Genomic DNA, 126,040 nt, shown 5'->3' on the forward strand with positions numbered 1-126,040 from the left:
AAGAAGGAAGAAATATAAAGAGAGAACAGTAAGCATTATTTTGCATTTGGTGGTAAATAATTAATTAGCTGGCAGCCAGCAAAGAGGTCTGTCTGGGCCAAGTGCCCCTGAACAGGCCATCTAAGATAGCAAACAAAGCAATTTCAACTGATGTTGGATTCTCCGAGACAACCTCGAAAGCTTAGCTGTGGAGTATTCATGAGAGGCTATCCCCATGAGCCAGCTCCTGGATCCTTCATCAGCATCTCATGGCCATCAGGTAAGGTCTGTGCCATCTTTCTATTCAGAATAACTCTCAAAAGAAGGCTAATAAAACAGCCTTTTGAGCTCTATAATTGAACAGAAAGGAAGTGCTACATAAAATAAGCTTCAAATTCCCAAGATCTAGAAATCCTAGGACTGGAGATTTCATTTCAGATGTAGGATTTTCTGCTCTTCAAAATGATGGCTGAGCACGTATAAGGCTTTCCACCTGTTCACCAACTTGCAGAATCAGCAAATGTTCTTCCCTGCTGCATTGGAGAGGATTCTAATCACTGTAGTGCTATTGAAAAACAGCAGGAAAGAGCTCCTTGAAGAGCAATAATCTTGTTGATGTTTCCAGAAAGGTTACCCTTCCTTTCTTGCTTCATGTTAAATTACTCGAGTGAAGAAGCACCCATTGTTTGGCATCAGTATTATCCCTGAGGACAGCTCCCAGCACAAAATGATCAGTCAAAAAATGGCAAATATTGCTGAAGTTTTCATTATTATAGTTACCACTTATTGAGTATGTACTCCATTCCAGGAATTGGTCCATCCATTGTGCATATTTTATTTCATTTACTCCTCACATCAACTGTAGATTATTTTAAGAACTATTACTATTCCCTTTTACTGTTATTATCTCCATAAAGTCTGGAAGGTTAGAGATTCCTTATGGTTGCAAGCTCATGTAATTGTTTTTAACATTTCAGTAATTCCTTATTCTTCTTTGGAAATGACTTTCTTTTTCTTGACTAAAGGATCTTTCTTCGCCTGTCCCACCCCCATACCAATGCCTTTAGTTATAACCTCTCCTTAAAAATGTACTTCAATTCTTTTAGTTCTCTGTTGAGTGGTAGAGTCCAGAATTAGAAGTAATTGATTCCATTTTTGAGTGTTCGTCTGTTCTAAGCCATGGCTCTATTTCTGAGCATACTACCTGCCAGACACTGGAAGTCATTCAAAGATATGACTAAGATATGATTTTTGTCCTTTGAGATCCTCCCAAAAGGAAACTGAGAAATGCCCAACACAACAATGAAGCATGAGCAATAGATTAAAGGAGCCAAGAAGAGAGAGTAATTAGCTCTGCCTGGGGCCATGAAGGAAATGACACTTAAACTGAGTTTTGAGGAGGAGTGGGAATTAGTCAGCGCAGTGAAAGAGGAGAAAGAAATGAATGTGTTCTGGTCAAAGAAAATAGTCTCCTACAAAAGTCAAACACTTTCACTTCTACACTAAGTGTCCATTCATTTTTGCAATAAATATTTCCACAGCACATGCCAATAGGTGCTGAGGATCCAAAGGTGAACAGGAGAAGCAAGGTTGGAGCCCTGATGGGCCTAATCATCTAGTGAGGGACAGTGCAGCAGCTGGTTTCCAAAAATGGCCAACATCAATTCCTTCCCCTCCTATATGCACGCACATGCTGTTCTACCTTCCTCCCATCAGGAGGTGGAGTGTGTGTTTCCTCCCCTGGAATTTGAGTTGAGCCTGTGACTGCTGAGACCAATTGAATATGGATTGAAGTGACATTCTGGGATGTCCAAGTTCAGGCATTAAAAAGGCCTGGAAGTTTCCAGGTTCTCTCTTTTGAAGCCCTGAGCTGCCATGTAAGGAGTACGACTTTCATTGTGGAAAGAGAGGCTACAACAAGGAGTGCCAAGGCGACACATATCCAACTCCATATGACCATCTGACTGCAGATGCTTAAGAGAGACTATTCCAATTACCCTATGACTGCATAACAGACCACTCCAAAACTTAGTGACTCAAAACAGTAACATTTATTTTACTCTATATCTTCAATTTGGGCAGAGCTTGGCATTTTCACATGATGCTTCATATGGCATCCACTAGAGTCAATCTGACAGAGAGCTAGATGATTCACATCCAAGCTGGCTCAACTATGTGTCTAGTAAGTTGGTGCTGCCTATCAGCTGGAATCTCAGCCAAGACCAAGGTTCCATATGGCCTGAGCTCCTTCAGGGCATGGTGGCTGGTTTCCAAAGGCAAGTGTTTTAAGAGAGAGCCATAGGAAGCTGTACCTTCAACAAACTAGCCTCAAAGTTACATGGAATCTTTTCTGTTATACTCTATTAGTTGAGCAATTCACAATGGCATACCTAGATTAAGGGGAGGGGACATAGACTTCACCATTTGATTGGAGTGTAACAAGATTCTGGAATAGCATGTAAAATGGAGAATATTGTTATGAATATTATTATCTACAGAGCCCAAGCAATGTCAGTAGACCAGCTAAGCCCCAGTCAAGCCACAGAATCATGAGATACAATAGCATACATGTTTTTAAGCCACTGAGTTTGGAGTGTTTTGTACATAGAGCAAACAGACCACTAGACAGTTGAAATATCTAAAAAAAAATTAGCATACATACACATATGGGTAAGAAAGGTTAGAATCTGAAATATATATTTGAATACACATTTAACATAGTGATGTCAAAGATGAGGATTCAGGTCTACTCTAGATTGAACATTAAAAATGACCTTCTACTTCTACAGTTTGAAAACTTTCCAATGGGAATGTATCAATGGATAAATGGATAACTCCAAAAACAAGATTTTTTTTAACATAAGCAGATGGAATTAGGTTAATGTGAGAAGACAGAACAGAGAAAAATTCCCACCTACAATAGAATTGCAGAGGAATGTATACATGTAAAATAACTTATTCCCGAAAAAGCCCCAAAGAATCTCCAAGCTCTAATTTAATAAAGCAGGAGTGGGAACAGGTAATGGAGCAATCCTACAGAAGCTTAAATAAAGGCCAGCCCATATAGGTTGATCAGACCCTCAAGGAGCTTGCTTTTAAGATCATTATGTATGGTAAAAATTGCCTGGGGTCACTATTGGCCTTGAAATATCTTCAATCAACATGGAGACTAGAGACAGACTGTCTCTTGATAAGGCTGACAGTTTTTCCTCCAGCACTGAAATGGATCATAATTTTTCACTTGAGCACCAGATAAAGTTTGTGATTGGCATTAACTATACACATTGTACAGAAAATAATATATATCTTTAAACATTAGAATCACACTGAAGGAACAGCAGTTTCACAATATCTCTCCACCAGTGAGTAGATTAGAAGGCTCATCACTGTACTACTTTGAACACACACCCCTCTCTTTTCCTCTCTCCTCCTCCTCCTCCTCCTCCTCCTCCTCCTCCCTCAATAGTTGATATGAAAAGCAATAATGTATATATGTCCTGACTCCTGTGTATAGAGCTGTTGGCTATCGATTTGCCTCTAGGGCAGTTATAATAAATGTCTTTTAAACAAGGTGTGGGGAGAAGACTCCAGTGCAGACATAGGCCCAAAGAGATAACTCCATAACTCCACAATAAACATGAAGAGGAAAAGCAAAGGGCAGCAATGTAGAGAAACTAAAACATATCCCAAGTTAGAGTGAAGCCAGCTCATTTTGAGATTTCTTAAGTTCCCCAAGCCTGCTTGTCATACAAATGGGTCATAGATCCATAACATAGTACCATGTAGTACAGACACCAAAGAGAGTATCAAGTGATACTGTTTCATCAAGTGAAAAAAAATTATAAGTAGAGAAGTAATAAGAGTGTACACAATCTCTGAACCTCTCATTAACCCACAGCTTAGACCAGGCATATATAAAGTATTCACATGATCAACATTCTAATAGATTGTACTTTGACCCCATAATGTTCTATATGTTGATAGGGTCAGAGAAAGGAAACACCTATGAGACTATGTTACATGGAATCTTCTGGCCAGGGATGGGCCTTGATGGATGAAATTGGGAGAGGTTATCTCAGCAGCTAAGTTCCTGCTGTCAACCTGTTAAGCTAACTCAGATATTTTGAGTCACTTCTTTGCTAAACTATCAAAAGGAAATGAGACAACCGCCCCCCGAGGTTCATCCAGATTTGTCTCTCTTCCTTGTTCTCTGTTCATGCAAGTTAAAAAGAAATGTGCCTACCGTGGAAAGAGATCTCCAGATGGTACCCATGTACAATACCTATTGTGACCAATCTAGTTCTCTTTTGTGAGACTATCTCCGCTTGTGAGAACTGTCTCCTTTTGTGGCTATCACCATAGCCAGATATTTGAAGATACTAAAGTACAAGGGATATAAGAACAGATCAATAATATAAGACAGAGATGAGAGCGTTTTTAAAATTCTAATTATGAGAAGATAGTGGACCCATAAAATTAGGACAGGCTACTAAAAAAGAGGCATTTGGAGGGAAGAAAAGGAGCCCTTTAGCATTAAAATCATGATTCCCAAAATAATATATTGAATTAAAGGGCTGAATAATATAATGGATATGGCTGAAAATGCCAAAATAGTGTCTTAGATGATAAATCTCTTAGACTATAACACAAAAAGAAAGAGAGACAGAAAGAGAAGAAAGGAGTGAGGGAGGGAAGAAGGAAGGGAGAGATGCAAAAAGGGAAGGAGGATAGGATGAATGGAGGAGAAAGAAGGAAAGAAAGAAACTAGACTGAAAATGTGAAAATACAACTTAAGAAATACGGAAGAGAATTCCAAGATACCAACATTCATCTGATAAAAATTTAAGAAAGATGGAAGAAAGAAAATGAGGGACAGAAGGGATAATCCAAGAAATAACAGAAGAAAAAATTACTGAGCTAAAGGACTTGAGTCATCAGATTAACATGCTCCACCAAAGATAAGTGGAAATAACTTTAAGTGATATGTATGTAGAGGTCCCAACTAGTAAAATATTTACATTAAAAAATAAACTAAAAATCCCCAAAGTAAAAAAACCTTATAAACAAAAGGACAAATATTGATTTGGCATCTGATCTCTCATCAACAAGGAATATTAGTAGAAAATGGAGCACTTTAGTGAAAGGGAATAAAAGGAAAGGAGAGAAAAGGAGTGAAAATATCAGTGAGGGTGCAAAACATGAGAGACACCTAACTCTGGGAAATGAACAAGGGGTAGTGGAAGGGGAGGTGGGCAGGGGGTTGGGGTGACTGGGTGATGGGCACTGAGGGGGGCACTTGGCGGGATGAGCACTGGGTGTTATGGTATATGTTGGCAAATTGAACTCCAATAAACAAAATTAAAATAAAATAAAATAAAATAAAATAAAATAAAATAAAATAAAATAAAGCACTGTTTTCAAATTTCTGAAAGAAAATTATTTGGAGTTGAGAATTCCATTCCCAGCCAAACCATCATCTATCTGTGAAGACAAAATTAAAGCTTCAGATAGGCAAGGGATCAAAATGTTCAATATTCATATATCCTCTCTGAAAAATTATCCCAGTGAAATAAAAAAATAAATCCAAGATAAGACATGGAATACCTGGAATAGTATATACTAAGATATATAACAAAAGTCACAAAACTTATCGGGGTACCTGAGTGGCACAGTTGGTTAAATGTCCAACTCTTGGTTTCAGCTCAAGTGATGACCTCAGGGTCGTGAGGTAGAGCCCTGCATCAAGCCTTGCATCTGGCTCCCTGCTCAGTGTGGAGTTCGGTTAAGACTCTCTCTCTCTTACCCTCCCAACTCCTCCTGTGCTGATTCTCACTCTTTCTCTCAAATAAAACAATCCTTAAAAAGAAATCTATAAAACTTGCAATTGAATCTAAATACCTGTTGTTAATATGCATAAGATACAAGGCAATTATTAATAAAAGATTTCTTGGGGCATCTGTTTGGCTCAGTCAGTTAAGCATCTGCCTTCAGCTCAGGTCATGATCTCAGAGTCCTGGGTCCTTCTGTGCTCTCTCTCTCTCTTGTGCTCTCTCTCCATTAATCAATCAATCAATCAATAAGACATAATAATAAATAATCTCAATATTATTACCAGAGAACTAAAAGAGGGAAAGAGGTTAAGTATAAATTTGTTAAAGATCTTGCCTTGCTCAGGTTATAGGTTATAACTGTATTAATGCTTGCTATTATAGTAATCTATATAAATTTACAAATATTTTAACAAATAGAAAAGTAAAAATAATATGTCAATTCAATTATCTATTGCTGTCTTTCCCAGAGTCTCTGATTCAAGAGCAGTGGGGTGGGGCCTGAGAATTTGCATTTTGAGCAAGTTTCCAGATGACATTGAGGCTGCTAGTCCCAGAACCACATTTCAAAAACCACTGTTTCATAGTTTTATTTAAATATCCTCTTTAGGGGACACCTGGGTGAGCATCTGCCTTTGGCTTTGGGACTCCAGGATCACACCCCACATGTTGGCTCCTTGTATAGCTTGCTTCTCCCTCTGCCTATGTGTCTGCCTCTCTCTGTCTTTCATTAATAAATAAATAAAATCTTTTAAATAAATAAATATCCTCTTCAGAGCATGTCTTCTCTAAACCAGCACCTGGTACATTCCATCCACTTTACATTACAAATTGTTTATCTTAATTGTTTATGATTGTTTTTCCTCTAAAAGCATAAAAGATGATAATCATAATGATATGATGGTGATGATGATGAAATAGCAAAACTTTGTAAATATAGAGCAGTTGCCAAACATAGCATGATAAGTTGGTATGAAATCAAATGCCATGAATGTGAACAAGTCAGTAGGTGTTTCTACATCTATAACCAGACTTCCTGTGATGAAACAGTGGTTCTCAAATTTGGCTGCACACTGATACCACCTCAGGAGTTTTGATAACAACTGATGCCTTGAGTCCTAGCCCAAGAGATCGTAATTTAATTGGTCCAGGGTGTGGCCTGGACATGGGGAATTTTAAAAGCTCCCAGGTGGTTCCTATATGCAGCCAAGATTGAGAACCACTGATCTGTAACAAGGAAATCAACTCATATATGACTACATCTTCTCTTACTCTTCAAGGACAATCAAGCTATACATAAGTTTGAATACCAATTCCTGCTCTCTCATGGATTCAATGGGAGTTTTGTCTTCTGAGGAAAAGCAGATACAGCTTTCCAGCCCCTTCCAGCCACAATTTCCACTGAATAGACATTGCTTTATGGTACATTGCCTGCCCACCTTCAACATATTTTACAGCAATTGTAACAACGGTATGAATTACAAGTGATCTGCTTTGAATGTTATTTTCCGTTTCCCCATATCTTGACATTTGAGATATAACCAAGATCTTTGCATCCCTGGGACTGGTTGAAGGGGGAGATTCTGATTAATGTCCTTTCAACTCCTACATGAAACATATGGCTTGTATTAGAGACAAGATGAATGAATTGATACATTGGGAACTGCCTTCACATTAGATGAACATGACTTACTAAAGCCAGGAATGTCCTAATGAGTAAATCTATCCATGTATGTAAATCAATGTATCTCTTTCGGGAAGCAGTTCTTTTAAATGGGTTATGTTCACTACCAAAGAAAAAGAAATCTCCCCCATCAATGAACAGAGAAACCACCATTCATCCACATAACTGTGAATATTAGAAATTTAATGAGCTGACAGTGCAAAAAAAAATTTACCTTATTCTCTACTCTGATGATGTAAATTTACTCTCCTTCAAATTTTAGTTTTAAAATACGAAAATCAGGGTGTCTGGGTGGTCTGGGTGGCTCTATGGTTGAGCATCTGCCTTTGGCTCAGGTCATGATCCCAGGATCCTGGGATCAAATCCTGCATCAGGCTCCCTGCAGGGAGCCTTTTCTCCCTCTGGCTATGTCTCTACCTCTCTCTGTGTCTCTTATGAATAAGTAAATAAAATCTTTTAAAAAGTAAAAATAAAAATACAAAAATCTATTGTCAAAATTTGTATTTTTACTAATGTTAAACTTGCCAATAAAATCAGGACATCTGGTTAAATTTAAATTTCAGATAAACAACAAATACTTTTTTAGTATAAGTATGTCCCAAATATTGCATAGGACATACTTATACTAAAAATACATTTGTTGTTTATTGAAAATTGGAATTTAATTTAGTGTCCTGTATTTTTATTTGCTAAATCTGGCAACATTAACTACTGTGGACTCCACATACTGCAGTCACATTCTTCGGTTTTTAGGGACTTTGGTGGATATTTGGTCAGAAGACATGGTCTTATCACTAAATCAATGTATTAAATTTCCCTGCTGATAAAAATATCTCTCTATAGACAGACGGTACCAACAAGTTAACCTCAATCTGACATGAATGAAAACCATTTCTAAGTGGTTATAGTTTCTAAAACAGAACTCCATCTACAATAAATGTAATTATTTCACTAAAATTGTTTGCATGTGTTTCTTTTCTGCACCAGGCCATGTTCCTGTACCATCTTAGTTGCCTTCATCTGTAACTTTGCAGACCTTTACTTGCCCATATCTTTGATTTAAATTTATCATGACACATTTTTAAACAATAGCAGGAAACCTCACTTATGACTTTAATTATAAAATGGTGTTATAAAATTATATCCACATTTTACTTTTGGCAGGCTGCAGTGTTCATTTAACGTGAATATCTCAAGTTGGCCTCTGCAGTTCTCTGGTTGATTTCAGTGCTTACTGTATGTAATTGATATAAAAACACAAGTTTAGGAAGCAGTTATTGGAACTTGTTAAAAGAAGTAGCTATATTCATAAATACTTTCATTTTGCTGCACAACATGCCAAGAGAATTAATAACAGACTTTGGGGAATATGGGAGAAATTCTGACTTTTTAAGGAAAAACTGATGTATTCTGCTCTTACGTTAATTGTTTAACTATAAAGTCTAGAGCTTTGTTTCTCTTCAAAACTTATCTGTGTCTAATAAGAAGAAAAAGTGAACTAGACATATATACAACTCTATAAATACCTGTTAGTACTGAAATAATTCTATTGTCTTTTATTAGTGACAAAAATACAGAAATGTGTCCATCCTTTAATAGGTATAACGAAAAGACCACAATAAAATCAGAAAAGGCCATCTTGAACTGGAGGGTATTATGCTGAGTGAAAGAAGTCAATCGGAGAAGAACAAACATTATATGGTCTCATTCATTTGGGGAATATAAATAATAGTGAAAGGGAATAGAGGGGAAGGGAGAAGAAATGGGCAGGAAATATCAGAAAGGGAGACAGAACATGGAAGACTCCTAACTCTGGGAAACAAACTAGGGGTGGTGGAAGGGGAGGAGGGTGGGGGGTGGGGGTGACTGGGTGGCAGGCACTGAGGGGGGCATTTGACGGGATGAGCACTGGGTGTTATTCTGTATGTTGGCAAATTGAAGACCAATAAAAAATACATTTATTATTTAAAAAAAAGAAAAGGCCATCTTTGGAATGTAAGTTTAATGCTGCCTGAGATAATCTCAATAAATTTTAAAATGGAAACTTTAAAAATAAAAACTAGTGGTATTTTTCCATTAATGTACACAAGTTTCCACATTTCTCTGGCTTGCAGGCAAATATCATTTATAGCATAAAATGGTTGCTTTATTTGCATTTATTGTTCACATACTACCAAAAAATGTATTTCACTTAGCACAGAACAAATAAACAGAGGGGAAAAAGTAAGAGAATTCAATAAATTGTATTTGTAGTCCTAATAAAGTCCTGTCTTTCACTCAGAAGACATTCATAGTCATCTACCACTTATTTTTAAAATACCTATATTATACTTTAACAATTATACTATTAATAGATATGCTGAGGAACGTGAGTAATGTGCTCAGAAAAGAAAATCTGTGACAAGCAACAGCATAGACTAGATTGGTATGCACCACGAAGTTTCTCTAAGAAATGGCCCCAACTTTCAAGATGTTTACCCACCTAACTTGAGACATAGAAGCAGGAAACAATAAAGTGCTAAATGGTGTTTTATGAATTCTAAGAACAATAAAGACCAGAAAGGGGAGAGAGGGGGTGAGTCAGAAGAGTCTTGAGGCTTAAATAATATTGAGATAAATGTAGATTAGATAAGACATAGCATTCTTGGAGAGTGGCCATCAGGGATAGTACATCACACTGGTGGTTGCCAAAACAGCAAAAGCAAAAATGTGGAAACTGATACTAAAGATGTTGTTGGTCATGTATAGTACAGTCATGGCATCTTTAAAAGGAAGAACTGCTTAAAGGGGAGGAGAATATAAACCAGAAAACTCAAGGGAATCTCATCAACTACTGACTTTCAGAAATGGAGTGAACTACGGAAAGGGATAGTCTTAGAACCACCAAACAATATGTCAGAGAAGCACTGCCCCTAAAAAGCCCTGAAGATGCACTCTCTTTGCTTCTTTTCCTCTATTGACACTTAACAACCTCTCATGATTCTGATCAGCAAAGCCGCCTAAAAGACAAATCCACAGTGGACACCAGCATTGCAGTTAATGCTAAGTAGCCTCCCTAACAAAGTTTTATACTTATCTTTTAGTAGCAGCTACTGTTCCAAAAATACAATATCTGAGTACCAGACATTCAGCTACATGTTTGACCACTATCATCTCAGGTCATCAGCACAATCCATTTAATCCTAATACGTTTAATTCATTTGATTTCCTCTTTAAAAAAAAATTGCAGGCATTCACACATTTCACCCATACACATTTCAGCATGCATACCAGTAATTAGAATTCAGCACTACGTTCAACTGTTTTTCTTTTGAGATAAACTGAAATACAATGAAATGCACACATTTTAAGTGTATAAGTCAATGAGTTTTGACAAATCTGCGCAACCTAAATGCATCTCAAAATCTAGAACATTACCATCAGCCAAGAGATTCATTCTCAGTTAATTCCCACCCCACCCAATAGGCAACCAGTGTTCTTAGTTTTTTTCCTACCAAAAATTATTTTACCTGTCCTTAGACTGTGTTTTTAGTGTATAGTATTGGTATCCACCACAATCTCCTGAAAGAGAATTTTTATAGGTGAAGTTTAGAAATCTGTATATTTAATAGGTTCATCTGAAGATTCTTATGCACAGTAAAGTTCAAGAGCGACTGTACTCTGCCATTCTACCTCTTTGTAAGAGGCTATATAATCTTCTGTTTTATTTATGATATTTCTATGTGCTGACACCTAAAGGAAACTTCAGTTCCAAATCATTCTTCTCTAATTCATTTTTATTCTCAATAAATTACATTTTTATTCACAACAAATTACACCTGTTTAAGGTAAGGAACTATATGAATTACATAAATACAACAGAATACAAGGGAGAGACCATAATTGTGAATATGAGTCAGCAAAGCAGTGCTGTCATTGGGGGTAGTGGGAGGGAAAGGTGATTCTAGATTAATGGAACCCGACCTATGAAAACATGAAGTAATTCTCTCATGGATTGGGGCACCTGGGTAGCTCAGTGGTTGAGTGTCTGCCTTTGACTCAGGTCATGATCCCGGGGTCCTAGGATCAAGTCCTGCATCAGGCTCCCCTCAAGGAGTCTGCCTCTCCCTCTGCCTATGTTTCTGCCTCTCTCTGTCTCTCTCATGAATAAATAATCTTTAAAAATATTCTCTAATGGATTAAACTCAATCATCTACTTAAGAAAAATTAAGTTAGTCAAAAATTTAGTAGGTAATAGAATTGTTTTGGTAGCAAGTAATAAAAATCTATTGAAACTATCTTACACAAAAGAAAATTTATCAGCTCATATAAATGAAAAACATAAGGATAGAAGTGGCTGTATGCAAAAAAAAATCAAATAATGTAATCTGTACAAAGGCTTTATCTCTGTGTATGTGGCTGTGCTTTGTAGAAGGAGATGTCTTGACTCTGCTTTCTTCCATTCAAACAATGGCAGTGTTTGAATGCTAACTCACAATGGCCTTAGCACTCATAATCTTGAAAGAAAACTTCATTCCCAGAAGTTCCAGAAAACGACTATGACCAAATATTTGTAGTCATAGGTCTACTCTTGGAATTAGGGGTGTGATGAGCTTCATGTAATAAGGGAGGTGACTATAAGTCAGGAGGTAGTTCAGCAAAGAAAAGTGCTATAATCTAAGAAAGGGAAATGGATAATAATCAGGCAAAGCTATATGTGTTGTCTACAAGAAAATCACAAAAATGGCTAACACAAAGGGTTAAGTGAAGTTAGACTCTTTGCCTTAGAGAAGGAAATACTGAGTGATAGGTAAGGTTTTTTCTTCAAAAACAGGGAATATAGGGATCCCTGGGTGGCGCAGCGGTTTGGCGCCTGCCTTTGGCCCAGGGCGCGATCCTGGAGACCCGGGATCGAATCCCACGTCGGGCTTCCGGTGCATGGAGCCTGCTTCTCCCTCTGCCTGTGTCTCTGCCTCTCTCTCTCTCTCACTGTGTGCCTATCATAAAAAAAAAAAAAAAAAAAAAAAAAAAATTAAAAAAAAAAAAAAACAGGGAATATAAAATAAATTAAGGGTCTTAACAATCAGTACCTCCCTCAGACTCAGGCAAGGCAGCACTCTGTCCTGGCTCTAGAAGGCTCCACAAATCACACAAGTGAACAAATTTATCAAAGAACACATGCATGCCTCCATCACTTAGAATCTGATACACTCAGTAAGCGCAGAGTGCAAGCAGAACTCCAAACATTAATTCTCATGATTAACAATGTTCAGGCTCCAAGAAATCATTTTCCACATCTTTCACCTACATGCTCAAAAATAAAGGCAAATAATGTACCCAAATGCTGGACAGGTATGTCAGAGTGAGGGAATGATTAGAAGACTTGAGTGCAGAGACACTTGGTGAGCAATAAAACAAGTCACCTTGTCACACTCTTTCTCTGAGAGAAATGCATTCAATAGCTCCTGGTTTAATGAAAAAATCATTTCCCATAAGGCCTAAGTATTTTTGTTTCTATTTTTCTTCTCCAGAAACAACTCAGGGTTCTAATGGTATTCATGAGCTAAGTCTGGTATTTTTGACAGTTGTATAGACAGACGCCTGGGTAGCTCAGCAGTTAAGTGTCTACCTTTGACTTAGGGCATGATCCAGGGTCCTGGGATGGAATCCTGCATCCAGCTCCCCGTAAGGAGCCTGCTTCTCCCTCTGCCTATGTCTCTGCCTCTCTCTCTGTCTTTCATGAATAAATAAGTAGAATCTTTAAAAAAAAACACATTTGTATAGGAAGTGAGGAATACTTTGTAATATTAATTTATATTATCTTTGAACTTGTATATACACAGGTCTAGATGAGACATGAAGTTTGATGCAGATATTTTACATTGATAACCAGTCATTGAACAGTAAACCTAAAAATAGTTTTATTCTTGTAAAAACTAACTTTTAATTAAATTTTCATAAATTAAATAAAGATGAGATCTATTAGCTATAATTTATATTTTTACTACAAATTTTGATAACTATTTTTTAATATTTTAGAATAAAAATAACTTTTGAAAACAATTTCAATTTTATAATTTTTACATTAATTTACACATTGGTGGGCAGGCCTGGTGTCTAAGTGGTTTGGCGCTGCCTTCAGCCCAGGGTGTGATCCCGGATATCCGGGATCTGGTCCCATGTTGGGCTCCCTGCATGGAGCCTGCTTCTGCCTCTGCCTGTGTCTCTGCCTCTCTCTCTCTCTCTCTGTCTCTCTGTTTCTCATGAATAAATAAATAAAATCTTTTTAAAAATAATTGTTTAATTTACACATTGGTGAAAATACAAAAATTCTGCATTCTGATTATAATTATATTTTATTTTTTAATCTTTTAGATCAATTCAATAGCAATTCTATGAAGTCTATCAATTTTGTGAAAATATTGATTTTTTAAAAGAATTTATTTATTATTTTAAAGAGAGAGAGAGCATGAGAGACAGAGAGTCTGAGCAGGGGTATGTAGAGGGAGAAGTAGACTCCCTGCCAAGCAGGGAGCCTCATGTGGGACTCAATCCCAGGACTCTGGAATCATGACATAAGACGAAGACAGACACTTAACAAACTGAGCCACCTAGGCACCTGTGAAAATATTGATTTAAAAACATAATGATTTTGCTGAATGAAGGCAAGAAAAATAAATTCTATAAAATTAACTTAACAATTATATAGATCTTTATTACTTATTCAAATATACTTGATTCATCAATAGAATACATGGACAATAATAATTAAATCTGTCATCTTTGACATTTTATAGACTTTCAGTCATGTTCATTAAAATAAGAGGACAGAACATACTATATTTTTATTAATGATTTCCATTTGTAGCAACTAAACTAAATGCAGATGAAACCAATGCAAATCTTCTCCCTCTATAGACTCAAAAACACATAGATAAAATACAAAGAAAAAAGAAGAGGAAAAGGAAAAACATATCTGCAGATGCAAGAGGGAAAGAAGAATAAGTGCATAAGTTGACACTGGGCTAGTTTCAAAATCCTTTATACACATCCACAGTGGGAAGGTAGGATCTTATCACCTATGAGAAGACAAAGTTAAGATCTTTGGCACAGATGAGGCAGGTACTTCTGAAATATCTGCATGGAAGGAAATAGTAGAAAGTCTGCTTGTTTTGTGAAAAAAGAACTAGAGAAAATTAGCCCTTTCACCTGGTGAAGGATCAGGGAAGCTTGCCCTTTCTGAAAATTGAGTGAAATAAAATAAAATTTTCCCATAAGAAATTAAAACGTCAAGCTTGAGAAATTCTAGAATTTATGCCATTTAAGTGATGCCAGAATTCGAATCTGATTGGATAACCTAAAAATCCCAAAGACCTGAGGCAGAGGCAAAGCAAAATTCCTATGTAGGCTGCACACAACACCCATAAACACATATCCAAAAAAAATTTAAGCTTTGATGAAGTTATTAAACTCATATTCAAAAATTACTCAGAACACAAGGAAATGATCCACTATCGGAGGAAGGCGGCAGATACAACAAACTGGAATATGTATCATGTCAAGAATTTGAAATAATAGACTAAACTGAGCAAGATTAAATAATAAGTATACTCCTAATAAAGAGCTCATGGAAGAAATGGAAGCTCAAATGAAAGAATAGAATACTCTGAGAAAGAATAGCTGAAGAAAGAACTAGTGACAATAAAATTAAATCTCAGCAAATGGGTTAAAACACAGACTATTTAAGTTGAAAAAGGAAAAAAGAATTAGTGTCATAGGAGAGAGAAGAGAGAGAATTACCCAAAATAAAAAGGAAAAAAAAAAGAGGTGTGAAAGATAGGGCAGAATGAGAAGATTTAACCTACCTAAAACAAAAGTTCCAGAAAGAGAGAACAGAGGCAACACTTGAAAAGATAATGGCTAAGAATCTTCCAGAATTGATCAGAAACATAAATCCTCAGAATAACAACACACAAAAACTTGTAAGCATCAAAAGTAAAAATAATTCATACTGAGATTTATTAAGTATTACAAGCATAAAAATTAAAAATAAATCCATATCTAGATATATTTTAATAAATCTGGAGGATATAAAAGACAGAGAGATTCTTATTTAAAAAAATAGGAATGAGGCACCTGGGTAGCTCAGTCAGATAAGTGTTGATTTGGGGCAGGGTCATGATCTCAGGGTCATGAGATTGAGCCCCATATCAGGCTCCATGCTCAGTGGGGAGTCTGCTTGAGATTCTCTCTCTCCCCTCTACTTTGGCCTCTTCCTGTCAAATAAATAAATAAATCTTAAAAGACAAAAAAAGGCAAAAATAGGGATGAATTAGCTGCAAGATTAACTACATGAAAGTTCTCCACGGTAACAGGTGTCAAAAGATAATGAAAAATAGCTTCAGTGTATGGAAAGAGCTAACTATGGCTTTGAAACTCTGTAACCAACTCACCAAAATATAAAATGAAAGTGAAATAGTTATATTTTTAGTTATCTAAAGAGAATATATTATTCAAAGCCTTTCACTGAAAAAAACACCAACACATGTTCTCCAATAACAGGTTAATTGAACCCAGAAATAAAGGGAGATACAAAAGCAACTGCAAACAAAGAAATTATTAAATATACACTGACAACAATAATGATGACTAATATGTATATCAAACATAAGACAAAGAAATCCTGAGAAATTGGAGAGGATAGTAATCAAGAGTTGATAATGTGAGTTAATCATTCTAAGGGACTTGTAATGATCAATGTAAGGTAGAAATGTTTATTATGTTTAGATCTGATTATGGTTAGACTGTACTAAATCAAGCATGCAAGTTTAAAATTTGTAATCCCTAAAACCATAGAAATAGAATCAATAATTTTCAAACCAATAGAGAGGAAAAAGTAGAGAATGAAGAAAAAATAAAATAGGCACCTGAAAAAGAAAAAAAAGTGAAGGAAAATCATAGTATACAAAAAAAAATAAAGATGATGGAAATAAATTCCAAGTGTAACAATACTCACAATAAATATAAATAAGTTAAACTTTCCAATTAAAAAATGAAGATCCTCAGATTGGCGTTGTAATCATGTTTAATCCAACTATATGATACTCTTAAGAGATATGATAGCACAGATGATATAGAAATTATGAAAGAAAGGAATGACAAAATAAATCAGGACTTCCAGTTAAACATTAGAAATTTAAATAAATTCTTTATTCTTACTTGCCTCTGAAGCCCCCAAAAGGAATAAAGGAATAAACCCACAAAGGCAACAGAAGAGATGAGAAACGTCAAGAAGGTTTTGGAAGAAGAAAAGCAGACGTAAGTGGTAACTGACTCAGCAGAGCAGAGAAAGCTGAAACCCAGCAGCCAGTCTGCAGGAGGTAAGAAGGCAATATGAAGTGTCTGACTCACATAGCAGAAACCCAGAAGGGCCTGAAATGGAGGCATCAAGTTGCCCTAAAAGCTCAGTGAAGGGTAACATTGAAAAGAGGAAGTTTGGTTGAAATTCTGCATAAGAAATTATTTCCCCTCTCCAAACATGCAGCACCTTTCAACCCAAAAGGCTCATAACTGGAAGAACAAGCAAAGCAAGGGGGCAGGTGTGACATGCTAACCTGAAACAAGAAGATCATTTAATGATGAGACTGTAAGTACTCTTGTCTTGGCACTGAGAGCATTGACTCTCAGGTCTAACCCACAAGCTGGACATCAAATGTTCCACCTTGGGGAATTTATACAGTCCAAAAGAAAACCTACATACAGTTAGACTTGGATATCAGACAAAAACCTTAGTAATCAGGTATCTTCCCTGATAATTGACAGAAAACATCACTCACAATTGAAATAGATTAGATGCATTGTCTCTAACAGGGGAAAAGCAAGGATTCCCACTATCATTGCTTTGATTCATCATTGGTCTAGATTTCTGAGCTGGATAATAAGATGAGAAGAGAAATAAGGTGTTAAGTAGGAAGAAAGATCATGCCACATATGATTGGCCTACACAAAAAAAAATACAAGAAAATATCCAAACTATTAAAAGTTTTTAAATTCAGAAAAATTGCTGACAAAACAATATGCAACAATCAACAGCCTTCTTAATTCTAGAAAGAACCCTCAAAAGACTTAACTTTAAAAAAATACAATTCATAGTAGCAACAGAAACTACATGTCAGGGAATAGAAAAACTTAACAAAAGAAATGATAGTCCTTAATGGGAAAATGAATAAGTAGTCAGAGGCTAGAAAAGATTACATAAATTAAAGGGAATACTTTTGATAGAAAGACAATATCCCAAAAAAAGTCATTTCGCCTCCAAATTAATCTATAATTCCAATCAAAATCTCAGAGTATTTTTCAAGAAACTTGCAAGCTGACCCAAACTTCATTTTGAAGGGTAAAAAGATAATAATAAAGTTTACTAAGATTTATTGAACAGTTAGAATAATTAAAATCATCTGTATTAGCATAGGAATAAAAACACATCTGATTTTAAATTAATCTCACTTTTAAGCATCCCACTAATATCTCCCACCTCTTATCTTGTCAGCTCACTCTCTCCAGTACCCCCAACTAAAACAATCCATTAAACCTGCTGGGACCTAGAATTGTTTTATTTTACCACCTCTTCACTGTCCCTCACGCTCCTCATGTCCTTGTGTCTCTTTCACCATCTTTACCCCCAAGTCCTGTATTCCTCCTGCTATCTTTTTTTTTTTTTTAATAAATTCACTTAGTAGTATCCCATCTCTTGTTAAATCTAACTCTTCACTTCCTATGAGCCTCTATTAAGGTTGCCCAACACAGGACACAGAAAATGTGCAATCATACTAACTGGCACCTGTAGATGGACCTCAGATAAGCTAGTAAACATACACTTCCTTGACCCTCCATGCTCCTGAGATGAGATTCTGTCAAATGGCTATTTCTTATCTTTTCTCCTTTCTTCAAACCTCCTGCACTTCCATCTCCGTCCTCACTTTGTAAATTACCCTGTTTCCTGGTGTCCTGAGGAAACTGAAGAATCAAGTAAGATTTTTTTTTTTTTTGGTTATCAACATAAAAATAATCATTTGCTTAAAAGTCAACATATCAACAACTGTGCAAATTAGAAGACAATAGCACAATGTGATCAAAGTGCTAAGAAAAAATGCTTCTTAACCTGTCCTTTACCTGGTTGTATTTATTCAGGAATGAAAGTAAAACATCAAAATTGAGATTTTTTACTACTTAGAAGCATTCACAGAAGAATGTACTTGGAGAAAAGGAAAAGGAATCCATAATGGGAGTTCAGTGATACAGGAAGGAATTGTGAGCAAACAAATTGATAAATATACAAATCCCTATAAACAGAAACTGTATGCAATAATCATAATAACAATTAAGCTGGGGCTAAAATTAAAATAGAAATAAAATATTGGAAAACAACAAATGTGTGATGGTGGGGGTTACTGGAGTGAAAGTGGTCTAAGATCCTTGAAATGTGTAGGGAAAGGTAGAAATATTAACTTTAGAGTCTAAGTATGCATGTTAGTATTTTAATAATAACCATTAAAAGAAAAAGCATATATTTTTCAAAGAGTAATGAAAAAATGTTAAAAGTTTACTTATCAAAAAGAAGACAAGCATGCCAAAAAAGAAGCAAATTAGAAAAATCAATTCATACTCAAAATGCAAATTAAGATGGTAAAAATAAATATACTAGTGATCATAATTAATGTTATTGGACTAAAGTAGCACAGAAGGTTGTCAGTCTGGATTCAGCTATCTGCTGTTTTCAAAAGACATGTATCAGATATAAGGATACAGAAATATTGAGAGTTAAATGATAAAAACAGTTCATCTTAAGTAAACACCAATTAGAAGAAAGCTGGTACAGTAATATTAACATCAGATGGTATAGACCTTAAAACAAAGTATTATCAAAGATAAAAAGGTGATGGGGCACCTAGGTGGCTCAGTGGCTTAAGCAGCTGCCTTTGGCTCACATCATGATCTCATGGGTCCTGGGATCAAACTCCACCCATGTTGGACTATCTGCTCAGCAGAAAGTTTACTTCTTTCTCTGTCTCCCCTGAACCCCCCAACTCCCAACACCCTTGCACGTATGCACACTCACACACACTCTCTCAAATAAATAAAATTTTTATAAAAAATAAAAGATGAAATGGTGATAATAAGTCATTTACCTAATCAGGAAGTTATGTAAGTCTAACCTTAACCTAAAAACAGAGCCTTACAATATGTAAAGCAAAAAGTATGGAAGAAAAACAAGGAGAAATGGAGATTCAAACATCGCTCTCTGAGTAATCAGTAAACCATGCAAGAAAAAAAGTATATAAAACATACAAACAACCCAATTAATAAGGTTAATCTAACAGACATATATAAAACCACATTAAATACACATTTATCTAAAACACATTTGGAATATTTACAAAAACTGACCACATACCAAACCCTAACGCAATGTCCAGTACGTTTCAAAGCATCATACTGATCATATCCTCTTACCACGATATCCTTAAGACAGACAAGGATAAGTAAAATGTTTGGGAGATTTAAAGACACACTTCTAAATAATTTTTTAAGAAGGAATTATGGCAAAAATTTTGAAAATACTTAGAATTAAACAATAATGGGAATACTACATTCCAAAGTTTTAGGAATGTATGTATTATGATTATACAAGAAAATTATTTCCTTGGCTATAATTGCTTATCTTAGAAAAGAAAAAAAATTTAAAATTAAGATGATGAGCACCAATTAAAAAGCTAGAAAAAGAGTAAAATAAACCCAAAGCAGAAGGAAGGAAATAGTAAAGCAAAGAGAAAAAGCCAATATCATTTTTAAAATGAACATATAATAGAGAGAATGGCTTATCAGGAAAAGGAGAAAAGGTAAAGTAATCCATTTAAGAATTCAAAAGTTGGCAAAACTGTGGATAAAACAAAGATTAAAAAACTATAAATATACAAAATTTATGGCAAATCAGTTTGACAATTTAGATGAAATAGACATTTCTTAGAGAAATGTAACTTACCAAAATAGACTAAAGAAATAGAATTGAGAAGAATAAAAAAAAACAAAACTGAGCAGTTCAAGAAAAAAAAATACTTGTGGAAAAAAATACCATGTCCAGGTGGTTCAGGTGGTTTTAGATACAAGTTGTACAAATAGTCAAAGAATATTTCATTCTACATTATATAAACTCTTCCAGAAAATAGAAAAATTGGAAATGATCCCTAATTCTTTTTTTGAGACTATCACAATCTTGAAATCAAAATCAGACTCAGAAAGCAAAAGAAAGGAAAACCACAAGACAATGTCCCTTATGAACATCAATACAAGAATCCTAAACATAGACTCAGGTTGAACTTAATAATATATTAACAACAGACAAAGCGTGATCAAGCTGGACATGAAAGAATGGCTTAACCTTTAAAAAAAAATGGAGTGGGTTATAATTCACTACATTAGTGATTAAGGAGAAATGCTATTGGATCATTGCAAAATGTTTTATTGAATGCCTTTTCTGAATACAACATATATTTATGATTTTTAAAATAAATCTCTTAAATAAAAAGAAATTGAATGGAATGGACTTAACCCAAAAATAAGAATTTCTCCAAAATCCATAGCAAACATCTTACTTAAGGGTGGAATACTAGGAAACATTACCTCTAAAATTAGGGCCAACATAAGTAAGTTACTATCACTGCTTCTGTTCAATCTTGTACAAAAAAATAAATGAAAAGTATAAGGGCCTGAGCATTAGAAAGAAAGAAAAGTGTTCTTATTATAAACTATATGATCACTGTATTATTATTTATTGCTGTGTATCAAATTATCCCAACACTTAAGAGCTGAAAATAATAAACTCCTATTATGTCAAGCAGTTTTTGAAGATCAGGGTTCTAGAAGCAGCTTAAAGGCCCAGCATCTCTGAAAAGGTCTTAATCAATATATCTGCTGAGGCTACATTGTCTGAAGGCTTGAGTGGGACTGGAGGATTCATTTCCAAGTTGGCTCATTCACTTGGCTGTTGGCAGGAGCCCTCAGTTCTCCACGTGGACCTCTCCACAGGGTTGTCTGCGTGTTCTCGTGACATGGCAGCTGGCTCCCCCCAGAGTGAATCATCAGAGAAAAAAAAAAAAAGACATAAAGGGCAAAATGGAAGCTTCAGTGTCTTTTACAACCAAATCTCAGAATGACACACCATCACTTTTGTCTATTTGTTAGAAATCACAGAGCCCAGCCCATACTCAATGGAGGGGGTTTAGGCTCCACTTCTTGAAGGGGGAAATAACAAGAAATCTGTGCACATTTTTAAAACAAGTTAAATTATTGAGGTGGAAAATCCAAAATAAAATGCATATAATTCCTTATGATTAATAAGAAAGTGTAGCAAGGTTGCCAGAAACAGCATCAATATACAAAATTCAATTACATTTTTATGCAAGAGTAATAGAGTTCAAAAATCCACATTTTAATTAAGATACAGTATTGATGGGAAAGCTTAATATTTTAAATGTAATAGTCCCCAAATTAATCTATAAATTTTCACTATACTTAATACACTGATTCTAAAATTTTCACAGAAAAGGTCCAAAAATAATCAAGAAACATTTGAAGACAAGTACAGAAACCTGCCTAATCAAATATTAACACTTATTTTAAAGCAATAGAAATCTCAAATGTGTGTTTGACATAAAGATAAACTAATAGTTCAAACCAAAGAGCCCAGAAATAGATGCACACATACATAGAAACAATATTTTTATAGAAATGGACTTGTAATCAATACAAGGAAGAACAAACTATTCTACAATTTCTGGGATGGTTGCCAACTTTTTAAAGCAGATTAGATTTCTACCTCATATAAAATGAATTCCAGTTGAGTTAAAGACATAAAAACACAACCTAAAACTTTTAAAAAATTAGAATGAAAGATGGGAGAATTTCTTTATAATCTTGAGGTAGGAAAGGGTTTTTTTAAACAAGACCTAAAACAGCACAATAGAGATGATAAGAGACTGATACATTTACTGCATTAAATTTAAAAATTCATCTCTGATGAGAGAATAAAAATCTGAAGATTTCAACAATTCTAACAAACTAAGAAAACTTATTTTCCATACATACACCAACATGGATTAGTACCCAGAATACATACTTCAACCCCAAAAGAGAGGCAACTCAATGGGAAAACTGAGCAAAAGATATTAATAGACAGTTGACAGAATAAAAAATGAATGTACAATAAACATGCAAAATTATCAGAGAATAGAAATTAATCAGAGAAGTTCAAAATTAAACCAAAATTAGTTACTGTTTCATACTCAACAAATTGATAAAAATGTAAACCTAACACCCCAAATGTTGGAGAGGATGCGGAAAAACAGAAATTCTTATATATTTCTGATAGGAATATAAGTGGGTACAATAATTTTTGGCAAACAAGTTGGCAAAGTCTAGGATAGCATGCACTATTTCTTACCCTACTTTAAGGTCTTAATAATCAAGGAGTCTTGGTGAGATGGATGTATCTAGAAGGTTCCCATGTTGGGAAGAGTGGAGGAAGGACTGCAACTTTGGCACAGGACAGATTGAGTTTTAGACACTAGTAAGACATTGAGCTAAAGATGCCAACAGGCAGACGGGTGAGCATCTGGAACTAAGGGAAGATGTCTGTACCATGAATAAAGAACTAGAAGTCTAGTGTATAAGTTGAAGGAAGAGTAAAATGAGAGCCTGTGAGCTGTGAATGCCTAGGAATGTAGTTGAATGAGCAATATTTTTAGCTAGGCAGGTGTTAAGCTAAGTCACTATTCAAGCAGTTGTCTCCCTGGCCTCCCACTTTAAACAATCTGGTTTCACTCGTTTGATGTTTAGTTGGAAGATCTGATAATTGGTGATATAAGGAGCCATCGGTCAGCTTGGACTACCAAGGGCCCTAAGTGTTCAAATTTGAATATTCTAATTTTATAATACTACCATAACCTAAGAAAATTGATTATAATGTATTAATTATACTCTCGTGCTTATTCAGAAACTCAGGCATTGGATTCAATATAGGTCTCATTTCCTTTTAAGTGAATTTTGGATGTGAGGGCAATCTGGCTGCAACATCTGTCACCCCATTGATCGCCAGGGTTGATTCGGCTGATCTGGCTGGCTAGGTGGGTGTCCCCTTCTTCCCTCAGAGCTCCAGTGTGTCCCTCCCAAAGCTGCATGATTGGTAGAAGAGGAAGACCATCCCCAATAAAGGAGGACTGTTCTTTCGGTCAAAAGTACATGAGTAGCTCTACTCCCCTGCTAGTACCTCCAAAAAAGCTCCTTTTAAGTGAATTTTATGGACATTTTATAACCTGTGAAATAATGTCTGCATATTATAGCACCGATATTAAGGTTAAAACAGCAACTGACAAAGAGTAGAAAGCTAAATCTTCTTACTTGGATGTCATTCTCACTAACATCTGACCTCTGTTTGGTACATGCCAAAGAAAGGGGTAGTAAAAGAAAAACTTGAATGGCATTCAAGATTAAAATTTAGTAAATGGAACTTAATCACTCAAGATATATATCCAAGAAGTACATACAGGAGTTGATAAAAACATGAAGATTCTGGAGATCACTATTAAATTTTAAAGGACAATGTGATATGGTCTCATTCATTTGGGGAATATAAAAATTAGTGAAAGGGAATAAAGGGAAAGGAGAGAAAATGAGTAGAAATATCAGTGAGGGTGACAATACATGAGAGACACCTAACTCTGGGAAATGAACAAGGGGTAGTGGTAGGGGAGGTGGGCGGGGGGTTGGGGTGACTGGGTGATGGGCACTGAGGAGGGGCACCTGGCGGGATGAGCAGTGGGTGTTATGCTATATGTTGGCAAATTGAACTCCAATAAATAAATAAATAAAAATAAATAAAAGGACAATGTGAACCTTCACAAATGCTAGAATTGAAGGGACAGTACTTAAGAACAAAAGGTAGTATGATATTTTAAGGCTAATAAGAGTATAAGAACTAATCTTATTCATATGGATGTTAGGATGAATAAAGAGTATTCTGTTTGAAAGCACTGCTTAACTCTCCTCCTAATTTTTGCCTGGTTTCTAAACACTGGAAGTATACCTCCCCGCCCAGACCACATATGTCAGTTTTCCCCTTTTAGAATCAACTGAAAACAAGAGTGAAATCCCAACCACTTGCCTCCTAAACAAGAGAAGATTCAAGACTTCATTCAAAAGGAAACTTACTCAACAGGAAATATCAGCCTTGAGTGAGGTCCCAGTTCCCTAGCTGGCTGTTCAGGCCTTCCCAGTTCTTCCATTTCTGCCCCTGATCCACAGGCACCCCCTGTGTGGGTTTCCTACATGTGAGGATCAGCAGAAAAAAGGTAATACATTGCCATTCATCTGCCAGTAACAAGTGCAGCTCATTCCTGACCTGGAAAATCTCAATTTGTTTCTAGAGTGAGTCATATGGATTCTGAATAACTGAAGGCTAATGCTTGCAAATGGTCCTCCTGTTCCTCAGCCACCAGCAGGTCTGAGCATACAATACAGTTTTATGGTAGAAACCAGGTATCAACAAGCTAAGAAGAGCCCAGCCTGGCCACATTTCTGAGAACTTCAAGCAGCCTCAAGGAAGAGCAAACTGGACTGTCCTTCCCTGGCTACATTATAATGTCTGTGCTCCATACAGTCTAGGAACACACTAGAAAATTGTCAGAAAGTGATGACCATTTGTCAACAAGAGGGATTTAGTCAAACTGTAAGTCCCTGTTCTCTATCCTGCACATAGACAAGGTTCCATAATCTCCAAAGCTGGTAGCCAATGCTGTTTCCCTGGTTATGAAGTTCCCAGGGAAAAGGACAGTATGTACAGGCTACCCAGGGCATTTGTAAAGAATAACGCCATGGGAAAGTGTGGGCATGTATTTAATTTTGACATGGTCTCCTTTCTTACTGAATCTTTGATGGCCACATACAAGTTTTATGTCAGTAAGGCAAGTAAAAATCTGCTTTGCTAAGGATTGCACATTGAGCTTTAGTGCACGTTGAAATCACCTGGGGAGACTTAAAAGTACTTATGCCTGATATAATCAATGCCATTGTAATAGTGTTGTATGGTGACAGATGATAGCTACACTTGTGGTGAGCACAGCATAATGTACGGACCTGTCAAATCACTGTGCTGTACACCTGAAACTAATATAACATTGTGTGTCAACTATACTTAAATAATATTTTTAAGAAGACAAAACAAAACAAAATACTGATGCTTGGGTCCCACCCTCAGAGATTATTCTGATGTAATTGTCATGCATTGTGGCCTAGACATTAGGATTTTTTTTTTTTATATTTTTAAAGCTATCCACATGATTCAGATATGCAGAAAAGCCTGAGAACCACAGCTGTAGAACTATTGCGAGAGCTACATTGGCCATCCATAAGGTTTCTTCCCTTTAGGGGTTCCCATTCACTGTAGAAACAGCATAATGGGTCTGGACCTAAACTAGTTGTTCTTTCTGAGTTTCTGTTTGGCTTTAAATATATAATGTGATTTAAATTCTTTTTAGAGTCTCAAGCAACTACAGGTTTAACTTTCTTGACACTCTGAAATCCATAAAGTTCTGAAAACAAGTTTTGAAATGATCCATTTCATGGCAAAATCTGAGTTTGGCTGATGTGGGATGATTAATAGCCTCATTCAGCTCACTTAGTGTGAATAATCCTAAATGTCTCTGCAGAAATAGTCATGTAATGGATTGTATATTGCTGCTTCAGTTTTAGAAACTATACAATATGTATACCATAACAGCTTCCTAAAATCCAAGGGTTTGAGATAAGAGAGACATTATGCTATATGCATACAACAGAAAAATAAATCAAGATGTGGTCTTAAATTTTAAATAACCCCCATAAAAACAATCATATTGCAATATGGAAACCTTATTTAAAAAAAAAAAAAGCATATAAAGCTCTCTGGGAATGCAAAAGAAGGAGCAATTACTCCTTGAGTGAGATGAAGGGGAAAGTCACTTAAGAGGTGGCAGTTGAGCCAGATCTTAGAGAATGAGTAAGGCTGGCCAGGTTTAGACACTCCTGCAGAGGCAACCACTCACACAAAGACCTTAATTCAGGAGACCACAATGGGTGGAACGAATGGAAAGGATGGTAGAGACACACTTGAAAAGAGGGAAGCCCCTGGTTCTTAAGGGCTTTGTAAGTCAAAGATTTAGGACGATAAGCCAGTGGTTCTAAAATTTTAATGTGCATAAGAATCACTGGGGAATCTTGGTAAGGTTCAGATTCAGGAGGTCTGCGATGTGGCTGAAGATTCTCCACTTCTAACAAGCTCCCAGAGAATGTCAATGCTGATGTCTGAGCAGCATACTATTGAATACCAAGGTGGTCAAATACAGTAGAATACCCAATACAGTAGCCACTAGTGCAAGTTAAACTGTAATTATGTAGAATCAAATAGAACTTAAAATCTAGTTCCTCAGTTTCACTAACCACATTTCAAATACTCAATAGCCACAAGGGACTAGTAGCTACCATACTGAACAGTGCAGAAATAGAACGTTTCCACCATCACAGAAAGTTCCATTGGTCAGGGCTGATTCTAAAAGACAACATGGCACCATTAGGTATTTTTCAGACAGCGATATGAGACCAGCAAATGAAAATAACTAATATTTAACATATTACTTAGCATGAGCCAAAAACTGTCTGTAGTGGTTTTAAGTTATATCCACAAATAAATCCCTCAGTGTTCCTCCCTTTGAGAGATGGAACTTCATTTTCCTTTTGAGTGCAGATGAATAAATGAGTAAAATGTGACAGCTGTGATGTTGTGACTTCTGAGACTCATCTCAGAAAACCACTGTGGCTTCCTTCTCTCTCTCTCTCTCTCTCTCTCTCTCTCTCTCTCTCTCTCTCCCTCTCGCTCAGATCACTCACTCTGAGGGAAGCCAGCTGCCATGTTGTAAGGACATTTTAGCAACCCTATGGAAATGCCCATGTGGTGAAAAACTAAGGCTCCAGCCAAAGCCACGTGATTGAGCTATTTTGGAAGTAATCCTCCAGCCCCTGTCAAGATCACCACATATCTGGCTGACATCTAGACTGCAACCTCAGGAGAGATCCTGTGCCAAACCTAGCTAGCTAAGTTACTCCCAAACTCCTAACCTATAGGAACTGTAAGGTAATAGATACTTGTTTTAAGCCACTAAGTTTCAGCTAATTCGTTACCTAGCAATAGAGAACTGATATATAGTTCTAAGCACTTTGCATTAGAATTAACTCTTTGGTAGAACAGAACATACTATCTTATCCCCCATGTTACAGATTGGAAAACCAAGGTGCAGAGAGGTTAATTAAATTGCCTATGTTCCCACAGCTAATATGCATGGGAATGGGGATTCCAACCAGGAGGTCAAGAACCAGTGTCTTGCTCTCTAACACTATAGAGTTCTACCCCAGATCAGTTAGAATATATTTCTGAGAGCATCATGAGATACAGTTTCAGGGAACCACTGAATGATATGCCTTTGTCTTATTCTGGCTGCATATTAGGTTCACAGGGGGAACTTCTACCAATGCCTGTGCCGCACTCTAGTTCAATTGAGGCAAGATCTATGGAGCGCAACCCAAGCATTAGTAGTTTTTAAAGCCTTCCAGGTGATTCCAATGTGCAGCCAAGGTCAAGAACCACAGATAGAGCATAGCCATTCCAAGTGTGGGCCCAAGAGGGTGTGAGAAGTGAAATTTAAATGTCAACAAGATTGCCCAGATGCCTTGTACTACATTAAAGTTTGAGAAACACTGCTCTAATCCTTTCCCCAGGCCACACCTGGTGATAGGTAGCAGCTGAACATCAAATAGGTTGGCACATATGGTTTCGCTGCAGGAACTGAAATTGGGTGCATAGAGACAAACCAAGTTTAGCATTTCACAAAGTGGTTCTTCAAAATATCAAAAAGACAGGAAGAATGAAAACTCGAAGAGATAGGTGGGAAAAGCAGGAGGGAACAAATAACTTCTCTCAGTGTCAAAGAGAAATAAAGAACTCCAGGGAGTGATCAGTAAAAATTAGGATGTCAGAGAGGACCTGCCTTAAGAGACAAAAATCAAAAAAGACAGCAAAATTACTTCTCATTGGTTTGAGGCCAGAGGAAATACTATACTCACTGTAAGGCTTTGGAGGTTTTGTGAAAAGAATATAAAAACTGCTCTACTCTAGCCTTCTCTGTCTATAGTAAATGTGCTAACAAAACTTGATTTAAAAGAAAGAAAACAAAATTTCTTACTTTTTTCCTATCCTACTTCGTTATCAGCAGTATAATTATGGCTAATCCTCAGTTATTGATAATCAGCTTTATGACTTACCTACAAACTTTAAATTTTATCAGTGTGATCTGTTTTTTAAAAAAGCCAAGCACAGGATGTCTGGGTGGCTCAGCGGTTGGGTGCCTGCCTTTGGCTCAGGTCATGATCCCGGGATCCAAGATTGAGTCTCATACCGGGCTCCCTCCCTCTGCCTGCACCTCTGACTCTCTCTCTCTCTCTCTCTCTCTCTCAGTCTGTGTCTCTCATGAATAAATAATCTTTTTAAAAAAATAAAAAATAAAAAGCCAATCACATAGAGCTTCATCCCCCACTCCTTCATCCTTCATCCCCCACTCCTCAAGAGCTTCCAAGGAAGGTGAGAAAACAGTGCCCTACCTATCAACAAATGAAAAAATGAAGGGTTAGGGAGACTATTGGTAGCATCCTCCTACCTAAAAAGAGCATACTAGAACCTACTCTGCATGTGAATGCTTAGGCAGAAGTTTCTCCCACTTATCCAAAAGGTGACATAACTCAAAGGGTAAATCAAAAATTACTTGCTATGTGGACAGCAGTCCAGAAGTTGGTTGTCAAATGTTGGCATGCACTGAATTACCTGGAGGGTTTAATTTCAACACAGATTATTGGATCCCATCCTCAGAATTTCTGGTTTAGTAGGTTGGGCCATTGCCAAAAAATGTGCTTTTCTAACATGCCCCCAGGTGTTGCTGCTGCTGCTGCTAGTGCCAGGACTGCACACTGAGAACCCTTGCAGTGTAGCATGGTGGGTAACACTAACCTAACATAAAGGAGCTGGAACTCTGAGCCAGTATCCTTATTTAAAACCCAACTCTGCTTCTTCCAAAATGGATGACCTTGAGCAAGCTACTTAACCTCTCTCTGCTTCCATCTCTTTACTTACAAAATGAAGATAATAACAGGATAATCTCCTTGGGTTGTCATAGTGATTAAAAATGTTAATACAGATAAAAAGCACAGAACAGTGCTTAGCAAATTGTACAAGTTCTCTCAGTGTCAGCTGTTAATGTCAATGCCTACGGAAGACAAATTAATTCTGTACTAGCTTTACTCAGAGCACTAGTAAAGCTAAGAAAAATAACCCAATTTATTTACTTACTTTTTTATTATAAATACAATTATCAGTCTTGTTCTCAAGTACTGCATATGAAACAGTGATCTATCAAATGAGGGAACTGCATAAATTTTCTGTGACTTTGAACAAATTCCAGAAGGTACAAGCAAATTTTGTCATGAGTCTGTAGCTACAACAGACTCAGAAGGACATAGAGCTCTTTTAAAAGCACTGCAATTATTAAACAAGAGTTTAATAGCCCACATTATAGCATAAAAGGAAGAATTATTTGATGAGAAAAGGAAGTCAAAAAGTCAAACAGAGCACTTTAGAATCAGAAATAGATGGAACACAAAAGAGGAAGGTGGGCATGACACAAGATGGCTGCCACTGATTTGAGCACTTGAAAACCAAGCCCAGGAAAAACTCCATGTCCAGGACACTAGACCTAGAAAGAACTAAGGGGGTATCAGCTATAGGAATTAGGAATGAAACATTTAGAAAAATAGAGCAAAAAAAGCAAACTCAAAGAGGAGAAAGTAGAAGCAGGTAAATGGGGGGGATCAGGCTTTACCTGAAGAATCCTGGCCCAGAGAAAGGGTTTAAGTCCATCTGCAAGTTTTAAAAATGTAATATGTTGTCCCTGTTGTGAAAAATATCACAAATTGAACCCTCGGTCCATAGTCCAGCCCTGTGCTCTTCCAAATGATCTCCTACTTCCTCTCAGCCATTTTATGTCCCATTCAAGCCCACTTCTTACAACTGTCCCCAAACAATCTGATGCTGCAGTGGCCACAGCTGTGCAAACACTAGTCCTTCAACTTGAATTAAGTTCCTCCTCTTAGCTTAATCCTTTCCATCATCTAAGGACAAATCAAAACCCATCTTCTCTGCTCCCCCTAAGTAAAATCAATTTCCCCTTTCTTCATGCTCCTGTGCTTCTTTTTAGCCAATCTATTAACAAACATCCTGCCTCATGGTATAGTAAACGGGTGCTTGCCTGCCTCCTTTTCTCAATCCTGTGACTGGAGGCACCCAACCAGCACTCTGAGCACACGACAGGATCGTGGTAGATATTGCAGGGCTCTCTGCATTCCCCAGTCCCTTACAGGTTCAGACTTCCTAGTGTTCCTACTGTATGCATCCGTAAATCTGCCCCACAGGATCTCTTTGGTGGCTGGACTGTGCTAGCCCTCCCAAGGAAAAGTTAGAATTGGAGAATAAATGTCGCTGGGAGCAGTCCTCAACCAATTATGGTCATGGATTGGTGGAGTAATACCCCAGTACCCTCGCCTCTCTGGTAGAACAATTCTGCAGAACTCTGTTCTACACATTCTCCAAGAGGGCTCCAGTAGGTTTGAGCCCTCTTAGGTAATAACCCCATATGTCCCCAACTCATCCCCACTTCCCCACTTTTCTGTTGCTGTTTCCTAAGATTCTCTCTCAAATAAATACCTACTCTAGAATCCTTATCTTAAAGCCTACATCTGGGAGAATCCAATCTAAAACAATACTCAATAAATATCAGCATTTGTTTTGATGACTTAAATTCACAGAAGAAGAGAGACAAAAGGAAAAGTGACTATATGTTAAGATGAATTTTCAGAGGTAAAAAACGAGCAAGTAGGCCCAGAGCCCTTACTGGTATGGAGGTTCGGACTGGAGAAAGGAGGCAGTGAGGCTAAACAGGCCAGATAAGACCAGATTTTTCTAATGATGACCTTCTCCCCAAGAAATCCTCAAAGATTTTCTCAAGGGATTTCTTTATAGAATAGCTACCAAAAAAAAATCCATTTATTAAAGTTATCTTAGCATTATAGGATTAAGAAATGGGTACTCTCAGGAAATGCATAGAAATATACCCCAAACGGAAACTCAGTTCTAAGGGTGACCGCATGTTGAATAGGGCTTTCCTCTTGCCTTAGAATTTCAGTGGAAGGTTCAAAGCTGAAAATTATATCCAACAAGATGGGCAAAATTTCAGTACTTTAAAACAACAGTTTGGGATTTTTTTTTCCTTTTTTTTTTTTTTTTTTTTTTAACACTATACATCTAAGGCAGGTTTGGGCTGGCTCTGCTTTGTGTCCTCACTCAGGGACCCAAGTTGACAGAGGCACCATTCTTTTATAATTGCCATATTTCAAAAACAAGTCTGCATGATTTGCCAAGCAAGAAAAAAGAAGAGTGGAAGTCAAGCACTGGCAATTAAATGCTTCCATCCAGAGGTGAAATTCATGTTTACTACTCACCTTTCATTGGCCAGAACTGGTCACATCACCATACCTAACTTGAAGGGGACAGAGAATCTTAATTATTCATGTGCTTCACAATGGAGATGAGCCATATATTGGATAACATTAGTTATATTACCACAATCATGGTAGGTTGAATACTGCCCCCACACACACCAGGATGTCCATATCCTAGAGCCTGTGAATATGTTACTGTACATGGCAAAAGGGACTTTGCAGGTGTGATTAAGCTAAGGACTTTGAGATGGGAAGGTTATCCTGGATTATCCAGGTGAGCCCAATATCATCACAAAGGTCCTTTTAAGAGGAAGACTGATGAATCACTGACCTCTACCGCTGAAACTAATAATACATTATATGTTAATTGAATTTAATTTTTTTAAAAAAAGAAAGAAATTTGAAGGAGAGTGATAGCAGGAATTCAACAGTCTTCCCTGAGGTGCCATTGACTAGAACTAAGTCTTGTGCCTTTTTTTTTTTTTTTTTTCAGTATAGTTGACACACAATGTTACATTAGTTTCAGGTATACAACATAGTGATTCCACAATTCTCTGTGTGTTGTGCTGTGCTCACACCACAAGTGTAGCTACCATCTGTCACCAAACAACACTATTACAATACCATTGACTATATTCCCTATGCCGTGCCTTTTATTCCTGTGATGTATTTGGAAGACTGTATCTCCTTGCCTTCATCCATTTTGCCCATCACACCCAACCTCCCTGCCCTCTGGCAACTTCGTTTTTTCTCTGTATTTATAGATCTGATTCTGCTTTTTGCTTCTTTGTTTTGTTTTCTAGATTCCACATGTAAGTGAAATCATATGGTATTGGTCTTTCTCTGTCTGGCATGTTTCACTCACTCATAATACTCTCTAGGTCTAACCATGTTGTTGCAAATAGCAAGATCTCATTTTTTTATGGCTGGGTAACAACATTCCATTTTTTATGCACACACTACATCTTTATCCATCTTTATCCATCTATGGATGGACATGTCGGTGTCTTCCATATCTTGGCTACTGTAAATAATGCTGCTATAAACACACAGGTGCATATATTGTGTTTTTGTTTTCTTTGGGTAAATACCCAGTAGTGGAATTATTGGATCATATGCTATTTCTATTTTTAATTTTTTGAATTTTACCATACTGTTTTCTTATTTATTTATTTATTTATTTATTTATTTATTTATTTATTTATGATAGTCACACAGAGAGAGAGAGAGGCAGAGACACAGGCAGAGAGAGAAGCAGGCTCCATGCACCGGGAGCCCGACGTGGGATTCAACCATGGGTCTCCAGGATCGCCCCCTGGGCTAAAGGCAGGCACCAAACCACTGCGCCACCCAGGGATCCCTACCATACTGTTTTCAACAGTACTTTACCAATTTACATTCCCACCAACAGTGCACAAGGGTTCCTTTTTCTCTACAACCTCACTAACACTTATTATTTTCTGTCTCTTTGATCCTAGTCATTCTGACAGGGGTAAGGTGATATCTCAATGTGGTTTTGATTGGCATTTTCCTGATGATTAGTGATGTTGAACATCTTTTCATGTGTCTGTTGGCCATCTGTATGTCTTCTTTGGAGAAATGTCAGTTCAGGTCCTCTGCCCATTTTTATCAGATTGGTTTGTGTTTTTTGTTTTGTTTTGTTTTGTTGGGTTTTTGTTTTTGTTTTTGTTTTTTTGGTGTTGAGTTGTATAAGTTCTTTAAATATTTTGGACATTACCCCTTATCAGATACATCATTTGCAAATATCTTTCCCCATTCAGTAGGTTGCCTTTTGTCTTGATGGTTTCCTTTGCTGTGCAAAAGCATTTTATTTTGATGGAGTCCCAATAGTTTATTTTTTCTTTTGTTTCCCTTGCCTTAGGAGATATATCCAGGAAAATATATATATATATATATATATATATATATATATATATATATATATATTGCTGTGGCTAATGTCAGAGAAGTTACTGCCTATATTCTCTTCTAGGATTTTTATGGTTTTAGGTCTCACCTTTAGGTCTTTAATCCTTTTTGAGTTTATTTTTGTGTAAGATGTAAGAAAGTGGTCCAGTTTCATTCTTTTGCATGTAGCTGTCTAAGCTTCCCAGCACCATTTATTGAAGAGACTGTTTTTCCCCTATTGTATATTCTTGCCTCATTTATAATAGATTAAGGGTCACATGTAGTTCTTAACTCACTGGAAAGAAGAATGAAACTATCATGACTGGCTTGGACTTAAGATTCACCCTTGGAGACTAGGGTGAACTGAAGCACACAGCCACCGATTTATGAATAAAATGTGTTCTTAAAAAGAGTAGGAAGTGACTACTGATAGAAAACAACACATTATATAGGGCAAAGAAGACTATTTGTGCTACCAAGTCCAAAGAGGTGTTGTCTCAGGCAAGTTTCCTAAAAGCAGAACCTGAGGGGCACCTGGGTGGGCAGTCAGTTAAATGTCTGCCTTTGGCTCAGGTCATGATCCCTAAATCCGGGATTGAATCCCTGCTCAGTGGGGAGCCTGCTTCTTCCTCTCCCTCTGCTGCTCCCCCTGCTTGCTCTCACTAGCTCTCAAATAAATAAATAAAATCTTTTTTAAAAAATTTAAAAAGCAGAGCCTGAGATAATTTACTTTAGGAATGCCCTTAGAAAAGGAGAGTGAAGGAAGCAGGATGGAAGAAAAGTTGCTAAGCAAGGAAGAGGCTATCTCAGCTAGACATTTCCTACAGCTTGATTCCATGGGGAGCCCCTAAGCATAAGTCATACTACAAAGTTGATTCCTACTTTAAGAAAAGGAAGTTGACCTTTTGTACCCCATTTCAGTCAGTCATTGTTTGTGAATTGTTGAAAGGGGCATAAACTTTATGACAAAGTGACTCTTTTCAATGAGAGACAACTCTCTAGAGAAAGACATAGCTATGAGTCATTTGCAGCCAACACTCACAGCATCTGGGATGGGTGTACAGTCTATTAAAAGGGATCTGAATGAAGCACTAACAATGCACACCATAGAAGTTGCCACTGGAAATAGACTCAACGACTGAAAAACCTTAACCAGCCTCCAAAATGGTGCTCTGCAGATGTCTGGCACGCTGGGCCATTCTGGTTTCTCCCAAACAGGACAATTATAGAAAGTGTTGTCAGCCCCTGTGTTTTCTCTGGAAGAGCCCAAAACTACTAGCATGTCCCACGGTCCAGCACTTAGTTCCCCATGTTACAGCCTGGGTTCCAGGTATTACTTCTAGAGGTTTTATAGAACATGGAACCCAAGATGAAAAGCATTTCCATATTCATGACTGCTCTGCTGTACCCCTCTGTCCACCACTGGAAGGTTCTAGAAGCCACTTTATTAAGATAACAAACTTCAGAAACTGCTGGTCTGGCTCTCTTTATAGGTTGAGTGGTCCTATACTTGAGGTGGAGAAAGCATCTGAACTGGGGGAGCGGCTTGTTTCTCATCTAGTGACATCAGCCTGCAGGGATCAAATGAATCACCCAGAACCTGGGGCCTGGTCTTAAGCCTACAGCATATCATTCAACCCACACACTTTCAACAAACCTTCCACTGCCAACACTCTGATAGGAAAAGGTTAAGCAACTCTCCACTTCCAAATTTCACTCTAGATTTCCTCTGGGTCGAGGAGAGCTGAGTTATAACAATTCCCCTTTTTCACTAGAAATGGAAAGACTTTAGAGGAAACCAAGACAATGAACAAGTCTTTCCAAATAATCTACTTTAAAAATCATGGGTAGAATTGCAATGTACAGATTAATTTCCTCCTAAAATGTAGCTGGATTTCAAAAGTAGGAAGAAAGGAGGCTTGAACAAATCAATTTTGGCAGAAGCTAAAAGATTTTAAAACAACTTGAATATTCTGGCCACCATCTACAACAGGAAATGGAAAGAATTCTAAAACCCACCAATAATTAATATTAGAGAAGTCAGCAAGTATTTGAAACAAGAATAAATATTTTGTATTATATTTTAACTTCCTGCATTTATGTCTTATTATCTCTGTATTTCATAAATTCTCTTCCAGGAAGGTTTGACTCAGGCTCACCTCTGTAGATCCACCCCCATCCTTCTGCCTTGTACACAATCAATATTGGTTGGATTTACAAGTAAATAAAATCAGCAGAAATTTAAACCATTTTATGATCTGCTACTACTATCACTACTAGTACAACTTATCACTTACCCAACTAAGAAAAATATTGGAACAAAACTTCTTAACACTTTAACACCTTATATATAAATGACTTGCCAAAAACAAGCTAAACTGTAAAGCCTTTAGAAGAAAACTCTGTTTCCTAATGCACATCAGTATCTGCAAATAATTCTAAGGGTAAAGAGAAATTCATTATGTAAGGATGCCCTCTACTGGGAAACACTCTTTTCCACTCAGCACAAAAGACCAACTTTCTTCATTCACTTGCCTACCATTCACATTTCTCTTCAGAAGAGAAAAAGGCCACACAGGGTGTGAGCCTGAAATCCTAGTGTCAGAAGACTTCAAACTCCAGGGAGTAATCAAACTGCCATCATTCTCATTTTAGATAGAACCATCTCAAACTACAGGGGACTCTTGGACAACAGGCCACAGCACAGTGGTGATGTTGAGGGGTGGGGGGGGGACCTGACAGAGTTGAAAATCTGCGTACAATTTTCAACTACCTAAAAACTGAACTACTAAGAGCCTAATGTTGATCAGAAGCCTTACCAATAATTAAGAATCAATTGACACATATTTGTGTGTATTATATACTTTATTCTTATAATACCTACATATTCTTAAATTTTTCAGTATTTCAAGGCTATTGGGTTCTTCTGTAAGTTTTTTCAAATTGTCACAAATCTCCAAAAACTGTTTTCCAATATATTTACTGGAAAAAATCCACATATAAGTGGACCCATGTAGTTCAAACCCATGTTGTTCATAGGTCACCTGTAAAGCATAAGGTGAAGAAATCTTGGAAGATAGATAAACTTTGGAGAGAAAAAGGTGTTCAGGTTCCAAACTCAATGAACATTTTCTATATGCCCAATTTTATCCTCTCAATGCAGTCTTCTTAGACTGCCTAATCTTTGCAGATCTGTTTAGGTTTAGAAGCAGTTAAGTCCAGCCTCTGGCTGAATTCCATCTTATAGAAATTGTATTGACATTTTTTTCATTGTACTTCAACTGAAAGGGGGATTCCTCACTTCCTGGCCTAATTTGATCTTAATACTGTTAGAAACTGACTAGTCACTGGGTTTTATTTTTTTTATATTTATTTATTTATTATTTATGATAGACATAGAGAGAGAGAGAGGCAGAGACACAGGAGGAGGGAGAAGCAGGCTCCATGCCAGAAGCCTGACGCGGGACTCGATCCCCAGACTCCAGGAGCGCCCTGGGCAAAGGCAGGCGCTAAACCACTGAACCACCCAGGGATCCCCCAGTCACTGGGTTTTAAAGTCTTGATGGACTTTTATTTGTTCTCCCTCTTCTCCCACCCTCCTTCTCTATCTCCTCATCCTGTTTGAATATTTTAGTGTCACATAAAAGAACATTCCTAGGAAGCCTCCTTTGGTGAAGATTTTCACATTTGCCTCTGCTCTTCAAGGCTGCCTAGAAATTCGCTCCTCCTATTGAGACTTGAGGCCAGCAGCATATGAAGGGTTAAAACCAGCAGCCCAGCAACCCTAGCACCAACAGGCAGAGTTCATGCAGAGGGGCTAAAGCCACAAAGAGTGCTGAAGTGGGATGTAACTTGGATATGTGGTAGCTGGAATGGACAATTTCTGACTCAGAAAGAGGTTCTGAAGTTCTACAAAATGCTCAGATCCACCTTTGCAATTTGGATTGGAGAAACTAACTGAAGAACAGTCCGCCAGTCCTCAGAATGAGAACGGTGCCTCGGAGGCACCCTTCTTCTGGGGAAAAAGAGGATCAATAGGCAAGGGCTAGAGTATGTACCATCTCTCCCATTTCCTGTCCCCGTCTGATGCTCTAACTCCAGCCTACCCACCTCCTACCCATTCAGTCCAGTTATTTGGGAAAGCAGAGCCAAGAGTTGCTTGCAAATCTCACAGAGAGGGCGTTGTGGTTTAGCTAAGGTAGTTTGGGTTAACATCACACAAAATGGTATGGAGTCTTTCCGGGGACTAGTCAATAGGATTGTTTGGGTAGTATATGTTTCCTGTCTACAGAAAAGGTTGTCTGGCTCTACACTCAAAGTTCTCACAGAGATATGCTCATGATCGTTGTGAATCTCATAAGGTCAAGCCTGGCATTTAGCCTACTTCAGGCTCAATCAACACACTGAGAATGAATCCAATGGGGAATCACTTGGGGAGCTTATAGAATTATGACATCTGGGTCGTACCATCACAGATCGATTTAATTGGTCTGTCTGGCTTGTGGCCTGCCATTAGGATATCTAGAAGCTCCCCAGGTGATTATAAAGTGTGTCTAAGATTGAGGACCACTGTCCTAGAGATGGACTCACTAACATCATAACTGCAAGCTCAATTCATCTCACTCCACTCACCTTCTGGATTATTATTGGCACATGTTTTGGCATCTTAAAAGTAACACTGAAATATAAATGAGCAAATGCTTAAAAAAGGAAGTTTCCTAAGTTTGTGATGTTAGCTCACTGAGCAAAGTAACTCAAAGTAGAAGTCACCATGGCATTACTCCAGCTGAGAATCAGATATCCCTACTTAGATGTCACAAGGGATGGCTGTCTCCATATGTATGGGTAAGGAGCTTAGATTTTTGGTTTCTAATTCCCAAAGAGAAAAATTTAGCAAAAATTCTTTTTATCATAAGCTCACCACACAGAAAGAAGGGGGACAAGAATTGGCTTCATCAGAAAAAGAAAGAAACTGTGGTGGCAAGGTTAACCATGTAAGTGAGGTTATTTCCTTTAAAACCTACATTAATTCAATATAACCCAGTATATGGCCTTCCTCCAATACAATGAAAAGTATCTCTCTTGGCATTTTAATTTTTTCAATCATGTTGAAATGTGTTTTAGTCACATTAAAGTTAAAATTAATGTACACATACCTTCATTTCTAGAAAATACTAACTCCTAAAAAGTCAATACAAAAAAGTCAAGTGCTCTAATAGAAAAATTGGCAAAACTTGAGCAGGCACTTTACAGAAAAGGATATTCAAATGACAAATAAATACATTAAAAAGTGCTCAATGTTATTAGTCATCAGATCAAAGCATACTGAAACCATAATGCAATACCAAAACATACCCACTAAAATGGCTAAAATAAAGATGAAATCCACTAAGTGTTAAAGAGTAAGAGGAACAACTAGTACTCATAGACACTGCTGGAGGGAGGATAAATTGGTATGACCACTGTGGAAAATTGTCTGGCAGTATCTATGTCTACGCTGCGTCCCAGTGGTTCCACTTCTATATATACACTGAACAGAATTGCCTACATAAGTTCACCAGGAGACTTGCACAAGATTTTTCATTTCAGCACTGTTTTGATGTAGCCAAAGTTAGAAATTATGGTAATAATCAAATGAATAAATTGTGGTTTAGCCATAAAATGGAACATTACACAGCAGTGCTAATAAATGAACATGGATTAATCTCACAAATAGAATGGGCAGACACTAAAGAACATATTGTGTGATTCCATTTACAAAAACTCAACAGTAGTCAAAACAAATCTATGGTGTCAGGAGTCAGATAGTGGTTAGCCTTGAGGAGGTGGGGAAGACTGGAAGGAGCATGAGGGGGCTTCTGAGGTGCTGATGATGCTCAATTTCCTGATAAGGGTACTAGCTTCATGAGTGTGCTCAGTTTGTGAAATTCCTTAAGCTACTATGTGCCCTTCTTTACACCATAACAATAAAAGGTAAAAACAGACAGATATACAAATACATATACATACTTCACGGCTGCCTAATTTTTATTTCTCTGAGGTTTTCCTAGAAAAGTGCTTACCAGTGTGTTCAAGGAGTAAGTGAGTTTGGGTCCCCTGAGAAGCAGATGCCAAGACAAGATTGGACATGCAAGAGATCTATTGGAGGAAACACCTGTAAAGAATAAAGGGAGAGGGACAGAAGGCAGGGACACCCTTCAAACTATGAAAGTTCTAACATTTATGAAAGGAGAAAAGGAAGGAAGGTTTGGATAGGATGATCCTCAGACCACAATGCAATTCTAAGAAAATTTAAGCCAGGTCACTGGGGAGACCCTTAGCCAAAGATGCCTTGGAATCCTACATCATGCAAGTATACCACCTCTGTCATATTGCCACCGGCTGGAAGCAGAGGTGTGGCAGCTGGAAGTGACAATCAGCAATGCCACCAGAAGCAGGCTTTCTTAAGGAGTGATAGCCACCACAGGAGGCATGCACAAAGAACGCTCTTTGTGACATCATTTGCACCAGTAAACAATGTAAACAGCCTCAATGGTCTATTGCTAAGGAGGTAACAAGATAACTAAATATCCACAGTGTAGAATATCCATACAGCAGTTAAAAGGAACCACACAGATTTTTTTGTGCTAACATGGATAGATGTTTAGAATATATCATAGAGAAAAAAAAATAAGTTGTAGAACTCTCTTTTTTTCCTTCTGAGACTACAAAAGACCCTGCTTTAATTCTTTTTTAAAAAAAAATATTTTACTTATTTATTTATTTGAAAGAGAGTGAGCAAGAAAGAAAAGAGCACAAGCTGGGGGAGGGGCAGAAGAGAGGGAGAAGCAGACTCCCCACTGAGCAGGGAGCCCAACGTGGGACTGGATCCCAGGACCTTGGGATCATGACCCAAGCTGAAGGCAGACGCTTAACTGACTGAGCCACCCAGACACCACCCCCTGCTTTAATTCTGAACAGGTTTGCTCCTTACAACTTCATGTCTAAAAATACTGATAAACTTTCTGCCATTATTTTCCTGCTCTATAGGTATGTTTTTAAATATTGTACATTTTAAGCAAGTATACCCACAAGACATTATTCCTTTAGCTGCCTTTGGTAAACTCATGAATTGATGTGCTTTTTTTTCATCACTACCTTTCCATTGTTCCTTTCTCAGACATTATTTGCCATAGGCCTTTGAAAATATATTTCAATAGAAGTACGTATCTTTCAAGAAGAGAATCAACCATCAATATCAATGGTCTCTCAAAGTTTTGGTCTTTGTTTGTGCCCCAATTTTCACTTTTGAAATTTCATCCTTTTCCTTTGTCCATTTGTTCCTAAGAACAAGATATTCATATTATTTGGGGGTCTTTGAACCCCAACGTATTGTGTATCATTTGCAAATATTATGCTATGTACTGGTGAGTTTTTCTCCCTGATTTTTTTTAAGGTCATTTGGTTTCTTTTTCTATAACTTGGAAGACTTTGCTCTGGGTAGCTCCCTTTCTGCCATCTGATCAGTACCTGTCACACCTTTCCCCTACCCCTACCACAACAAGTTTTACACATCTCCCAGGTGGCTTGCTGATACAAGTGGCCAAGAACTAGAGTCACTTACTTATAATGAATCATGGATAATAACAACACAGGCCTTGGCATCAGACCTCCCCGGGTTACATCTTGGCTTTGTCACTTACTAGCTGAGTGGCTACAGCCAAGTTAGTTAACCAGTCCTCACCTGAAAATAGGAAGAATAATAGCAGTTACCTCTAAAGAGTATTGTGAGGATCAAATGAGAAAAACTTCACAAAATGCTGAGAGCTTGACTGGTTGTTCAACTGATGAACTAATCACAGAACACATCTTTAATAGTATAGGCCATTAAATGACCACTTTATCAGAGGTGTGGCCCTAATGGGAAAGGAAAAAAGTGCTTTGCGTTTCTTTAAAGCAAAAAGTTTATAGTCATTCTCTTTATTTGGCAAGAGGCACTGGGAACAGTTCCATACACCTGCAAAGTGACCACATTCTAGTTCTTCAGTTCCTGGAGACCTGGACAGAGTTAAGAGAACCGTGACTCAGCAGAGCGATGCTCCCTCTGCCAAGTCAGAATGTCACCATTACCGAATCTCAGCAGGAAACAGAATCCAGGGTGCCTCAAGTTCAATGAATTCCAAGCAATTAAAATCAAGAGCAAAGGATTGGGATTTTAACACAACATGTTTACAACGTTTGTCACCGAAACGGGCCGGCTGCTCATGGGGACCATAAATAGTTCTGTCATTTCCCAATTTCCAGCTTCCACATTTAAAACAGATTTTTTTTTTTGAGATCAAAACAATAAAAACAGAAAGATCAGAAGATGATATATGACAGGATGTTAGGCAACGATGAATGACCTTTTAATATGTACACTCAGTCATTGCTCTGATGGTCAGCCTTTCAAGTCAAGATGACAAATCATTCCTTCCGTTGGTGAATCGCAAACAACCCACTTATCAAAAATTGTCAAATAAATCTGTCACTCATTAGGGGTTACAAGGCATTCGTAAATGTGGCAGACCTCCCAAAGTAACAAGGCCCCTAATGCCCTTGACTGTCTCTTAGGAGGAGAAAAAGCAAACTATTGAGCAGTTGCTGGAGACTTAGAGATTCCAAAGACTAATGTAGGAGCCAAGGGGTCTACAGAAGCCAAGGAGGCCAGCTGCAGGCTGCAGGCTCAGCACTTGGCCACCACACAGAGACTGCTTATTCTCAGGACCCACCTGTCAGACAGGCTGTGCAGGTGTTGGCTAAACAGTGTCTTCGCCTCTCTGGCCCTTCCATTTTTCCTAAAGAGAGAGGGCTATAAAAGAGGGACCAGAACACCCATCTGGAGTCATGGACTCATTGAACTTTTAACCCAGAAAAACCCTTAATAACCTGTCTAACCCATCCCCCTGCATTTAAGTCAGGACAAAATGGCAAACTGGGTAGATCATAGGCTTTACCTGAGATTCATAAAGGCAGAACCCAGAACAGACCCTAGGCCTCCCAACCCCAGCCATTTATTGGCCACTATAGGACCCATAAAGCAAAGGAAGAGATACAACTTGTCTTCAAACAAAGGTGCTATCATATGACTCAGTGTGAAGAACCAACCATAAAACACATGTTCAAAAAAAAATAGTAGTGCCAACCCTGCTTCCCAATAAAACATTATATTCTAGCTGGTAACTTATCATTTTGATATCATTTCAATGTCAAATTTGAAACAGGTCATTTACTCACATTTTTAAACAAAAAAGTCATTTAATTGAAATAAACTATCAAATTTTTAGATCCATTTATAGAAATTTTTTTCAAATTCCAATGACCGGTGAAAGAGAAAGTTTCTGACCGGATTTGCCAAAACAAACATTAATGAGACTGGTCCAACCAAACATGTTCCAGAGCCAGTGCTTGGCATTCAAAATCACCTCCAGAGAGTTCTTGCCTGAAACATTTTTTTAACCTTCCTTTTTACAGGTCCCTCAAGCATGTTTCCTCTTTTTCTTCTTGTTAAGTTCTTGTAAGATGCATCATATATTCATTTTCTTTCTCACTCCTTCACCTAGCAGGAGGATTTATAATATGTCAGTTAAAGGCATGGGCTTAAGAATCAATCACTCAGATCTGGATTTCCAGTTGGGGGACTTGAATGAGTTGTGCAAATTCTCAATTTCTTCCTCTGTCAAATGGTATAATAGAGCTTATCCATAGGGTTGTGATGATGATTAAGTTAAAGTAATTCCATGAAGTAAGTGTTGGGAAGCATGTAGGTAAAAGGGAACCCTCATGCACTATTGGAAATACAAACTGGTTCAGCACTATGGAAAGCAGCATGGAGGTTCCTCAAAAAGTTAAAAATAAAATTATCACATGACCCAGTAATTCTACTATTAGGAATTTACCCAAAGAATATGAAAACACAAACTTGAAAAGATATATGCACCTCTATATTTATTGCAGCATTATTTACAATAGTCAAATATGGAAGCAACCCCACTGTCTATTGATAAATGAATAAAGAAGATACAGTGTGTGCATGTGTGTGTGTCTATATATATATGTATACACAGTGGAATATTACTCTGCCATAAAAAAAAGAATGAAATTTTGCCATTTGCCACAACATGGAAGGACCTAGAGAGTATAATGCTAAGTGAAATAATCAGAGAAAGACGAATACCATATCATTTCCCTCATATGTGGAATTTAAGAAACAAAACAGATAAACAAAGAAAAAAAAGAGACAAAAAAGCAGACCTTAACCACCAGTTTGTTCTCTGTATTTGCCAGAGAAGAGGTGGGATGGGGAATGGGTAAAATAGGGAAAGGAGATCAAGAGTACACTTATCATGATGAGCACTTAGGTACAGAAGTGTTGAATCATTATATTATACACCTGAAACTAATATAACACTGTATGTTAATTATGCTTGAATTTAAAATTAATTTTAAATTTAAAATTTTAAAATTTAAAAATTATTTTTGAATTTAAATTAAAAAATAAGTTTAAAATTTTTAAAAATAATAATGCCAGCAAGTATTCTTAAGTTTACTCTGTGCCAGGCACTGTGGTAGGCCCTAAGAATTCAGTAATGGTGAGTGACCTCACTGGGCCCAGAACAAGAGAGATACACCCTAAAAAAATAGTCACATAAACAGATATATAAAGACCACTCATTTCCATGAAAGACAAAGTAAGTGAAAAGGACAAAGATGCCAGCATGGATTTTCAGAACATGTGTGTAAAGCAGATGCAGCAAGAAAGCCATATTTCCTTCCATATGATGTTTCCCCTGGAAGAAGTAGTTAGCTAGGGAGGCCCATAATTGTAGATGGGTCACATTAGCATCCACGGGATTTGTTCTTACTCCAACTCCTCCCAGAAAATTGGTCAAGAGTTTCCCCCCAAAACAGAATACCTTGAAAAGGCCATACCTATTCCCAAACCATATGAAGAGGCCATCTCATGTTCTTGCCTGGACCCTAAAGGAGTCCTCTATCACCTAAATGACATCAGTTGAGGCATCCTAGTGCCCTTATTCTGAGTTGAGGTGGTTTACATGGGAAGAATGACACAAATGCAGAAAATAAAGGAAATGGGGGTGATTGGGTCACCTGGGGGCTATTGCTTTTGGGAAGATGGTCCAAGCAGAATTGTGAGAAACTCTAAGTGCTTCAAAGAGCAGCCTCACCAGGAAGGACTTGTAGAAAAAAAATCCCACTGTCTTTTTGCCTCCAAATTTCTGACCTATTCCACTTTGTTTTTCAAAGCTATTAAATTGAACTTTTAAAAATAAAATATACCCAAATGAAAGAATTTTTATTCAACTGTCTGTGGAGACTGAGGGGGCTTATTTTAAATAGAATATCTTTCCACATCTCTTTCTGTTTCTAATTTCTCTGCTTTAGGACCAAGAAACATGTCCATCCCTTAGAAGGCCCCCATCTGAGAGAATTCCCTGGCAGCTAGCTCACAGGAGCTGCCTCTGGAGGTCAACCAGTCCCCTGAAGCTGCTCTCCAAGGCCCATAGGCATGAAGTAAGAAAAAGTCAGGCAAAGAGAGGAGGCTTGTGGCATTGCCTTATGTTGGCATTGCTCCGGGGCCAGGGAATGTCCAGCAGGAGCAAATTCCAATGAGCCCAGATCCCAGAACAAGTGTGTTTTCCCAATGATTCCTGCCAACTCCCCTTTAAACTGACAGGATGCATGTTTCTGATGGCTGGAGGCCTGCCAGTGCTGGAGCAGGGTGTGTGTGTGTGTGTGTGTGTGTGTGTGTGTGTGTGTGTGTGTGTGTGACAGAGAGAGAGAGAGAGAGAGAAGCAGGCTGAGAGAAACCAGGTCTCAGCCTGATGTTTTATAAACATGGGGCAAGTCAAGAAGTCAAAAGAGACAGAAGGACATCAGAGAAAGCAAATACTCCATAAAGCTGAGTCTCCTTTCTGACATGTTAGAGCCACAGGTTCCAGGCAAGTGGAGTGTGGCTGTCTTAAAACTGACAGAAGGACCTTGCAACACTTCTCAGCTGCCACATTTGTCCTCTCACAGCACTCTGGGGGCAGGTGGAACTGCTCCCATTTAACAAATAAGGAAACTATGGCCCTTGAGGTAGCAAGAGCTCCTTCAAGCCAGATCCCAGTCTTCTGAGATGCTGCCAGTGTGTGCATTAGACCACCCTCTTCCTAGAACCTAAATGTCTAACCTGATGTGCTCAAACTTTAGTGTGGCTCTGATTTCAGCCCCAACATGTAAAGAGCTTGAAAGACATCACTCCTGTTCTTACAAGATGAAGCTGGATAAATAGAAAATCAACACTTTTAGTAGACTCCTCAGGAAACTGAAGTCACAGGGCAAACTACCACTTCAAAATATGAAGATACAGGGGCACCTGGCTGACTCAGTCAGTGGAGAATGCAACTCTTGATCTCAGGGTTGGAAGTCCAAGCCCCATGTTGGATGTAGAGATTACTTTTTAAAAAATCAAATCTTTTTTTTTTTTAAATGAAGAGACAGACACATCAAGAGAAATACAGCAACTGAGAGATTATTAACTGAATCAGAAGCTCATGGAGGTAGAAACTGGTAGGAATATTTAAATGACAGTTGTGATGAATATCTGGAGACTGAGTGTGGACCAGTGTAAAAGTAAGAAACTGCTGGAGCTGCAGGCAGGGGGGACCCCTACACTGCCATGAGGTTTTCTCCGGGAACCTCACCAGGTTCTCAGACTGAGGATCTGAGCAGAACCTCCTTGTGGCCCCTGCAGAGGGAAGAGTAATGATAGGGAAATGTACTCAGAGACATCTGCATCATACTCCAGACCCTCCTTCCCCTGTCTCTTCAAAAGTGGAGTGGGGGGACCATAGTCAACGGGGCCTAGGACTTCAGGGAAATAGATCAGGAATGCTGCTGAGCCCCATGAAAGGACTTAGGGGACATTGTAGGTGGGGGGGCTATGCTTCTGCAGGTCATATTTGTAAAAGGACCACAAGCCCACTGAAGTTGGAGAATTCCCACCAGATAATAGAAAATTCTCCTTGCTACAACCTTTTACCAGGTAAAAACAAGAGGGTTACAGCTGAAAGAGCCATAAGACACAGACTCTTTCTGAATGAACATAAACATGCTCCAAAGCCAAGAGAAAAGACAAAAAAAGACACTAGAAGAATTTGAAGTCTCTGGTACCTATAGCTACAATAAATATTAAACACAGTCCAAATCCCAGCCCAACCAACATTAAGCCTCATGCTAAAAGCTTATTTATTTCAGTTTCTGTTCCCCAATACAATATGCTCAGCTTTCAATAAAAACCATAATGCTTTCAAAAACAAGAAAAAAAAAAAAAAAAACACAGTCCAAAGAGACAAAGCAATCACGAGAACCAGACTCAGATAAAACACAGGTGTTGGAATTATCAGACATGGAGTTTTAAATAACTATGATTAATACATTATGGGCTTTAATATATTTTTTTTAAAAAAGGAAGACAACATGCAAGATGGATAAAGTAAACAGATAGATGGAAACTCTTAGGAAAAAGTCAAAGGAAATGCTAAAAATCAAAAACACAAATATTTAAATGAAGAATGTCTCTAACAATGTAATAGCATCAACAGAGACAAGAATCAGTGAACTTGAACATAGGTCAATAGAAACTTCTCAAGCTGAAATGCAGAGAGAAAAAAGGTAGGGAAAAAAAAGGACAAAACATCTAAGGATTGTAGGACAATTTCAACAGGTATAACATAAAAGTAAACTAGAATAGTATTCCAATCCAATTCCAATGGTAGAAGAAGAAAAAGATAATGGAGCAGAAGAAATGCTGAAGTTATAACAGCCAAAAACTATCCAGATTAATGATGGACCCCAAACCACAGCTCTAGGAAGCTTTGTATTTACATAAGATAAATACAAAATAAAAATTTATATACTATGTTAAATTATCTTCAAACTGCAGAAAAAAAAGACAAAGAAAATTTTGAAGGAAGACTGAAGAAGAAAAAGAAACTAACATATAGAGGAATGCAGATAAGAATTACTATGGACTTCCCATCAGAAATCAAACAATCAAGAAAAGAGTGAAATCTTTAAATCTGGGGGGAAATAATCACCAATCCAAAATTCTATATCCAGCAAAACTGTCCTTCCAAAGCAAGGAGAAATAAAGGCTTTCTCAGACCAAAAAAAAAAAAAAAAAAACTGAGAAAATGTATTATTGTCATCAGACCTTCCCTGCAAGAAATGTTAACAAAAATTCTTCAGGCAAAGGAAAAATTATGTCAATCAGAAACTACATAAAGAAAGAAATAGGAAGTGCCTAGGTGGCTCAGTGGGTTGAGTATCCAACTCTTGATTTCAGTTTAGGTCCTGATCTCAAGGTTGTGAGATTGAGCCCTTCATTGGATTCTGAATTGAGAGTAGACCCTGCTTAAGATTCTCTCTCTCTCTCTCACTGTCTCTCCCCTCAGCTCGGTCTCTCATGCCCTCTCCGTCTCTTGAAAGAAAGAGTGTTAGAGAAGAAACAAATGAAGTAAACTATTTTTTTCATTCTTAATTGATCTAAAATAGTTTGTTTAAAGCAATAACAGTAATGACATATTTGGTAATTTTAAGCACCTAGATAAAAGAAATGAATGACAGCAATGACACAAGGGATAGAGAATGGAATTGGGATACTCTAAGATAACTGGAATACCTGTAAAGCAGGATAACGCTATTTGAAAATGTACTTAAATTATTTAAAACTGTATATTGTAAACTCTAGGGTAACTACTAAAAAAATTTTAAAGAAATATAAAAGATATGCTAAGAAAGGAGATAAAATGGAATCATATAAAATGTTCAGCTAAAACTAGAGAAGGTAGAAGGGGGAAAGAAACAAAAAACAAATGTAATTAAGAAAATATTACAAAGATTATAGATGTTGAACAAATTATAATCGTTATTGTGAACAGTTTAAACACACCTAGTAAAAGATATGGCCACAACAGATATAAAAATACAACCCAACTATGTTTTCTAGAAGAAACCCACTTTAAACACAAAATCAGATAGTATATAAATAGTAAAAGCTTGGAGAAAGATCCATCTCATTATCACTATCAAAAGAAAGTTGGACTTACTTTATTAATTTCAAACAAAGCAGAATTTGAAACCAGGAAGAGTATCAAGGATAAAGGATATCACACGATGATAAATCAATTCTCCAAGAAGACATAACAATCCTTTATGTGTATATACCTACCAATAGAGCATCAAAATAAATGATGCAAGAATTGAACTGGAGGATATCATGTTGAGTGAAATAAGTCAATCAGAAAAGGACAATCATCATATGGTTTCATTCATATGTAGAATATAAGAAATAATGAAAAGAGATTATAAGGGAAAGGAGGGGAACTGAACGGGGAAAAATCAGAGAGAGAGAGAGACAAACCATGAGAGACTCCTAACTCTGGGAAACAAGCAAAGGATTGTGGAAGTGGAGGTGGGTGGGAGGATGGGGTAACTGCATGATGGGCACTAAGGAGGGCACTTGATGGGATGAGCACTGGGTGTTATACTCTATGTTGGCAAATTGAATTTAAATTAAAAAAAAAAACAAGAAAATAGGGCAGCCCAGGTGGCTCAGCGGTTTAGCGCTGCCTTCAGCCCAGGGTGTGATCCTGGAGACCTGGGATCAAGTCCCATGTTGGGCTCCCTGAATGGAGCCTGCTTCTCCCTCTGCCTGTGTCTCTGCCTCTTTCTCTCTCTCCCACCGTGAGTGGGCACACATTTCAGGATAGGGTCAGGGCAAAAAGCTTCTAATTCGGTAGATCTGTGGAAGTGAACCAGCAGTCATGTCCTTTCAATGATATCCTCCAACACTCTACTTCTCATGACCTGCTCTTACAATCTTAAATGCCCCCTCTTCCACATTGTGCCCTGCGGGTCAGCAAGCAGTTTTATTAGCATGGAGGTGGTTCCTTTGGCAGCGATCCGGCTGCGCTGGATTGATATGGGCACATATGCAAGAAAAAAACACAGACTGAGATAGTGATTCCTAAAACAAATAACAATTTTCTACCAAGTGCCCTATGATCTGAACCACTGATTTGTTAGTGTTTCAATGAACCACTAATTATTAGATCCCCTGGGCTCGGGACTGGATCACTCAGAGTATACACATGTGTCCTAATGTAATTTAACAAAAATGATACACTAGCAGACTCATCAAGTATGAACACACAACATTCTATTTGGATAATGGTATTCGTGCCTCCTCTCAAGACAATAATAACATCCAAGGTCATTCTGTTTTGGAGCACAGCTTTTCTCAGTAGAGACATTTCAGTGTTCCATAAAGAGACTTTGCTGGCTACCAAGACACTGCTCTCTCAAGACTATGTCCTTAAAAACAGCTCCCACCATGGGAGCAGTGGACAGAACATACAATTTACAATTTTAGTTGTTATGGTATTTACCCCTGAGTACCCTGGGAGCTCCAATAGGGTCCAAGTTTAAAAAAGAAAAACTCTAAATAACCCCTTCATTGTTCAGAGGAGAAGTTAGGTGGATTTTTCCAAGGCCACACAGTATGTAATCGGCAGAGCTGAGAAGAGCATGTTCACTAAAGCTCCAAGGATTAAACCAGCACCAACTTTACCCAACAAAATGGTAAAGCGAACCATTTAATCAAGGAACACTAACTATAATACTCAAGAGCTAAAGAAGTACATTAAAAGATACTGACCAATGAATTCTTCATAATCAGATTTGTGAGATACAATAAAAACAAGCCAAGACCCCTCTCTTATCACTTGTACCCTGGAAGCTACATGCGCCACCAGAAAAGTCCCAAAATCCTAGCGGTTTGGGATTGGAAAGCCTTTAGAGATCTGACAGGCCTTTTACAGACGAAGACAAAAATGTTCATAGGGACAGTCATATGGAGACTAGGAGAAAAAGACTTCCAGGCAGAGGCAGGGTCCAGAGTCAAGTGTGGGGCTGGTATGCTCAGAGAAAAGCAAGGGAGCTGGGATGGGCTAGACTAGAGTGAACTCCAGGAAGGTAATGCGAGAGTTTAGAAAGGTAATGGGGCTATATGGCATCTTAACAGCCAATAAAGGCTAGAGGGATCTTTTATTCATTCTCCAGGTTTTTTCCTACACCATATTATTTTGTTGTTATAATTTATTTTATTTTTTGTTATTACAATTTCAGATACTAAAAAGGAAATTTTGCTCAAGTATTTTTCAAAGGAAGGTTTAGTTAAAATCTTCTCAGCAAGATGTTTTCAAAAGGGAAATAAAAAATACACAATAAGGTCAAAAACTAAAACTTTGAATTGCACAGGAAAAATTGTGAGTTGCATAAGGTAGATTAGCTTTTAAATAGCCACCTTAAAAAATTTTTTGTTCAGACTTCACACAATTCATTCATTTCTACATATGTTATCCCAAAAAGATCCATCATATACAAAAGTTAACATATATTTACAAGCTTTAGTGGATGTATTTTGTCAGGAAGTTTGTTTCCTGCTTTGAAAAGTCAGTAAACAGGAAGTAATAGATTTCAGTAAGTTTCCTCATCAGACAGGACACAGAATTAAGAAAACATAATGGTAAAAAGCATTTTTTTCCTTTAGTTCATGTAGAGAGCATTTATTAAATTATTACTACAGTGAGTAATGAAGTAACTTCATGAACAGGAAAAAAAAGATATTCTATTATTATACTTCAATTTTAAAAATATTTTTATATTATTTTTATATATTAATGTTATTTATAATTCTTATATTTTATATTATATACTTACATTTTATATTTTAACTAATGTTATAGCTTACTATATTTATACTATATTTACTATATTTATACTCTGCTTCTATACTCTAGGGCAAAAGGCATTTCTTTATAAAAAGGAGAGGATATTAAAATTAGGACATCAAATATTAAGTTAATATATTTCTAAACACCAACAAAACATCTTACTCTTAAAAAAATTAAGATTTGAGGACCACCTGTGTGGCTCAGTCATTTTAGCATCTGACATCAACTCAGGTCATGATCTCAGGGTCCTGGATTGGAGCCTCACATGGAACTCCCTGGTCAATGGGGAGTCTGCTTCTCCCTCTGCCCCTCCCCTCCTCACTCCTCCCTGTTTGTGCAAGAAGAGCATGTGTTCTCTCTCTCACATAAATAAATAAATAAAATATTTTTTAAAAATTTAGATTTGTAAATAAGTAATCAAATAAGCTTTCTGTAAACCGTATGTACCTGCCCACTTGTGAAGCAAAGTTGAGCCTCAAGATGTGACTTTGGGTCTGATAAATCTGTTGCTTGTCTCTTTAAGTGATCTTTCTTAAGTTTATTATCCTTATTATTATAAGGAAGTAGGTTCTTTCTATACTTCAATTTCTTTCAAGGAAGACTCAGTGTACTTCAGTCTCTTTTTTTGATGAAATATATATTAGGCTTGAACATAAAGCCTCTGCATTTCATTTCTCTCTAGTCGAAAATGCTTTAGAATTACTCAGCTGTGATCACCCCTGCAGATACCATGGCTTGCTTTATAGACCTATATAACAGGCCAGGTGACGCTACCTCCAGAGTTTTACACATTTATGTCAGAAGTTTAAAACCCTGAGTCCATTAGCATTTGAAACTCTTCCCAGCCATATGATCTATCCATAGTGGCTGTATTTGTCAGGGTAGGCTAATGGCTGTAACAAATAACCTTAAAGATCAGTGCCTGAACACAAGATAAGTATCTCTCATTTATGTAAACTCCAAAAACAGTGTTTCCTACTATGAAGCATCTCTGATTGGGGAACAGGACTGAGGACAAAGCACAAGCCCAGGGAAGCACATTAACAAGTCCTTGAAATCGGCAGAGGAATATTCCTCTACACTCAACTGCCTCAATGTTCATACTTTGCTAAGGGCAAAAGGCAATCTTAGCCCGACCCCCAGGATCCTGTAAGTCTACTTTAACATATAAAAATTCCTTTAGAAATTTCCTTTGTTGGGGATCTCTGGGTGGCTCAGCGGTTTAGCACCTGCCTTTGACCCAGGGCATGATCCTGGAGTACCGGGATCGAGTCCTATGTTGGGCTCCCTGCATGGAGCCTGCTTCTCCCTCCTGTGTCTCTGCACCCCCCCCTCTCTCTCTCTCTCTGTGTGTCTCTCATGAATAAATAAAATCTTTTAAAAAATACGTTAAAAAAAAAAAAAGAACGAAATTTCCTTTATCTCTAAACACCCAAGATACATATTGGCAATCATCCCCCAAGCACATGGCCCACCAATATACAGCTGAAGGGTCTCATGACAGGTTTTATTAGACAGTAATAAATGACCTTTTCCCAACAACAGCTAGCCCCCTCAAGGTTCTGGAAACTTTGCTTCCAAAATTCCTTAGAGAGTATTCTATCCTCAAGTCCCTCCCAACTCCCAAGTATACAATCAGCCACCCCTCACAGGCCCGGGGCAGCCACTCTTCCTGCCCACTGGTCCTGTCCCCATGCTTTAATAAAACCACTATCTTGCACTAAAGATGTCTCAAGAATTTTTTCTTGGTCATTGGCTCTAGACCTCTTCTATATTCCAGAACTTCATCAATCTCTACTCCAAGCAATGATTCCTGGGCAGGGGAGAGGTGGGAGTCAATAATTTTCCTCTCTGCCATCTTCAACATCTAGTCTCTAAAAGTTGCTTGTGGGTGGTTGCCACTCCAACCAGCCTACTAGAAGGAAAACACACACACAGTGATACATAAAAGGTGTAGATGGCCTATCTCCAATTTGCTTTCTTATCAAATCCATTTCTATAAGACCCTAATCTGACTGAGTGATTCACCTGTTGAAAACCTTCATTTGCTCCCCATTGCCCACAGGAAAGAGAAAGATCCACATTCCCCACCACAGCCTATGAGTCTCCCTGACCCAGCTCCTGGCCATTCACTCCTCACACACAGAGCTGCTCATCTTCTCTAAAGTTGCCCCAGCTGACTCACACCACCTCACAGAGGATCATGCCACAATCCCTCCTCCTCAAAAATCTTTCTTCCTATCTCGTGGACCCTTCCTCCACCAACACTCCTCCTTTTTTTTAAGATTTTTTATTTATTTATTCATGAGAGACACACACACAGAGAGGCAGAGACATAGGCAGAGGGAGAAGCAGGCTCCTGGTGGGGAGCCTGATGCAAATCTCAATCCCAGGATCACAACCTGAGCCAAAGGCAGATGCTCAACTAATGGGCCTCCCAGGTGCTCAACACCTCGCATTCTTGAAGACTCAATTCAAATCACTTCTGCAGAAGGCCTTATAAGCATCCCCAAACACTAACAGGGACTCTGCATTTCCCATGTTGTATAAGAAATACCTTCTTCTGGGTCAGGTTACCTGATAAAATGCCAAATTAAAAATAGTAATGATAGTAACAATAAAAATAGCTATCCCCAAATAGCTAATGTGGCAAATGTTATCCAAAGTGCTTATATAAATGGATTTGTTTAATCTTCACAACATTCCTATGACGAATCATTCCCATTTTACAGATGAGGAAACTGAGGTCATGAAGGAAAATTTTATGAGACCCTCAGCCCATAATACGGGCAAGATTCAAATCCAAATCCCTCTCTAGAGTTTCTGTCCTCTTCACCATACCTACTTGTTTTTGTTGCCATTTCCAAAAGGGCTAGTACCAGTAAGATACCAGAGACACAGGGAAGAAACCTACCCAAAAATGTACTGCTCAGAGAAAAAGGCATTAAGTAAAACTAAAGGAAATCCAAAACAAAAACAAACTACAGACTTTAGTTAATAATTGTATTGAACCAATAGATCCAATATTGGTTCACTAGCTGTCACAAATGTACCTCAGTAATGTAAGATATTAACAATAAGGGAAACTGAGTGCAGGGCTATACAAGATCTCTCTGTGCTATCTTGGCAACTTTTATGTAATCATAGAACTATTCTAAAATATCAAGTTTATTTTTTAAAAGAAACATACTATTCCAGGCCAAGTTGGTAGTAACAGAATTTCTACAAGGAAAGACACTATTTCTTTGGCTTATGACTTCAACCATTAATATGATTAAATTAGGGCTTTAATAAATAAATTAAAATGAAATTTTCTATACATGGTCTTGTCAGTAATTTACACTCCTTATCCCAATTTTCCTGGTTTCAGCTCCTGGTATGGATCTGTTCATGGAAGTTTTTAAAAGAAAGAAAGAGACAGAAGTAGTATGGTAGTTTAAAATAAATCCAGATTCTTTGATATATGAGGTGGAACAAATTCCTGCCCCTTCACTTCTAAGGAATATATGTGACAGGTGTGATGGTGTGACGTCAGAAATCAAGTTGTAAAAGGCATGTGACTTCTGCCTTTCTCTCTTCTTCTCTCTCTCTCAAATCATCCATTCTCAAGGAAGCCAGCCACCGTGTTGGGAGGATACTTTAGAGGCACCATCAGCAGGTCCATGCAGCTAGGAACTGAGGCCTTCCACCCACTGTGATGTGAATGCACCATCTTAGATTTCCCAGTTCAGCCTTTAGCTGACTACAGCCCCTGCCAACATCTTGACCACAGATTCATGAAAGGCTCAGAGCCAGAACCACCCAGCTAAGTCACCCCCAAATTCCTGACCCACAGAAACTACAATAAATGCTTATTGTTTAAGTTGTTACGGTTTGGGTAATTTGTCACGCAGCAATAGACAACTCCTTGGTTCACCACCCACCTCCACCACAGATAGAACTGTCCTTAACTGACCCTTAGTCTAGACACAGGGCCTCCTAGATTCTTTTGTGCTATAGACCTCTTTGTCACTGTATTTGCTTCCTACTGCTGCTGTAACAAATTATCACAAACCTAATTGCTTAAAAAAAAATACAAATGCATTGCCTTACAGTCCTGGAGGTCCAAAGTTCATATGGAACTCACAGGGCTAAAACCAATGTGTAGGCAATGCTGCTTCTTTCTGGAAACAGGGGGTTAGCAGCTCAATATCTGGATTCAGACAGGCCAGCGTGGAAGCCCAGTTCCAACTTTTATATATTGTGTGATAATCTCTCTGAATATGGTTTCCACATCGACTTCTATTTCTCCCCAGCCTGGGTGTCAGAGAGGCTCTGGAGAAGGATCTGTTTCCTTGATTTTTCCACTGGGTGTCAGGGAGGTTCCAGAAGAGTGATGGTGTTAGGAAGGGCTCTGTTCTGCTCTTTCTGGCTGTTGCTTTCTCTGTCCTGAGGAACACCAGGTCTGCTCCCATTGTTGGCTGGAGCCTGAGCCAATGGCAGTGCAGAAACCCTTGGAAGATCTGTTTCTTTGCCGAGAGAGGCATGCCTCCTGAGTCCTCAGGCCGCGCGTGAGGTTCGCTAAGCTTCTTTTTGCCGCCCTTTGTCCTACACACCTGTCTTGCTTATCCTTGTCCTCCTGAATATGTTTGGTCCAAAATTAATAGTGTCTGGGACTGAAACCCTGGCTTTACTGGAATGCCTGTGGCGTGCTGTGGTAACTGCAATTTCAGGGTCTTCAGTCATCCCACTAGTATGTTTTACTGCTCAGAAATAGCATAAGCCGAATTTAAGATTTTTTAAATATTAAATGATCATTGTTGTGCATTAAAAAAAAAAATAAGAGTCATTGCCTGACTCTTCTGACTGGATCTGTTTCCTTGATTTTTCCAGCATGGGTGTCAGAGAGGCTCTGGGGAAGGATCTGTTTCCTTAATTTTTCCACTTTCTAGAGGCTGTTCACATTCTTCAGCCTGCGGCTCCTTCCATTTTCAAAGCAATCCCTTTACTCTGTTTCCACAATCACAAAATCATTCCCTCCTGACTCTGATTCCAAGTCAGCCTCCCTCTTTTGCTTATAAAGACCTTTGTAATTACAATGGGCCCACCTGGACTCTCTAAGGCTAATCTTCCTATTTTAAGGTCAGATGATTAGCCACCTTAAATCTATCTGCAACCTTAATTCCCCCTTTGCATTGTGGCATGATATTTCACAGGTTCCAGGGATTAGGTTGTGGAGTCTTTGGGGAGACATTATTCTGGCCTACTGTTAGTCAGTCTGGCGAAATCCATGGAGCCCCTCTCAGGATGATGCTTTTACAGCCATTTAGTAATATACATATGACTACAAAGGAAACCAACCCCACTAAATATGATTATCAAAATACTTTAAAAACAAATGTGTGATATAGTAATACATGTGCTTCTTTCCTAACACATTATAAGATCTAATGGTGAATCCAGTAACTATCTTAATTTCAAAGTGGAGATGATGTATATGTGCTATTTCAAAATCATCTGCAATCATATATTATAAAAATAATGATTTCTATTGGTGACATAGTCCTAGGTAGTACAGCCACTATGGCTCATTGCCTACATTTATACTTAAAGGAAATGCTACTTTTCTGTTAGAGGTTAGTCATTTTTTTTTTCCTACTCAAAAGCCACACCAAATTTGGCTTAAGATCTGGTTAAGACCCTGGTAGAATTAAGGAATTTACTTTATTTATTTATTTTGGGGGGGTGGGGAATTTACTTAATTTAAAAGAAATGAATAGGGGGCACCTAGGTGGCTCAGTTGGTTAAGCATCCAACTCTTGATCTCAGCTCAGGTCACCATCTCCGGGTCCCATGATTGAGCCTCAAATGGGCTCCACGCTCGGCACAGAGTCTGCTTGTCCCTCTCCCTCTGCTCCTACCTTTCCCATAAAAAAATTAATTGAAAAATCTTTTTGATAAATAAAGAAATAGTACTTCAGTAGATTGAAGTAGGACACTATCTCCTCAAAGTTCTTTCAATTCAAATTTTGTTTAGCACCTGCTGGTACAGAGACCTTCAATATAAGCAAGAAAAACAACAAACGTAATGGAAAGTCAGTGACAACATGCAAATAAAGCAACGATTCCAATCATTTATAGAGGAAAATCTGCCTTCTAACTTAAAATTGGGCGTACTTGCGTTCTCTAATGAAATCAAACCCGGATGGGGGAAGGGTAGAGGGAATACAAGCGACACAGGATTTGCAAGCATGACAACAGGGACATCTAGTGGGCACCTCAAGTACCTACCAAGAAATGCTGCAGATGGAAGCAAGCACAGAGAGCCACACTCATTAAACATTTATTGAGCACCTATTATGGATTAATATCTCTGGGCCCAGGCCAGCAGCCCACTTGTGTTCTTTTCCCTCTCCTGGCTCTATTCCACACCATAACGGCCTCATGTGTACACACCTTAGCCAAGTCCTGGACACAGGGTAGGTAAAGAAAATGATTCTGGCTATTCTTAACCTTCTAAAATGAAGTGTCTGGAGATTCAGTGCCAAAGAAAAAACTCATGCAGGTAGGAGACTACCAAATCTAGGCAAGGGATATTTGTTCATAGGGACAAAGAAAAACACTCAGGTAGGTTATGATGTTGACCCTAGGGGTGTAGTCATTCAAAACTCCCCAGACTACTTCCATGTTCTGTCCCCAGTGATCATTACTTTTTCCTTCCTCCAACAAACCCAAAGTCCCTTAGAAATAATGCAAGGGCTGTGCAAGAAGAAAGGAAGGGGAAGGAGTAAAATAGAGTTTGGAAGAAAGTGAGGGCCTTCTGCCCTTAGACCTAAAGGTGCCGACACTTGTGGCAGATCCACTCTGCAGAGGAAGGGCAGTCCCAGGCACCATTCCTCTCTGTGCTGGGGTCCTGTACCCCATTGCGGGCTGAAGATCCTTTGGAACCTGGGTGCCCACAGTCTGATGGTTAAAGGAGAGGCCCATGCAGAGACATGCTTGGGATCATTTGTACAAAGAATTCCTGAGTCTCAGGTACCCAAAACAAGGTCTACAAGGGCAGAGGGAGACTCCAAGGACACTCCTCTTAGCCTCCATGGACTCCTCAGCCAGTGAGAAGCCAAAGGAGAACCATAGGGGAGGGAAGGGAGCTCTTTCCAAGATTTAAGGGTACTGTGGCTCTTACCTGTACTTCCTTCCCCCCACATTTCCCAGTTGGGACCATTATCATGACTGCAGCAACTGTTTAAGCATTCATACCATCAATGTGGAAGAGGAGTGGGAGAGATCGACCATACCTCCCTTTCTAAAAGCCCTCTGGAGTACAGCTCCTCCCGTATTTCACTGTGCACAGGAATCACCTGGGTACTTGTCAAAATGCAGATTCTGATCCAGTGGGTCTGAAGGGGAAGCAAGAACATACATTTCTAACAACTTCCAGGTGCTGCTGCTTCAAGTAGCAAGGCTGTAGCAGACACGATTTCCAGCTGCCTGGCACTCCATTTTCTTAGAGAACCCATCCCATTCCCATTCCCTAGGAATCCACCTCATTCCATGTGATTCACTTGAGACTGGTTCTACCCTCCCAAGAGCAGGCACATGCCCCTAGCAAGGCTGATGGGAAGCCTTCCCAGGGCATTGTTAGAATTATTCAGCATTGCCAACCGTGCTTTTATAATGAACATGGTGAAGGTCATCCTTTCACCATGTTGAGTCAGCTTGAGAATGACACCACTGCAGAAGAAAATATAGCCAAGACATGATGAGAAAGAGGCAGAGCTCTGGTGAAATCCTGCACCTAGCCACGCCTCTAGACGTCTCTTTAAAATTTATTTATTTATTTATTTATTTATTTATTTATTTATTTATTTATTTATTTATTTATTCATGAGAGACACAGGCAGAGGGAGAAGCAGGCTCCTCAGGGAGCCCGATGTGGGACTTGATCCCGGATCCTGGAATCACGTCCTGAGCAAAAGGCAGAAGTTCAATCACATCCTGAGCCAAAGGCAGAAGTTCAACCACTGAGCCACCCAGGCGTCCCACCTGTGGACTTCTCAATTGCAAAGCCTCCTTCAGATGCATAGTCAAGATAAGAGCTACACTGCCTGAGTTCAAATCCCACTTTCACCACTTTTTAGCTGTATGATGTTAGGCCAGTTACTTAGTTTCCCTGTGCTTCCAATTTCTTCATCTGTAAAATGGGGATAATCATAGTTCCTTATTCATGAGGCAGCCATAATGTTTGGTTGGTTAATGTACGTTAAATTCTTAGAACAGTACCCAGCACGTGGTAAGATCCATAGAAGTGTCTACTATTACCATGACTATCATTATTTTTTATTATTATTTTATTATTATTATTTACCCCCTAAACAACCTCTCAGAGAAGGTATTATTTTTAATCTTCATTCTCGTCTTGTAGATGTGGAGACAGATGATGATTGTGAGACAGAATCATTTAATGAACAATGCTGCTGAGATAATGTCAAGTCAACATTCTTCCTTAAATTGTAATGTCAACTCTTCTAATGCTATCTTGTGTTATTTATTTTATTGCTATACCAATACAAAACAGTATAGATAGATAGATAGATAGATAGATAGATAGATAGATAGATAGATAGATAGATTTGGGGTTTTTTTAAGATTTATTTATTTATTTATTCATGATAGAGAGAGAAAGAGAGAGAGGCAGAGAAACCGGCAGAGGGAGAAGCAGGCACCACGCAGGAAGCCTGACGCAGGACTCGATCCCGGGACTCCAGGATCACCCCCTGGGCCGAAGGCAAGCGCTAAACTCCCCAGACTACTTCCATGTTCTGTCCCCAGTGATCATTACTTTTTCCTTCCTCCAACAAACCCAAAGTCCCTTAGAAATAATGCAAGGGCTGTGCAAGAAGAAAGGAAGGGGAAGGAGTAAAATAGAGTTTGGAAGAAAGTGAGGGCCTTCTGCCCTTAGACCTAAAGGTGCCGACACTTGTGGCAGATCCACTCTGCAGAGGAAGGGCAGTCCCAGGCACCATTCCTCTCTGTGCAGGGATCCCTGATAGATAGACTTATTAATATCCCTTGGTGTGGCCACCCGTCCCAGGGTCTCCCAATAGGTCCTAAGTTGCTAGACTGAAGGCTCCCAGTGGTGCCATAAAATTCCATCTTACTTCCATTTGGTGTCTTTGCAGTATTGTCAGAGGGGCACTCACTAGGGAGCTCTTCCATGTGGAAGAACTCTCATGGTCCTTTGGGGTGAAAAGGGTGAGGTGCCACGCAGGGGCTCTCCTTCCAACATCTTCTACCACCAGCATGTATCTTATAATAGAGAAAAATGCTTTTTAAAAGCAAATATTTGTTCAATAAAAGCATTAAAACATATGTTGAAAATATACTGGAAGAAGTGGTTTGCATCCTGCCAAACTTCGTGGTGCTGAGAATATTTTTTCCCTAGCATTTGTTTTTGCTCTTTGGGAGTCCTTAAAATTCAATCAACTTTGAATCATCTGTTCCGGATTCTTTAGTCTACACATCCTCTCAGTTTCCTGGCTGAATTCCTCCCTCCACAACAGCTGGCACAGGACAGCTGTGAAATCTATAAAGATATTACTTAAGGTCTTCTAATTTCTAAATAAATTTTTTAAAGTTTTCTCTTTTTTTTTAAAGAATTTTATTTTTATTTATCCATGAGAGACAGAGAGAGAGAGAGAGAGAGAGGCAGAGACACAGGCAGAGGGAGAAGCAGGCTCCATGCAGGGATCCTGATGTGGGACTCGATCTGGGGACTCCGGGATCACGCCCTGGGCTGAAGGCGGCACTAAACCACTGAGCCACCTGGGCTGCCCTAAAAGTTTTCTCTTTAAACATTTCAATAGATAAAAACTCAAGTCTGACCCCTCTTTATCATTTAGTGAATATTTGTTTGGTGCTTTCTATATGACAGACCCTGGGGGAAAGTGATGAATTAAAACACACACTCTTCCTGCCATACAGGAGCTGAGAGTCTAGTGGACTTAAATCCCACCCACCTCTAGACATGATTTCCTTTTGTCATTTTTCTATGCTAAATGCTCTGCAAATTTTCCAAAATCAAAACTTCCAGCACACACTGAAGAAAGAAAGGCACCGAGGGGAAAGGCATTAGCAGAAAAGAAGTTGCTTCAGATTTTATCTTCCTAATTATTAGTCTAAAATCTGCCTTTGCCAGTATATTTCAAACTCCATAAGAACAGGGGCCATATCTTTTTATTCACTGCTTTATCTCCAGCACCTAGAAGAGTGGCACTTAGGCACAGGCACTTAGGAGGCACTCAACAAGTATTAATTTATTGAATGAATGAATAAATGAATGAAACTAGAAATGTTGCCTGGCAGATGGTAGGCCCTCATTTGTGAATAGTTAGATGGATAAACAGGTGGTGGAATAAATGAGTGGATAACTGTATAGGTGAGTTAATGGTGGATGGACAGGTAGAAGGTGGGATAGGCTAATGGGACATGAATGAGTGGATGAATAGATGCATGGTTGGGTTAGAGCTTATGTGGGTGATTTTTAAAATGTTAAGTTTCAGAGATACCTGGGTAACTCAGTGGTTGAGCATCTGCCTTTGGCTCAGGGCATGATCCCCAAGTTCCAGGATCAAGTTCCACATCAGGCTCCATGCAGGGAGCCTGCTTCTCCCTCTGCCTGTGTCTCTGCCTCTCTCTGTATCTCTCATGAATAAATAAATAAAATCTTTTTAAAAAATAAGAATAAAATGATAAGTTTCAGTACAGTGACCAGGATACTTATAATAAAGTTTAGTTTGTAGAGGCTTGAATTTGCTCCAGTCAGGAAGATATCACAGAAATACCAGCAGGTTTTGGAGCAGCCCACGGCCAGGAAGTGGCCTGCATTTTGCTAAACTGTCATCCCAGGTCATGAGGCTCCAGCAGCACACATGGGTCGGTGCCAGGAACACCTCCTGTTTTTGCTATCCTCACCATTTTCCCTACTCCTGGCAATAGCATCTCTTCACCCTTTGAAGAATTACTTCCTCCTCCAAATATGATCTCATGGGTGGGCACATGACATAAGCTGGATTACCCAGATGTTTGCCCCTTGGAATTTGAACCTGGAGCAGAAGAACACTAATCATTTCCTAGAGCTGCTATAACAAAGTACTACAAATGGGGTGGCTTAAAACAACAGAAACTTTTTGTCTCATAATCCTGGAAGCCACAATTCCAAAATCAAGGAGCTAGGCAGGGCCTACATGCTCCCTCTGAAATCTATACATGTGAACTCTTCCTTGCTTCTTCTGGCTTCTGGTGTTTTCTGGCAATCCTTGACATACCTTAGGTTTCAGATGCATCAACTCAGTCTCTGCCCCCATCATCACATCATCTTCCCCTTGCATGCCTCTGTCTCTCCCCCTGTATGGATACTAGTTATGCTGGATCACCATCCTCCTCCAGCAGGACCTCATCTTGAGTATATCTGCCAAGATCCTTCTTCCCAATAAGATCCCATTCACAGGTATGGAGTGCTAAAACTTCAACATATGTTTTGGGGAAGGACACAATCCAATCCATAATAGACATGAAGTCTAAAACCATATGGAACTCATTCATCCAAAGGGAGGAACTGAAGAGACTCCCTGGGTCCCTGATGTGACTTGGTCCTTATGTTTTCCAAAGTCTAATGGGGAGATTTTCCTTCCTTGATTCAATGAACTATACCTTCATATCCTTACCATAAACTCCTTTTAATTTTGTCCTTTTACCCTTTTAAGACAGAAATGGTTCATGTTGCCTACAACCAAAGTATGCTAACAGCTGAACCCAATCCTTAAAGACAAAAAGGCTGAGTGTGGGGCAGACATACACACACACACACACATACACACACACACACACAGCGTCATTTCTCCCACCTCCGTTCCCTTTGGACCTTGAAGAGTGAGCTTAGCAAGAAGAGGCCAAGGGGTTTCTTTGTCAACTTAAATGAAACCAAAGGATGAGGCACCTGGCTGGCTCAGTCAGAGGAACATGTGACTCTTAATCTCCAGGTCATGAATTCAAGTCTCACATTTGGTGTAGAGATTATTTAAATAAATTTAAAAACTTAAAAAAGGGGTGTCTGGGTGTCTCACTTGGTTAAGTGTCTGCCTTCAGTTCAGGTCATGATCCCAGAGTCCTGGGATCGAGCCCCTGCCTTGGGCTCCCTGCTCAGTGGGGAGTCTGCTTCTCTCTCTCTCTCTCTCCCCCTTGTTCATGCTCTCTGTCTCACTCTTTCTCTCTCAAATAAGTAATTAAAATCTTTTTTAAAAATTAAAAGTTAAAAAAGTAAAACCTTAAAAAAAAAAGAAAACAAAAGGCTTTTCCAAGTTACTTTTTTTATAAGGGCATCTCTCTCCCTCTCTATTTTAGTTCAAGAAGTTTGGATAGTTCACCAGCTAGACTGTGTTGAATTCTTGCCTAAGCTTATCACAGGGCTATTGTGACAAATAGAGGGAAAAGATTTTAAAAGAAAACATCAGCTACAAAGTGTTACACATTAATGAAGGCCCATATTTCCAAATGAGGATTATCAAGCAGTAAACTTTCCATTGAAAAGACTCCTTCAGTTTAAAATCAGTCCCTTATCCTGCTTTATTTTCCTCTGTAACCTGAAATTATGCCTTATTTGTGTTCATTTACCTACCCACTGTCAGCCCTCTCCACTGGAAGACAAGTTCTACAAAGGTAAGGGGTTGGTTTCACTCACTGCTGAACCCAGTGCCAGAGGGGATAAATAAGAGAATGAACAAATGAATGAAAGCAACAAGCTCCAAACCAGTTTTTTTTTTTTTTGTTAGTGCTGCAAATTACTTAACCTGAGTTTTAATTTCCTCATCACTAAAATGGGAATGCTAAAACTTACGTTGCTAGGGAATTACAGGAGTTAAGATGCAGTAAAGCTAACTATTCAAAATGTATTCTGGATGGAATGGTACTGGCACAAAAACACACACATAGATCAATGGAACAGAAGAGAAAACCAAGAAATAGACCCACAACTATGTGGTCAACTCATCTACGACAAAGCAGGGAAGAATAGCCAAAGGAAAAAATCTCCCCAACAAATAGTGTTGGGACAACTGGACAGCCACATGCAGAAAAATGAAACTGGACAACTTTCTTAGACTATACACAAAAATAAATTCAAAATGGATGAAAGACCTAAATGTGAGACACAGACCATCAAAATCCTAGAGGAGAACCAGGCAGCAACTTCTTTGAACTTGGCTGTAGTAACTTCTTACTAGACACATCGCCAGAGGCAAAGAAAACAAAAGCAAAAATCAGCTATTGGGACTTCATCAAGATAAAAGCTTCTGCACAGTGGAAGAGACAATTAACAAAAGTAAAAGGCAGTCTACAGAATGGGAGAAGATATTTACAAATGACATATCTGATAGAAGGTTAGTACCCAAAATCTATAAAGAACTTAAACTCAACACCTAAATAACAAATAATCCAGTTAAGAAATGGGCAGAAGACATGAATAGACACTTTTCCAAAGAAGACATCCAGATGACCAACAGACACATGAAAAGATGCTCAACATCGCTTATCAGTGAAATACAAATCTAAACCACAATGAGATATCACCTCATACCTTTCAGAATGGCTAAAATCAACAACACGAGAAACAACAGGTGTTGGCGAGGATATGGAGAAAGAGGATCCCTCTTGCACTGTTGGTGGGAATGCAAACTGGTGCAGCCACTCTGGAGAACAGTATGGATGTTCCTCAAAAAGTTAAAAATAGGGGTGCCTTGGTGGCTGAGTCAGTTTAGCCTCCAACACTTGGTTTCAGTTCAGGTCCCACATCTGGCTCTGTGCTCACCAGGGAGTCTGCTTGAAAGGTTCTCTCCCTCTGCACCTCCCCTCACTCACACACTCTCTCAAATAAATAAATATATCTTTTTTTTTAAGTTAAAAATAGAACTACCCTATGATCAAGCAATTGCACTACTAGGTATTTACCCAAAGAATACAAAAATACAGATTCAAAGGGGTACAATGTTTACAGCAGCATTATAATAATAACCAAACTATGGGGAGAGCCCAAATGTCCATCCACTGATGAATGGATAAAGAAGATATGGCATATATATATATATATATATATATATATATATATATATACACACACACACACACAGTGGAATATTACTTAGCCACCAAAAAGAATGAGATTTTGACATTTGCAATAATGTGGATGGAATTAGAGTGTGTTATGCTAAGTGAAATAAGTCAGAGAAAGACAAATACCACATGATTTCACTCATATGTGGAATTTAAGAAACAAAACAGATGAACATATGAGAGGAGGAAAAACAGACAAAAGAAAGAGGGAAACAGGGATCCCTGGGTGGCGCATTGGTTTAGCGCCTGCCTTTGGCCCAGGGCGCGATCCTGGAGACCCGGGATCAAATCCCACGTCGGGCTCCCAGTGCATGGAGCCTGCTTCTGTCTCTGCCTCTCTCTCTCTCTCTGTGTGTGTGTGTGTGACTATCATAAATAAATAAAAATTAAAAAAAAAAGAAAGAGGGAAACAAATCATAAGAGACTTTTAAAGACAGAGAACAAACTGAGGGGTGATGGAGGGAGGAGGGTGGGGGGTGGGCTAGAGGAGGGTGGGGGGTAGGCTAGATGAGTGATGGTCCATAAGGAGAGCACTTGTTGTGATGAGCACTGGGTGTTGTAAGTGATGAATCACTGAATTCTACTCCTGACACCAATATTACACTGTATGTTAACTAACTAGAATTCAAATAAAAATTTGAAAAGAAACAAAATGTAGTCTGGAGACAATAACATCAGCATCACCTGGGAGCTTGCTAGAATGCAGATTCTCAGTCTCCAACCCAGACCCACTGAACCAGAATCTGCATTTTAACAAGAAACCCAAGTGACATGTATGCACATTATACTTTGAGAAGCCTTGGACAAAGGCATATGAAAATGTTTTATGAACTCTACAGCAATAAACACATACATTCTCATTATTGCACAGTTGTTTGCCATAAGCACCGTCACTGTTTCACTTCTGTGTCAAAGGCAGGTATCCTAAGGGCCTGGCAAAGCACTTAGCACAGTTTAACTAACACAAGACAGTGCCTGATAACAATAAATAATAATCTTAGAGGAACTCTGAAATATTCCTGGAAAGTATATTGATGGGTACAATCTTTCTTTCTGGAAAAATACTCTTTAAATTTTTGTGCACATGCACAACAATTTACCAAGATGTCCAAGGACAGCCTTAAGTTAGGGAAAAATAGAGACAATTCAAAACAGTAGATTTAATGGGTTAAAATAAATTATGTATATACAAATAATAGAAAGCTTGCAATCATGTTCAGTATTATAGAAATACATGTATCCTCACTATATTAACTAAGCAAGATTTATGCAGTGTAATTTTAAAAATTTATTTTGTTTCCCATTCTGCCTGTTGACATGGGAGGGAGGGTATTCATTCAGATGTCACTTGCAAGAATTGTGTCCCTAGACCACCTATACTCTGATTTGGCTACAAAGTCAGGGGTTCCCCGAGCCTCAAGACTTGATAATTTGCTAGAACAACTAATAGAACTCAGAATAATGCTGTATTTACTCTTTCAGTTCATTATAAAGGGTACAAATGAACAGGCAGATGAAAGAGGTAGTTTTAGAGTGAGGTCCAGAAGGGTCCCAAAGGCAGGGACCTCTGTCCCTTTGGGGTTAGGATTCACCCCACTTCTGACATGTGGATGTGTTCACCAATTCAGAAGTTCTCCAAAACCCACAGTTTAAGGGTTTTTAGGAGGTTTCTTAACAGAGGCATGATTATGGCAGTTAGTGATTAACTCAATGTGAAGTCTCTCTCCCCTCCCCAGAGATGAGAGGGCGGTGCTGAAAGTTCTAGGATTTTAATCAAGGTCTAGTCTTTCTGGCAACCAGCCCCCATCCTGAAGCTATCCAGAGCCCTGCCACTTAGAGAGTCACCACCTTAGAGCAAGAGACACTCCTGCCACTTTTACCATATAGGAAATTCCAAGGGTTTTAGGAGCTCTGTGTCAGGAACCAGCCAAAGACCAAGAATCTTCCTTATTATACCACAATGACAATGCTTACACTGTTTCATAACTATAATTCATATTTACTTTGTTTATAGATTAATTTTAAAATTGAAAGGGTTATCATTTTATTTCCTTTTCTACAGCCATTTGGTTTCCTGAATTTTCTGACTTTATTTATTTTATTTTATTTTATTTGCTGAATTTTCCTTTCACTAGGTTTTTTTCCCAAACTTCTTATAATACCAGATTTTCTATGAGTCTTATTTGCCCTGGAGACCTCTTTGGAGGGTCCTCAGTTCTCCCACTCTACTCTTTTTGGATTTGGATTTACTGTTTCCTGGGTATTCCCCTTTCTTGATTTACTTGCTTGGTTTCTAGAGTTCATCCTTGAAAACATTTCTAAGGCAGGTAATGTGAGATTGAATTTTCTGAGTCCTCATATGCTGAAAAATATCCTGATTAACAAACTGTCTGGGTATAGGATATTGATCTGTGTTCCTTTGTAAGTAACCTGGTTTTACTTCCTAAAAGCTTTTGAATTTTTTTTTCCATAGTGATCTTACATTTCACAGTGCTGTTCTTATTCATTTGCTGATTATCCAGAAGACACTTTAAACTAGAGATTAATGTTCCTTATCTCTGGGCAGTTTCTCATATTATTTCTGTAATAATTTATTCTACTCTATTTTGCTTTTCTCTTATATTAATCTTCCAGGTTTCTCATCCTTTTACTCATTTTGTTGTATGCTATATTTTGTCGTATTAGTTATAAGTCAATAAAACTGGAAAAAAAGTAAAACAAAGACTCAAAAAAAATTTTGTCTCTCTTGCATATTGGAGGATTTCCTTAAATGTTTGATAATGTTTGGGAATCAGGAGGTTTTTTTTTTAAGATTGTATTTATTTATTTATGAGAGACACAGACAGAGAGAGAGGCAGAGACACAGGCAGAGGGAGAAGCAGGCTCCATGCAGGGAGCCCGACATGAGACTAGATCCCGCAACTCCAGGATCAGGCCCTGGGCTGAAGGCAGCGCTAAACAGCTGAGCCACCCAGGCTACCCAGGAGATATTTTTTTAGAGCTGTTTGGAAGCTCAGTGTCCAAGGTTCTACCAATAATGTTTGCTTTAGGGTAAGTGAGTGGACATTTAGCCTTTAAACCAGGTAACCTTTCAAAAGAGACATTTAACTTCTAAGAGTAGAGCCCTCTGGATTTGGGTGAGCAGGGTGGAGATGTGGCATCCACACTCTGAGCCTAAATATGATAGTGGGAGATTGACTGTCCTGTGGAGAGACATTCTATTTATTCCCTTGTTTTTGGCAACATATCTCTCTTCCCCTGTCTGTCATGCTTGGCATTTCCAAGTCCTATGTTTCTCCGAAAATATTCTGGAAGGCCTCAGGATGTCTCTGAGGACATCATACTTCTAGACTATGGATTACACTACTCTTCTCATCACCAACCTCTCCTTCAATTTTCTTTCCTACCTTTCCAATCCTTTAAATCTCTCATTGACTTATGGCCTTTGTCTTGTTAACCTTTGTCATGGTAGGTTTATATCTTTTTATTCCTATACTATTATTTTGGCAGGGAACTCAATAGGGAGAAACAATAAATAGGAGTAACCAATCAACCATCTTCTTTTATTTAAGATTTTATTTATTTATTCATGAGAGACACACACACAAAGAGAGAGAGAGAGAGAGACATAGGCAGAGAGAGAAGCAGGCTCCCTGGAGGGATACTGATGCAGACTTGGCCCCGGGACCCCAGGATCAGGTGCTCAACCGCTGAGCCACCCAGGCTGTGAGGGCCGAGAAAATTAGGGTCATTCAAGTTTAACATTGGCACAAGTACAGCCACTGCAGCTTCAGTAGCCATCTCAGGCCACTGTGACCAGGCCACTGTGACCAGGTACTGAACTCTACCTTACCCCGGCTACAGAAAAAACACAAAGCCTACCCTTATCAGAATAAGGAAGCAAGAGCTTGTGAGACCTCTTTACTGGAGATTCTCACACCCCCACCCTTACTGAAAAACCCCACCTTACCCCTAGACCAGCCCATAAAATAAAAACCCAGCTGTAATCCACCTCGGGGTCCAAGTCCCTGCTCTGCTGTGTCAGGTATACTTGGACCCAAGCTCAAGCTTGTTAATAAACCCTCATGTACTTGCATCGGTGTCGGCTCCTTGGTGGTTTTCTCAGATTCGCAATCTTGGGCACAACACAGGCCTCCCGCCAATCAACCGTCTTTAACCAAAAATCAATCAGATTAAGTTAGATTCCAAAACCTAAACCACCATGTTAAAAAGTCACTGTCAGGTGTAAGAATACTAGACATGGTCTCCAAACCACTACTGAGTTTGAAAACTATGGGTTTCAAAAACAATCATTTTGTGCATAGTCTCCCCTCCCCCTACTCACTGGAAGGTCATGGCTGGCTCCGGTACCCCCAAGCTGCCTTACCCTCTTAGTGAGTTGCTTCAGGGTCAGGGCATACACCTATCCTTCCCCTCCTCTCCTTTCTCCTCTTCCTCTTCCTCCTGGTTTTAAATAATTTTAGACTTAGAGAAATGTCACAAAAATAGTACACAAAGAGAACTTTATACTCTTCACCCAGCTTCCTCTTGTTAACATCATACATAACTACAGTCCAATTACAGAAACCAAGATATGAGTGTTGAAATGATACTATTAACTAATCTCCTGCCCTATTCAAACCTCAAAGATTTTCCCTCTGCTGTCCTCTCTCTGCTCCAGGATTCCATCCAGGAACTCACATGGCATTTAGTGGCCAAGTCTCTTCAGTCTCCTCTGACCTGAGACAGCTCCTCAGGTTGTCTGCTCTCATGACCAGGATACTTTGGAAGAATACTAGCAAATTATTTTGTAAACTGCCCTCCCATTTGGGTTGGTCTGATATTTTCTAAAGATTAAATAGAAGTTATACATTTTGAGCAAGAATACTATGGAAGTGATGCTGTGCCCTTCTCATTGTATCACATCAGGAGGTGTGTGAGGTCAACATGCATTATCACCAATGATGTTCATTTTGATCACTTGGTTAAGGGGATGGCTGCCAGTTTTTTCCATTCTAATGTTACCATCATTTTTTTAAGATTTTACTTATTTATTCATGAGAGACACACAGAGAGAGGCAGAAACATAGAAAGAGGGAGAAGCAGTCTCCTCACAAGGAGCCTAATGCGAGACTGGATCTCAGGACTCCAGGATCACAACCTGAGCCAAAGGCAGGCGTTCAACCACTGAGCCACCCAGGTGCTCCTACCATCTTTCTCTAGGTCATTGACAAATACTTTGCAGGAAAATACCTTGAAACTGCAAATATCCTGTTTCTCATCATCTTTTTACTCACTAATTTTTTATCTATCAGTGATTCTTGGCTATGATGATTCAATGGAAACCCCAAGGGCATCCTGTTTCCACATCTCACTCACTTCCAAATAAGTCTCTCTGTGTGTATCCAAGTGACAGAGGGCAGGTTGCAGGCCTGTGCCCCAGCTGCAGAGGAGGTGAGGAATTTGAGTTCTGATTTCTAGACTGGGATACTAACATAAGGATTTCTACAAACATAAAGAGCGCTTTCCAGGGATGGTAGGTAATCATGACGTCCACTACAACCACAACTATTTTTTATAGTGAGAAGAAGAAAAACACAGAATATGTATAGAATACAACTACTTGTATAAAAAGCAAAAATAGCCTACATGCAGAGACTATCTCCAGAAGGTTCTAGGGGAAATAAGTAACCCTTTTCTCTGGGGAAGGGAACTTTATTATCAAAGAGGAGGAAGACTTGATTATCAGTGTATATTCGTTTGTACCCTTTGATTGAGAGGGATGTAAAGGAAAGGAGGGAAAGCGGAGGAAGGAGGGTATGAGGGAAGGATGACCATCTTTCTTGCTCCTCTCATCCTCAATGGTGGGCCCTAGTGTGGTCTCCAGCAAGACCTTCTTAACTTTTCTTTCTCCATATAGGAGGGCCTCTAGATACATCAGGACACACCCTCTCCACCCTCGCAAAGAGAAAATTATAGAACTTGCCTGGGCATAGAAAGTGCTCATTATCCATCCAGCTGGAGAGGAGGGTGTAGCTTTAATAGGCACATTCGGCTTCTTTGCACTGAACAGAACATGTTCGCCAGCAAACATGAACACAGCCCCTGAGTCCTGAGGACTGGGTGAAAATAAAAATACATTTTAGGTATCTGTTGTCATAACTTAGTTGCTAGACATTTAGCATGTTTCTAATACTTAATAAAGAAGTTTACATTGTACAACACTCTGTCTGGTCAAATAAAACCACCAATCAAGGGAAAATCCCACCCTCTTTCTATTCCCAGCAGCATTTTCTCATTCTCTCTCAATTAATTATGTAGAAATTGTTTTAAGCTCTGAGAGCTCATCTAATGGAAATGGAAAGGCGCTAGAGGAAGAAAGTTGCTAGTGGTTAACAAGCTAACTAGGACTATCAGAGATCCTTTACTTCTTTACTTCCTTTTCCTGCTCAGTGAATAAGAACGTGGTCACAGCTCTCACCCAGTCCAACCCACTCATATTCCATATGATAATGCAGACATGACTAACGTATAACTGGAAGATACTAATCCTCACGTCAGATTTTCAGCATATGGGAGTCTGATAACAGTTATTGTTTCAATATTTATGTGTACCATGAACACATAATACTTTGAGGTCAGGAAATACAGCTCCTCTTTATTCTCCACCTTCTGACAACTGAAGCTACCAATAACAATCTGCTAACTTAAAAATATCTTAAAGCAGTTTTCTAGAGACTACAGGTTATTATAGGCAACAATCACTTTCTTATCTTATGCTTCAAAGTCCATCTCAAAAATCACCTCCTTTCCAAAATCTTTTATCACACTTCCCCCAATTCTGCAAACTTGGGTGAAGTAGATACCCCTCTTCTGTATTCCCCAGCATCATAATTATGATCTGAAGATAAAGTCTGTGCCTAGATAATCTGAGTATCTTCCACACATGTCACAGTGTCTAGCCCACAGTAATACAATGGCTGAATGAATTAAAAAACTAATTCACTACCTAATTAATATGTGTAAATTAATTAAACAACTGATTCAAAGGGTTGATTCTGCTTGTTTTTTAAGAGAGAGAAAGGGAGAGTATTGCTTATTTATATATATCTGAAATTTTAAAGTCCAGAATACACTTTTAAAATTTTTTTTAATTTATGATAGTCACACACAGAGAGAGAGAGAGAGACAGAGACAGAGACACAGGCAGAGGGAGAAGCAGGCTCCATGCACCGGGAGCCCGACGTGGGATTCGATCCCAGGTCTCCAGGATCGTGCCCTGGGCCAAAGGCAGGCGCCAAACCGCTGCGCCACCCAGGGATCCCCAGAATACACTTTTTAATTCATTTCTAACCCAGGTCCTTAAGTGATGTGTTAGACCTGTGTTAGAAGAATGATAATAACCCAGGGGTGCCTGGGTGGCTCAGTTGGCTAAGCGTCAGATTCTTGATTTTGGCTCAGGTTATGATTTCAGGGTCTTGGGATTGAGCCCCCTCCCTCTGCCCCTCACTCTGGTCACTTTCTCTCTCTCTCTCTCTCTCTCTCTCTCTCTCAAAAAAAAAAAAAAAAAAGAATGATAATAACCAAGTAGTAAGAAAAAAAAGGCCTAGGACACACAATATGGATGAAATTCAAAAATAGAATGAACATAATGTTGAACAAAAGAAGCTAGACATTAAATAGCACGTACTGTCTGGTACTGCTTATATACAGTACAAAGATTAACAAAACCCATGTAAGGAGTTGAAAGTCAGGACAGTGGCTGCTGCTGGTGGGGAGGTGGTAGTAATTAAAAGAGGGGACTAGGGAACTACTGGGGACTGATAAGGTTCTATTTCTTGATCTGGATGCTCATTACACTGGTGTGTTCAGTACGTAAAAATTCATCATCTATATATTCATGATTTGTGCTCTTAAATATAAATATAAAGTATATAATATTTCAATTAAAAGTTTAAAAAATAACACAGACCAAGCAGAAAGCTTAAAGCCAGTTACATTCTTCAGCAAAATCCAGATACTTTCAACCAATATGAGATACCAATTTGGTATAAATAAAGCCATTACTACTTTAGGATCACACAGGAGATCTTAAAGAATGTCTGTGTTTTAAGCAGCCATAAGCAGTCTCCACAAAGCAAGCCTTTAGACACCTTCTGCCCAAGATAACGTAATTCCATAGTTGGTATTGTGCACATACGGAAGTGGGACCAGATGACAGTTGACACCAGTCCCATAGTTGACAAACTTTATCAAATTAGGAAATTCAGTTTCAAGTTTTAATTATTTTGTTTTAATTATAAAATCCCACATTTGAGTTTATCTTTGTGTATGGTGTAAGAGAATGGTCTAGTTTCATTCTTCTGCATGTGGCTGTCCAACTTTCCCAAAGTCATTTATTGAAGAGACTGTCTTTATTCCATTGGATATTCTTTCCTGCTCTGTTGAAGATTAGTTGACCATAGAGTTGAGGGTCTATTTCTGGGTTCTCTATTCTGTTCCAGTGCTAGAGGAGAACCCAGGCAGCAACCTTTGTGACTTCAGCTACAGCAACTTCTTGCAAGACACGTCTCTAAAGGCAAGGGAAACAAAAGCAAAAATGAACTATTGGGACTTCAAGAAAAAAAAAAGCTTCTGCACAGCAAAGGAAACAGCCAACAGAACTAAAAGGCAACACACAGAATGGGAGAAGATATTTGCAAATGACGTATCAGATAAAGGGCTAGTTTCCAAGATCTATAATGAACTTGTCAAACTCAGTGCCCAAAAAACAAACAATCCAGTCAAGAAATGTGGAGAAGACATGAACAGACATTTCTCCAAAGAAGACACACATGGCCAACTGGCACATGAAAAAATGCTCCACATCTCTTACCATCAGGAAAATACAAATCAAAACCATTTTATACCAGTGAGAATGGTGAAAATTAACAAGACAGGAAACAACAAATGTTAGGATGTGGAGAAAGGGGAACCCTCTTACACTGTTGGTGGTAATGCAAGCTGGTGCAGCCACTTTGGAAAACAGTGTGGAGGTTCCTCAAGAAGTTAAAAATAGAGCTACCCATGACCCAGCAATTGTACTACTGGGTCTTTACCCCAAGGACACAGATGCAGTGAAATGAAGGGGCACATGCACCCCAATGTCCATAGCAGCAATTTCCACAGCCAAACAGTGGAAGGACCCGAGATGTCCTTCCACAGATGCATGGATAAAGAAGATGTGGTAAAAATATAGATGTGATATATATATATACACACACACACATATACACACACATATGCACACACACACAAAATGGAATATTACTCAGCCATCAGAAAGGATGAATATCCACCATTTGCTTTGATGTGGATGGAACTAGAGGGTATTATGCTGAATGAAATATGTCAATCAGAGAAAGACAATTATATGGTTTCACTCGTATGTAGAATATAAGAAATAGTGCAAGGGATCGTAAGGGAAGGAGGGGAAACTAAGTGGGGAAAAATCAGAGAAGAAGACAAATCATGAGAGACTCCTAACTCTGGGAAACAAAGGATTGCTGAAGGGGAGGTAAGGGGGAGGACAGGGTAACTGGGGGACCCGCATCAAGGAGGGCACAGATGTGATGAGCACTAGGTGTTACACTATATGTTGGCAAGTTGGAATTCAAACTAAAAAAAAGAAAAAAATCCCACATTTGCTAACAACTATTTAACTGATCTTTTTAAAGGTTTTTTTTAACATAATCTCTCTACCCAATGTGGGGCTTGAACTTACAACCTTGAAATCAGTGTCAACTAACCTTTTTTTTTTTTTTAAGATTTTCTTTATTTATTCATGAGAGACGCACAGAGAGAGGCAGAGACATAGGCAGAGGGAGGAGCAGGCTCCCTGCAGGGAGCGGATGTAGAACTCCATCCCAGGAACCCAGGATCACCACCTGAGCCAAAGGCAGACAGACGCTCAACCACTGAACCACCCAGGCGTCCCAGTCAACTGACCTTTTAAAAAATGAATGTAAAATACTTTCAAAACCGTTATAACGGCTGAATATGTTAATGTTCAAGCAAAAAGAAGGATTCCACTTCTAAATTTGATTCCATTTTAAATTAAGTCATCACAAGCTTTACATACTTGGTGTAAAGGGCTAAAGCCTATATATTACACTGCATGAAATTCTGTCATGGGCTGAATGAAATCCCACCTGGAATGGTGATGGACATTCCATCTCTCCACCCATTTCACAGATGAGGAAACTATCATTGCCTTGACTGTTTCATTAAACTCCTGCATCCTTAGACCTCAGCCCCATGCCTGGCACGTAGTGAACACTCAACAGGTATGTGTAACATGAACCAAGGAAGCTTGGACAGGTTGTGCACATTGCCCAAAGTCACCCATCCTTCCAGGGTGCCCAGCTTTCTTTGGGAGCAAATCCAACCGGAGGGCCACCTGGGACACCAGCTGTGAGCCTGAGGTGAGCCACCGGATGCCGGCCTAGGCGTGGCCGTGCGTTGCCCGGGTCTTCAATGGGTGTAGCGTGGGGCGGGGGAGTTGACATCACCCTCTTACTCAGAGGTGAGCCGCTCTTGTTTCTTCCACCTGGCCGTCCCAGGTCCCCCGGGCTCTTTATTTTTTACCTTTTAGGATTTTATTTAATCATGAGAGACACGGGGAGAGGCAGAGACACGGGCAGAGGGAGAAGCGGGCTCCCCAGAAGGAGCCCGACGCGAGGCTGGATCCCGGACCTCGGGATGCCGCCCCGGGCCAAGGCCAAGGCCGATCTCGGCGCCGAGCCCCCCAGGCGTGTCCGCCCCCAGGCTCCTTAAAGGGGAGGCGGGAGTCTCCGGGCAGAGGCCCCCGCGCGGGGGTGACGGGCGTTCCCGCAGGGGAGGGCGCGAAGTGCCTCGGGGACCCCGGGCTCTGGAGGCGCCCGCAAGGGGCGGGGTGCCGGGGTCGCCGGAGGGGCGCGGGCGGAGCGCGCAGGTGGTCGCGCTCTCCCGGCCGCAGCCCTCGGGCCCCGCCGGTGCTCTCCGCGCTGCGGGGCGCTCCTCCTCCCCGGGGGCGAGCGAGACCCGGCAGGCCCGGGCCGGGCGAGCCTTCACCCCCCGCGGGGCGGAGACCGCGGCGGGCGGGGCGGGGGCGGGGCGGGGCGGGGCGGGGAGCCGGCGGCTTCCCTGCCGCGGCCGCGCGCAGCCCCGCGGGCCCAGCCGAGCGCCGTCGCCGCCGCGAGCTCGGACCCCGCACCCCGCTTCGCGCGCGCCGGGCCTGGGGCGCCTCTCGGCGGGGCTCCGGGGGCGCAGGCGTCCGGCGAGGCTGCGGGCCACGGGCGCGGGAGAGCAGGTGGGTGCCGGGGCTGGGGGGCGGGGGGCGGGGGGCGGGGGGCTGGAGCTCCCTGCGGCTTCCTTTGCGCAGCGCCCTGCACGTGAATAGCTGCTGAAATGCAAATAACGTCCCCGGCGTGTGGCCGCTTTCTCCGGCCTTACCTGTCTGGCCTTGCAAAATAGTCTCCAGTTAGCCTCCGGGGCTGCCCTTAGGGGTCAAGGACAGGTTTCGGTCCAACCCACCTCACTCCCTCTGGCCCCAGGACCCTGCAGAACTGGCCAGGGACAGGCGGGGCGGCCTTTGACAGACTCTCTGAACTCCAGGGGAAGCGTCAGGGGCCGTGTCCCTCCTCCTTCTGTCTGGCTGTCTGGCTGCCTGTCTCTCTGTCTGTCCTTTGTTGCATTTTCTGTAGGCCGGGAGGACAGGAGGAGGTGGACGGCTGGGCTTCCCCCAGGGAAGGCAGGTCGGCCGGTGCGCTTTGCTTTCTGTTCTGGTCTCCTTCGACGTGCTTTCCGGGTTGCAGTTCGCTGCTCCCCTCAACAAGTAACAGCTTGCTGCGAATGAGAAGTTCACTCAGAAATGAAGGTGCAGAAAGATAGGAGAGGAATGTGGGGAAACCAGGTTGTCTAATTTTAGCTTGAATTTCGCTGTAAGGGAGTCACTATATATTGCCTACATGAGAAGTGGGGGGTTTTTGGTTTCAGAGAAGTGTTTTGATTGCCCAAGTTAGGAAAAAACCAATGTCTGACCCAGGAAGGAGTCACTTTAAAGTACAAACTTTTTAAATAGCTACACCTCACAGCATAGCATTTTAGAAATTGTGAGGATCTTAAAGTCAGATCAGTTCAGTGCCACATTATGGGGTTATCTTTATTGCTTCCTCACTGGGAAAGATATTAGTAGAAATGCTAAGAGAGTTTAGCTCATGCGGTTTGAAGAGGTTTGTTTCAGATTGGTGTTGCAGTTTTATCAAGGACATGTCCCAATGTAATGGTGGAGAGTTTGGAGTTAGAAGGACCTGGATTTCTGTCTGGGCTCCACCATATAACTTGCTGCATGACTTCCAACAAGTTGCCTAACCTCTCAGCCTGAGTTTCCTCATTTCTAATGGGATTGCTGAGCCGAGGAAGGAGATAACACAAATTAGTGGTTCATATCCACAGCACCAGCTAAGTGTATAACATAACAAGATACTTGAGCCTGATGATGACAGTAAAGCGAGTGGGTAGGCCCCATATAGTCATTAAGTAGCATTCACTGCTCATGCAGGTCTCCAAGTGTGCCTCTGTGCTTGGGGAGGTGCAAGCATTACATCCTTCACACAAACACAAGGAGCTACTTCTGAACCTTGAATTTGATTTGAACAAATAAAGTCTGTCCTGAGCCCATTCAGATTTGCAGTGTATCTTTTTGTATATTTTGAGATTCTCTTATGCTTTCAAATGTGAGCAGTTTCAAATGCGCACAAAACTAGTATGACATTGGTGGTGTAATTATTGATTATTAAAAATAATGATCCTCAGGTGTCACCACAGTCCCTGGCTTAATATTGATTTGGGTAGATGGAAGGCAGGAACTGAGTTCTGAAGTCAATTTTTCACATGGCTGTTTAGACTCAAAAGTGTGAGCCATAGATCAGTGTTACCTGGAGCTTATTATACATGCAGGGTCTCCACCTCCACCGCAGACCTGCTGAGCAGAATCTGAGGTTAAGAAGATCCCCAAGGGACTCATGCACTTTCCATCAGAGAAGGCCCTTCTTAGGAGTTTGAGTGCACTGATGTTTCTCAAAAATAGGCCTTATGAAAACATGGATTTCTCATAAGCTGTCTTTACATAGTAAAGTGAAAAGGATGTGTTATTATCATTTAAATGGCCGATTTTTATTTTAAATATTAAAATAGGAGAGGTAGTATCATTTGCTTCCTTTTAAAAGTAACACCGAGCCATCATTTAAAGTTCTGCCAATTTTGGATTCCAGGGTTCCTGTTAATCCTTGAAACATTTCAGTTTTCATACTGCTTAGCTTGTTTTATTTTTGTTCCTCTGATAGGAGGAAAATTCTGGTTTTGAAGTTCTCACCCCATCTGTATCTTCAAGAGTGGGCTTTGTATGTCTGTCACTCCTATTTTAAATCTTTTGCCAGAGGTATGTCTGAAACCTTAAATGATGCACTTAATTTATCAACTTTGATATGATATAAAATGATAGCTCAAGTAAGTCAAATACGTGACAATAATTATTAATGCCCTATATCTTCATATGTAAAACTACATATTATATGACTGAAATAGAAAACTATTTTGCAAAAAAAAAAAAAAAAAAAAAAAAAAAAGAAAACTATTTTGCTATACTTCCATTGTTTGAATTTTCATATCAGATGTCATCAATATTTATGGAAGGAATATAATAAAATAGAGGAAGATATTAATGGCATCCTTTTCCAAAGTAAACTTTATCAAGGCATAATTTGCATATAACAAAGGCATCAAACTATACCTTTAAAATCTGTGCATCTTTGTGGTAAGCACAGCATAACATATAGAGTTGTTGCATCATTATATTGTACACCTGAAGCTAATGTCACATTGTGTGTCAACTACACTCAAAGAAGAATCTCTGCAGGGGTACCCGGATGGCTCAGTCGGTTGAGTGCCTGACTCGATTTCAGTTCAGGTCTTGATCTCAGGGTTATGAGTTCAAGCCCCCAACATGGAGCCTACTTCTTAAAAAATCTATGCATTTTGTTATACACAAATTACACTTCAGTGAAGTTGATGTTTTTTAAGATACCAAGGATTGCCATGATTTGTTACCTGCTGTCACAATAGTAGTTCAGAGAAAGCCAAGAGAAGTAGACAGACACAAAGCAAAGATTGAGGCATTGATTGGGCAGCCACAGAAAATCAATAGGCCAGTGCTCCTGGGGGGAATGGAAAGATAAAGTCACGTTAATTTGGAAGGCCTGAGACCATTTCTATAGGACTTTTTGTCTTTAAAGTTAGGATGTTAAATTTAATATCTACTGACAAGCTCCAGTTTCCTTCTCACATTCTAATCTGTGTCTGCTTTTTTTGTGTGGCAGATACCCGCCTTTGCCACGATGCTCTCATCCAGCGACTTTGTATCTGCTTCTTGGGAGCTCATTGTCAGAGTTGACGATCCAAATGAGGAGGAGCAGAAAGATGTCACGCTGAGAGTGTCCGGAGACCTGCATGTTGGGGGAGTGATGCTCAAGTTAGTAGAACAGATCAGTAAGTTACTGTTTATTTATGGTTTCCCTATGTTTAAAAACCTCTCTATCGCTAACAGTAAATGGCTGATCCAGATTGTCTGACCATCTAAGTTGTTCTGCTTATGATTCTTGTAATAGCTCAGAGAGTAAGCCCCCTCCCACAGGAGAAAGAAAAATAGAGGATCCTGCAGAAGCCATAAACTGAACCCCGCCTCCCAACCACTCTTGTAAAAACTTGAGTCTTTGGTGACAAACTAAAGCTCCCCAGTGGGTATAAAACCATGTTTCGACAGCCCTATCCCCCTGGTGACATCTAAGGTGACTTCAGGTGGCACGGCCTTCGATTGCTGTGTCAATTCTCTTGTTAATGTTTGATTTTTCAGTGATAAAGTCAGTTCAGTGCTAATGGGTCTTTTACCATATATCCACTATGCACTACTCTCTCGGTATAAAGAAAGAAAGAGAAGTCTTAAGGGTCAGAGTCTTTACATCAGGAATCAACGTGATTAACCTGGAACTTAGTAGTGTTCTATTTTCTCTGATTTGTTTTATCTTCTATCTCAGGTTGTCCAGATGTTGACTTTTCATTTACACTAATGAGATAGAGATTTTTTAAGTAAGTCTTCACTGAAGTATAATATGTATGCAGAAAAGTGTACTTATCATAAGTGTCCCAATCAACAAATTTTCAAAGTCATGTAACTTCCACTCAGATCAAGAAATAGAATATTACTGGGATGCCTGGGTGGCTCAGAGCGTCTGCCTTTGGCTCAGGGCATGATCCTGGGGTCCTGGGATCGAGTCCCACATCAGACTCCTCGCAGGGAGCCTGCTCCTCCCTCTGCCTATGTCTCTGTCTCTCTCTGTGGTCTCTCAGTGAATGAATAAACAAAATCTTAACAAAAAAAAGAAAAGAAATAGAATATTACTGACTCCCCCACCCAAGTATCATTTCTGACCCCTCCCAGTCACTGCCCCACCAAGGGAAACCATTATCCTAAATTCTAACACCACAGGAATAATTTTATTTGTTTTTAAACTGATATAGGTGGACTCGTGTAGGATATACTCTTAATGCATCTGCTTTCTTTCACTTAACATTATGTCTGTGAGATTTACCCATATTGTTGCATAAAGTTTTGGCTCATTTACTTTCATTTGCTGTGTGATATTCTATCATATGATTATGCCACAATTTACCCATTTACCTATTGATGGGCATTTGGGTTGTTTCCATTTTCAGGCTCCTACAGATAGGGCTGCTATACTGCATGTCTTTGGTGAGTATATAGAGGCATTGCTGTTGGGGTATAGCTCAGAGAGGAATGACTGTGTAATAGGACTTTCTAAAATAGTTACAGCATTTATACTTCTAACAGCATTGAAAGAAAGGTTTTCTGACATAAAGTGAGAAAAAGAGAAACTTTTTTTTTTTTTTTACAAAACAAATAAAAGATTGAATATTGGTTCCAACATTGACAAAAGGAAAAGATTCAACTTCAATGTCAGCATTGAAGGAGAGAAAAGAATTGATGCTGACATCAAGAGAGAGAAAATATTCAGCTTATCTCGGTGTAGACACTTTGGAAACTGGGAATCGGGTGGTACTGGGATAAAAGAGCTGGACATTATAGAGAGGGGGAAGTGTCAACTTTAAAGTCCTTCTGTGCACACCTTGGGAGTTACTGATAGTCCTTTGTGATCCAACGTGGAAGGATTTGTTTCTAGTGGAGAAATAATCTTGATTAAAGTCAAATGCCCCTGGCTTTCCTAGAAAGGACCATGGCACTAAAGGGCCTTAGGGAAAAGAACTCAGGCTACTTTAACAAGAACAAAATGTGTTTGTGTCTGTTTCTTTCACTGTATTTAAATACAGTCATGATAAGGAAGGTTCAGCCTCTGTTTTCTACCTGCCCCACCTTAGAGAGCCCACTGTCAAAGGAGACAGGGAGCCGAAGACCATTTGTGTTTCAGCTCTCACACACAATGGAATGGACCCTAGAGTTCTCTCTTGTTTCACTTCATCGTATTTTCCACTTTTGCAGAAATATCCCAAGACTGGTCAGACTTTGCCCTTTGGTGGGAACAGAAACATTGCTGGCTTCTGAAAACGCACTGGACTCTGGACAAATATGGAGTCCAGGCAGATGCAAAGCTTCTCTTCACCCCTCAGCACAAAATACTTCGCCTCCGCCTGCCGAATGTGAAGACAGTGCGATTGCGAGTCAGCTTCTCCGCTGTGGTTTTTAAAGCTGTCAGTGATATCTGCAAAATCCTGAGTGAGTACCCTGGAGAGGCCCCATGCCCTTTGGACTGTTAGTAAGGGAGGACAGGAAAATTATATGTGCTTTCTGCCTACAGGCGGTTGGTTTTACAGGACACTTATCTTACCCTAGTAAGCATACTTTTCAAGCCCAGTTCTGGGGACTTCAGCCATGTAAGTAGAGTTAAACCAAATGGAACATCATTGGAGTAAATCAGATTCATTTCCCCAGAGCTTAACACTATTTTTTAAGCTTATTTATTTATTTATTCATGAGAGACACAGAGAGAGGCAGAGACATAGGCAGAGGGAGAAGCAGGCTCCCTGTGGCGAGCTGGATGCGGAGCTCCATCCCAGGACCACAGGATCACGACCTGAGCCAAAGGCAGGTGCTCAACCACTGAGCCACCCAGGTGCCCCAGCTTAACACTATTTCAAAACAGATCTGTAGACAGAAAAAACAAACTCATTAAGACTTCCCCCCCAAAAAAAATCATTCCTCTAAGCCATACTAATATCATTATATTTAAGACAAATAAGAAGTTCTATTAAATCGTCATCACCATAGAGCTGATGTATCTTTATTGTTTTTGAGATAATGGTGTTGCAATGTCTTAATTGCTTTACAAACACTTCACTACAGTAAATACCGTATCCACAAAAATTATTTGAGGAGTTTATTTTAAGCAGGAAGGAACACTTAATTAGGGATTGAAAACTAATTCTTACGATTTTAACAATCATTAAGGACAACACTGCCCAAACCATTTATCTGGGGAACCTCTATAATGGAAGTGAACGCTGTGTCATGAAGGTTTTCTTGTTTTATATTCTTTGAAAGTGTGTAGGCACATTCTCTGGCTCCAAGACAAAGATTTGGCATTTGAATACAGTATTTACAACATACGAGTGAGTAATCTGTCTTCCCCATTAAACTATCAACTCTTCATTCATTCTTCCAACAAATATATATTGATTATGTAGCCATTGTGGCAAGTGCTAGGGATTGGTTAGCAATAAAAATAGTCCCAAACCCCTTCCCTTCTTGAGCTTACATTCTAGGATGCAGAGACAGAAAATAAACAATGAATGTAAAAATAATTTAAAAGTAAGAAAAATAAGATATTAAAAGGAGATATTTGGCAGAGGAAAAGAAAAGTAAAGCTCTAATAGTATACGCAGGATTAGGAGTTCCAGTGTTGGGCAATGGAGACTGTGATGGCATGAAATAGGGTGAAGGCAGAAACCATTAATTGAGCATGCCCGTGTTCCTAACAATGCCTGGCACACATTCACTGCTCATTAATTGTTAAGTGAACAAATGAATGGAACCTGCTGTTACAGAGCTCACCACCCCAGTGCCCCTCAACCTGGCATTGCTAGTCATTGTTTTGTTTTTTTTTACATCTATTCAACGGAAGCTAAATCAAATTTAGCAATATGATGGATTTTCTTAAAAAGAGAAGACAAGACACAAATCTTGGGCTTGGAGATGCAGGTTTGGTTTGGTTTTGTTGTTTTGTTTCTAATGCTCCTGCTGGAAATTCTGATTCATGTCGTGGTCTCATACATAAATTATACATTTGGAATGGGCACAGGTGTGTACTGCAACCTGACAATTGAGCATCCTTGGTTACAGGGGAAGAGGATGGAGCTAAACTGCTAGCCTCAGCCTCAGCACTAAGCAGTATTTAAACTGAAAAATGGCAGCACCTATGGAATCAGTACATTTGCCTCCAGGAAAGCTGCTTTCAGACTAACATCCACATTTCCTTGGCTTTTACTTGGAATCATAAAGCAGCCCAGTGTGGTTAATGGTTACCAGGAATTCTGATTGGCAATGGCAGTTATAAACATATCTGATGAATGGGAAAAATGGGAATTATCTTGGGTTTGAGTGCTCCAGAGGCAGGCCCTGAGACAAGAATTCAAGCACAGGGACACCCAGTGGCTCAGTGGTTGAGCGTCTGCCTTTGGTTTGGCTCAGGGCGTGATCCCAGGATCCTGGGATTGAGTCCCGCATCAGGGTCCCCGCAGGGAGCCTGCTTCTCCCTCTGCCTGTGTCTCTGCCCCTTTCTGTGTGTCTCTCATGAATAAATAAAATCTTTTAAAAAAAAAAAAAAAGAATTCAAGTACAAACATTTATTTTGGGGTGTGGAGGTGATTCCAGAAAACACTGGTTGGGGGTGAGGAAGTAAGACTGGAAAGACAAGGCCACCAATAAGAGAGTATCACCAATCCAGTTGCATTTGGGGCAGTCGGGGGCCTCTGGGAGATGATGTAAACATGCTTCAGAGCTCTCCCTGCCAGGGGGTGAGGGAGCAGGAGTCTTGTCAGTCATGGAGGGCTGCTCTTGGGAAATGTTAATTCTCTGAACTTGTTTCGCCTGTTACATGAACATTTGGGTAGTGCAGACTGTGGCATCCAGAGCAAGCCCTCGGTCAGAAAGACACTTGTCCTAGCTGCCTCTAGAAGTCGGATCAGGGTACACTGAAGTGGTGAGGGCCAAGAAGAGATGGGCAGGGCACCAGTGCTGTCTGCCACAGGGATGAAATTAGCAATTGGGCACAGTATAAGAGACAGGTCTCAGGAACTATGATCTATAAAGAAAAAGGTGGGGTTCTTCATTGTTATTAAAAAAAAAAAACTAAAAAAGAAAAAGAGGGAAAAACTGGTAGTAAGTAGATGACTAGGAACAGCAAGTACTGGTAGTTGTTGAAGCTGGGTGATGAAAACATGAGGGGGCCATTCTCTTTGCTTTGGGTATCTTTGAAATATTTTCATGATAAATTAAAAAAACAACTAGAAATTTTATTGGACTAAAGCTTTCTCCACTCTTTGACACACCCACTGCCCCCCCCCCCCCCCCCACACACACACACACACAACCGTTTTAGGAGTCTCTGGTCTGTTTCTTTTTCTTCTATTTCTTTTTTTTTTTTTTTAAGATTTTTAAATTTTATTTATTCATGAGAGAAACAGAGACAGAGGCAGAGATATAGGGCAGAGGGAGAAGCAGACTCCTTGCAGGGAGCCTGATGCAGGACTTGATCCCAGGATCCCAGGATCATGACCTGAGGCGAAGGCAGACACTCAACCACTGAGCCACCCAAACATCCCTCCCCTTTTATTTCTACCAAAGGGATGTAATCTAGTAACATTTACTTCTCAGGAATTTCCTGAGCAATCATTTCAGATGCCTAGCATGACTCTTGAGTCTTAGATGTAATTTACTTTTTACTTTTTTTTTTAAGTTTTATTTTATTTATTTTTAGTAATCTCTTTGCCCAACGTGGGACTTAAACTCACAACCCTGAGGTCAAGAGTCACATGCCCCTCCAACTGAGCTAGCCAGGCACTCCCTCTTTTTTACTTTTTGATAGGTTTTCATTCTTCTTTATATTTATTTGTTTGTTAGATATTAGAAGATCAGAAGAACTTTCCTTGTTAAAGCCTTCTGGTGACTATTTTAAAAAGAAGAAAAAAAAAGACAAAAGTAACAAGGAGCCCATAATTGAAGATATTTTAAACCTGGAGTGTTCTCCAACGACTGTAGGTCCACCAGGTATGATTCATGACAGATGTTTTATTGTTGTGTTTCATTCTTGAATCCAAGGATTTTTTAAATCCCAAGAAATCTCCCTCCCCTCTATTCCTCTTTCCCTCATCTCCCTTTTCTTCCCCTCCCCACGCCCCCAAACAAAAAAAGACTAAAATTGCAGGATTTCTGTGATGAAGAAAGGATATGCAATTAATTTTAGAACTCACAGAATTTTTTAAATTAGGTTTGTTTTGTAGCTCATTATTTTTTTTAAGTAGGCTTCATGCCAAGCGTGGGGCTTGAACTCATGACCCTGAGATCAAGAGTCACAGACTCTACTGACTGTATACCTCATTGTTTTAACCTTGTATATTATATTCTGATGAATGCAAAACTTTAGGGAAATTTGCCGTGAATTTGGGAGGAAAAGAAATTAGTTGGATCTCTTCTTGATTCTATCTTCAGGTGACTCTTTCCTGAATTCAATTTTATTTTGCATTGGGCATGTAATGAGAGGGCAGGTAAAAATTCTGGAAAGACGTAATCCTTGTCTTTTTATACAAAAGCAAATCAATCCCTAGCTTGCTTGCAGCAAGAGTCTTCTTGCATAGTATATTCCAATGCAAAGAATAAAGGGCACTTTTCCCATTTTCCTTACACAGACTGCATGGTGTATAAACTCCCAACTATCTGGGTTCTTAAAATTGGCAAGTACTGTTATTTGTTGAAAGGATTTGCCCAAAAATATAGTCTGTACCTACACTCTTGGGAGATCCTCTGTTCTCTGATGGTGCCAAAACTCACAGCTGAAACAGATTTTTGAATTATTTTTTAAAGGTTTTATTTATTTATTCATGAGAGAGGCAGAGACAGAGGCAGAGGGAGGAGCAGGCTCCTCACAGGCAGCCCGATGTGGGACTTGATCCCGGAACTGAGGGATCACGACCTGAGCCAAAGGCAGACACTCAACTGCTGAGCCACCCAGGCATCCCAAATTTTTGAATTATTGACAAGGAGATGGTCCCCAACGTTTGTCTGGGTTGGTTTTTATAAGCTTTTACAGCCTGTAAGTTCTCTGCCCTTCCATGAGTCCTCTCCCATCAGCCATAACTCATCTCCTTAGTTGAAATGGTACACAAATTCAAATTCAAAATCCATTTTAGTATGGCAATGTTAGTCCTTATTTTTCCAAAGATTCCTCGCCTTGAACCTCATCTCATTGTGTATGCTTCCCTTCGCCTTTGCAGTAAGTCCTGGCTTATACAGTAAAACCATGACTCCCACATATGACCCCATCAGTGGAACGCCAGCATCATCCACCATGACTTGGTTCAGTGACAGCCCTTTGACAGAACAAAACTGCAGCATCCTGGCATTCAGCCAACCCCCGCAGTCACCAGAAGCACTGGCTGATATGTACCAGCCTCGGTCACTGGTTGACAAAGCCAAGCTTAACGCAGGGTAAGGACGGGGCTCCACTTTGCTTCTCTGTGTTCACAGCATCTGTGAAGTGATGTTGATACAGTAAGAAGATGCCACAGAAGTTGGGGAGAGGGGGTTATTTAATTTTTAAGTTAGCACGCCTGGGGATTGTACACGATTAGCAAAAGTCAACGCCGCTTTTAGCTATAGAAGGGGAAACTGCCGCCTTTGGTCATTGCCATACATTTAAGGTGTGACATTTGTGTTCAGGTAACTCAATGGATTGTCGTATGTGAATACAAATTCTTTGTCCCTATCTATGTGCAAAGTGCATTTGGTGGGATGGAGATCAGTTATAAGTGGCAGCGGGGAGATCCAGGTGGCTCACCGGGCCAACATCCCCCAAGGGGACATCACATCTCCCTTTAAGTGTTTTAATGAGTCCTTCAGCTCTGAAGTCATCTTAGAACATATACCCAGACCACTTCTCAAACCACCATTTCTTTCACTCCCCCCGTTCACCAAATAAAGTCGTTTGTTCATAGCATTCCACTCCCTGTGAGAGCTGGCCCAGCAGATGTCCCCGTCCTGTGTGCTCACATACCCCATCCCCCCTTGGTGCACACACACTCTTCTGTCACTACCTTTGCTCTGCTCCAGGCCTCTCCTCCTTTCATCCTGCTCAAGCTGGCCCTTGCTTGTCCTGTAGGACCCAGTTGCATCCGTCTCCTTCTCAGATAACAGGATTCTAGAGGACTCACTTCCCTGTAGTTGTTGTGACACTCTACTTGCTCCCACACCATGTTCCTTTACTATGAGGCTCACCATCCCCTCACAGGACTGTCCATTCCTTAAGGACAGTGATTGTATCTCAGTCATCCTTATTTCCCCCTAAGGCCTGATAGAAGGGACATTCAGGCCATCTTCTCCATGGGACTGGATGGCATTCATCCCCACCTCATTCTGTTGTTCACTCTTATTCCCCACCTCTCCCACTCCCTCCCCGCTATGCAGTATTTATTTCTCAACTCTAGAACTGTACTATCCAGTACAGGAGCCACTAGCCACAGGTGGATATTTATATATACATTTGAATTTAATTAAAATTAAAGTGTGGCACCAGCCGCATTTAAATCTTCCGTAGCTATGTGTGACTGTGAGTACTCTGTCGGACTAGGCAATATAGAATATTTCCATTGTTGCAGAAAGTTCTAGCCAGTAAGATAGACACAGCATTGAGTCAGACCAGCTGGTGTAGACAAGAGGCAGTGCAGGAAGTCAACAAGTACAGATTTTCATTCTGGTTCCATGACAAGGCCCATGACCTTGCACACAGCACTTAATGTCACTAAGACTCCATGTTCTCACCCATAACACTGAGAAAATGCCAACTGCATTGGCTTCTTAACTGGGTTAAAGAATCAATGTAAACAAAATATATATAGAAAAAGCACTTGGAACGTCATAAAAATTATAATATAAAATGCAAATATAAGCTATTATCAAGTCCTCCCCCTTACAGGTTTTTGGGTATATTACTCGGGCTTTGTTCAAAGAAATATACACACACTTACATTTACATATGTGTGTGTATAAATGTATATATGTATATAAGTATGTATATAAACACATTAGGTAATACTATAACGTGTGTAAAATCGATTGACTTTTAAAAGTCATCCTATTGTTTTCTAGTTGGCTGGACTCTTCACGTTCACTTATGGAACAAGGCATCCAGGAGGATGAGCAGCTGCTGTTACGATTTAAATACTACACTTTCTTTGACTTGAATCCCAAAGTAAGATCCTTGCTCTCTTCTCTCTCTCCTTTTTTCAATGTCAAGGCCTGGAAGCGTAAAATTGAGTCATTTAGTTATCAGAATTAGGGTTAATCTGTGTAATCTTTTGTGTAACTCTGCAAGGTTAGACCAATGAATGTAAACTGTCTTTAGATTTTCATCTTTTAGTTTCTAACAAGCATGGTCAGCTGCCCAGCATGGTTCGTGCCACCCCATCCATCCACGTGAACAAAGGAAAAAGGAGAGTGGCTCAGAGAGCTGGAATCCTTAATGCTTAGGGAGGAAGGAGCATCAGAGCCAGGGTTAAGAGCAGGTTTCTGTGAATAAGCCAGGACCCCATGATGGTGCATACCACACTCCCCATCACAGGGCTGATTTGGAGATGAGAAAGAGGCACCATCTGAATGAATGAATGAATGAATGAATAAATAAATAAATAAATAAATAAATAGATAGATAGATAATAAATAAATAAATAAATAAATAAATAAATAAATAAATAAATAAAAAAGGATGGACCCCAGCTGATTATCAATTCTCATTAAGTACACATCTGCCACCTGAAGTGTACTGGGACAACTGAGTGGTGAAATAAATCCTCTGAATTTCTGCCCCTTCCTTGCCCCTGTTTGGCCAGTTTGTGGAGTTGTGAGTCAGCACTCAGCTGGCCAAATACAGAGAATATAAACTGAGCCACAGGCCCTCCGAGTGCACAGGGTGATTTTATCCCAGTTCCATATGCTTGTTGCTCTTTTCCATTCATTGCCAGGCACTTGTTTGAGGAGCCTGCCTCAGGCCACCTCTTCTGTGTAAACTCCTTTCTCATCCACAACAGTGATTCTGCCTCTCATGGCACTGTCTTCTCCTTGACCCTGATTTTTAAATATGATCTTCAAAGGTACATCTCAAGTTGCACTGCTTCCTCAACTGGCTTCTTCTTCAAAATAAGCCTTATTCCTTGTCACTTCTGTGCAGCTCCTTCCCAGTCTTTGGTTTAGATCTACCTTAATACCCATGGACCTAGCTTGTGACTGGAGCATGTAACTTTCACCAAATCATGGCAAAAGAGCAAATTTTGGCTCCTCGATAAAACCTTCAGGAGAAACTACAGCTTCTCCTAAAAAGGAGGGGGGTTTTGTTTTAATTTTTTTCAAGGGTGCTATGAATGATCATGTTTTCTCAATTGGTAAGGAGTTCTCTCCACATGGCTCACAAACAAAACCTATTTGAATCTAATAGCCAAATAGAAGCTGTCAACCCAAAAGTAACAGGAAGACTCAGGCTTTGGGGATATGGCTTTAGGGCACAGGAACAGTGATCCCCAACCACTTTAGAGTTCTTTCCCCTCTCTTCTAGAGTATGGAATGCTATAAATATAACCAAGTTTAGTTCCAAGTTTCTACTAGGTGCTGAGTAGATAGAGGAATACAGAAACTTAAGATGCAGTTCATGTTTTCATAGAATCTACAATCAAATCAAGAAGAGCAAAGATAGCACCCATAATGCCATTGTAAAACAGACAAGACATCCTACAAATGGGAACCAAAGTGGATAGTAGAATCAGGGAGCTTCTCCACCTTTCAGAAGAGAGATGCAGGGAGGCTGTAGCACCGGTTACAGGTACTGATTAAAATCTCAGATATACAAAATACTAGAATATACAAAATTTCAAAAATAATATATCTTAAAAATATACAACCCAGAATCCATAAAATATTGGTACTTATTCATAAATCAAAATTTTATCCACACCCAAAAACTATATACAAAGTGAAAAAGTCTTTGCAACACATACTATAAACAAAAGGCTAATATTCCTAATAAAGAGCTCCCAGAAATCAATAATAAGACCAACAACCCAGTAGCCTAATGAGCAAAGAATATGAACACATAGTTAAGAGAAAAGGAACTAGGATGGCTTTTAGCCTTGTATTGGTAAAGATCAAAAAGCTTCACACACTATCTTAGCAAGAGTGTGGAGAAAATGGCTCTCATACCCTGCTTATTGATCACAGTGCAAATTAATCTGATCCTTATGGGAGGCAATTTGGCAATATCTATCAGAATTACAATTCTACATAGCTTTGACATAGCAAATCCTTGGTACTTATACCACAGTTACATTCAAATATGTGGATCAATATGTCTGTACCCAGGAACAGTTATTGCTACATTATTTGAAGAAGAAAATTGGAAACTCCCTAAACATCCATCAATAGGGAAGTGATTATATACATTATGATACATATATAGTGTTGTTGCTAAGAAGAATGAATCAACTTTCTTTTGATGTAGAACAAATGCAAGGTGTTTTATCAAATGAAAAAGAACAAGGTACAAAACAGTCCATAGAGAAACCAGCATTTGTAAGGAACAAGGAAGAGAAGGAGACTTTTTATTATACGTTCGTCTCTTTAGAATTCATTCAAAATTAATTCCTTCAGTATCTATTATCTGTTATTTAAATATATGAATAAAAAATTTTATAACTCCAATAATTCATAGTATTTTTTAAAAGTTCAATAGAGAAAAGGTACATCAGTTTGTTTGTTTGTTTTTAAGATTTTTAAAAAATGTATTCATGAGAGACACAGAGAGGCAGAGACACAGGCAGAGGGACTCAATTCCAGGGACATTGGGATCACAACCAAAGCCAAAGAGCAAAGTCTTGGGTTTGATCCAATGTCACTTTAATTTCAAACCCATCTCTTATTCCCTAAGAGATCATCCATAGCTCCTTAACCTCTCTGAATTTGCCTAACACAGCTTTACAAAACTGTAAAAAGGGGATACTAACACTTACCTCCTGTTTGGGGGGACTACTTAGTTAAAAAAATTATAAGAGTAAAAAAAAATGTTCAACCACTGAGCCACCAAGGTGCCCCAGACACATTGGTTTTAATAAGAGTCCTAGAGAATACTGGATTTATATATATTTACATATATATTTATATTTATATTTATATGTATATATACTTTATATATATATATATATATATTTATATATAATACTGAATTAGCTTCCTCCCAGCTAATAGGGAATCCTCCGTGATTAGATCTAAATAACTCTTTACTGAGAGAGTTATAGGAAGCAGGTCTTGTTATTTGTTCGTTTGGTTGGTGGAAGGAGAGAGGGGTTTACTGAATTGGCTGGATGAGGAGAAACAGGGATTCAGGCAGTAGAGGTGGCAAAAACCATGTGCTTCCAGTCTGGGATTTCTATTTTCAGTAAACCAGATGACAAAAGAAATCTAGGGCTAAGGAAGGGGAAGAGGAGCCAATCCCCACCAAGGGAAAAATTTGTTTCTAAGTTGGGGAAACCACTGACAGAGTTTTCAGAAAGAAAAAAAAAACCTATCAGAATGCCTGTTAATAAGTGACCCCTGAAAACCTAGGACCTCGTGATGTTCTAGAGTCTCAGGGGGAACGTGAAGAAGGCCCCAAAGAAGAAATTGCAGAGCTCCGCTGGCTGCCCCAGAGAAAGCCAGTGTTCCTCCATGGGAGCCCAGGTTTATCCTGTCCTTTATAACACCTTGTACTAGATCCTGTTCTCCCATGTCAATTTGTAATGTAAGTAACTTTTGTTTAACCAGTACTCTCTCAAGGAATTGTTTTATTTGGCTTTGGGGGGGTGGCAGGGGAGTTAGGTTTGTTCAGGTGTGGAAGCGATTACTTTTTGTAGATCTTTACTGAGTACCTTTGAGAGAAAAGCCTTATCGAGTGATTTAACTTACTCTCACTAAAACTACAGAATGAGGATTATAGACTCACTGGTGGACAGACAGACAGTACAGGCCAATTCAGATTTTATTGGCAGCACACACACTATTTAGATTTTGTCCTTTTTTTAAGAGTTTATTTATTTATTTATTTTAGAGAAAGAGAGCATGAGCAGGGTGAAGAGCAGAGGGAGAAGCAGGCTCCCCACTAAGCAGAGAGCCTGATGCAGGACTTGATCCCAAGACCCTAGGATTGCGACCTGAGCCGAAGGCAGACACTTAACTGACTGAGCCACCCAGGCGCCCCTAGGTGTTGTCTTTAAACTGTTTGTGAAGCAGAGGTCTTTGTGGGGGGCAGGCGTTGTGGGTTTTGGTGTGTATGGTGTAAATTTTTTTAGTTGTTGCATCTTGATTGCCATGTCACTTACATGCTATAAAATTCTAATGTAATGGTTGTAGTACATTCATATGGTTGTGCAACAGTCCAACTGTGAAACACTTGCATCACCCCAAAAATTTCCTCGTACCCCATCCGTGGTCAATCCTTGCCCCCAGCCTTAGCCCACCACTGGTCTCTGCTTTCTGTCTCCAGCCCTACCTTTTCTGGAAGTTTCACATTGGTGAAATCATACAGTGTGTAAGCTTGCACATCTGGATCTTTCACTGGGCAGGTTTCTGAGGCCCCCCTGTGCTCTCACGTGCCCCAGGAGCACGCTCCTTCTTACTGCTGCACCACATCCGCTTGTGCATGAGCCCCATTTATCCGGTCACCAGTCAAGGGACACCGGAATGTTTGCAGTTTGGAGTTGTCATGAACAATGCTGTTGTGAATATTTTCACGTGTGTTCTGCTTGGGTTTGTCTGGGGAGGCTAGTGGGGCTAGCTCCTGAGGGGTGCCATGCCACCTGGCAAAGTTCCCAAAGCAAAGACAGACTTTCTTAAGGTCCTTAGACTGACAGCTCCCAGCCTGCCACACATTTCAGTTTGCATTTGTCTTGCCTTGACCGTGTCCTGAGCACTGCTGAGAGGGAACATGCCTCCATGGAAGGTTCCATTTCCCCCTGCACCTTGTAGCAGTGCTATTTGCTGGTTTGGGCTTGCTGTGGATCTTTATACCCCTTATCTCACCTTTTTTCTAGTGTGTATAAGGTTAGTGCAAAAGGAAAAATAAACTAATGCTAACCAACCCGTGATAAATCTGTTTAGACAATCTATTTTTCTATTCCTCCTCCATATTTCCCTCACAGTCATTTTCTTTTTTTTCCTAAGGATATAGTAAATTGTGTACCCATGGGAGGAAAAAAATAGGAGTTATGGTTTAATGGGTACAGAGTTACAGTTTCACAAGAAACTGAAGAGAGTCCTGTAGATAGGTGGGGACAATGGTTTTTTCCTACCAATGGAAGTGTGATAAAAGAGAGGAAGAAACAATGGAATCTGTTTGGCCTCTTGAAGAGGCTCTGGAAAATATTTTGACAACAGAAGTTCTAAGTTCAGAAGCAAAATGAGCTGGGGCAGTGGAAAGATAGGTGTTTGTTTCACTTACCTGAGCAAAGTTTCTTGCATCTAATTAACAAGGAATGGCTTCAGTTATTGCAGAGTTTTTGTACTGAGAAATATAAATATGTGCCCCCGCTCCCAACCAACACACATCTATCTACCTGTTTCTTTCTTTAGTACGACGCTGTCCGAATAAACCAACTCTATGAACAAGCCAGGTGGGCCATTCTCTTAGAAGAAATTGACTGTACGGAAGAAGAAATGTTGATCTTTGCAGCACTGCAGGTATAGAAATTTCAGTACCCTTTCTCTGGAAGAAAACAAAGCAAATTTGTTTTCTGAAAGTTTCATTTTCTTCATACTGTTTTTGTTTTCTTCAAGGAAAGAACTGTGAAGGAAGCCAATTTAAATTTAAAATATTCTTCATAACCTACACAGGTGCCCCTCTTATATAAGGCATTGGTATTGTGATTCTTATGTCATCCCCCCTACCAGTTCAACCAGTGATGGCGAAGAATCAAGTTGGAACATTGGCTAACCATAGATCTCAAAATAATTCAGATTAAAATGTCATTTCCCCTTCATAGGAGGGAAATCTCTTTCCAGGAGGTGTTTGGAACTACAGGGGAGTTGTCTGCAAAAAGAGGAAAGGGCTAATGGATGCGTTTGTGTTTATAACATTTCCACAACCTCTGTTTACATTGTAGTATCACATTAGCAAACTGTCCTTGTCAGCTGAAACACAGGATTTTACAAATGAGTCTGAGGTGGATGAAGTAGAAGCAGCACTCTCTAATTTGGAAGTGACCCTAGAAGGTGGAAAAACGGACAACACTTTGGTATGAACTTCTCTGGTAACTCAGAACTGTGGCTGTGTTCTGATGGACTCTGACAAATGTAAATGAGCTCTTCTTTATCATAAATAAGAGAATATTTGACCTGATTTTGAAAAAAGAAAACATACTTGTCACAAGCTTACAGCTAACAAGAACTGACTGGCTTTTCTCAGGTCAGTTCTGGAAGGGATTGTGAGATATGTTCAGTGCTATTAATGACAGTACCTTTGTATGTATTTCTTAGGGATAAGCTGTGGCATATGAGGGAAAGACTACCACCACCAAAGGCTTTTTTTTCACTCATAGGGATTCTGGAAGTTGTCCCTTCACTCAGATCAAAGAGAACCACCCAGTCTATTGTATGGCTGGCTATGAGAATTGGAGAAGATGCTTCACAGATATAAAGCCTATTCTCTATTGACCTAGTCATGCCCCACAACTGGGCAAGGTTGACACAGTGGGGGCCTTTATTCTGGGACACCTTTTTGACTTCAGGAAGTAGACAAAAACTTTCCAGTTACACAAAAATAATACAACTATTTTATCATCTCCTTATCCATGAAATGTGGCCAAAGGGTGGCTTTATAATCGGAATGCCTCTCTTGTTTGAGTCATCTTTTGAGTGCCATACTTTTGTTTGGGATTCGTGGGAGTCACTGTTAGTTTAATCCACATTGAATTAGATAGGTGGATCTATTATAATTAGATATAAATAAGAGAAAAAAATGAATCACTATATTCTATGTATTTAATGCCTGCTTCCTTATGATTCATTTCCTTAAAATGGGAAGTTGGTGTCATGCAAAAGCAAATACTTCATACAAACTAAATGCCAAGATTCTATAGCAATTCAGAGCCTGTCTCACATTTATAGGAGACACAGGCCCCATGAAATTGGAGTTCTCTTTTGTTGACTTCCTCCACTAACTAGATATAATATTTATATACTCTGAGAATATACATATTCTCAGAATAAATGAAAAAATTCTCTCCTCCCTTCTTCAAAATTTTCATGTGATGCTAAACAATAGGCTTTTCATTTAGAAAGTAGGCACCAACCTACACTGCAGAATGAACTTTGAGCCAAGTTCCTTTTGAGAAGTTAATCAGTGAACTAGATGTAGCTAGATTTACTGGCTCTGAGACAAAATTTGTAAAATACTTTGTACATAAAAGTAGTTTTTCTAAATCAGCTTTTTAACTTGAATGGTAGTGCCTGGTCACTTTTTTTCATCTCTTTTTTCATTGGTATGACACATGACACATACAGAAAAGCAGGAAAAAAATAAAACAAAAATGTACAGGTTAACAAATGTGTATTATCACCCAAATCACCACCCGAATCAAGAATGAGAACTCTGCGTGTCCCCCAGAAAGCCCTGTGTGTGCCCCATCTCACTCCTGCCCACTCACCACCTGCTGGGGCAACTACTGGAAATCTGGCTAGTATAACTGAGGAACTGAGTTTTTCATTTAATTTCATTTTAATTAATTCAGATTTTAATAACTCCATGTGGCGACTGGCTACAGTATTGGACAGTGCAGGTATAGAGTCTCAACACCACCTAATTAACTGCTTATGAAATGTTATCTATTTCTCCTTAGGAGGACATTACTGATATCCCTAAACTTGCAGATAATCTCAAGTTATTTAGGTAAGTCACCCTTAAAGGGGAAGGGAATTATTCTTAACAAAGCCTTGCAGGTAGAGAGTCCAGGAATTTAAATTGAACCTGCACTAGACAGCTTCCTGGTTCAAAGGTAAGGTAAACAAGCATGATGTCTTTGGCATCAGACAGACAATGGGCTGAATCCTAGCTTGACAACACACACTAGCTAAGTTACCTTGGGCATTGTCATGTGCCTGAGCCTCAGTTTCTTGAACTATAAAATGGGGGATATACCTGCTTTTTGGTTTATTGGGGGGATTGAATAAAATAACATATATGAAGCACTGAGCATGGTACCTGGTTCATAGTAAACAGTGGTGCTCAATAAACAGTGGTGTAAACATGGCTGGTGTCAGCAGTTAGTGAACATATATGCTAGACTAGACTAGTCATCCCTGAGGCTTAAGATTTGACACCACGTGAAGGTTCTTCCATGGTTTAAAAATCAGTTGTCTCTAGAACTTTGGTGCTGGGCTTATACAGAGTAGTCAACTCGGTTTATCTACCTTTGCCTGTTAAAATGTTTCTGATAAATACCCAAGTCACATCAGATCAATCTGAAACTACTAAAAGGGCTGAAGAGTTTTTTATTTCTTGGAAAGAAAAGACTGCCACATTTGTGATGGTGCCAGGGTGTGTTAAGATGAAAAGAATAAGGCTCCTTTAAAGTTCTATCAGTTACTCAGGTCACTTTATGGCTCGTTGACTTTTCTTAACAAACAGACACTTCAGTAGGCCAGTTGGCTTGAAAAGAAACACAAGTTGTTGTTGATAACACATGATGCAAAGAAAGACTTAGAAAGAGTGAACAGTAAATAAAGTATAAATGAGAAACAAGCATCCAAAGGTAACAATTTTTTTCCCTGGGTTACTACAGGTTGCTTTTTTTTTTTTTTTTTAATGTGGTCTCATACAATAGGATCCTTAATTTAGCTTTTGTGGCATAAATGGTTGCAACCATACATACTGTTATCATCAGAGCTACAGAAAAAAAACGGTAGTAATTTGAATGCACGAATACGTCCTTATAATTTTTTAATAATCAGTGTTTTTTAAAACATTTTATTTATTATTCATGAGAAACACAGAGAGAGGAGCAGAGACACAGGCAGGGGGAGAATCAGGCTCCCCGTGGGGAGCCCGATGTGGGACTCAATCCCCATCCCCCGGGATCATACCCTGAGCCAAAGGCAGACACTCAACCACTAAGCCACTCAGGTGCCCTAGTAATCATTCGATGAAGAGAATAAGTTGCCATATTCTCTGCCTAGAGGAAATCTGGCTCTTCACAAACTAAATAATGACAGTTCCCTTTATATAGATGTTTTCAGTGAAGGAGATGACATTCTGGGGTTAAGCCCTACATCCCCTTCGCTCTGGTGCGATTGCTTTGCTGAAACCCACAGAATTGTCCTCATGTTTCACAGTGGTCACTATATCTGCCAGGGTCTGAAGATGTTGACTTTAATAGATAATATAGTTCATGGAAGAAAGAAATGAAGGAGGAAGAGAAGGAGGGAAGAACTAAAGAAGAAAGGAAACAGGAAGGGGGGAAGGAGAAAGGAGACTAGAGTTCTACTCCTTCTCCTCAGCATTTGTGACCCTTAAAAACTCTTCATTTCCATTTCCTTGGGCTTCCTTTTCTTACCAGTAGAAAAGCATTGAGCTAGTCCTGTGGTTTTTAATGGATCTTTCTGTCTTTAACAGTGAAGCTCTTTTTTTCTAAACAAAATCTATTGAACTCACAATATAAACAATGGACTTTGGTTTCCAGTATCTGATCTAAATGCATCTGATCTAAGCCAAACTTCGGTCTTGCTATAAATATGTCTGAGAGCTAGATAAAGTAAAAATAGAGACCAGTGTTAAAGTGAGACTGGGAAAGTCCAGCTTGCAGGAAATACAGAGGGAATCTAAATCTACAAATGAAGCCTCCAACCCACAGAAGGATTTGGGCCACAATGTAGATTCTCATGGTTTGGGACTGGGATTTTAATCCCTGGGAGAGCTAGGAGATGAAGCTTCGGGCCTATTGTAAGGTTGTGACACAGGACTGAGGCCAATGCCTCAAGGCAGGAACTTGAAAGGGACGCCTTCTCTGTTTAACAGGGAGTATAAAAACTGTCCATCTGCCACAGGAAGCCGTAAGGAAGTTCATCCTTGCATGGGATTCTATGTGGGGAAATGAAAAGTCTCTCTGGAGAAATTGGAGCCAAGTCCTGTGCCACATGTGAATGTGGAACTAAATTTAAATGTCTTGTATGATAAGTGAATTCTGAAAAAAATAAAATAGAAACTGGCCCAGGACCACAAAACCTGTGAAGCCCTACCAAATGTAATTACAAAAATACTTGGAGGGAAGTACTCACAATCTAGCATCTATGGGTCTTCTAGAGAAAACAATAACCCCCTAAAAAATGAGCTCACAATAAAAACTACCAACCATGGGAATTCATGAACCACCATAAAAGAAAGACAGAAGACCCAACAAACAAGAAGATTAGTAGTTTCAGTAATTCTAGGTAATAGAACAATCTGAAAAAGCCATAAAATAAGTGTTTAGAATCCTTTTTTTTTTTTAAGACTTTATTTATTTATTCATGAGAGAGAGAGAGAGAGGCACAGAGACACAGGCAGAGAGAGGAACAGGCTCCATGCAGGGAGCCCAACGCGGGACTTGATCCCAGGTCTCCAGGATCACGCCCTGGGCCAAAGGCGGCGCTAAACCGTTAAGCCACCAGGGCTGCCCAGTGTTTAGAATCCTTAAGGAGGGTGATGGGCACTAAGATGAGCACTGGTGTTAGACTATATGTTGACAAATTGAATTTAAATAAATATTTTTTAAAAAAGAATCCTTAAGGAAATTAAAAGATAAAAATCATCTTCGTGAAAGAGAAGAGGCAATATTAAAAAGGAACCAAATAGAAACTCTGGAAATTAAAAACTTAGTTGTAGAAATTTAAAATTAAATAAGCGCACTGATTGTCAAGTTGAAAAACACAGTTAAGGGGCACCTGAGTGCCTCAGTGGGTTAAGCATCCAACTCCTGATTTCAGCTCAGGTCATAATCTCAGGTTTGTGAGAGCGAGCCCCAACTCAGGCTCAACATTGAGCGTGGAGCCTGCTTAAGATTCTCTCTCCCTCTCCTTCTACCCCTCCTCTCACTCACACAAGTATGCACTCTCAAAAAAAATTAAAATAAGTTATAAAAATAAAAACTCAGTTGAATAAAGAACACAAAAAGGTAGAAATGGAAAATGCTATAGGTAGGATGAAAAGTTTCAATGTACATCTACTAGGAGTTCTAGAGAGAAACATGGAAGACAGGCAAGTATTCAAAAAAGAAAACTTGGGATCCCTGGGTGGCGCAGCGGTTTGGCGCCTGCCTTTGGTCCAGGGCGCGATCCTGGAGACTCAGGATCGAATCCCACGTCGGGCTCCCGGTGCATGGAGCCTGCTTCTCCCTCTGCCTATGTCTCTGACTCTCTCTCTCTCTCTCTCTGTGTGTGACTATCATAAATAAATAAAAATTAAAAAAAAAAAAGAAAAAAAAAGAAAACTTAAGAATATTCCATAATTGTTGAAGACAAAAATCCTTAAACTCAGGAAATGTAAATCCCAAGCAAAATAAACCACCGTAAATGAACATCTTACTAAGGCCAACCATTGATCAGAGAAAGTCTTTAGATCAGAGAGAAAAGACAGATTTCCTAGCAAGGAAAAGCAGTTAAGTGGGAGCAGAGTTCTTGTTGGCTAGGAAATCTCTTGAAAGTATGAAGAGAAAATCACAGTCAATCTAGAACTTTCTGCCCAACCAGCCTTTCAAGATTCTACATTATGCAAACCCATAAATATAAACCAGACAAGATACAATCCTACTACCAAATTACATACTTCATGAAAAGAATGATTTATGTCCAAACTGTAAGGTGTGACCACTGTTGGAGAGATTACTTTTGGAGTAAATAAAACGGCTCCATTAGAGGATTACAGGGAGAGAAGCCACACATAAAATTCATTCATTGCTTCATTCACAGGTAAGTTAGTATAGGCAAGGAGGCAAGTTACTGTAGCAAAGAAGTCCCAGGCCGATTTACACGATGTGCTGTATGGGAGATTATCACTGAGATTCATGTTATAAATACAAGACACCCAAAATACAGTGGAATCTTCATGATACTTCAGAAAAAGAGAGTGACCATGAAAATCTTTGATCTCCCTAAGACACCCTGGTTATCACATGGAAAAATACCTGGAATATGCACTTCTTGTTTTTTCAAAAGAACGTGTTCCAAATTTATGACCTGTCTGTGATGGCAAGTGGCCGTCAGTGGTAAACCTCTGAGTGCTTTCAAAAGAATAAATACTCTTAACCTCTCCTTTAAGAAATTGTGAAATGAGTGAGAATCTAATTGGTATTTGAAAGAGACTAATGGTGTGAAGAGAGCATTTTAAAAGCACTTATTTGGAAATGTTTCCATTGTCACAGTGTTGCCAATAATGATACTGCCTACTAAAACAATATTCTCTTGCCTTAAATTTTGATTACATTTGTCCTTTAAGCTGTGAATCTGCTCAAAAGGTGGGGGAAGTGGAATTATTGAAAACCATAGGCCCCAAAGGCATCACTTAGACCAAGTCACCAAGCTGGGGCTTAACACCTAACTAATTGCAATTTCAGCTTCCCCCGGAAATTAGTCTTAACCAGTCAGAAGGAAATTTTCTGATCAGCACCAATGAGGTCATTTGTCTCATGGGCCCTCCATCTCCCAAAAGATGAGGTAATCCCCTAATTAGACCTCCTGCCCTTCCCCACAAGGAAGGTGACCTTGCCTGAACCTGTCCTTTCTTTTGCAAATAACTTTCTCACCCCACCTTCCTTCCTATGACAACCTTCCAATTTGTACCACTCACTCCTCAGAGCTCCCCTCTACTTGCCAGATGGGATACTGCCCAATTTATGAATCACTTAATAAAGCCAATTAGATCTTCAAAGTTTAAAAAATAATAAAATAAAACAAGGTTGTCAGCATACCTTTGAAACTTGGAAACGGTTTTTCTGTGTTAAACATCATCTAAATGAAGCAATCCTGTATTTGAAACCCACTTATTAAAAATATAAAATGCAACCTATTCTGATTGATTTGCATAAGTGAGTGATTGACACTGGGGAAAATGGAACTCAGTAGCTTTGTTCTAACAAAAAACCCCAGAGCTAGGTAGATGGCATCTTACAATGGACATTGTGATTTCATGAGCATAGCCAACAGCATACTTCCTCATCTGGGGCTTATGTCACTGAGTAACAACCTCCCTTTTTGAACCAAATTGAACTTTTCATATTAATTTTTAATTTCTATATTTATATAGGTTTTACATATATATTGCAAATGTTACACAGAAATAATTATAAATATGTTAGGGGATGGGTATTTTTTATTGTCACATAATACATATGAGTAACATTATATATTAAAATATTCAAAACATTTTAAAGATGAGGTGTACCCAGTTTTATTTTGGAGATTACTGGCCTCGGGAATCACCTTAGGAAAGCTTACTTAAAATGCAGGACCCTAGGCTGTAACCTGGACCTGCTAATTATGAGTCTCTGGGACTAGGGCCATGCTTGGGTATGTCTAACAAGCTCTGATGAACCACCAGAGTTTGAGAACCTTCATTCTAGAAAATAAGGTCTGACGCCTTAGCAGAACATTCAGATTCCCACCCTGGCCCTACCCTTATTGTGCCATCCCTGTCTCCATCATCCCTGATCCCCATCATCAGTCACAGAAAAGCACCCCCCCCATTTCCATTGCTCAGCACAGTGCCCAGTATGAGAAACAGTGTTCAAGAAGTGTTTGACCCAATTCTTATTCACAGAGTGCCCAGCTCTGACTTACCTTACATTTTGTATATTCAGTTACCACCTTCTGAAATTTCTCTTCCCTTTTCCTGCAGTCAAATTCTTATCCATCCTTCATTCTCTGTTTAAATGCTATATCCTCTGTAACTCACCATGCTACACATCCTTGTCATGTGACTTGGTGTATTTTTTTTTAGTTAATGTGTGCATTTCCCTCTTGACCTTATGGACTCCATTAAGATTCAAATGACTGCCTCATTCTGGATATATCACGCTCCATCCAGCCACCTTCTCCACTTCTTCCCCAACCCTGTCCTGCCCCAGCCTCTGCAACATGGAATAGGAGCAATCATCATTAGCTTTGGGAATGAATGGAAGCAGCCTGAAAGATGAACTAAACTGGGAGACGATAGCAGGGGGAATCTTTCAATATTCTTGAAGTCTAGTTGAAATGGAGATGAAGAGTTTCATTCTTAATTCTGGATAGAAATATTTAAATACCTAGGACTAAACGGAGATCTTACTATCTTTTGATTCTAGGCTTGTATTTAGATTTTATTTTGAAAATACTAAAAAAAAAAAAAAAAGAAAGAAAAGAAAATACTATTAATTTTGGAGAATCTGAATCTGATTCTTAGACAAATAACCTTCTAAATATGTTCCTTAGAATGATCATAACTACAACTTTCAACATGACAAATATTATTTAAATGCAGGGGTTTTCTAAATCCTGGTAATATTAACTGCATATGATGTTTTACAATTTTATTCTATACTTTTTATGTAACATACTGGTTTTTAAATGAACATCTTCTCCCTTATACATGTGTTAAGGACAATGCATTTTTAGCTAAGAAAAGTCTAGGACTGACATGTTAAAAAACTTGCCCCAAATTATGTACGAGTGGGGTTAAAAATAGGCTTCCTCTCTTTCTCGTTCTCAAATGCAGAAATCCACTGCTCTAGCATAAGATACCTTGATTCATCCCCACAGCCAGGACTGCTCCATGGAACCATGGACAACGTGTATTATCTTTTCTCTGCCCAGCTGTATTCCCTTTCCTACTCCCCAGCTCTCTCATGTTTTCTATTTTGAATGACCCAACACTTGTCATTGGCACCACCAACCCAGAGTACAAAGTGTTCTGGCCCCCACAGATATCACTTTTGGAGATCTTCCCCCAAAACATTTTTTAGTAACAGTAGAATCTACATAGATTATTAGCTGTTGGTTTTTGTGATTTCCATGATTCACTGGGAATTCTCTGGTTATTTCTCTTAAGGATCAAGAGGAAACTATAGAAAAGGTTGCTTACTTTTAGATCTAGTTTTTATGCCTGGTACTTTGAAAGCTGTGCTGTCCATATGGACAGCTTTTTCAGATCCAAAAAGAATACTGAAATTACAGAGATCCTCAGATTCATGGATGTTTCAATAATCATAATAATAATAATTTATTGAGCACTTCAGTTATGCCAGATCCTGTGATAAGCACTTTCAGAGATTACCTCTTCTCATCCTCACAGAAACCCTGTGAGTTGGAGGCTGGTACTATCCCCATCACACAGAGGCAATACACATGGCCCAAGCAGATGACGTGTCTTCCCCAAGGTCACATATTAGGCAGTAGCAAAGCCAAAGTGGTTTGAATCCTGAGATTCTGCATTAACTTCTACATCTCTTATTAAAAACCTCACTTTTAGTTTTTAGAAGTGAGTTCACAATTTAAAAATTACTTTCAAAAATAAAGAGTATGTTGTTTGAATAGCTTTCTAGAGCATCTTGATCCCCTTGAAATCTGCAGTGTGTCCCTACATTTCTGGATGCCTTCTAGATGTTAAAATGCTTACTGTACTTTAATTTGCAGGCCCAAGAAGCTAATGCTAAAGGCTTTCAAACAATATTGGTTCATCTTTAAAGACACATCTATAGCCTACTTTAAAAATAAGGAACTTGAGCAAGGAGAACCAATAGAAAAACTAAATCTTAGAGGTAAGAAAGTCCTATGTATGGGTATGGCTTGTCATGACCCAACCAAGACCCAATGAAGCAGGGCTTACTTCCAGAGGAACCTCTCAATTTCATTGGTTTCCACATGGCAGCCTGCCTGCAGATCCTCTTCCCCACGGAGCATGGACCTGAAATGTGGTGCAATAACTGTGATTATTTGCCTTCTGCTGTCCCTTCTTCCCCCGTATGTCCAAGTCTACAAAGTGGTGGTAATTGGTGTCATCCATGTAGTACATGAGGCATTGTAGGGTCTGGTCTAAATTCCAGAATGGTTATATTTAATTCAATGTCACTTTAGTTTCCATTCTAATTTCTGAAAGTGGCTATGAGTGTACTGGTAACACCATCAACTGAAATATTTAGCTAACCAGTGCACTCAATTCCCTTATCATTGTGACAGTAAGAGAATTCCCTCTGCTTTGGTTTATTTAAAAGTTCATATTCATCACTCCATGTTACTATGAGTTAGCATAGCCAAATTGATCTGAAAAATGAATTCAATTGATGACATATTTAAGAAAACCACAACAGAAAATATTTTTTTGTTATCCAAGCGAATTGTTCATGAGTCTTATTTAGTTATCCTTTAATTAATGTTGTCTGCTTGCTTCTCAATTTTTCAGAGGAGAACCAAATCTGAAGGGCTTATGTTCAAAGTGTTTCTTTTAGATGCACATCTGATTTACATAACAGATTTCTCAGAACTTGGTCTTGTCCCTGCCTTTTATCATCCAGGCTGTGAAGTTGTGCCAGATGTCAATGTAGCAGGGAGAAAATTTGGAATCAAGTTACTAATCCCGGTTGCTGATGGTATGAATGAAGTGTATCTGAGATGTGACCATGTAAGTAAAATCACAAAAATGCTAAGTCCTTTCCCCTTTATTGAGCCTAAGGACAAACCAGCTGAGATGTTGTCTCAAATCAGAGCACTCATCAGTCAGCTGTTGCTTTGTAACAAACAACCACAAAATCAAATGACCTATATCAATAAACATTTGTCTCCGAAACACAGGTGGGTAGGCTGGGGCTTGGATGATCCAGCCTAGTGTCACCTGGACAGACCTGCTTCTAGCAGTAGGTCTGACTAGGCCTTCTGGAAGTAAAGCTCACTGCACTTATTCTGGGTGCCAGACTGCCTGGGGATGCTCTGCTCATAGTGATGGCAGAAATGCGAGAGAGGAACTACAAATATGGAAGACCTCCTAAAGCTTGGGCTTGCAAGTAGTACACTGTTATTTCCACCCACATTCTTTTGGCTGAAGTCCATGGTGGGGCTCAAAGTCAAGAGGTAGGAAATTACACTCTGGCTCCAATGAGACAGATTGTAAAATTACATGGCAAAAAGTGTGAATACCAGGAAGATGAAGACTGATACCAGTAATTCAGTGTACCATACCTGCTGTTGCTCTTTAGAATTCCACTCTTTAAATGCATCCCCTCTGCTTCTAGGACTACTCCTCTTGGCTCCCCTAGGCAAAGAATGAACACAAACATTACAGAGCAATAGAGGCCACCACTGACTGGTTCAGAGCCCATCAGTGGACCTGATTTCTGCTTTGGAATTAGAATCTTTACTAAGGATAGGTCAGGGTAGACATAATATGAGAAATCAGTTAATGATTTTTTGCCTCTTTTCCTTCTGTAATAGAGATCAGACATGACGTGAAAATGGAAATATGTATCAAGGAGGGCTGTCAGGTAGTTTGGGTTTTCACCTTTCTGTGTGCCATGCACTCCTGTGTCCTCAGTTCATCTTTCAATGCCAAGTTCCCAGCATGGAATTTATGACAACTGACGTTCCTATTCTCTAGCCCCTTAGTGTAGAGAAACTCAACACAGGACTCAAAAGCTTTTGCTGGGTGTTAAATTAGGTGATTGACAGCCACTTAAAACATGTGCCCCTTCACATCTTTCCTTGCTTGGTAGGTGACAGTTTTGTATATTGTAGAGATGAAAGCCCACATCCTGTTCTGTTCACAGCCGGGTGGCTTTGCATTTGAATTTGTGTCTCAGCCCCCTGATGTTTGCTGCAGGAGAATCAGTATGCCCAGTGGATGGCTGCCTGCATTCTGGCATCGAAGGGCAAAACCATGGCAGACAGCTCCTATCAGCCAGAGGTCCTCAACATCCTTTCATTTCTGAGGATGAAAAACCGAAACGTGTCATCTCAGGCGGCTTCCAATCTTGAAAGCATGGACATGAACCCTGAATGTTTCGTGTCACCTAGATGTGCAAAAAAACAGAAGTCTAAGCAGGTACTGCTAATCTTGTTGGAGCAATGGTTTGCAGTAAATTCTGTATTTTCTGAAGTAAAATGAATTAAAATGATCAAGGCCACCATCATGCAAAATCGGCTGATGGGGATTTTTGACTCTGGACTCGGTATTAGACGATGTTAAGAAATCATCATTCGTTTTGTTAGAGCAGACTACATTTTGTTAGAGCTAACTGAACATGGCAGTATTCCCAGGCTTCATTACAATTACTTAGTCCCCATAAATTAAAAATTTTAATTATACTTCCATTCAAGGGGGTTAGGAGTTATGCAAATGAACTGGTATAAGTAGAACCATTGTCCACAGACCCTATACAGATCCCAGAAACAAGACCTAGAACTCTCCATCTCCATGAACCTTAGAAGTTTAGGTGTTGGCTGGTGTTGCTCCTTCTTCTCCCCAGCGATTTACGTCTTTTATAGTAGGACAGAGAGGAACAGAGGATGAATGAATGGAAATGAATTGTCTTCATAGAGTTACAGTTGGGCCTTGCATTTATTTTTCTCACTGGGGGTCTGAGTTAAAGGGATGATTATAGTATAGTACGTGTATGCTAAGGATGGTTCAGTGTCTACCACTTCTTCTTAGCTGGCAGCCCGGATTCTAGAAGCCCACCAGAATGTGGCCCAGATGCCACTGGTCGAAGCCAAACTGAGGTTCATCCAGGCGTGGCAATCACTACCTGAATTTGGCCTCACCTACTACCTTGTCAGGTGATTACAATGTTCACTTGCCTCTCTCACTTTGTGTGTTTCTAAGTGCCTTTCTTGGACCTCAATTTATTCTCAGTCTAGAATGTAGAACTCTTTTTAATTTTAGAATACTGTCCTCTGGGGCACCTGGGTGGCTCAGTCGGCCTTTGACTCAGGCCACAATCACAGGTCCTGGGATCAAGCCCCACATCCGGCTCCCTGCTCAGCAGGGAGTCTTCTTCTCCCTCTCCCTCTACTTCTCCCTGCAGCTTGTGTTCTCTCTCACTATCTTAAATAAATAAATAAAATCTTAAAAAAAAAAAAAAAAACTGGTCTCTCACAAATGGCCCAAACACATTGGCTGCTCGTAATAATCTTCCACGCTTCCTCTTCAGTACTTATCTGGGCTCCCTGCTTCTCCCCTTCTTCCCCCAAATTTTCAAGTTGGCTGCTAGAGTGATCCTTTTAAGATTTGAGTCAAACCAGAGTGGGCGTCTTCCCAGAACAATCTGAAAGCCTTCTGATTCACTCAGTGTATAAGCCAAATCCTTACAATGGCCCTATAAGACCTTAGCTTGGGGATTTCACATTCTCTGACCCTTCTTCACTGTGCCCAGGCACACTGGCTTCCTGGCAGGTCCTTGAGTATGCCACCAAAAAAAAAAAAAAAAAGCTACAGCCTTGCACTGGTTGTGCCCTCTGCCTACAATGCTCTTTCCCCTGATTCCCATGTGGCTCATTCCCTCACAGACATCTCTAATCAAATGTCCTCTCTCACTGTAATCTTCCCTGACTCCCTTTTTAAAACTGTCACCACCTCATTGGCAGTATTCCCTGCTCCCTTCTATGTTTGATTTTCCTTCATGATCTTATCTGCCATATATATTTCACTTATTCATGACCCTGTCCACCCCCCCCAAAATATAAGCTCCATGAATTAGATAGTTGCTCTCCAATTAAGTCACTAGTGTATATTCCCTGTGCCTAAAAGGGTGGCTGGCATACACAGTTGATTTTATTTCTTTTAAGATTTTATGTATTTATTTGACACACAGAGAGAGAGACCACAAGCAGGGGAAGCAGCATGCAGAGGGAGAAGGAGAAGCAGGCTCCCTGCCAAGTAGGGAGGCCAATGTGTAGCTGTATCCCAGGACCCTGGGATCATGACCTGAGCCCAAGGCAGACACTTAACCAACTGAGCCACACAGGAACCCCTACAGTTGATTTTAAATTAATTGACCTGACCCTCTCTTACTTTGCTTTACTCTGATGTCAACTTCAGGTAAAGGATGTCTATGGGACAGACTTAATTCCCTCCATTCTTCATATTATCTTCATATCACAATAAAAATGCCCTTCTGTAGAAAGTTAATCCCTCACTGTCCATTCTTTGGATATCATTTAGAAATGTTCATATTATCTTTAAGAAGTAGTGTATGGAGACACCTGGGTGGCTCAGTAGTTGAAAGTCCGCCTTAGGTTCAGTGCATGATCCCAGGATCCGGGATCCAGTGCTGCATCTGGCTCCCTGCTGGAGCCTGCTTCTCCATCCGCCTATATCTCTGCCTCTCTCTCTTTCTATCTCTCATGAATGAATGAATGAATGAATGAATGAATGAATGAATAAATAAATAAATAAATCTTTAAAAAAAATAGTGTATGAATGAAATGTAGTGTATGAATGAAAAATAGTGTATGAATGAAACTCATATTATAGGAAGCAGTTGCTTCTTTTAATTCATTTTTTTTTTTTTTTGTAGATTTAAAGGAAGTAAGAAAGATGATATTCTGGGAGTTTCATATAATAGGTTGATTAGAATTGATGCAACCACTGGGATTCCAATTACAACTTGGAGATTCACAAATATGAAACAGTGGAACGTAAACTGGGAAATCCGGCAGGTACAGTGAAAGTTTTTGGCATCTTCAGTGTTGAGGCTATAAATGTGTGTTCCATCAGAATTGTAGATTACTCTGTTCGTGTATTTAGAACTCAGAAACCACAAGCATGTGGTAATTGTCTGCTAAAATAATCACATGCAGTTCTGGACAATTTACTAACAGGTATAGGCCAAATGGTTTTGAATTAACACCACAAGTTGGCTTAGTCTCCATATAGACTCTACATACTCTAAAATTGCTGAGCAGTTTGATTAGTTTCCTTCAACTCACCATGGGATTATGTAAGACATAGGCTAGTAATTACTTAGCAGAAATTACGTGAGATGGGACTGTCATCTAAAATGAATCAAAAAAAGCTTCATCTGACTGGCTGTCAAGAGGTCTAACTAGTTGAGGACTCAACAGCTCAACTGCCCACCTGGAGAACATTCCAGTCCCCAAAGGGAAAAACTGGTAAGAGAAGCAAGTGATATGAGCAGGGATGACTGAGAAAAGCCTTGCCTCCTTAGTTAAGGAACCCCCAAAACCTCTGCCTCCTATCAGTTGAACCCTAGGAGCTAAGTTCAAGCCAAGGCTATAGCATGGGAAATTCTAGATCAAGTCAGGGGCACCTTAGCATCCAGCTGATTTAAAACATTCCAATGTTGCTGGTATAGAACCTTGCCTCCTTTTTTTTCTCATTTTTCCAGTAGAAAGCCATCTACCCTAGAGGGATGGTAAGAGACTTCCCTTTTTTTAAAGAACCATGGATTCCTCTCGGCAGGGCTGTTAACCATGTGGGCACTCATCTATAGAATAGAAGCTTGAGATCAGGTGACCTCTATGGCAGTGGCCTTAAAACCTTGTTGCGTATTAGGACCACTTGGGGAGCTGTCACACACCACTGCACTGGCCACACACTAGACTAGTAAAATCCCAATCTCGGGAGGTGGGAGCCTTGGCAGCAATTTTTAAAGGACCACAGGTGATTCCAATGGGCAACCAAGGTTGAGAACCCCTGAAATCTGTTTCTTCTAGTGTTTAGAGTTTATGACTAAACCTTTTATTCTCCATGAAAAAGTCTGTGAAGCACCCTGCCCCTTGAGAGAGGAAATGCTTAGGAAGTTCCTACATCTAAACAAGAGCAGCCAAAAGTATCTCTGTATTGGGAGTTAGAATGTTTTGCTAGGTGTGCAGCAAAGGTAACACCACAAGAGGGCGCAGGGAGCAAAGACTTGTTTTCTGTAAGCATTTAATGGAAATGGTGATTGGGTTGGGTTTCTTGTGGATTTTGTTGGGCGGGTGGCAGCGGAGGGAGATCATCTGTAAGCCACCTATGCAGTCCTCAGCTCTGGGGCCGTAACAGGGCAGTTTTTTCCCCATTTTCCTTACCAGAGTGTGAGTTTACCTGTGCCTTCCTCTTGCAGGTGGCAATTGAATTTGACCAGAATGTCTCCATTGCGTTCACCTGCCTGAGTGCCGATTGCAAAATCGTGCACGAATACATTGGTGGCTACATTTTCTTGTCCACTCGGTCTAAGGACCAGAATGAGACACTCGACGAGGACCTGTTCCACAAGCTAACTGGTGGACAGGAATGAAGCAAAGCAGACCTGCCCACACGCAGAGGGTGAGCCAAATGTGGTCCTCCCTGGACAGATGGCATCGTTGGCTCACACAGTGTGTAGGCTGCAGACTGATGGACAACATATGCTCACCACTGGTCACTCAGATGAAGATCCTCATCTCATTTCAAAACAGACTGCCTAGCATATCCTCTTCCTCTCTTTACCCTGTCCTACCAGTGATGGAAGGGGCCTCAGTTGCCTTTTCTGTAAAACACGTGGGTAGGAGACAGGCTAGTACTCAAAGATTACACCATGGCCCAGCATGTGGCTACAGTTCTATGACTTCAGAACCCACAAGGATATGGCTAGAAGTTACCAGTGTGTTTTTCTGCTTCGTTGCTAAATCAGCAAAAGACAGAAAAGCACATGTAACCAAGGATATATCTTATTCTACAACTCAGGTATAAAAAGTAATTTGTCTTTCCTAACAGAACCACTTTTAGCTCCTATCTTGTGAACATGCAGAGGGAGTCTCCACATACACATATACTTTTTCCCTGGGGGTAGGGAGGGGGAAGATGGAGTTACTGGTACTACCTGGTGACAAAGGGTCAGAGCAGTGGCTTTCAATGTCATCAGCTCACAGTGACTTCTGCAGAAGTGACTACTGACCCATCTGGTCTTGGACATTTGTCCCCTTGGGTCACTTCTGCCACTGTAAGTCCTAGTCCATTCCTGGGGATCCGTCACCCACCTTTAAAGTCTTTCTTGATGACACAGGTGACAGAGGTACAGGGAAATCCATTCCTCACCCAGCTGCATGTCTCAGCTGCTTGTCTTCTAAGCTGGGGCTCCAGAAGATGGGTCCGGTTCTCTCTGTTTATAAAAACCATCCTCCCCACATCTCCAGGCTTACCATGGGGTCTCTATACCAGCTGGTCAGGAAGAGAAGAACAAGCTCATTCTCAAAGACCACCAAGTGCAAGGGCTAACAGTTTCCCCTACTGACTTCTGTCTACATTTTGCAAATCAGGAGCCAGTGATAGACTTCTGTTTTCTCTGCTTTTTTTTTTTTGCTCTGTCATCTCTACCTCAAGACATGAGCATGAGCCATCTCACCTGTCATTTTCTGCTTTAGTTTTTCAGCTTTGGGAGGAGTGGGATTTGAGAAGGAAAGAAGCGATATGGGGGGTAGAGGGAAATATCAGATGGCATTTAATTATGTTTTTATAAACGTTCTGCTGTCACAGAAAGGACTTGGGTTGCCAGGGTAAAGCAGAGGCTCCATCTCCATTTTGAAATCCTTTAGGATACAAAAGCTCTGGGGGCCTGGCCAGAGCTCAGATGCCCCCATTCATCATCTGTTGCTATATTTTCCAACAAAGACATTTGAGAAGAGAGATCTTCACAGCTCCAGGAGCCACATTAAGACAGCCTTGTCTAGGGAACCCCAGGCCCTGAGCTGGAAGCTGTTATTCCTCTTTCAGACTCTCCTTTGAGGTAAATGTTCGTGAAAACCCCCCAGGCACCAAGGTGAGCTTCCAAGGCCTCGTTTAAAGCTTGAAGGCAACTCAGGCCCTTGGAAAATCTGGTCCACATCATAAAGAACTTAGTTTGAAATGTTTTGTATGGAAACTAGTGCTGAGCATACTGTTCAACTTGGTGTTGGTCATTTCTGTGTAGTCTTGGGCTCCATGATTTTTACAACCTAAGTCAGGTCTTTACAAGTATGTCAGACCCTACAACAAAATAATGCTCCTTGATGTCACATTTTACCTATCTCCTACCAAGTACAGCTCTGCATCATTTACCAAAGTTAGACCTCCAGTGTGACCCTCTTAGCTTTTCATGGTTGTCTGACGTTGCCATGAAAACATTCAAAGGAGTTTTAAACCAAACTTTCCGGGGAACATTTCTCCCGTGACTACACTGCCACATCCCAAAGGAATAAACAAGTGTGTCAAGAAAAACCTTAAACGCTGCTATTCCAAAGAGCAACTTGAGGACTTTTTTATATTGGGTGCAAAAGGTCATGTGACTTCATATGATGAAATTTTAAATTAATGTGTGCCTTTCAGCCTCCTATGCTTTCTTAACTACACTAGATGGGGAAATCTGCATTTATTATTATTTTATAGGACTTTTTTAATTAAATGCTTTATATAGATTTCAGTATGGTCTGGTGGTGTCCTCTCCACTCTGCTGTCTCTGAAAAAAGGTGAATATTTTCTCCCCCATGAAAAAGGAATGCAACTTTCAGGCTTAATCCATACTTTTCCTCACAATTCCGAGATTTGAGCTCATTCTTTCCAGTGAGGTTGACCTAGAAACCTCACTTAACCATTCACTTTAATTCCTTTCCCATTGAAGGTATCCCTAGATTCCTGACATGAGCTCTTTTTTCCCAGTACCTTTTGGAAAAAGCACCAGAGAACAAAGAAATATCCATAGGTGGAGGAGCATCAGAGGGCCTCTGATCTGATGGATGAATGTCCAGGACAGTTCTTTGATTTAGTGGTAGATAGTCCATAACAGGCAGTGATGTGCAGTTTATAGATGTGCCTTCATACAAGTCTCACATCAACCCGTTGGAGGACAGGAATGGTTTGCCTTCTTCATTTCACAAAGGAGGAAACAGAATCAGATAGCTGGTGAAGCACTCGCTCTAGGTCACACCACCAGTAAGCAAAACCAGAATTCAAAGCCAGCTTTGTCTTACTAACACTATCCAAAGACACACATTTTTGGCATTTCGGACTTTGTCTTTCCAGCCTTTATACCATCTCGTATGCTGGCTTTTGTTTTTGTATCTTAATATGATATCAATTAAGTCATTCTATATTCATGGAAATTAATTCATGAGATATTTACTGAGAAAAAAAAAGGAGCTATTTAAGTGCTGGCTGAATGCAAAGTATGGGGCCATGATTATTCTGCCCAAAGGCAGCTTAAAACTTCTGATGTGGAATATCATGCCTCCTCTTTTAAAACATTTTCTTTCTCTTTTTTCCCCCCACTTTCACCTATTTCCTTCATCCTCCATCCGCAACATCTGGCAACCATCAATCTATTTCTAGGAGTTTGTTTCTTTTCTTTTTTTAAGATTTTATTTATTCATGAGAGACACAGAGAGAGAGGCAGCAACATAGGCAGAGGGAGAAGCAGGTTCCCCATGGGGAGGCCAATGTGGGACTCGAGCCCAGAACCCCAGGATCACACCCTGAGCCAAAGACAGACCCTCAACCACTGAGCCACCCAGGTGCCCCAGTTTGTTTCTTTTAGATTCCACATATAAGTGAGAATATACAGTATTTGTCTTTTTCTGCCTGACTTATTTCACTTAGCATAATGCCCTCAAGGTCCATCCATGTTGTTGCAAATGGCAGGATTTCCGTCTTTATGGCTGAATAATATTCCACTATATACATACACATATATATTTTTATCCTTTTTTAAGATTTTATTTATTGAGACAGAGAGAGAGAGAGGCAGAGACACAGGCAGAGGGAGAAGCAGGCTCCATGCAGGGAACCCGATGTGGGACTCGATCCCAGGTCTCCAGGATCACACCCCGGGCTGCAGGTGGCGCTAAACCGCTGCACCATCGGGGCTGCCCATATATTTTATCTCTATCCATGTACCCAGCAATAGGTTGTTTCCATATCTTGGCTATTGTGAATAACGCTGCAGTGAACAGGGGGATGCAGATACCTCTTCAAGACAGTGATTGCATCAGCCTGGTCAAAAAGGAAACTGCAGGTGTGCCTGGGTGGCTCAGTTGGTTAAGCATCTGCCTTCAGCTCAGGTCCTGGGATCGAGCCCTGCATCAGGCTCCCTGCTCATCATGGAGTCTGCTTCTCCCTCTCCGTCTGCACCCCCTACTCGTGCTCATGCTCTCTCTCTCAAATAAATAAAATCTTTTAAAAAAAGGGATGGGGGAGGAAACTGGAACAATAACAGAGGAAAACCCAAGCCTCCATCTGAGAGTTGTAGGTCTCCTGTATGTAAAACAAGGGTTTGGATTGCATGATTTCCTAGAGCCCATTGCACTCCAGCATTCTTTGGTTGTGATCCATTTTCCCCCACAGTCAGGTTGAGGTACATCCCCCACTCCTGTGCATCATGCCATGCCTTTCTTCCAAAACTCTGGCATCACTCTGTCAATACTGGCCCATTTTCTAAGTCCGAACACATAGTTCTATAACTCAAATTTCAGAGCAGGTTGACAGGCTGTCATGACAGTCAAATAAGCCCCAGGGGCAAAACAGATACCAGGAGGTTAAATGGTAGTGCCAACCAATGTTAGAGCAAGTTAAATTTTTTTTATTAAGATTTGATTTATTCATTCATGAGAGACACACACACAGAGAGGGAGAAGCAGGCCCCATGCAGGGAGCCTATGCAGGGCCCAATCCTGGAACTGCAGGATTATGCCCTGAGCCAAAGGCAGACGGACGTTCAACTGCTGAGCCACTCAGGTGTCCCAGATCAAGTCAAATCTTGCTTCTGCCCCTGACCAAAGAATATCCTCAAAAATAATAGAGCTTAGAATGCCAACCTGTATTAGGGCTATCACTTGTGCTTCCCATAAGTCCTTTCAATTCAGCCTCTGGGAGAGAGGTGTTGTCAGCCTCACCGTACAAATTAGGAAATGTGGTTGCTGGCAAATGTTTCATACTCTGTGGGTATAAGGGTATAAGGGTTAGCAGGCGGAGACTGGATTTGCCAGTTTCACTGGTCTAAAAACTCCCACCATAGCCAGCATGGCATCAGTGAACACAATTGGGAAGATATCCAAACACCCTGCCCTCTGACAGGGATGAGCCAGCTCTAACACACAGCAGATCTATTGTGCACAGAGAGGTCAAGCAACTTGTCAAGGTCACCAAGCTAGAGTGTGGGAAGCAAGGATTTGAACCCAGACCTTCTGACCTAAGCTGTGCTCTTTACCACTGCTCTTGATAATCCAATGTGAGTGGCAAGGCCCCTTGGGTCCAGAGCCCTAGATTGAGGCACCTCGGTGCCTCAGAGATTGAGCATCTGCATTCGGCTCAGGTCATGATCCCAGGGTCCTGGGATCGAGTCCCGCATCAGGTTCCCCACAGGGAGCCTGCTTCTCCCTCTGCCCATGTCTCTGCCTCTCTCTCTGTGTCTCTCATGAATAAATAAATAAAATTGTTTTAAAAAAAGAGCCCTAGATTGTCTTTATTTCTGATAACCCCCCGAGGTGATTTCCATCACCACCCCCAACGTATTTGGGTAAGGCCTACAAAACTCCATAGACATTTTTTTCCTTCATTTACATTATACCAGATTTCGAATGTCAAAATAGTGAAAATTTCTACTAAATAACCTTCGGATCCCAAGATGTGGGATGGCCCACTTGCCCAATATGACATCTGACTGCACATCTGGGTCAGAGGTGGCATTCAGGAGGGTGGGAGAGTTCTGCCTTCTTCCCAGCAGAGGAAACACCAACCCATGACCGGAGACAACCCCATCCACCCCCAACCCCACAAATGATTGGCCTTGGTCCTGCCATTGCATGTAAGTGATTAGTGCCAATTCCATCAGAGAGAGGCAACTTTCCCTCAGGGACTGAACTCTGTTTTTAGAGGCTGAGTGAAATGTTTTTATTCTGACCTTTTCCTCCCTTTATAAATGGTTCTTTGAATCAGGTAGACATCAGAAGAGCAAATGGGCAGCCAAATACTCGGCAAGAAGCTGTTGAATAATCCATTCCTTATAAGCTTAGCAAAGTTCATTCTAGGACAACGGGCTGCAAAATGCTAATGCACTTGGGGTAGGTAGTGTGCACAGGCACACTCAGTCAGATATGAGGCCACAGGGGTTTGGAAGGTATGCCCTGCCTAGTATTCACAGAGCTTAAAATATATGAATGCATATCTAATATATCCGAGAACCTAATGTAGCCTATGGACCTACAGTTGTCAAGCCATGCTAGGTTCCCGCCAACAGTGTTTCAACCAGTTCAGTTAAACACACATATACACACAATCACACACATATATATTTTTTGTATTATATAAGCCATATAGTTGATATAATTTATTACATTTATTGTATATTTAAGTACTATTTACATATTATATTATGTAACTTATACATGTACATATATTTCTACCAGTTAAAATTGCTTAGCTACTAATGATGGAAAATTGAAAATAATAGTGGCTCAAACAACAGAGGTTTTTCTCTCTTCCACCTGAAACTCCAAAAGCAGGCCTAGGCCAATAAAGCATTATATACCACGTCAAGACCCACACTCTTTTATCTTTTCTATCCACTAAGCACAGCTTCTATTCACAAAGTCATCTCATGATCCAATATGGCTGCTTTGGCTCTAGGCATTATGTCACATGGCTTCAAATAACTATAAGGGAGATCGAAATATTTGGTCCTTATTCAAAGTTACCATAGGCTCAACTAAAAGTTAGAGTTCCTTTACTGATAAAGAGGGTGAGAAGAGATATTAGGAAACAGGTAGCTCCTTCTGCCATAAGGAGATATTAGGAAACAAGTAGCTCCTTCTGCCTAGCACATACTTACTATGTGCTAGGTATTACACTAGCTGCTAAGGGTAATATAATCCAGCAAGAGACAGACATCTGAGCAAATATTCTGTAATATTATATAACAGGCATTATTCTTGATATGTTAAAAAGATTTATGAGAACAAAAAGGAGAGAGTAGTAGTTTTTGTTAGTCAAGATCAATGAAGGAAGGATTTCCCAGAGAAAGGGACATTTAGACTTGGTCTTGAAGGATGAGTAAGAGTGGGGAGAAGGACAGGAATAAAGTCAAGCTTGAAAGAAGGGCCATTAGTAGAGAGAGAGAGCCAGTGAAAGTTCTTATCCTTGGGGTGCCATGATCAGACTTGCATTTTAGAAGTGTTAGTCTGGCAGCTGATGGAGAATGGGCTGGAAGTTGATGGGTCAGTTCAGTGCTTGCCTCCAAGAGCCAAATTAAAAGACTCTGAGGACCAGAGCTAAGCCAGTGGAAAGTGAGGTAGGGAGAACTGAGAGCCATTTCAGAAGTAAAATCAGCACACTGCAATTGTGGCCAATGCTATTATTTACCTACCAAAACAATTTCTTCTTTCAACAACAAGCTTGAGGATAAAGGAAATACACTAAAGATGACAGAGCCTAAAAACAGAAGTTTGTTTACCAATAGCTGCCTAATTCTGGATTCTTTGTTATAGAAGAATAAACAGATGCATTTAAGCCACTATTAAGTGAGTTTTCTGTAACCTGCCGCTGAATATATTCCGGATTGTGGTGAAGAGTAAAGAAGTGAATTTGTAGAGGAACAGAGAAGAGAGTCAAGCCTGACCTACAGTGGATGGAAATCCAACCAGTAAATAAATATAAAGGATACTGGAGAGAGGGGATATCAGTGGGCATAGATGGTAAGTTTGGTTTGAGTGACCTTAAGATCTCCATCTCTCCTGACACGGTGTAATTCTATGAAGTATGTGTGTGGACCTTTGCAATGGTGCTGTTCTAAACATCCTCAGAACTACCCTTTGGAAATTCTCAGCAAAGCCTAGTTTGTCTTATTTGGGATGTCCTTGCTGTTGACAGATCTTCAGTACTTTCATAAGGGGTTCAATTTTTGGAACTACCCAAGACTAAATAAAGTGAGCTATGAGATTGTGACTAATAAAATATTTTGGTGAACAACTTAACAAACAAAAGTAGCCCTGGTGATTGTTTTGTGTGTGTGAAAAAACTTATTCTGAAAGCAATTCCAGAACAAGAATTACAAACGGATTTCAACACCTGAAAGCATCATTTGCAAAAGGACATGATCTACTACCTAACTTTGCTCAAGACCAACCCTTGCCAGATAATTTTTTTAAGTCATTCTCAGGAGTTGATGATTCAAATATCCCCTTCAAGTAAAATAAACAAGTATTTTCCATGTTCTCAGCTCTCCTAAAAAAGGAAATGATCTCAGAGTTATAATCTTGGGTTCTTTCCCAGACTTACTTTATGAAATTAATGCTAGTTCCTCCAGCAACAAAATGGAAATATAATATTATGTGGCTCCCATCTAAAAGAATTGGTCAGCAACTTCCTAGAATTTAGATGATCTCAAATAGATTCCATAAACACTTGGCATAATTAATAATAAGTAAAAAGGCAATTTTGTTACTAATATATTATTAAGGATTTATAATCATGTACTTAAAATCTATACTGTTTTTGGTGATGACAAAAAGCCAATCACTGTTAAAATTTGCTTTTCAAAAAAATACTTAATATTCCAAGTCTCTGAAATTATTTTTGTACCTTCTTTTCTTCTCAACCTGCCTCAACACCTACCATGAGCTGATGATTTGTAGCATAATGACCTGTACGTTAGTTACTGAGCACAGTGATGTCACCAGATGGGAAGAGCTTCATCTTCTCATGATGTCATTCTTCCCTTCTGCCCTAGGTGGAAAAATGCCCAATCCCTAGCCTTCTGAGTCCCTTCATGACCTCCAAAGGATTTGATTCCTGAAGTTTTTCTCCTCTCTTTGGCATCATTCACCTCTCCCCATCTCCTGGTACATTCCTATCCAGACTGTAAACATGTTCTCTGTCTATGCGGGTTTTTAAACATAGCTACAAATTCTCTGGATGTCTTACCATCAAGAGATGGGATTTATGTCCCCATCCCTTAAACCTGAGTAGGCTTGTGGCTGGATTGACCAATAGAGGACAGCAAAATAATGCTATGTGACTTCTAACTGTAGGTCACAAAGGCCATGTAGCTTCTGTTTTGTTCACAGGATATTCCCTTTTGGAGCCCCGAGGCCACCATATTAGGGAGGCCACAATTAGGCACTCCAGTTGACGGTCTCAGCAGAACCCAGCCCTCTAGTCAGCCTTACCCAGGTGCCAGACCCATGAGTCAAACCACCTTGAAGCCTCAAAACCAGCCCATTTAACAGCTGAATACTACCAGTGAATACTGACCACCAGTCAGTGCTATATGGAACAAAAGAATCATCCAGCCCCTCTATGACACATTCCTGACCCTCAAAAATCATGGAATAGAATAACCATTGCTTTAAGGCACTAAGTTTTGGGGATACTTATTGGTAACCATAGACAACTACAACAATATTTCCCGCCTTATAAAAGGTTTGAACTCTACTTTGCCCCATTTTTCTGCTCCTGCTCACAGTAAAAGCTCTCCAAATAGTTAAGAAGGCTTATATATATTTTCTCATGCCCTTAACTCATTCCTCTTTGGCTTCTGTCCCTCCCCTCCCTAAACTCTACTCTTGCCCAGGTCATAAATATCCACCATTACTCAGTCTGTTAAAACTTGGCTGGCTGTGCCCTCCTTAATTAAACATTGTTCTCTCTCAACTTCCATGATTCCAAATTTTATTCCCACCTCCGTGGCTGCTCCTTCTCAGCCTACGAGGCTGATTCCTCTTCGCTCTGCTCTACCTTCAAATGTTGACTTGTTCCTCTTGTCTTCCCTCTCTACACCGTTGTCCTAGGTAGCCTCAGTCAGTCTGCTGGCTTTAAGTACCATCTGTATGATAATGCCTCCCAAATGTAATTCTCCGGCTCTGACCTCTTCCCACAATGACACAGTTGGATGTCCAGTTATCTCCCTCAGCATCTCTTTGTAGGTCTAACAGACATCTCAAACTTAATATGACCAAGACAGAGTCTAATTTTCCTCCCCTAAATCTGTTGCTCTTTTAGACTTCTCTTTTCCCAGTAAATAGTCTTCAGGTCCAAGAGCCTAGGGATTGTCCTTGAGACCTTTTCTCTATTCCCTCATGTATTAGTTTCCTATGGCTGCTATAACAAATCACCACAAATTTGGCGGCTTAAAACAACATACAATATTATTCAGCCATAAAGAGGAATGAAATTTTGATGTATGATGGACATTGGCATTAAACATCATGCCTAGTGAAATAAGCCCAACATAGGATAAATATCATGCAATTCCACTGATAGGAAGAATCTAGAATAGACAAATATAGAGACAGAAAATAGAAACAAGGTTACCAGGAGTTGGGGTGGGGGAGGGAAGTTATTATTTAATGGGTAGAGTTTTTGTTGTGATGAAGAAAATGTTTCAAGCATAGATAACAGTGATGGTTGTACAACATTACAAATGTATTTAATGCCACTGAATGGTACACCTAGGAGGGCTTAAAATAATGCATGTTGTTATGTATACTGTACCACAATAAAAATATTGATGACATACACATTTATTCTGAGTTCTGGAGGTGAGAATTTTGCAATCAGTTTCCTTGAGTCAAATACAAAGTGCCAGGAGGGCCATACTCCCTCAGGAAGGATTGGGGACCATCCATTTCCTTGCCTTTCCAGCTTCCACGGCTGCATTCTTGCATTCTAGACCTCTTCCTCCATCTTCAAAGCCAGTAGCATAGCATCTTCAGTCTCCACATGACCTTCTTCTCTGTAGTAACTCTCCTTCTGCCTCCATCTTATAAAGATACCTGTGATTCCACTCGGGGTCTACCCAGATTATCCAGGATAATCTCCCCATCACAAGATCCTTACTTAATCTCATATGCAAATTCCTTTTGCCAAATATAGTAACATATACAGGTTCCAGGAATTGAGATATGTGTATCACTGGGGGCCCATTATTCAGCCAACCACACCTCATTTCCAATCCATTAACAAATCTTGTGGATTCCACTTTCACAACATTTTTTTTTTTCACAACATATTTCAAATGTGAACAATTATCTCCATTTTCACTGTCATCACTCTTGAATCAGCATCATTTCCTCCCCCATGAACACTTTCAACACCCCCCTAATGTAGCTCTCTAGCTTTGCTCTTGCCTACAATAGATAAAGCAACTAGAGGGACCTTTAACACAACCTCGTTGCATAATCACGTCCCTGCCCACCTCTCCCCTCTCCCACTATCCTCCAACCACAAAGATGTGCTTTCTGTGATTCATATACAGCCGGCTCTTTCCTGGGTTCAAATCTGTGCCCGTGCTATTCCCTGGAACATTATTTCCATGGCCCTTTGCATGCCAACTCCATCTCATCCCTAGGCCTCCATGCAAATGAAGCAATCTTTCCCCAAGACCAGCCCTGCTCTCTTCCCCAATTCCTTTTTTATTTCCTAAGTAAAATAAAAGTTTATTAAACAATTGAAACACTCATTGGATATTGGATGATATTTGTTTTGACATATGGTAGTTAATTTTTTAAGGAAATACAAGGTTATTAGATTTTTTTTTTTTTTTAGCAGTAGGCAACTTTTTTTTTTTTTTTTTTTTTTTTTTTAGTAGGCAACTTTTAATAACCCAATCTGCTCTCCATTGCAAAGTACACCAATTTGGAAAGAAGCTTGTAGACATATAAAATAAAATATTTGTTTTATTTGCCAATCCCATTTTTCTGTTCATTTTTTCTCAATCGAGGTAATAAGTAAAAGTTATAGATTTATTTTTATTGGTGTTCAATTTACCAACATACAGAATAACCCCCAGTGCCCGTCACCCAATCACTCCCACCCCCGCCCTCCTCCCCTTCTACCACCCCTAGTTCATTTCCCAGAGTTAGCAGTCTTTACGTTCTGTCTCCCTTTCTGATATTTCCCACACATTTCTTCTCCCTTCCCTTATATTCCCTTTCACTATTATTTATATTCCCCCACATGAATGAGAACATATAATGTTTGTCCTTCTCCGACTGACTTACTTCACTCAGCATAATACCCTCCAGGTCCATCCACGTTGAAGCAAATGGTGGGTATTTGTCATTTCTAATAGCTGAGTAATATTCCATTGTATACATAAACCACAGCTTCTTTATCCATTCATCTTTCGATGGACACCGAGGCTCCTTCCACAGTTTGGCTATTGTGGACATTGCTGCTAGAAACATCGGGGTGCAGGTGTCCCAGCGTTTCATTGCATCTGTATCTTTGGGGTAAATCCCCAACAGTGCAATTGCTGGGTCGTAGGGCAGGTCTATTTGTAACTCTTTGAGGAACCTCCGCACAGTTTTCCAGAGTGGCTGCACCAGTTCACATTCCCACCAACAGTGTAAGAGGGTTCCCTTTTCTCTGCATCCTCTCCAACATTTGTTGTTTCCTGCCTTGTTAATTTGCCCCATTCTCACTGGTGTGAGGTGGTATCTCATTGTGGTTTTGATTTGTGTTTCCCTGATGGCAAGTGATGCAGAGCATTTTCTCACATGCATGTTGGCCATGTCTATGTCTTCCTCTGTGAGATTTCTCTTCATGTCTTTTGCCCATTTCATGATTGGATTGTTTGTTTCTTTGCTGTTGAGTTTAACAAGTTCTTTATAGATCTTGGATACTAGCCCTTTATCTGATACGTCATTTGCAAATATCTTCTCCCATTCTGTAGGTTGTCTTTTAGTTTTGTTGACTGTATCCTTTGCTGTGCAAAAGCTTCTTATCTTGATGAAGTCCCAATAGTTCATTTTTGCTTTTGTTTCTTTTGCCTTCGTGGATGTATCTTGCAAGAAGTTACTGTGGCCGAGTTCAAAAAGGGTGTTGCCTGTGTTCTCCTCTAGGATTTTGATGGAATCTTGTCTCACATTTAGATCTTTCCCCAATTCCTTTATATATCACATCAGCCTGTTATTTCCTTTCTAATTCTTAACTGCAATCTGCAATTATCTTATTCACTTATTTACTTATTTCTATTCACCAATACAGGCACAGCAACATCAGGGGAGTTCTGGCACTCCCAGGGACCCAGGCTGATAGCACCCACCTTCCAAAATACTGCCAATGCCAGAGGGGGAAGGGAGAGCCCTGGAGGATCTGACATCAGCAATTAAATGCAATGTCTGGAAGTGATGCACATGGCTTCCTGTTACAACTCATTGGTCAGAACAAAATGTGGAACATTCAATCATAAGGGGCCAGAAAGTACAATCTTACTGAGTGACCAGAGGGAGAAAAGCTGAATATGTGGCAAACGGCTCTAATGACCACCACAGGACCTTTTACAAAATGATCTCAAATAATGTTTCCAATGTCTTCTCCCTACACTCCTCCACCACACACCTCCCGCCATAATGAACTGCCCATCTCCTCAACGCACCATGTCTTGTCATACCTCCAGCTCTCACATTTACTGGGCCATATACTTACTTGGTAAGTTCTCCAAAAATAGCCACTATTCTGACCATTGATTGGTTTTGCCTGTTCTTGAACTTTACATACATTGAGCCATATAATATGTACTCTCGTGCCTGGCTTCTGTTATTCAACACAGTGTCCATGAGATTCATCTGGGTTGTTGTTGTTGCTTTGTGACTGTGTAGTAGCCAATTGTGTGACTATACTATGATATACCATAATTTATATACTCATTTTGCTATTTTAGCCTTTCAGGTTATTTTCAGTTTGAGGATTTTATGAATGAAGTTGTTATAAACTTTCTTTTGGCGGATATATATGCTCATTTCTCTTGAGTATAAAGAGTGCATCTGTTGAACCATTACATAGGTATATGCTTAGCATTCATCAAAATGCCAGTTTTCCAAAGGAATTGTACCATTTGACACTCCTACCAACAGCGTATAAGAGTTCTATTGCTCTACATCCTTCCCAAAACTCCGTACTGTCAGTCTTTTCAATTTTGGTCATTCCAGTGGAGGCATAGTTGTTTTTCATTGTGGTTTGAATTTGTACTTCCGTGGGAAGTAATAACATTAAGTACATGCTCATATGCTTATTGGATAGCATGTATTTTTTCCTTCAACAAAGTCTTATTGTGTGTGCAAGTCACTGTGGCAATGAGGAATAAATAACATCCAAGCTCTACAAGACTCTAAATCATCATCTTGTTTGTACATTTTGAATGCTTTTGCTTTGGGAAGAATTTTCTTTAACATATCAAAAATCTAAATAAATATACAGGCAAACTGTCACTGCTCCGTGGAAAATCCCAAATAAGGAAATACAACTGATCAGAAACAAAAGAAGGGGAGGATACAGTTCATAAACACTCATTCACTCAGCAAATATTTCCTAAAAACACGCATTGTAGGCAGGTGCCACCAAACACTGGGATAGAGCAGCAAAACAGGCTAGTCACACACCCTGGCCTAACAGAGCTTGTGTTTCAGCCTTATATGCCAAGACAGTAGGCTCACACTGTTGGTGACTGTTCCCTGTCTTCCACACCTTCTAGACTTGAGAACTGCTTGAAGGGCACGGTCCAGGTCTCGTTCATTTCTGGATCCCCATTTTATATATTCAGCACCTGGGGCATGCACTGCATCTTCTCAGGATGTGTGTGCTGAACCAATGTGTTTACTTTACAGATGAAAAATATGAAAGCGAAGCTGAAGAATACAGATATTATACCCAATTTAAAAAGTGGCAGTGTTAAAATGCAAA

At 39.7% G+C, this 126,040-nt stretch overlaps 1 protein-coding gene and 1 long non-coding RNA gene across 3 annotated transcripts; one reads left to right on the forward strand and one right to left on the reverse strand.

The window, feature by feature from the left end:
* Positions 1-77,253: 77,253 nt before the first annotated feature.
* FERMT1 (fermitin family member 1) lies at positions 77,254-113,795 on the forward strand. 2 transcript variants are annotated; one of them, XM_038571649.1, is made up of 16 exons: positions 77,273-77,361; positions 79,397-79,491; positions 80,429-80,597; positions 82,624-82,857; positions 86,260-86,406; positions 87,630-87,843; positions 89,500-89,602; positions 94,999-95,106; positions 95,529-95,660; positions 97,263-97,312; positions 105,061-105,185; positions 105,939-106,045; positions 107,237-107,458; positions 108,068-108,192; positions 109,932-110,073; positions 111,480-113,795. In XM_038571649.1, exons 2-16 carry the CDS (start codon positions 79,456-79,458, stop codon positions 111,651-111,653), a joined length of 2,088 nt encoding a protein of 695 aa, XP_038427577.1. In that variant the 5' UTR covers positions 77,273-77,361; positions 79,397-79,455; the 3' UTR covers positions 111,654-113,795. The 2 variants fall into 2 exon arrangements, with proteins under 2 accessions (XP_038427579.1, XP_038427577.1); XM_038571651.1 differs by lacking the exon at positions 79,397-79,491 and having other exon boundaries at positions 77,254-77,361.
* LOC111092063 lies at positions 80,383-120,825 on the reverse strand. The gene is made up of 4 exons (XR_005377637.1): positions 119,972-120,825; positions 106,600-106,672; positions 105,254-105,331; positions 80,383-80,554 (listed from the first exon to the last, which is right to left on the reverse strand). It is a non-coding gene; the product is annotated as an uncharacterized LOC111092063 (long non-coding RNA).
* Between the last annotated feature and the right edge of the window lie 5,215 nt (positions 120,826-126,040).

This window comes from Canis lupus, chromosome 24, assembly GCF_011100685.1.
Source record: "Canis lupus familiaris isolate Mischka breed German Shepherd chromosome 24, alternate assembly UU_Cfam_GSD_1.0, whole genome shotgun sequence".
Lineage (NCBI taxonomy): Eukaryota > Metazoa > Chordata > Mammalia > Carnivora > Canidae > Canis > Canis lupus.

What these genes read in the sequence shown, in the direction of transcription:
- FERMT1 (XM_038571649.1), top strand. Translation starts at nt 79,456, where the DNA reads ATGTCTGTCACTCCTATTTTAAATCTTTTGCCAGAG. An exon ending in TTTTAAATCTTTTGCCAGAG is followed by an intron (nt 79,492 to 80,428) that starts GTATGTCTGAAA and finishes TTTGTGTGGCAG; the next exon opens with ATACCCGCCTTTGCCACGAT. An exon ending in CAAGTTAGTAGAACAGATCA is followed by an intron (nt 80,598 to 82,623) that starts GTAAGTTACTGT and finishes CCACTTTTGCAG; the next exon opens with AAATATCCCAAGACTGGTCA.